This window comes from Papio anubis, chromosome 8 (assembly GCF_008728515.1).
Source record: "Papio anubis isolate 15944 chromosome 8, Panubis1.0, whole genome shotgun sequence".
In the NCBI taxonomy this organism is placed as follows: domain Eukaryota; kingdom Metazoa; phylum Chordata; class Mammalia; order Primates; family Cercopithecidae; genus Papio; species Papio anubis.
In genome coordinates this window covers 25,797,662-25,941,196 of record NC_044983.1, presented here as the reverse complement: position 1 = coordinate 25,941,196, position 143,535 = coordinate 25,797,662, and the positions used below count along the sequence as shown (strand labels likewise).

The following is a 143,535-nucleotide window of genomic DNA, read 5'->3' as shown; positions in this document are numbered from 1 at the left end:
TTGCAAGTTCCAGAAGGCTCCTCATTTGGCTTTGGGTAGTAGGATTGCAAGAGTGGAGCTCTCCATTCCTGGGCCCATGGATTCCCTTCGGTGCCCTCTAAATTGTCATTTCTTGTAGAGCTGTTGGGGTAATTGGTTTGGCTCTCTTTCCGTATATCATGCATCGTGTGTCTTTCAACCAGAATCCCTTCTTGCTCTCTGCTTTGAGACTTCATGAATACCCGGTAACATAACATTACAAATCTAGATTTTTTAGGTTAAGTTTCCAAATTTTTATATATTGGCTCAAAATTATTTAATACTGTATGGGCCAAACAACGTTTGTCTGTGGGTGTGTCCATTGCCCAGGAGCTGTCAGTTTTTAAGGGCTCTGGAGAGCTCTGGCTCTGAGTCCAGTTTAGAAAGAGCTCTGGGTCTTCTCTGTGACTTTCTGTGAATTCATCATCTGTGAATTTCTGATTTTCCTGGATTTAGTATGAGCCACTGGAAGGAACTCTAGGTGACAGAGTATTATCCGGTGTGGATACCACCAGTGTCCTAGAGAAAGAAGAGATTCAGCGAAGGACCAGCAGGTGGCAGGAGAGAGTAAACCCTGGTCTCAGCGCCCATCCCGCGGAGGTTCAGGGATCCTTGAGGAGGCTGGACACAGGAAGTGCTGCACCTCACAAAAAGCTGTGCTTCCAGGCGGATTTCAAAGTTCTTTGCCTTTGAAATCTTAGAAATGTGGGTGGAAGGTGCCTGAGTCTTCTTCAAAACCAATACTATGTGTTGATCTCAGAGGCAAACTGAGCCAGGTGCTGTGGCTCACACTTGTAATCCCAGCTACTTAAGAGGATCATTTGAGCCCAGGAGTTTGAGACCAGCCTGGGCAACATAAGGAGAGCCCATTTCATTTTAAAATAAATGCTGTTGGCTGGGCGCGGTGGCTTAACGCCTGTAATCTCAGCACTTTGGGATGCCGAGGTGGGTGCAGCTCACTGGAGGTGAGGAGTTCAAGACCAGCCTAACCAACATGGTGAAACCCCATCTCTACTAAAAATACAAAAATTAGCCAGGTGTTGTGGCACACACCTGTAATCCCAGCTACTCAGGAAGCTGAAGTAGGAGAATTGCTTGAACCTGGGAGGCAGAGGTTGCAGTGAGCCAAGATCACACCACTGTACTCCAGCCTGGGTGACAGAGCGAGACTGCATCTCAAAAAATAAATAAATAAATAAATAAATAAATAAATACTGTCAAAGCATAATGCTTATATTTAAAACCAAATTTCTTTGGTTTCAGAATAAACCGTTTTTTGGTTTTTTTGTTTTTGTTTTTGTTTTTTTTGAGACGGAGTTTTGCTCTTATTGCCCAGGCTAGAGTGCAGTGGCACAATCTCGGCTCACTGTGACCTCCACCTTCCAGTTTCAAGCAATTCTCCTGCCTCAGCCTCCCGAGTCGCTGGGATTACAGGTGTCTGCCACCACGCCCAGCTAATTTTTTTGTATTTTTAGTAGACACGGGGTTTCACCGTGTTGGCCAGGCTGGTCTCAAACTGCTGACCTCGTGATCCACCCGCCTCGGCCTCCCAAATTGCTGGGATCACAGGCGTGAGCTACCGCTCCTGGTTGTTGTTGTTTTTAACAGACACTGTCTTGCTCTGTTGCCCACGCTGGAGTGCAGTGGCGCAATCATAGCTCACTGTAGCTTTGAACTCCTGGGCTCAAACAATCCTCCCACCTCAGCCTTCTGAGTAGCTGTGACCACAGGTGCACACCACCACACCCAGCTACTTTTTAAAAATTTTATAGATGCAGGGTCTTGCTATGTTACCCAGGCTGGTCTCAAACTCCTGGGCTCAAGTAATCCTCCTGCCGTGGGCTCCCAAAGTGCTGGGATTACAGGCGTGAGCTACCACGCCTGGCCAGTAGTCAGCTTCTCTCTTTCCTTTGTGCATATCATGCACACATTTCATAGACTCACAGCCTGTCGAGGTTGGAAGGGACTTTAAGAGTCATCTTAGCTGACCTAACTCTTCTGTGACCTCTGCGACATCCCTAAAAGAAGACCTAAGCCCGGGCATGAATGCATCCAGAGACGGGAGTTCATGACTCACAGCGATTCTACCTGCCGCTCTGTCTTCTGGAGCCACACAGTACAAGTTGAATTCCTCTTTCATGTGACAGTTTAAAAGGTTTCAAGACAGCTGTCAGCTGCCACCTGTGACTGTCCCTAAACATCCCATTCTCTGTGATCCAATGAGACACAGCAGGAAAAGCAGGCATCTCAGAACAGAGGATGGCTTCTGACATCCCATGGGGCAAGACCCCCAGCTCTTCCCTGTTTGCCTGACTCCCAGGGAAGGAGCAGCTCTTGAGCTGTGCATGGTCTCCAGCCATGACTCCAGTCATGAACCCAATCATGATCCCAGCTGGCCTGCACAGAAATAGGGTAGAGACAATTCTCCAAATGTAGCCTAGACACCTGACTCTGACTTACACCACCCATTAAATCCCCTGTCTTTTCCACACGTTATATTGATTAGATTATTCTAGGGTTTTTTCTTTTTTTTTTTTTTTGGAGAAGGCAGTGGTTTGGACCATGGTATAGGACTTTAGATTTATTCCTTAAAATTCTTTTTATTATATAATGTGACAAACATAAAAAAGAGTGTATGAAAAGATATGTTCATTTTCAAGGATAATATTAATATAAATCTTATGTTATATTTCTGAGGTTAGGAAATAGAACAGTACTCACCCATCCTTCCTCAAAGCCCCGTTTGTACCCTTTCCTAATCGCATGCCTGGCTTCCCCCCAGCTCTCCTGAATTTTGTGACAATCACCTGCTTCGTCTTCATATCTTTTATCTCTGATGTGTATTTCTGTAAACAATACACTGTTCAGTTCGACCTGTTTTCATTTGTTTGTTTGTTTGTTTTAGAGACAGGGTCTTTCTCGGAGTGCAGTGGTGCAATCACAGCTCACTGCAGTCTCGAGCTTCTAGGCTCAAGCGATCCTCCTGCCTTGGCCTCCCGGAGTGTTAGGTTTACAGGTGTGAGCCACCACCAATTCTTCCTATTTTGAAACTCAATCATGGAATCTTATTGTAATGTTTTTTCTATGACTTGCTGCTTTCACTCAATATTACGTTTTGGTTAATTTTCTCTGTTAAAAGACATCTAGTTGGAATCTGCCTATTGAGTTATATATGGTTCTCATTATTTCCTCGAACATAATTCCTTTTACAAATATATCTACATGTTTGTAAATATTCCTTCTACATTGTCACCCCTCAAAATTTGGAAGAATGGGATAGGTCTCAGAATAGTGCCTTTGGGAAGACATCCCTTCTGACTGAGGTTAATCCATTACTTAGCACTCTTTGGGCACACTTAACCAGTTTTTTGTTTTGTTTTGTTTTGAGAAGGAGTCTCACCCTGTCGTCTGGGCTGGAGTGCAATGGTGTGATCTTGGCTCACTGCAAACTCCACCTCCCGGGTTCAAACGGTTGTCCTGCCTCAGCATCCGAAGTAGCTGGGATTGCAGGCACCTGCCACCACGCCCAGCTAATTTTTGTATTTTTAGTAGAGACAGGATTTCACCATGTTGGCCAGGTTGGTCTCGAACTCCCAACCTTGTGATCTGCCTGCCTCGGCATCCCAAAGTGCTGGGATTACAGGCGTGAGCCACTGTGCCAGGCCACACTTAACTAGTTTTAATCCTCCTGATTTTACTTTAATCTGGACTATGTTTTCCTACTTGCTCACATGGTTGTCAAAAAACACCTTGCTTTAGAGCCAGATAAAATATATTTATGGTGTCTTCCTGATCTACCAGTCTAGCAACCTTGTCAAAAAAAAAAAAAGGGAATAGGTTTAGAGAACTTGTATTGACTCCTAGTGATTGCTGTACTATTTTCTAAATAACATAAAGCAGCCCTTTGGTTTCTATAACTTTGTCTGTGATTGACAGCAAGTCATCAAGCCGAGAGTTGTGGGAATTCACCGTTGACCTCTGGAAAATAAGAACTACCCTTTCCAGGTCAGGCGTGGTGCCTCGCGCTTGTAATCCCAGCACTTTGAGAGGCTGAGGCGTGTGGATCACTTGAGGCCAGGCATTCGAGACCAGCCTGGCCAACATGGTGAAACCCTGTCTCTACTGAAAATACAAAAATTAGCTGGGCATGGTGGCACACTCCTGACTCCCAGCTACTTGGAAGGCTGAGGTCAGAGACCATTTGAACCTGGGAGGCAGAGGTTGCAGTGAGCTGAGATAGCGCCATTGCACTCCAGCCTGGGTGTCAGAGCGAGATCCTGTCTCTGAAACAAACAAAGAAAAAGAACCACACTTTTTGATCTCTAGTCTTGCTTTCCACGATTGCTCAAAGTTCACAAATAACACTTGAGAGATCTCCACTGACAATTTTTCAGTACCTGGGGTGTCTGTCATCTGGTCCAGGAAGCTAGGAGTTGGAGAGAACAAGAGGTATTTTTAGTACAGAGAATGGACTGACTGGGACAAAGCTCTTAATGATCAGCTTCCAGAACGTGGTAGATGAAGTAATTTGTAAGAAATCAGCAGTCGGAGTGGGAGTAAGACTCTGAGGATGAAGGGGAAAGGTTGAGACAGTCGGTGCGTGATGAAAAGCACACTCTTACGAGAAATGAATCAGAAGATTGCCAAAAGGAAGTGGTAGAGTTAGAACAATTTTGTAGTCGGTCCATTTAGCATGGAATGATAACTTTCTCCACCTGCCAATTCTGAGCCAAGGAACAGGAGAGAAGAAAGAAAACAGGATAGCCCAGGGCTGTGGATGCATCAGCTCAGGGGTGAACTTCAAGGAGTTTAGGTCATTTGTGGGGCAGCATCAGAGGGGCTGAGGGGCTTCAGGCCCCACCAGAAGGAAGTCACATATATATGTGTGTGTGTGTGGACAGGTGAAAATGGGACAGGTAACATGACTGGGGGTCTGTCCAAGAGATGAGTGGATTATGGAAGGAAAGGGAAGGCACCACCAAGTATGAGACTGAGCAGTGGATGCGCAGAGTGGTTGATGCTGGGATGTGTTCTGGGGAAGCGATGCAACCTGCTGCTGAAGAGGGAGCCCAGTGTGCTGGTGGGAGGGAGAGATGGCTTCAGGTGGGGCAGCCATATCACCTGAAGTCAGGGACAAGTGGACCTGGTGCCGGGGTCAGTAGGAGTAAAGGGATACCCTGTTGGAGAAAGTAACAGGACCAGATGCTGTGACCTTCAGTGGGGGACGATGGCAGGTAACAGTCTGGGGAAGCAGCAGAAAACAAAGCGTGGTTTCCTACTTGGCCATAGAATGTTATGCTGAGGGGAGATGGATAGGAGAAGGCTGCTTTGGTTAAGGAGAAAGGCTAAGGAGAAAAGGACTTGAAAATGAATGGAAATTTGCAGTGATAAAGCTGGGATAGCAGGGCTTTCTGACAGCAGCTCAAGAATCAGCCTTTAGAGAATGGGTCTGAGGCCAATGGCCAGGGACAGAGCACAGCAGGGAACTGTGGGTGGCTTTTGGAGAAGATATACTGTGGATAATGTGGATGGAGACATGAGGGTTTGAAGGTCTGTGTGAGAGCGAGGGGTGATCCTGTTGAAGCCTCACAACCCTTCGATGGGGTGAATCTGACCTCTTTTTTGTAGATGCAGAAGCCCAGAGTAGCTATGAACATGAACCACGAGCTCTCTGTGGGCAGGGCTGCCTGTGTCTTCATGCATCTTCAGTTCTACAGGAGTACCTGTCCCAAGTGTGGGAGTTTGTGCAGAAGGACAGTTTGTCCATTTGCACAATACCTGCAAGCTTTTCAGGAGCATGCAGAAAGTGTATGAGACCTTCCTTGGAAAAGTGTACTGGCTCCTAGATTCAAATAGAAACCACAATCAAATACATATTTAATTAATGTCTACAAATGTCATGCTACCATATCATCTTTATGTCTAGATTTAGCATTCATAAATATTTCATTTCATTTAGAGACAGGATCTCACTCTGTTGCCCAGGCTGGAGCACAGTGATGCTGTCATAGCTTACTGCAGCCTCGACCTCCCAGGCTCAAGCAATCCTCCCACTTCAACTTCTTGCGTAGCTGGGACCACAGGTGCATGCCACCACTCCTGGCTAATTTTTGTATTTTTTCTTTTTTGTAGCGATGGCGTCTCGCTATGTTGCCCAGGTTGGTCTCAAACTCCTCGGCCAAGTGATCCGCCTGCCTTGGCCTCCCAAGGTGCTGGGATTACAGGCAAGGGCCACTGCACCTGGCCTTATTTCATTTTAAACTTGTAAATTAGGAGTGCACTTTGATTACTGAGGAATCATGGTCATTTGTAAACTGAATTGCTCAAAGCCAAACCTCAGAATTATCCCTGAGTTAAGGGTGAGTTCCAGGGCCCTGAGTGTTCCTGGCAAGACCCCCATTCCACCTCAGTCTTACCAACACCATCAAACTTGAGGCCATTGGGATGCATCTCAATTGTCTTTTATTACTCTAAAGGCCAGAACTAACCATTTAAAAACCCTTGTTCATGGACAATAAACCAATCTTGCCTCAATCTTTTGTTCTTTGTATTTCTTGCTTTATTTTTATCCATGACATTTTTCTGCCACACTGTATATATTTTGTATTTATTTGTTGGACTCAACCCCAAATAAGTTCCATAAGACCTGAAATTTTTGTTCCTTCTGTGTCCCCAATGCCTAGAACAGTGCCTGGTTCATAGTGGGCACTCAATAATATTGGTTGAGTAAATAAAATTTTTGAAAGCAAAGTTTTTAAAAACTTCAAAATTTTACAGCAAATACACACATATATATTTAATGCATAGTATGAGTAAATTTTATTGCATTTGATGTGAGGTGGAATAGAGCTTCCAAAAAAGTAAGAAGCTTGGATGTTCTTAAAATGGCCTTACTCATGAAATGAGGGAGCGGGGAGGAAGGGAAGGAGGGAGGGATGGATGGATGGATGGATGAATAGGTGAGTAGATGGATCATAGGTGGATGAATGGATGAATTGGCAGATTGGGTGAATAGGTGGGTGAATGGATGGGTAGGTGAATGAATGGATAGATGGATGGATAAATAGGTGGATGAATGAATGGATAGATGAATGGATGGATGAATAGATGGATGAGTGGATAAACAGGTGGTTGGATGAATGGTTGGATGACTGGGTGGGCGAATGGATGGGTGAGTGGATAAATAGGTAGATGGATGGATGGATGCATGGATGGATGAATGGGTGATGGATGGATGGAGATGGAAAGGACCTTAGAGATCAGCTGGAACAGAAATATACCCTAATTTGATCATCCAGGTGGTGATGGAGACTCGACTAGAACCAGGATCCTGATTCCTAAGCCAGTACTTTTTTTGAAGCCTCACGCACATAGTGGGTAATAGATGGGGTAAGGGTCTTAGTTATCAGAGATGAGTTTATTATGAAACCGATGAAGCTTAAGTGGTAGGGTCACCTGACTTACACTGCCCCTTCCCAGGCTGATCTCTAATTTCATGTCTGTAATGTTACATTCCCTAAGAGTCCTCTTGAAGAAAGACTCTTGCCAGAGTATATTAGCTTCAAGCTTCCCAAAATCAGGATTCACCTGATCTTGGACAAAGACAGAATGGCCTCCCCTCACCACTACCAACCCCCTCCCCCCATACACACATCCATCCGCTGACTTGCTCAGCACCCTCCTGTGTCTTACTTGCCAGAGAGGGTGAGGTATCCTTCCTCACCCAGCTTTTGAGCACCCAGCTTTGAAGCACCCCACATCTCCTATAATCTCCATAACCTCTCCAACTGCAGTTCTTTTATGGGGAAAAGCCCTCATCCCTCCCCGTCCTCTGACCTGGCCATCTCCTGTTTGTCCTTGAAGACTTAGCTCCAACATCTTCAGGAAGTGCTCCCTGATCAGCTGCAGGGTGAGTCATGGGCTTTTTCTCTGTGTTTCTTGGCTCTCTGTAATTCCTCTACATTAGCACTTCTCAGAGTAAATTATAATCAATGAGTCATTCCCAGGGCTCTAGAGCTGCATCTTTTCTATATTAGACCCCACGACATTTTGGTGACAGAGGTCTCAAAGAAGTGAGGAGGATTGGGTCTTTAAAGACAATTGGGAAGGGAGACAATTAGTTTGCCAGTTACTACATCTGCTTCTTCAATTGCAAAAAAAATCAACAGCGTAGGGGAATAAATAATAGGATGTTTACCAAGCACCTCTTCTGTGTCACAGACAGTGTTGTTTAGTCTTTTCAACTTCTTTGCTATTGTCAGAATTGAATGGATGAGAACTCAGAGACCCTGAGAACTAAGATGGCTTGGTCAAAGTCACACAGCCTAGACCTTACCTTCATTCCTTTTTTTTTTTTTTTAACTTTTATTTTGAATTCAGGGGTACAAGTGTAGGTTTGTTACATAGGTAAACTTGTGTCACGGAGGTTTGTTGTACAGATTATTTTATCACCCAGGTATTAAGCCATTAACCCATTAGTTATTTTTCCTGATCCTCTCCCTCCTCCCACACTTCACCCTCTGAAAGGCCCCACTGTGTGTGTTCCTTTCTATGTATCCACATGTTCTCATTATTTAGCTCCCACTTACATGTGAGAACATGCAGTATTTGGTTTTCTGCTCCTGTGTTAGTTTGCTAAGGATAATGGCCTCTAGCTCCATCCATGTCCCTGCAAAGGACATGATCTCATTCTTTTTCTGTGGCTGCATAATATTCCATTCTTACCTTCATTCTGACAAAGGATAATCTTTATTGTGCCACCTTCTCTCTCCTTGTGTGAATAGGACCAAGCTTGCTGCTATTTATCTTTTGTTAAAACCTCTATGTTCTTAAAGTCTCCCAAAATGGAAGAACTTGCACTTCTTCTTGCAGGCGGAGTAGCTTGTTTTTGCATCGGAATGTCTGCTAAAGTCTAACATTCTAGACATATCCTCAATTTATGTCTTGAGACTGTTGGATTTCCTGGAGCTTAAGTGATTTAGAGGGAAAGAGAGTGATCATTGTTTTTTCACTTTCAAAAGAAGCACACAGGAATTATATTCTGTGTTTCTGAAATTAGTTATAAGAATACAGACACATACATTACCTCCAAGAAGGGGAGGGAAGATAAAAGCATGCAAGTTTTGCTTTTATGCAGTCATCTGGGTATTTTGAAATTCTGATTAGTCCTAATGGAAATACATAAAGCGTTCACCCCTGTTGTGTCTTCAGCTGGTAAAGCTACATCTCCATATCTGCTATTGCATCTTTTGTGGCCCAAATGAATTATTCCACTGTTTTTAGATAGTTTTCCCAATAAATACTTCCCCATCCCCAAAGAGCCTGCAGTTTTTCCATTGGTCCAGCTTGCCTTCTGAAAACCATGGAGCTGGAGTGCGAGGTCTTCACATTTCTGAACGCTGGGAGTCTGTGAAGTTTTGAGAGTCACAGGACTCCCAAATTCATTTGAAATGCATTCTTTTTCCAGGAAGGGTCTTCACTGCTGGCCTAATGTTTTGGGAATGTTTTTTTCAATCCAAATAAATTAGGCAAACGTTCATGAGACACCTGACCATTTCAGGCCTTGCCTAAGCACCCAGTTAATAACTTTCCCCAAAGACATCCTCAGGTCGCCGGGGGCAGATACATCCACAGTAGTCCAGTGACCAGATGACAGAGTGCTTTGCGGGCACAGAGGAGGGGGCAGTTCGCTGACCTGGGCCAGGGAGTTTCCCACAGAGAAGGTAGCTTCTGGTCTGGATTTGAAGGATGGCTCAGAACTCACCAGGTTGTGGAGAAGCATGCTGGGCAGAGTCTGGCAGAGAACAGAGGCCATAGGCTGGAAAAGCATGAAATGAGATAAGGCCAGGCATGTGCAGGCTGCTCAGCACACCGTGGAGAAACAGTAAGCGTCCCTAAATGTTTGAGGGTAGTTATACCACCTGGGAGTCTGGGGCAGTAGGACTGAGAGGATGTGGTTGGGAATGAGAACAGCAAGGAGGGTTTCAGACAGACAGACTGAGTGACTGACTTAATGCCATGCTAAGACGTTAGGAAGAGGAGGGGCATGGTAAGAACCGTGTTTTATACTTCTTAAAATTGGTTTCTTTCTTTTTCTTCTTCTTTTTTTTTGAGATGGAGTCTCGCTCTGTCTCCCAGGCCAGAGTGCAGTGGTGCAATCTTGGCTCACTGTAACCTCTGCCTCCCGGGTTCAAGCGATTCTCCTGCCTCAGCCTCCTGAGTTGCTGGGACTACAGGCACGTGTCACCACACCTGACTAATTTTTGTATTTTTAGTAGAGACAGGGTTTCACCATGTTGGCCAGGTTGGTCTTGAACCCCTGACCTCAAGTGATCTGCTCGCCTCGGCTTCCCAAAGTGCTGGGATTACAGGCGGGGGCCACCGAGACTGGCCTCTTTTTTGAACAGTTAATACAATCACATAGTTCAAAATAAAAATTACATGATAAGACATACATTGAGAAGTCTGGGCCCCACGCCTGACTCCTTCCATTCTCCCACTCTGCTGCTATAGGTTACCACTTGTATTATGTTGTTTGTTGGTGTCATGCTGATGTTTATTGATATCAGCATCAACATCTGTAGCTATACCTGCATCTGCATTTGTATCCATATCTAGCTATGAAATTTTATTGTGGAGCAATTTTCATCTTCCAGAAAATTTGCAAAGAACTTCACCTAGAGACTGCGTTTCTGTTTCACCAATTGTCCAAATGAGATTATAGCAAAGGACCCAATCCCAGCCAGGTTCCATGTCACACCCAGCTGTCCCATTTCTCTAGTCTCTTTCACTCTGGAGCAGGTCCTTGGGGAGTCCTTGAATTTCAGGCCCTTGGCTTTTTTTTTTTTTTTTTTGGATTACAGCCCAGTCTTTGTAGAAGATCCTGCAATTTAGATTCATGCACTATTTTCTGGCGATTAGACCCAGATTATACATTTCTTTGGCAGGGAAATCACAAAGGTGATGCTGTGTTCTTCTTACCATGCCCTACGAGATTTCACATGATGTGGATTTGTTCAATTCCTGGTGGTGTTTGTTTTAATCAATTAAGAGGGCCAGATTTCTCCACTGTACATTTCTGTATCCCATTTTGTACTGAAGTGCTATTTGGCATGGTGATACTTTAAGACTATGTTATTATCCTATTTCTTATCCCACTTTCACCGACTGGTTTTAGCATCCATTGATTTTTCTGCCTGAATTAATTAATACTATGATGACTATAAAGTGATGACTTTCTAACTTTGCCATTCCGTCTTCATTTATTAATTGGCATTTCATTATCAGAAATAATTTTTCCATGTATTTGCTTGTTTCTTTACTTAGATTAGAGTAGATTTCCGATTTCATCCAATGAATTTGTGATGCTCAAATTGTTCCAGATTTGAGTAGCAGGAGGCCCTTGAAGCTAACTTTTATGTCCTTTTGACATGTTCCCATCATTCTTTGAGCATTTCCTTACTTTCTGGTTTAAAAGAAAAAGTTCCAGGCTCTTCTTATACTTCTCCTGCCCAGCTCTGGGACCAGTCATTTCTTCATGGATTCCTTGTTCTTTATGTGTGTGTGTGTGTGTGTGTGTGTGTGTATGGAGATCTTTATATAGAGAGATCTTGCTCTGTCACCCAGGCTGGAGTACAGCAGCCAATCACAGCTCACTGCAGCCTCGACTTCCTGGGCTCAAGTGATCCTCCTGCCTCAGCCTCCCGAGTAACTAGGACTACAGGCATGCACCACCACACCCAGCTAATTAAAAACATTTCTTTCTTTCATCTCTGTCGAGTGTCTGTCTTACTATCTGTTACTCAGTCTGTGTCTTGAACTCCTTGTCTCAAGTGATCCTGCTGCCTCAGCCTATCAAAGTTTCGGCCTGTGTCTATCAATCATCTGTCTGTCAGTCTGTCTGTGTCTGTCTGTGTCTATCGGTCTGTGTGTGTCTCTATCTATCTATCTGTCTATCTATCTATCTATCTATCTATCTATCTCTGTATCTATCTACCTATCAGTATCTATCTATCTATCTATCTATCTATATCTGTCTGTATCTATCTATCATCTATCTATATCTATCTATCATCTATCTATTTCTGTCTATCTGTCTGTCTGTATCTATCTCTATCTGTCTGTATCTATCATCTATCTGTCTCTATCTGTCTGTATCTGTCTATCTATCTATCTATCTCTGTCTATCTGTATGTATGTATGTATGTATGTATCTATCTATCTATCTATCTATCACTATCTATCTATTTCTGTCTATTTGTCTCTATCTATCTATCTATCTATCTATCTAGGTGTGAGGTGGGAAGGGTGGGCACAGGTGTCAGAGCCTGAGCAGGGTAAGGAGAGTGCCTGTGTGGAGAAGTAGCTGCTGCTGAGTGCTGGAGCATGGGTGGGGTGGGGAGGATGTCCACGTGGAGCATTGGTGGTGGCAGCCCAGTGCAGGGTATCAGAACCCCGGTAGGGTGAGTAGTGGGAACCTCATAGGACGGGAGGTGGCAGCAGCTATGGGAGATTGAGTGGGAGTTGGTCCAGTGAATAAATATATTAAGGAGAATAAAAGCCAGAGTAATTTAAAGATGAAGTTAATGAAGTGGGCATTGTAGGCTTTTGGACTTAGAGCCTTCAATAAGAAACCTGGGCTGGGCAGGGCGGCTCATGCCGGTAATCCCAACACTCTGGGAGGCCAAGATGGGAGGATCGTTTGAGCCCAGGAGTTTGACATCAGCCTGAACAACATAGAGAGATCTCATCCGTACAAAAAATAAAATAAAAAAAAAAATTAGCCAGCCATGGTGGCATGTGTCTATAGTTCCAGCTACTCAGGAGGCTCAGGTGTGAGGATCGCTTGAGCCCAGGAGTTTGAGGCTGCAGTGAGTCATGATCATGCTACTGCACTCCAGCCTGGGCAACAGAGCAAGATCCTGTCTCAAAGAAAGAAAGAAAGAAAAAGAAACCTAAAGAGTGGTTGTGAGGGCCAAATATCTGAGGTAACGTATACAAAAGAGCCTGTATGTATAAAATGACATGTAAATGTCAGGCAATACTGTTTTTATTTTCAATTCCTTCTCCTGAAGAGGATTTTTCTTGGCTCCAAGCATTGGAGAAAAGTATTACAAATACAGAAAGGCAGAAAACAAAATGGGTCCTGTGGTGTTGGACTGGAAGTGAACTCATGGTTTCTTATAAATAGATATAGATATGGAAATTGAAATACATATAAATATAGATGGGTGTGTGTGTATGTTTTTATCTCCCCTAACTGTGTCCTTTGAGAAAGCCTGAGAACCAAGACACTTGATAAAGCCGTAAGCCCAGCTAGCATGCTATTAGGCCATTCTTGTGTGGCTATAAGGAAATACCTGAGGCCTGGCATGGTGGTTCACGCCTGTAATCCCAGCACTTTGGGAGGCCAAGGGGGGGTGGGGGTGGATCACAAGGTCAGGAGTTCAAGACCAGCCTGGCCAAGATGGTGAAACCCCATCTCTACTAAAAATACAAAAATTAGCTAGGTGTGGTGGCGGGTGTCTGTAATCCCAGCTACTCGGGAGGTGGAGGCAAAGAATTGCTTGAACCCAGGAGGCGGAGGCTGCAGTGAGCCAAGATCATACCACTGCACTCCAGCCTAGGAGACAGAGCAAGACTCCATCTCAAAAAAAAAAAAAAAAAAGAAAAAGAAAAAAGAAAAGAAAAGAAAAAAGAAATACCCGAGACTGGGTAATTTCTAAGGAAAAGAGGTTTAATTGGCTCATGGTCCTGCAGGTTGTACAGGAAGCATGGCACTGGCATCTCCTTCTGGGGAGGAGGCCTCAGAAAGCTTCTAATCATGGCAGAAGGCAAAGGGGAAGCAGGCACATCACATGGTAAAAGCAGAGCGAGAGAGTGAAGAGGGGAAGTGTCACACACTTTTAAATGACTGGATCTCACAAGAGCTCGCGATGGCGAAGACAGCACCAAGCCATGGGGGAGCTGCCCCCATGATCCCAACGCCTCCCACCAGGCCCTACCTCCAGCATTGGGGCTTAAAATTCAACGCAAGATTTGGGTGGAGACAAATATCCAAACTCTATCACATCCTGAGTTTGGTTTCTAAATCCCATTCTTCACAAAAAGGAACTGGTTTCCTTGGAGAAATGGCTGATTCCACAGCTGGGGCAGGCAAAGTACAAGATGAGCCTGGAGTATCTTTTTGTAGCAACAGAAAGTAAGGAAGTGTCCTCCTTAGGAACAATGGGGACAACTCAGAGAGACACAGAACCTGGTCTGAAGGGGCCTCTGACGACCACATCTGAGGTAATCTGAGCATCAAGGCAAATAAGGATCCCAATGGATTATAATCCATTTGATAAAATAGGGAACCATGAGTACATACTGATGAAAGTATGTAAATGAACAGCTTGAAAGTTTGACAAAGAATAGAGTATTTACACAGTTTCAAAGTACCTCTCCATAAAATGCTTATTGATTACAAGAGGAAAGAGTTACTCTACAAAGGAAACACCTGGCGGTCACCACTTTAATCATTTGTAATCTAACAAATGAACTCGTGTGTCACCTAAGATGCAATGAGAACACATCACTTCCGTGACATTCTTGCCCTAGAGGTGCAACTTGAATCTCATAATAAGAAAATATCAAACACAAACTGTGGGACATTCCACAAAGTGGCTGCCCTGTGATCTTCAACAATGTCAAGGATGTAAACTTTAATAAAGGAAACAAGATGGTAAAATACAACCCAGGATTCTGAATTGGATCTTTTGCTATAAAAGCTGTTATTGAGATCACAACAAAACGTAAATGGAGTATGATTACTAGAAGTTAGTAAAAGTATCAATGCTAATTTCCTGATTTTGATGGTTGTATTGCGCTTGAAGGAAAATATCCTTGTTTGGTGAAATACAATTAAATTATTTGGGAATCATAGGACATTGTATTAACAACTTACGCTCAAATGGTTAGGGGAAACAGTACTTTGTACTTTACTTGGAACTTTTTCATGAGTTTGAGATTTTTTTTCCAAAACTAAAAAAAAATAACATTTTAAAATGTATATTTTTATATTTTTACTGTAAGTCCTAAAAATCATGCTCCTTGGTATTTACCCAAAGGAGCTGAAAACTTAAGTCTACACAGAAGCCTGCACATGGATGTTTATAGCAGCTTTATTCATCACTGCCAAAACTTGGAAGCCACTAAGATGTTCTTCAGAGATGAATGGATAAATAAACTGTGGTACATCCAGACAATGGAATACCATTCAGTGCTAAAAAGGAAGAGGTATCAAGCCATGAAAAGTCATGGAAGAATCTTAAATGCATATTACTAACAGAAAGAAGCCAGCCTGAAAAGCATACATACTGTATGATTCCAACTTTGTGACATTCTGAAAAAGGCAAAACTATGAAGACAGTTAAAAGATCACTGGTTGCCAGGGGTTAGGATGGAGGGAGGGCTGAAGAGGTGGAACACAGGATTTTTAGGAAAATGAAACTACTCTGTATAATACTATAAACGTGAATACCCATCATTATACATTTGCCCAAACTTATAGACTGTAAAACACCAAGAGTGAACTCTACTGCAAACTATGGACTTTGGGTAATAATGCGTGTCAGTATTGGTTTATCAATTATAACAAACACACCACTGTGGTGGGGGAGGTTAATAACAGGGGAAGCTGTGCATATGTGGGGGCAGGAGGTATATGGTAACTCTGTTCTTTCCTCTAAATTTTGCTGTGAATTTAAAACTGCTCTAAAAAAAAGTCTATTTTAAATATATATAATAATTTAAATTATGATATGTTTTCATTGCTATTTTAAATACATTAATAAATACAAAAATATATATTTCCTAGCTCTGTCCATCAACGAGGTTTAGAAACAATGACCAACCAGTAGCAATGAGTACTTCCTATACCTAGATTATAAATTCTAAATACCATTTTCCACCAAAAGGAATTAAGGTTCTTTAAAGAATTTTGGATTCCAGATGTAAGACAGAAGATATATAAGAAAGGCCAAGAAGATTTTATCATTCCAGAAAGCCAGGGAACTATAGAAGACTACTGAGGTTGGTTCAGAGGAATTCAGGAACCAACTCGAGGAGGCCAAAGATGGGACTATTTGAGTACAATAAGAAAAATAAGTGCAATGGATTGAAATGCTTCTCTCTGGAAGAGTTCCAGCTAGTAAGTGAACATGCAATAGCAGAATCACCATTTTGCAAACCCCTTATGAGCTACTGGATCACTAGACAATGATCATCAATGTCTACTAATGTCATGAAAAGAGAGCGCAGGGCCAAGTGCAATGACTCATGCCTGTAATCCCAGCACCTTGGGAGGCCAGGGCGGGCAGATCACCTGAAGTCAGGAATTCGAGACCAGCCTGACTAACATGGAGAAACCCCATCTCTACTAAAAATACAAAATTAGTTGGGCGTGGTGGCGCGTGCCTGTAATCCCAGCTACTTGGGAGGCTGAGGCAGGAGAATCGCTTGAACCCGGGAGGCAGAGGTTGCAGTGAGCCGAGATTGTGCCACCGCACTCCAGCCTGGGCAACAAGAGGGAAACTCCCTCTCAAAAAAAAAAAAAAATCACCTATGAGGGATTCTTGCTCAAAATCGTATCTCACATCTACAGATCTAACTCTCAGTTTACAGGAAAGATCTGGAACAGCAGAACATGTTTTAGAAATACCATCCGCACAACTCCGAATGTGAGAAACTCTGTAGGAAAAATGGCCTGGTTTCTTCAACAAATAATCTTTACAAGGAAAAAGAAAAAAGAGGGAGTGGAAACCTACAGATTTAAAGAGACTTGAGAGACATCACGTAAAGGTGATATGTAGATTTGAGAAATTTGAACACTCACTGGATATTTGATGGTATTATGGATTTGCTGCAAACCAATCTATTTGTTTTGGAAAGTGGAGTGGCAATGACGCAGTTGAAAGACATGCAGCCATGAGTTGATGGTTTTCTTTGATCCGGGTACTTAATCGGTACCTAATGGTTCATTGATCTTTACTTTCGTTATGCTTTAAATTTTTTCAATAACAAACTTAAGGAGTGGTTGTGAGGGTCACATATCTGAGGTAATGTATGCAAAAGAGCCTGTATGTATAAAATAATATGTGAATGTAAGACAATATTGTTTTTATTTTCAATTCCTTCTCCTGAAGAGGATTTTTCTTGGTCCCACACTGTAAAGATATAGGGAAATGGAGCATGGGGGAATTCTTCAAGCATAAGAGAAGTCTCTCTTTTTTTTTTTTTTTGAGACGGAATCTTGCTCTGTTGCCCAGGCTGGAGTGCAGTGGCGCCATCTCAGCTAACTGCAGCCTCTGCCTCCCAGGTTCAAGCAATTCTTCTGCCTCAACCTCCTGAGTAGCTGAGACTACAGGCGTGCACTGTCACATCCTACTAATTTTTCTGTATTTTTAGTAGAGACGGCATTTCACCATGTTGGCCAGGATGGTCTTGATTTCCTGACCTCATGATCCGCCCGCCTCGGCCTCCCGAAGTACTGAGATTACAGGCGTCAGCATCTCTCTTTGATTTTCTGTAATCAAATACCACTGAATCTGCTGACCTGGGGATCCTGACACCTGGGTCCTAAGGCAGAACTGCCTGGGCCACTCCTTCAACCACCTGCAGGGAGGGTGATCTGGAGGGAGGGAAAGGAAGTGGGCATAATGGGTGGCATCTGACCAAGTGATGAAGTAGGTGAATCACAGTTGGCTGGAACCAGGCATCAGCACTGGGTGGGGCCTGGCAAATGACACAGCTGGATTTCCTGGCTCCAGCCCCGGCCAGCATCCCGTGTCTCTGAGTACGCAGGACAAAGAAGCACCACTGCCCCTCCAGATTTAGAGAATTTGAGGGTGAGCAGTTGAATCTGAGCTGGCTTCCACTGGGACTTGCACACAAACAGCCCCCAAACCCCTCCCCCGCCTCAGTGCTGAGTCTCAACACTACTATCCAAAGATGTGCATGGTTGGAGCCTCCAGAACCCAATGGTATCTGTTAAAGAGAAAACCAGGGTGGTATGGAAACCCAGGTGAGTGCGTGGAGGCTACAGTGCTGTGGGCAGAAGGCTTGCCTCTTCCTGGCCTGGTCATCGACTTCTCCTCCTTGGGCCCAAGTTACCCCAGAACCTGGGTAAGACCCAGAAATCTTTTCTTGTAAAAATCCCTCAGGTAATTCTGATGATCACTCACAGGTTAGAAACCTGCACCCGACAAGATGGTCACTAAATCTTCTTTTAACTTGGGCTTCTGGAGAATGCTCCTGCCTGATTCCTTGCCTTTCTCTGAAGACTATGTTCATTTAATTAAATAAATAAATATGAGAAGTGCTTCTTCAGGTGGAGAGAAAAGGAAAGTCAACATTTCTTGAGGACATATTCTGTGCTGGGTACTTTACCAACTTCATCTCTGTGCTTCCTACCCAGAAGACAGTCATAGACTGTAGATGTGTTTCAGCAACTTGCCTTTCTCCGTTTTCTTGACTTTGAAACCAAAAAAAGCTACTCTGCTGGAGATTTCCACACACTCTAAGGGAGGGAAAGTGGGAATAGAAACTCACATTTCTTTTTTGCTATTTTATTTACATTTAATTTTTTTTAACTAAAAAAGTTGTATAAAAGAAACATCCATATGTGGTTTTTAAAATCTGTAATGAACAAGTTATTATCCCCCAAACCTCAGCATCACACAATACACCCATGTAACAAACCTCCACGTGTACCCCCTGAACGTAAAATAAAAATTGAAATTTTTTTAAGTTATTACCTGTCTTGTATCTCTCCACATTACAAAACTGTCCCCCAACCCACCACCAAGACAATTACTTTCACCCTTTCTTTTGGTAGTTATCTCTATAATATTAAAATATTATGCTTACTATTTTTCTTGATATGTCATTTTGGACATTTATAGACACATTTAGACAAACTTCTTGTTATGATAGAGTTATGAGATTGTGTAGCTGTTATTATCTCCCCCACCCCATACTTTCAATATAGTTGAATCACTGCTTTTTATTTTAAGTTAGCAATCAGGGTTTACATCATTAAGACTTTTTAAACATCGTGGCAGAGTCAAGTAGTCTGCTATGATTACATTATCTTTCCTTTGTAGCTTTTTGTTTTTCCTTGAGTTATTACTTGCCCATATTTTTACCTGCATGATGTTCTATACTTCTTTTCAAAGGCCCATTGTATAACCTATCATATCATTTATGTTATTAACCTATGTTTTTCCTAAAGATCTCCCTTTCAGAGCCCTCTATTCTTCTCTAGTTTGAAATGGTTATTCCTTAGGTCTGCTGCAAAGTGTCCTCTGAGACTTCTCTTTACTGTGCCTCTGAGTTGCAACACCATTTCCTGGAATATATGACTTTTTCCATCTGGGCTGATGCTTTTGCTTTGCTGGCCTAATCTCTTATAGTTTCCCAAGACAGTGTGGATGGGAAATAAATTTTCTGAATCTTTGCATGTCCGGCAAACATTTCTCCTGCTCTGACATTTGGCTGATAGATTAACTGGGTACAGAAATGCAGATTGAAGATACTTTTCTCCCATCATTTTAAGATTCATTTGCTCTGGAGACATTCAGTGCCATTCTTCTTATTTTTTTGGAAGTTTTTCAGTTCTTTATGCTCGATGTTCTCAAATTTGTAAGATCAAACTCCTACATTTTAGGCCTTTTAAAATTTTTTCTGGCAGGTTCTTGGCAGGTTCTTTTAATTCAGTGACATGTACTTTTTAGTTCTGGAAATTTTTCTTATTTATTTGATAATTTCTTTACATTTTCTCTCTCTTTCTGGAATTTCTGCTAATAAGTTATTGAACTTCTTGTTTTATTCCCTAATGTTCTTATCTTTTCTCTGTTAGTCCTCATTTTTTTTCTTCTACTTTTTGGGAGATGTCCTCAAGAACATATTCTGGCCTTTCTATTGAATGTTTTTGTTTTTTTTACTTACCAGTTTTCAAAATCTCTCTCTAATTAAATGATTGTTCCTTTTTTCATAGCAGCTAGTTCTTGTTTTATGGTCTCATATTTCTCTGAGCATATCAGACTGGTTGTCTGTTCATACTTAAGAACGAGAAACTACAAAAGTTGATTGGAAGGTCCGTGTAGCTTATCACTTTGGGGTGACAGGGAAGAGATGTTGCCATTCCTTTGGGGGACTTCAACCCCACTCAAAACAATTAGTATCTGGAGGTTTTATTCCTTGTAGAATAAAACCTTGTAGACTCTTCAGTTTCTCTAAAGAATCATATTTTCCAACCTGAGGGAAAGATACCCATCAGCTGGTAGGACAAGAGGAAGGGGCTGGAGAACTGACTACCCCATGGTTAGACTTTCAATTGATACCTCTTTTTCAGCCCTAAATCCCACCCTCGCTATTTGGTGCTTGGAGCCCCAAGTCCATGACCTCTTCTGTTCTTTTTCTCCTAAGAATAACCCCGTTTCTTGCCTAAGGAGTAGGTATTTGACTGCTAGCATTCTGAAGATAGGTGGCTTTCCATCCTATGCCCTCATTTTCCTCCTATATCTCACCTTGCCCTCCTCCCTACCTGGTGCCTTCACGTTCTGAGCTCCTTCAGAGCTCTGTGGGGGTGACTGATTCTTTTCTCATAGGTATCACTCCTAACTAGAACATTTCTCCTCCTCAGTCCAAAAATAGTCCCTACTCCTCCCACCTCCAAGCCTCCTCTTCTTCCACTGCAACATCCACTCAGTCCCCAAGTTTCATCCATTCTCCCTCTCCAACACATCACACATTTACCTGCTTTCGTCTTCTCTGCCTTCTCTTCACCTCCACAGCTCAGACCCCTGCTGCCTCTTGCCTGGATCCTTCCAACAGCTTCCCTCTAATAGTCTCTTCCCCATCTTGTGTCCTCTCCTCCAATCGGTTCTGCAACCTCTAACCACAGAAATCTGATTATCTCATTCCCCTACTGGAAACCTTCATTCAAGTGTAGACTCAGGATGAAATCTAAACCCAAGCATGAGGCTGGGCACAGTGGCTCATGCCTGTAATCCCAGCACTTTGGGAGGCTGAGGTGGGCAGATCACTTGAGGTCAGGAGTTCAAAACCAGTCTGGCCAACATGGCGAAAACCTGTCTCTACCAAAAATACAAAATTAGCCGGGCATGGTGGTGCATGCCTGTAATCCCAGCTACTCAGGAGGCTGAGGCAGGAGAATTGTTGAACCCAGGAGACAGAGTTTGCAGTGAATGAGCCAAGATCATGCCACTGCACTCCAGCTTGGGTGACAGAGCAAGACTGTCTCAAAACAAAACCAAAACCAAACAAACAAACTCAAGCATGGTATACAAGGCCTCCACAGTCAGACCTCCACTTCCCTCTTCAGCCTCACCCTCCCTGAGCCCCTTTTCACCAAACATATTCCATCTCTAGCCATGCTGAACTATTTCTGTTCTCCATGAAGCCATGCTCTCTCTCACCATCAGCTCTGTGCACACATTGCTTTTTCTTTCTTTTTTCAAGAACTCCTACTTATCTTGCAAGTCTCGACTTAGATGTTCCTTCTTACAGAAAGACTTTTTGGTCTCAAGACTAGTTTATACTCCTATCCTGCCTGGTATATATCGCCAGGGTAGCAACTCTCATTCTGTTTTAGAAGAACCTTTTTACTTGTTTTCGCTAAGCTACAATTTCCTTTGGAGCAGGGACAATAGGAACAATAGTTTGATTACTGTTGTATGCACGGTGCATAGCACATGGTAGGCACTAAGTGAATACTTATTGAACAAATGAATACATAAGGAAATGACTGGAGCCCCACGTCAGGTGCAAAAGGTGAGGTTTGGAAGGGCCAAGTAAATTACTCAAGATCACCCAGCCGGGACCTGAACTAAGTTACTTCTGGCTTCACAGTCAAGGAGCCCCTGTCGGGTGATGGAGCACCTCATCTTTTGAGCTGCATTTGCTTTGCTCATCCCTGGCCTCTGGCTCAGAGAATGCTGACATTGGCTCCCCTGGCTCAGTGGGCATTAAATTCCTAGGACGCTCAGGGGTGGTTTTTATCTCCAGCTGGCCCCACTTGGGTCTGCCAAGTTCTTGCAGCTGCTTTCCGTCAGCCCAGTGCCTGTCATAAGAGACCCCAGCCCTGGAGGGAGTCAGGTGGGGTCACCCCCTTTCTCTACCAGGCTCCTTCAACCTGCCCCTCTTTCTCCTTTCCCTTCCTCAATACCCCATTGGAACATGCATTTTCTCTACCTCTGAAACCCAGAGAGACACAGGCTGTGAGGGTTTTGATGGGGGATGCAGGGTGGAAAGTGTGAGGGAGGCAGCATTTTGGTGCCCTCGCTGATCGCACCCTTAATGAGCTGCGGTGTGAGTTCCGTTTTGGCCAAATGCACAGGATGCTGCCCTCCTGGGGAGAAGTTGGGGCTGAAAGTTGAGTTTATTTTGCAGCTTCTGAAGCAAACATCCACTCAGAAAACATGATGTCACCAAGAATGGTTGGATTACCCTGCAGGGCGCTGGCAGCGAAGATGCCCTCCCATCTCTAGCTCAGCCTCCCTCCAGAGAGGATACGTAGAACACTCATTTCCAAACAGGAGCCACGACGCTTCTGAAACGAGGTGCCCAGTGTCTTCTGGGTGTGGGTTTGTGTGTGTGTGTGTGTGTGTGATGGAATCCTAGAAACTAGACATACGAAACAACCCCCATTGCAGACGCTCTGTGAATGCTGTTAGTAACCATCTAACTATCTTCACAGCTGGAACCACAGCTAGTTCCGGAAGCTTCCCTCTAGTCCAGCCCAACCCAGGGTCTTTCACATGGACCTGAAGGAAGGTGAGGGGTGTGCTAATTTGATGACTGATACTTTGATACTTATTTTGTCTTTGTGAGGCAGCACTGAGATCCAGGAATCCATGAAAATATTCACTTTTTTAAAAAATTAAATTTATTCTTTAAAATTATTATTATACATTTTGAAGTGGGGTATTGCTCTGTCACCCACGCTGGAGTGCAGTGGCATAATCATAGCTCATTGCAGCCTCAACCTCCTGGGCTCAAGCAATCCTTCCTCCTAAGCCTCCTGAGTAGCTGAGACTACAGATGCATGCCACTAAGCCTGGTTAATTTTTTCATTTTTTGTAGAGACAAGGTCTTGCTGTGTTGCCCACACTGGTCTCAAACTCCTGGGCTCAAGTGATCCTCCTGCCTCTGCCTCCCAAAGCACTGGGATTACAGATGCAAGCTACTGCACCTGGCCAAGAATATTCACTTTTCTTATTAATATTCTTTCTCCTTTTCCTCTTTCACTCCTTTCCTTTAGCTTTGACTTCTTCTTCACTTTGGATGTTCCTCTTTCCCCTTTCTCCCTTCCTTCTGCTTCCTCTTCCTTGCCCTCTCTCCCTTTAAGCTAATTACTTTTAACCTTTATTTATCCATTATTAAATGCCAGCCCGTCATCCTGCTTAACACCTTATGTGTAGTGTATCATTTCATCAAAACTCTTATTTTCCTTTATAATATGTTTTTTTCCACAGGTATTTTTTTCTCACTGTAAAAAGAAGAAAAGAAAAAGTAGAAAGCACAGGTAAGCAAAAAACAAAACACCACATACAAAACCACAAACTTTAAGTTACCCACAATCACATTGTTACCATTTTGCTGTAGTTTCTCCCAGATTTCTGTCCAAGAATGAACCCTCAAGAACCTACTAGGAAATTCTTTCCAGGTCAGGAGTCCTGGGTTTGTAGTTCAAGCCCCATCTTGAATGTGCTGTGTGACCTTGAACAGATCACCCCCAACCCTGGTCTCAGTTTCCCCAGACTGCACCTGCATCCTGGGAACAGGCCTGGCTGTGCATTCGATAACCACACCCATTGCAGGTTGGGAGACCAGGTTTTTCTATCAAGGGAGCCCCAGCCTGTTGCCTTTTGCCACCATTTTGCAAATCAGACCTCGATTCTGGGCCCACCCAGCCATCCCCTCCTGTCCCCTCCAGCGTCACCCTGACTTCTCAGCTTTCACTTTTTTCTGCTGATGGATTGGAAATTGCTACACTCCTGTTTTTTCTCCACCTGCACTAACAAACCCCAAGTGCTGCCCCCAGCACGATTCCCTGGTTCCCGGGTCCTCTGCCAGGTGCAGGTGCTGCGGCTTCATGTTCAAAGGATTCTGGGCAGGGCGCTTTCTCCCTTGATGTGCCCAGCGAGGCTGCGGGGATGGGAGGCTCCTCTCCTGTGCGGCTCAGGCTGTTTTTTTCCCCAGAGCCTTGTGGCCAAGTTTCCGTGGCCCTGTGCTCAGGACCCTGGGCCAGGGCTGCGGTGTGGGCAGCCTTGAGGCTCTGGGTTCCATGCCGGTTCTCGACAGGAAGGCCTTTCATGTGGGTGCCAGCTGGCCTCTGGGCCCAGCTTCAGGCCTGGCAGGGCCTGAGGAGGGAGAGCTTCGAGTGTGAAAAACACTCTCTGTTTGGGAGCTGGTTGGTGAGAAGGAAAGACAAGAGGGAGGGGGACAGGCAGGTCAAAGAGCTTACCCAGGCTTAGAGGAGTGAGGCCACGGTGCCCCTGCAGAAATGAGGCGATTCGGCCTTTCCTCCCCAAAAAGAGGTCTTGGCAGAGACACAAGGAAGCAAAGTCTGTTGGGTGGGGATGGAAACACTTTCCCAAGCCTGCCTTCACTCCCTCCCTCCCCCGGGCTCACTGAGCCTAATCAGGTCAAGCACGCAGCTCCCTGCCAGACACTGTGGCATTGTTTAAAGCCGCTGCCTCCCCGGTACCCTCTCCCCACTGAACTGAGTTCTGACAAAGGAGGCCCTGAGGGACAGGCCTGAAAGGACAGAGACCCAAGGTCCAGGGATGCAGGGTCACTCCCCTGTGGCTCACTCTCCTTACCACTGGTTATTATTTTTCTACCCTAGACCCCAGGGAGAAAAGGAGCCAGGTCCTGGCAAAACTGAAGGCTGTTTGTGTTGACATAAAGGCACTTTCTGAGCAAACAGCCCTGAAAGGTCAGCAGTAATCCCAGGCAGTGCCAGCACTGGGCAGCGGGTTTGGGAGGTGTGGAGAGAAAGGAAACTGTGGGCCACTTGGGGTCGGATGACTTCACCAGAAGAAGAGCCGGCCAGGCAGCAGGGAGGGGGCTTCCTGGAGATGGAGCCCTGGAAGACCTTGGCTACTCCATAAAACTTAAATAGGACTTGAAGTCAGTTGTTTATCTGCCTTCCGGAACACCCAAGGGCATGGGAGAGAGGCTGGCGCCCTAGGTAGGACGCAAGTGAGCCTGGTGTCTGGGGCAGGATCTGCCACTACACTTGGCTTTCTCACTCTAGGCCTCAGTTTGCATGGGGAAACCAAAGGAGAATTTCAAATGTCCTACTCACACATATTCCAGGCTTTCAGGAAACATTTACTGAGCATACATCACCCACCTGATAGGGGGCTAAGCCTGGGAATGGTTTCAGAGATGAGTAGCACAAGGTCTTAGATAAGGTGACCCATCATACCCATTTGCCTGGGCCTCCCAGCTTTAGCACTGAACATCCTTTAGCTCAGGAAGCCCAGGAAACCCCTTGGTTCGGGGCATGCTTGGTTGGCTGGTCACCTTAGTATCAGTCATCAAGCAGCTCATGATCTGCAAACAATGGTAGACATATGAGTGGTGTAATAGAGGGTGCACAGGCATGGGAGCTCAGGTGAGCTCAGCTCTCTGCCTCACCTGAGCTCCCATGCCTGTGCACCCTCTATTGGCTATGATCACACCACTGCACTCCAGCCTAGGTGACAGAGCAAGACCACGCCATGAAAGAAGGAAAGAAAGAAGGCAGGCAGGAAGGAAGGAAGGAAGGAAGGAAAGAAAGAAAGGAAGGAAGGAAGGAAGGAAGGAAGGAAGGAAAGAGAGAAAGAAGAGAGGGAGGGAGGGAGGGAAGAGGGCGGGAGGGAGGAAGGGAAGGAAAGAAGGAAGGAAGGAAGGAAGGAAGGAAGGAAGGAAGGTAGGAAGGAAAAAGCTACTTTTTGAATGAAAAAATGAAAAAGCATCTCTCAGCTAGGAAATGTCTTGCCATGATGACACCTGTGTTCAATGGGCAGCTATGAGAAAAAATTTTTTAAAATCTACTGTACTGAGGCATAATTTACATATAATACAATGCATACACTTCAATGTAGACTTTGATGAATTTTGACCAATGTATACACTCATGTAACTGTTAACATCAATCAAAATATTTATAGCACCCCAGAAACTACCCTGTTTCTCTTTTGCAGTAGTCAATCTCATCCTAACCATCCCATCCCAGGTAACCATTTATCTGATTTCTGTAACTATAGATTCATTTTAGCTGTTCTAGAATGTTATCTCAATGGAATAATACAGTCTGTACTCTTTTGAGTGTGACTTCCTCTGCTCAACGTGCTTTTGAGATTTATCCAAGTTGGTTTGCATATCACTAGTTTGTTCTTTTTTTTTTTTTTAACTGGTTAGTATGGATTTATCATAAGTTTTCCATGCATTTGCCTATTGATGAACATTTGACTTGTTTCCAGTTTTTGCTATTATGGACAAGGCTGTTATGAATATTATGTACAAATTTTGGTATAGATAAATGTTTTCATTTCTCTTGGGTAAACACTCAGAAGTGAAATTGCTGGATTGTAGATTAAGTATGTGTTCAGATTTATAGGAAATCACCTAACTTTTCCAAAAGGGTTGTACCACTTTACAATTTCACCGTTAATGCATGAGAGTTCCGGTTGCTCCACATCCTCACAAATTTGGTATTGCTGGTTTTTGAAATTTTAGCCATTCTAGTGGTATCTCAGAGTGGTTTTGTTTGCATTTCCCTGATGATTAATGAAGCTGGAACACTTTTTCATGTGCTTACATGGTCATTCATATACTTTCTTTTGCAAAATGTCTGTTCATGTCTTTCATCCTTTTTTTTTTTTTTTTTTTTGAGGTGGAGTTTTACTCTGTTGCTCAGGCTGGAGTGCAGTGGTGCAATCTCAGCTCACTGCAACTTCTGCCTCCTGGGTTCCAGCGATTCTCCTGCCTCAGCCTTCTAAGTAGCTGGGACTACAGGCACCCACCATCATGCCCAGCTAATTTTTGTATTTTTAGTAGAGACAGGGTTTCACCATGTTGGCCAGGCTGTTCTTGAACTCCTGGCCTCAAGTGATTTGCCCACCTTGGCCTCCCAAAGTTCTGGGACTTTTGCCCATCTTTAATTTGAGCTGCATGTCTTTTTCTTATTGAGGTGTATGAGCTCTTTATGTATCCTGAAAGCAAGTCCTTTGTCTCATATATGTATTGCAAATATTTTCTCTTATTCTGGGATTTTTTTTCTTTTCATGTTCTTAAAGGAATATTTTGAAGAACAGAGAGTTTTAATTTTGATACAATCCAGTTTATCAAGGTTTTTCTCTTATGGCTTGTGACTTTCATGACCATATTTTATAAAGTCATGAAAATTATCTTACTTTTTTTTTTTTTTTTTGAGACGGTGTCTCGCTCTGTCGCCCAGGCTGGAGTGCAGTGGCACGATCTTGGCTCACTGCAAGCTCCGCCTCCGGGGTTCATGCCATTCTCCTGCCTCAGCCTCCTGAGCAGCTGGGACTACAGGCTCCTACCACCATGCCCGGCTAATTTTTTTTGTATTTGTAGTAGAGACGGGGTTTCACTGTGGTCTCGATCTCCTGACCTCGTGATCCACCCACCTTGGCCTCCCAAAATACTGGGATTGCAGACGTGAGCCACCGCGCCTGGCCATCTTACGTATTTTTTAATAAGTTTTATAGATTTAGTTTTTACATTTAGGTTTGTGGTCCATATCAGATGAATTTTTGTGTATTATATAAGGTAGTATCAAATTTTGTTTTTTGCATATAAAAATCGTTTGTTGAAAAGACTTTTCTTTCCTTATTGAAATCATTGGTGTCTTTGGGGAAAATCAGTTGATTTATATGTGTAAATCTATTTCTGGATCTCAGTGTGGTTAAATTGATCTATATGTCTGTCCTTACACCATTATCTCATTGTCTTAATTACTGCTGCTTTAGAGTAAGTCTTTTCTTATTTTCTGAAATTTAAAATTTTTATTTTTTGTAGAGTTGGGGTCTCACTGTATTGTCCAGGCTGGTCTGGAACTTTTGGGATCAAGTGATCCTCCTGCCTGAGCCTCCTAAAGTGCTGGGATTGCAAGTGTGAGCCTCCATGACTGACCTAGAGAACGTCTTATATCATGTAGTATAGGCCCTCCAACTGAAAGCTTCAAAATTCTGTGGATTTTCTAGATCCTTTGCACTTTTATATACATTTTTAGAATCAGTTTTGTCAGTTTCTTTTTTTTTTTTTTTTTTTTGAGACGGAGTCTCGCTCTGTCGCCCAGGCTGGAGTGCAGTGGCCGGATCTCAGCTCACTGCAAGCTCCGCCTCCCGGGTTTACGCCATTCTCCTGCCTCAGCCTCCCGAGTAGCTGGGACTACAGGCGCCCGCCACCTCGCCCGGCTAGTTTTTTGTATTTTTTTTAGTAGAGACGGGGTTTCACCGTGTTAGCCAGGATGGTCTCGATCTCCTGACCTCGTGATCCATCCGTCTCGGCCTCCCAAAGTGCTGGGATTACAGGCTTGAGCCACCGCGCCCGGCCTGTCAGTTTCTTTAAAAAGAAGGCTGCTGAGGCCTGGCACAGTGGCTTACGACTGTTATCCCAACAACTCATGAAGCTGAGGTGGGAGGGTCACTTGAGCCCAGGAAGTCGAGGCTGCAGTGGGCTATGATCACGCCACTGCACTCCAGCCTGGGTGACAGAGCAAGACCTTGTCACTTAAAAAAAAAGAAAGAAAGAAAAAGAAGGCTACTGGGATTTTTATTGGAAATATGTAGAATCTGTAGAAGAATATAGGAAAATGAACGTCTTGTTATTGTGAGTTTTCTTATACATGAACATGAAATACATATATATATACACATCTATATCTATACATAATGAAATACATATATATACACATCTAGATATAGATGTGCACATATATATACACACATATATCTATATATATACACACACATATATCTATATATATACACATCTATATCTAGATGTGTATATATACACATTTATAAAGATCTTTAAAAATTTCAGCAATATTCTATAGTTTTTACTATAAAGGTCATGCCCATCCTTTACTACATTAATTCCTATGTATTTTATATTTTTATGCTATTGCTAAATGGTTACTTAATTTTAATTTTCTAAATTTTGCTCCTAGTGTATAGAGATGCAATGGGTTTTTGTATATTGGCCTTCTATATTATGACATTGGTAAATTCACTTTTTAATAATTGTTATTTTCTTGTAAATTCCCTAGGATTTTCTATATAAACAACTATGCAGTCTGGGAATAAAGACAGCTTTATATTTTTCCTTCCAATATTTATTTCTTTGTTTGTCTTATTTCACTGGGGAGGACCTCCAGTCAAATAGAATAAAAGTGGTAGGAGATGAGATCCTTGCCTTATTTCTGGTTTATAAGGGAAAACATTTAGTCTTCCACCATTAAATTTGCAATTAGCCATCCCTAGTGCTCTTGTTGTCATATCAACTTGACACATTATAAATCCAATCTCCAGTCTTATCTTAAAATAGTCTTAAAATAATCTTGCCTTACAGTAGTCAGTTGTCTCTCAAGAAAATTCAGAGAGAAAAAAGTTCATGCATTTTAATATTTATGTGCTAATTTACCACTTCTGCTGCTCTCTACTCCTTGCAGATCCAAGTTTCTGTTTCCTCTTAACATAAATAATACCCTTTAGCAGTTTTTATAGTACAGATACACTGGCTATGAATTCTGTGAGCTTTCATTGATCTGAAAATGTCTTTGTTTTCCTCTCATTACTGAAGACTGTTTTCACTGGATATAAAATTTTGTTGTTAACAGTATTTTCTTTTTAAAATATCAAATATTTCAGATTTCCAGTTCCGAGGATATAGCAGAGGTGATGTGGGGTTTGAGGTATATTAGTCTGTTCTCTCACTGCTAATAGAGACATACCCGAGACTGGGTAATTTATAAAGGAAAGAGGTTTAATGGACTCACAGGTCTGTATGGCTGGGGAGGCCTCACAATCATGGTGGAAGGCAAACAAGTAGCAAAGGCACGTCTTACACGGATGATGGCAGGCAAAGAGTGAGAACCAAGAGAAAGGGGTTTCCCCTGGTAAAACCATCAGATTTGTGAGACTTATTCACTACCAGGAGAACAGTATGAGGAAACCACACCCATGATTCAAGTATCTCCCCCGGTTCCTCCCACAACACATAGGAATTATGGGATCTATAATTCAAGATGAGATTTGGGTGGAGGCACAGCCAAACCATATCAGGAGGGTTCTCTCTGGAAGCACTGCCCAATGCAGGCCTAGTGGGGCTCTGAGTAGGGCAGAGTGGGATATGATATTTACTTTCATGACAAGAAAGTCCTGTTGCTAGAATTGGGTCCAAATGAAGTACTAGAGAAACAAAAACAGCAACTGTTCAGCTCCATTTCCCCTAAGTCTGCAGGCTTCTCAGTAGTGTTGATGCCTCAGACCACATCTGCAACATGAGTTACAGAGCATCTCAGGAAATACAGGCGTGGGATTCCTGCTCAGAGGCCTCAGTGATGCTTGATAAGGAGAATTTAGATGACATGGGCTATAAACTAGAGAACGATGTCATCATGCATGCTCTCACTGAGCAGCTGCAGGCTGCATCTGCTGAGGCCCCATCCACCATCTTCCATTCGCTCTGGAAAGTGAACTGCCTTAGAACATACTGGAAGAAAGGATGCCTTTTATAGACACTGAGTGTCCACCATGAAGAAATCCTCTGATGGTTATCTCAGGTTGTTGTTTCTTTTTTCTTTTTTTAAATCAGGTTTATTCAGGATACAACTTACATACCATAAAATTCACCCATTTTAAGTGTATAATTCCATGATTTTTAGTTCATTTATACAACTGTGCAACCATCACCATAATATCATTTTAGAACATTTTCATCACCTCAAAAAGAAACCTCATGCCCAATGATAGTCATTCTCCATTCCCATCCCCACCCCTGGCAATAACTAATCTACTTTCTGTCTTTCTAGATTTGCCTTTTCTGGACAATTCATATAAATAGAATCATAAAATATATGTAAAACAGAAACAAACTGGCTGGGCTCAGTGGTTCACCTACAATCTCAAAGGGCCTATAATCTCAGCACTTTGGGAGGCTGAGGCAGGAGGATCACTTGAGGCCAATAGTTTGAGATCAGCAGTTTGAGACCAGCCTGGGCAAGAGTGAGAACCTGTCTCTACAGGAAAAAAAAAAAAAAAAAAAATTAGCCAGGTGTGTTGGCAGGCACCTGTAGTCCTAGCTACTTGGGAGGCAGACACAAGAGGATTGCCTGAGCTCAGAAGTTTGAGGCTGCAGTGAGCCTTGCTGCAGCACTCCAGCCTGGGCGACAGAGTGAGACTCTGTCTCCAAAAAAATTTAAAAGCAAAGCAAAACAAAACAAAAAATACTGATTCAAAGATTTCTACTATTTCTGATGAGATTCAGTGTTTTTAATAACAGTGTTCCTCTGTATGTGCTTTCATTTTCTAACTGTTTTAAATATTTTCTCTTGGCCAGGCATGATGGCTCATGCCTGTAATCCCAGCATTTTGGGAGGCCAAGGTGGGAGGATTGCTTGAGGCCAGGAGCTCAAGACCAGCCTCAGCAACCTTGTCTCTACAAAAACAGCAAAACCTTGTCTCTACAAAAAAAATTAAAATTAACCAGGCATAGTGGCATGTGCCTTTAGTCCCAGCTACTTGGGAGGCTGAGGCAGGAGGATTGCTTGAGCCCAGGAGTTCAAGGCCACAGTGAGCTATGATCATGCCACTGCACTCCAGCCTGGGCAAAATCTTGTCTCAAAAAAAAAAAAAAAAATTCAATTAAAAAAAAATCTTTATTCCTGGTTTTGAGTAGTAGGTGCATAAGCGTGATTTTTGTTTGTATTTCTCCTCAAAGTTTTTTTTGAGTGTCCAATTTCATGTATGTTAGAATATTTGATATTTTCCCATATGCCCATGAAGTTCTGTTTATTTTTCTACTGTATTTTTTCTTCATTCTTTAGTGTGGATAGATTCTCTTGATTTGTCTTCAAGTTTACTGACTTTTTTTTTCATTTCCAATGTGCCATTAAATTCATTCAGTAAATGTTTTATTTTATTTATTGTAATTTTCAATTTTAGAATTTCCATTTGTTCTTTTTTATAACTCCCAATTCTCTGCTGAGATTCCCTATTTTGTCACTCATTATGACCACATTTTCCTTTAGTTCTTTGAACATATTATATTTTAGTGTTTGTCTGCTAATATTTAGGTCACCTCTGGATTCATTTCTATTGCCTAACTTTTTTCTTGACAATGGGTCACATTTTTCTGTTTTTTTTCCCTATAGTTAGAAATTTTTTATTTTCTATTGTGTGTCAATTCTCTAAGTGTGTCAAGGACATGCTTTAGAAACTATGGAGTCTGTTATTTACTCATGAAGAACATTAATTTTTGGTCTTGCATACACTTCAGTCACTAGCTGATCCCCCTGAACTTGTCTTGACTGTATTTCATGCTTTGTTATGGCAAATCTGTGAAAAACCCAGACCTTCTGACTTCATAGCACTCAACCTCCAAACTCAGATTTATTTCAGGGCTTGGCTTTAGTTAGTTAGTTTGTTTTTAGGGCGGATCTATAATAGGCCATACTCTAGGGTGTAGTCCTTACTCCTAAAGCACAGCTTCTGTGATGTCTCAGTCTGATGCTTGAGATATAACAAGGTGTTAATGGCATCTCTCCATTCTGGCTGGTCTGGATCTCCAATATCCCCAGGACTTCTTTATCTCTTATATTCTATTCAATTTCTAACTCCTTATCAGCCTCTCTGGTAATCCTACACGGTCATACATTGTGCATGTGCAGCCAAACCCTCATCTAAGACCCCATGGGTGACCCAAACCTACAACTGTAGGGTCCCTTCCCTGCACGTCTCTCTCTTCTTCACAATGCCTTGCCCTTCAGATTCCAGTTGCTTCAGCTACCCCAAACTCTGAATTCTTGACTCCCCAGCTCAGCAAGGGGTCATCTCCTAGTAGGCCATCTATAGGCACAAATCTCTGTCTTTCTGTGGTCAACTTTCATTCCTCCTCCATGTCTTCTGCTATCCTGGATGGGTCAAGTTCACAAATTAGGTCATAAACCACCTGTACATACCAAATTATTATGGAGGTAAGCTTCTTGCTGATCAGAGTTCCGTGTACTTCTTACTCCCATACACTCCCCTAATTCTGCTTCTCAACTGTCCATTTCCTTAACTCCCTGCTCATTCCTTTCTTCTTCAACACATGGTTTTCCTCACCTTACCTTCTTTCCTAGGATATTAAAATAGGATAACATATGTCATTACTGTATTTTTAAAATTATTATTTTTTAAATTTCTTGTTTCTTGGGCCATATAAATATGTATCTCTATATCTCTGTGTAGATCAGTTTGTATATACATGAGCACATGGCAGGTGTTCCTGCGTATGCTGATAAGAGTGTATGTGGCATATTTTCCGTAGAATGAAGTTGGAAGAATAAGGCTGGAGGATATTCAGTGGGAGAGAACTACCTTTGCTAAGCATTGACTCTGAGTCCAGGCATAAAATATACTCTTTACGTAGAAATCTGATTTAATCCTCATTATTCCCCTATGAAGTAAGAATTCTTACTTTCATTTTTCAGAAAGAAAACGGAGTTCAATGAGGCAGAGGTAACATGTCCAAGACCACACACCTGGTAAGCAACAGAGCAAGGATTCAAATTGTGAACCCAAAATAACTGAGACAGGTCTCAGTTAATTTAGAAAGTTTATTTTGTCAAGGTTAAGCATGCACCCATGACATAGCCTCAGGAGGTCCTGACGACTTGTAGTCGGATACAGCTGGCTTTTATACCTTTTAGGGAGACATAATTCTTCAATCAATACCTGTAAGATATACATTTGTTCTATCTGGAAGGGTGGAACAACTTGAAGGAGGGGCTTCCAGGTCTTAAAGGTAGATTTAAACACTTTCTGACTGGCAATTGGTTGAAAGAGTTATTGTCAGTAGAAAGGAATGTCTGGATTACAAGAAGGGGTTGTGGAGATCTGGTTTTTATCATGCAGATCAAGCCTCCAAGTAGCAGGCTTTAGACAGAATTTACTGTAAATGTTTCTTATCAGACTTAAGATCTGTGTTGATATTAATGGTAAGAGATATAATGAGGCATGTCCAACCCCCACTTCCATCATGGCCTGACCAAGATTTTTATGTAATTCCGGAATGCCTTTGGCTGAGAGGAGTGATCCATTCAGATAGTTCGGGGAGCCTTAGAATTTTCTATATTTTTTTTTTACAAAACCAACATCTCTCCAGCTCAAATCAGAACTCTTTCCACTCTATAACAGTCTCTCCCCAGAAAGAGTCAGTTAAGAAATGTGATCAAAAGGTAAGTAGTTCCCTGACTCATGAAGTTGGAATTTTAAACTCTGTAAAATATTTGAAGATATTTATTCTGAGCCAAATATGAGTGATTATGGCCAGAGGCACAGTCTCAAGAGGTCCTAAGAACATGTGCTCGATGTTGTCAGGCTACAGTTTGGTTTCATACATTTTAGGAGGACTTAAGACATTAATCAATACATATAAGGTATACATTGGTTTGATCCAGAAAGGCAGGACAACCTAAAGTTGGGGAGGGTTTCAGGTTATAGGTGGGTAAAGATTTTCTTTTATTTCTTTTTTTTTTTCTTTTGAGACAGAATCTCTCTCTGTTCCCCAAGCTGCAGTGCAGTGGCATGATCTTGGCTCACTACAGCCTCTGCCTCCTGGGTTTAAGTGATTCTCTGCCTCAGCCTCCCAAGTTGCTGGGACTACAAGTGCACACCACCACACTTGGCTAATTTTTGTATTTTTTTGTAGAGACAGTGTTTTGCCATGTTGGCTGAGCTGGTCTCGAGCTCCTGGCCTCAAGTGATCTATCTGCCTAAGCCTCTCAAGGTGCTGGGATTACAGGTGTGAGCCACCATACCCAGCCTAGATTAAGGTTTTCTGATTGAAAGAGTTAAGTTATTATCTAAAGACCTGGAATCAATAGAAAGGAGTGTCTGGGTTAAGATAAGGGGTTGTGCAGGCCGACGTTCTTATTATGTAGATGAAGCTTCCAGGTAGCAGGCTTCAGAGAGAATACATTGTAATTTTTTTTTTTTTTTTAATCAGACTTAAAAAGATACCAGACACTTAGTTAATTCTCTCCTGGATCAGGGAAAGATCTGGAAAGGAAAGAGGATTCTCTACAAAATGTAAATTTTCCCCACAAGAGACAGCTTTGCAGGACCATTTCAAAATTCATAACAGATATATATATTTGGGGTAAAATACATTGATTTCTTTCAGGACCTGCTATCACATGATGTATCCTATTGCTACAAATAGTCTGTTCTATCAGTTTTTTTTTTTTGAGACAGAGTTTCACTCTTGTTGCCCAAGCTGGAATGCAATGATGTGATCTCAGCTCACCACAATCTTCACGTCCCAGGTTCAAGCAATTCTTCTGCCTCAGCCTCCTGAGTAGCTGGGATTACAGGCATGTGCCACCATACCCGGCTAATTTTGTAATTTTAGTAGAGAAGGGGGTTTCTCCTTCTCTCCTTCCTAGAGAAGGAGAAACCCCCGTCTCCTTCAGGGGGTTGGTCAGGCTGGTCTCGAACTCCCGACCTCAGGTGGTCCACCCAAAGTGCTGGGATTACAGGTGTGAGCCATCTGACGTGGCCTGTTCTATCAGTTTTAAGATCTCTGTTTTAATGTGAATGCTGGTGGTTGTGCCTGAATTTCAAAGAGAGGAGGGTATAATGAGGTATGTCCAACTCCCCCTTCCCATTATGTCTGAACTGGTTTTTCAGGTTAATTTTGGAATGTCCTTGGCTGAGAGGAGGGGTCCATTCCTTTGTTTAGGGGGTTTGGAAGTTTATTTTTGGTTTACAGAATGAAGGACGGGAGATACATAGGAAAGTAGACTCATGGTCTAGCATTGTCTTATTGGAATTGCTGGATCTTAGGGGTCTTTTATGATAACCTCCTACCTGAAACCTGAGTGATCTGGGAGGCTTTGTGATCAGGCACTGGTGAATGATAAGGGTGGGAGAACTTAGCTGAGAGGGTCAGAGATTTGAGTAACTAAGAAGTGCAGAAAGGGAATCATAGGACACACAAGGAAATGAGCCCAAGGTCTAGAAGGAAAAGGGATTGAGGATGAAGTCAACAGGAAGAACAGAACCCTTACATGACAAAAGGGCTATTTATGCACTGAAATTTACAGGAATCACCAGAGGTAGAATTAACGCAGCAGAGGGAGGGACTTCCCAAAAGAGACAGCGGTTCAGTGGGTGCAACCAGCCTGCCCTTGGCTCCACAGGGGCTGCCAACGTGAACTATAATCAGGATGAAACAAGCAGTCAGGCTGGAAACGTTAGCATATTGGGAAAGTATATTGAAATGAACACGATGTCATGACAAGCACAAAAAGAAGGGAATCAGTTTGAAAAAGAGAAGAAAGTAAAAGGAAGTAAGAATCTCTCTGAGATTCTGCTGCTCTGGCCAAGGAAGTAAGACTGGAGTTGGGGTGGGGTCCAGATGCATGATCCCTAGAAAGCTGTACTTTCTAATGAGGACTGATGAATTCCTAGGCTTTCCCCAAACTGGATTAAATGTAAATACTCCTTGCTTTGGAAAGCAGCCTGCCTTCTTTACTTTTTTATATTTTAAAATATAAATGATTGCTTAAATTTCACAAAATTCAAAAGGGGCAGAAGAGTATACAGGGAAACGTTGTTCTCCCTTCTTCATCTGATCTTCAGTTCCCTTTTCCGAAGGCAGCTGCTATTACCAGGCTTCTATGGATCTTTTCAAAGGTAGTTTCAGCATTTAAAAACATCTATGCATATGGCCTGGCGTGGTGGCTTATGCCTGTAATCCCAGCACATTGGGAGTCCAAGGAGGAAGGATCACTTGATGCTGGGAGGTTGGAACTAGCCTGAGCAATATACAGAGACCTCGTCTCCACGGAAAATTAAAAAATTAGCCAGGCATGGTGGTGTGTGCCAATAGCCAGGCGAAGGTGGGAGGATCCCTTGAGCCCAGGAATTTGAGGTTGCAGTGAGCTATGATCTTGCCACTGCACTATAGCCTGGGTGACAGAACAAGAGCATGGCTTGTACATTAATTTTTTAAACTGCATATATTTATACTTTTCACACAAATGATAGCTCTTCTGCACATTGCTTTTTAAAACTTTTTAACTTTTTAAATGTATTTTTGAAATTATTCCTTATCAGCACATAAAGAGTTGCCTTATTACTTTTTTTTTTTTTTTTGAGACGGAGTCTCGCTGTGTGGCCCAGGCTGGAGTGCAGTGGCGATCTCGGCTCACTGCAAGCTCCGCCTCCCGGGTTCACACCATTCTCCTGCCTCAGCCTCCTAGTAGCTGGGACTACAGGCGCCCGCCACCACGCCCGGCTAGTTTTTTGTATTTTTAGTACAGACGGGGTTTCACCATGTTAGCCAGGATGGTCTCGATCTCCTGACCTCGTGATCCACCCACCTCGGCCTCCCAAAGTGCTGGGATTACAGGCTTGAGCCACCGCGCCCGGCTCGCCTTATTACTTTTTAACAGCCACATAATTTTCCATCTTAGAGAGATGTATCATAATTTAGGTAGCCTCCTGTTAATGGAAATTTAGGTTAATTTACAATCTTTTGCTATTACAGACTGCTTCAATAAATATCATTGAACATACATCACGTCATGTGTGTGAGAGAAAGAGGGAGACAGAGAGATACAGAAGGAGAGAATAAGAGAGAGAAGACATGAAGATGCAGTCAAGGGCACGAGCGTTTTGAGATACGGACAATGTTTGCCCCCCTTCTTTAAATGCACACAGGCTACTCATGTGCTGACTAGGTGGGGCTGGCCTGTGGACTCCCTGTCTGATGGAAAGAAACCGTCAGAAATACCAAGATACATGCTGTTTGTCTCAGTTCTTGCGACAACATGGTGAGGCATGGAGGTGAGTAATGCCTGTATTTTATCACAGAGTGTCAAGATCAGAAGGGGCTAGAAATTCCAAAGTAACACAGTGACTTCTGATCAGTCTCTTGGGCACTCTAATATTGGAAAAGGTAGCCTCTCTGGATAACAGATACAGATATTTGGTCTCTAGAAGTTTAAGTTGTTTAAAAAAATCTTTATTGTATTTATTTATTTTGGTAGAAATGAGGTCTTGCTATGTTGTCCAGGCTGGTCTTGAATTCCTGGCCTCAGGCAGTCCTCCTGGGTCAGCTTCCCAAAGTGCTAAGATTACCAGCTTGAGCCACTGTGCCCAGCCTAGAAGGAAGTTGTGCTCATGATAAATACATAAACCGCCTCTCTGGTCCACACTGGTCTTTGGGATGGGCCAAGGATCCTCTGCTAGGTCCGGCCCAGGGTAAGCACAGCTGAGAGAGCACCAGGTCTCCCATCCCACTAGGTTCTGCGAGGACCTGGGGCCCTGCGAGGACCCAGCTGGGCCATCCCCAAACATGCGGTTCCCAGATTCTAGAGCAATTAGGTGTTTTCTTGATGCTCACACACCCACATCCAAACACAACAGCACTTGTGTTTTCAAAGACAGGGCCTTGGTAATCCTGTCCTCCCACCCAGATCTGCCCTCTGTGCTGTGGGGAGGTTATGAGATATGAGTGGGTCACAGCTCAGTGCATTCCCAGCATTGCATTGGGTCACTGGCTTAGCTTGGAACCGGCTCAGGATAATCACGCTTTTCATCAGCCGCCCCTGTTTCCCTTCCTCATTCCTCTTCCGTGTGAACTTCCACCCCCAGCCTGGAATAAAGCCCTTTCGCTCTCAGCGTTCCAGGTTCTCGAGAAACAAAACTAGTTCCCACTGCCTCCACAAGCCCGCCCTTCCGTCGGAACTGGGGGTCCTTAGACCCTGGACCCAGACAGTGGCTCCATTTCCTGTGGACACTTCCGGAACTGGTTTATCACATCTCACTTCTCAGGATGCTTTTAGGCTGCCTCGACACACACACTCCTCCCAGACTCCGCTTTGGATTTTCAGACCTGCTCTGATTGACTTGCTGTGGTCACTAACATTTTCAGGATATTTCCCATGGAATTCCAGGTTCTAAGTAGGTGCCTTGGGGGCTGCTACAGAGAGCCTCTTTAAACACAGAGCTCCCCAGCCCCTTCTTATAAAACACTGTGAAATATATCATACTTTTAGAAAATAACAAAAACATACGCATGTATGTACAGTTGAAAAATAATTATTAAGCCAATACCTGTGTAACTTTCACCCAGGTCAAGAAATAAAATATTGTCAGAACCCTAAAAGCCCCCTGTGTGGCCCTCCCTAATCTACTTTAGATGTTTAAAGTTGCAGCTAAGAGCTCCCTTCCTAAGCAAGTCTGAAAAATACTGGGTTAAGGGATTCTTTCCTGAATGCCCCTATAGCCATATTCACTGTTAAATCTTGTATGTTCGCGTTATCTCTCCAGGTCTCAGAGGCTCCGAAATTTTGCTCTCTCCCTACCCCTGACCTCTACCTCCCAGACTCAAGTAATCCTTTTGCCTTTAGCTGGGACCATAGGCACACGCCACCATGCCTAGCTCACTTTTTGATTTTCTGTAGAGACAGAATCTCACTGTGTTGCCCAGGCTAGCCTTGAACTCCTGCACCCAAATAATCCTCCTACCTCAGCCTCCCAAAGTGCTGGGATTACAGGTGTGAATCACTGCATCTGGCGGATTTTTTTTTTTATTGCTAATGTCAAGGACTTCTAGCTTTTTTCCTTTATATTTATCTGTTGCTTTCTATTCACTTTTCCCCTCCTTCCCCATCATAAGTCATCACTGACCATCTTTCATGAATACAACAAATCATTCCTTCCCAAAGATGGAAATAATTGTAGAGTACAAACCATACACAGGCCACTAATTACAGGGACAGACTGGTTACATAATCCAGTTCTGTTTATCATTTTTCATTAGAATACTCGAAATACAGGAGACGTTAATAAATATTTTTGAATAGTTGAAAGTTTCTTGGAATAGCTCCTACTATTCCTGTCCAGAATGTTCTTCCTCTTGGTTACTAAAGAAGCCATCAGATTCCTAGTTCTTCCTTGATTTTCATTTTCTTTTTTGAGATGAGTTTCACTCTTGTCACTCAGGCTGGAGTGCAGTGGCACGATTTCAGCTCTCTGCAACCTCCGCCTCTCGGGTCCAAGCAATTCTCCCACCTCAGCCTCCCGAGTAGCTGGGATTACAGGTGCCTGCCACCACACCCAGCTAATTTTTGTATTTTTAGTAGAAACAAGTTTTGCTATGTTAGCCAGCCACCTGACCTCAGGTGATCCACCTGCCTTGGCCTCCCAAAGTGCTGGGAGTACAGGCGTTGGCCACCATGCCTGGCCTACTTTTCTTTTTCTAAGTTAAGCATCCTCTGCCCCTCTGGGGCCAGACACCATAGAGTCAGTCCCTCTGTACCTTTTACCATTTATGTTTCTTTATTGAAATTTATAAGATCTTCAGTTCGGTATTGAATAAGTGGTGAATGCAGGTAGACTTTTGTCTTGTTCTTGATTCTAAAGACAATGCATTCTCTTCCTGCCTTCCTTCGTTTTTCTCTCTGCCTTTCTCTCTTTCTTACTCTCATTCTCTCTCTCTCCTCCCTCTCTTTCTTATTCTCTCTGTCTCTTCCTTCACCCAAGGTCTTTTATTAATGAATATCCTGCAAGATTGAGGAAGGAGACTGGCTAGCGCAGGGGAAGTATGGCTGTATTCAGAAACTCTAATATTGGCATCAGGCTCTGTTTCTCTACTTTTCTTATGGTGGCTTCTTTCTGACGTAGGGTCTTCTCTCCTATTCAGGCAAATGGCCACAACAACTCCAGGCTTTCAGTCTTCTAAATTATCAACCCAGAGAAGACAAAGTGCCTCTTTTCTAATACTTCCAGCAAAATTCTGGGAGTGAACACTCTTTGGCTAATTGGTTCAGCCTGGGTAAAAAGCCTGTTCCTGCGATCAAGGTGATATCACTGGTCAGACCTGAGTCACCTGCCCACCCCTGGGGGAAAGTGGTTGGTGAGGTCAGCCCCATTTGAACCATATGAAGTTATTAAAGGTGTTTATCCAAAAGAAAATAGGATTGTTGTTCACACTGGGGCCTGTCAAGGGGTGGGTGGGGAGAGGGAGAGCCTCAGGAAGAACAGCTAATGGATGCTGGGCTTAATACCTAGGTGATGGGTTGATCTGTGCAGCAAACCACCACGGCACATGTTTCCCTATGCAACAAACCTGTACATCCTGCACATGTACCCTGAACTTAAAATAAAAGTTGAAGATAAACAGAAAATAGGCATGCTGTTACTTGAAGAAGAGGGTGTGGATATTCGTAAACTAACACAACAGCTACCTGCTATAGGCAGCGTCTGAGCTGGGTTTGCAGGATGGACAGGATTTAAGCCCAGAGCAATAAAGAACAAGGGAGAAATAAATGGTATATGTGGAAGCCAGGGAGGTGCAGTGTAGATGGTTGAACCAGCAGCCTGGCCCCCCAGGAGGCCCCATGATAGTGAACAGAGAAGCCTTGTGTCCTCCTTGTTTCTTACTAAAATACTTGTTTGTATTATTATTTTTTTTTGTCTTTAAAGTTTGCCTATGTATACATATATATGTGTGTATGTATGTATGTATTTTTTTTAAGAGACAGAGTCTCACCTGTCGCTCAGGCTGGAGTGCAGTGGCACAATCACAGCTCACTGCAGCCTCGACCTCCCAGGCTCAAGCAGTCCTCCCACCTCAGCCTTCTAAGTAACTGGGACTACTACAGGTGTGCGCCTCCACCCCTGGCTAATTTTTCCCTTTTTTGTAGAGAAGGGGTCTCCCTATGTTGCCCAGGCTAATCTCTAACTCCTGGGGTCAAAGAGTCCTCCCACCTCAGCCTCTCAAAGTGCCACACCCAGCAACAATAATTTCTTAACATAATCTAGTAATAAAATCTGCATTCAAATTTCTATGATTTTCTCAAAAAAAAACCACTTTTATTTATAAGTTGGTTTGTTTAATTAAGATTTAAACACAGTTCGCACATTGCAATAAAGATTTAAACACAGTTCGCACATTGCATATGGTTATGTATCTCTTAAGTCCTCTTTTTTCAATAAACTTTTGAGGATTAACTTTAAGTCTCTTTTAATCTTTAACATCCTCTGTTCTCATTTCTCATGTGTTTATTTGTTGAAGAAACTGGATTTTACAGGGTTTGACTGGGCAGCACCTCCCCAGTCATAAAAATTGAGTTGTTTAACATGTTTCTTTCTTTGGAGCTCTTGCCTCTAAACTGAAGATAGTTCTAGAGGCTTGATTACACTTCGGGTAATTTTCTTTTGTGTTCTTTCTTTTTTTGACAAGTCAACTTCATAGGTGGTGGTGTGTACTTTCCATTGCATCATATCAGGGGGCACGTCATGTCTGGTTCTCTTTTTGTTTGTTTGTTTGTTTGTTTTCTTTTTGAGACGGAATGTCGTTCCGTTGCCCAGGCTGGAGCACAGTGGCGTGATCTCGGCTCACTGCAAGCTCCACCTCCCGGGTTCACACCATTCTCCTGCCTCAGCCTCCCGAGTATCTAGGACTACAGGTGCTTGCCACCACACCTGGCTAATTTTTTGATTTTTGGTAGAGACAGGGTTTCACCATGTTAGCCAGGATGGTCTCGATCTCCTGACCTCGTGATCCACCTGCCTCTGCCTCCCAAAGTGCTGGGATTACAGGCGTGAGCCACCGCGCCCGGCCATGTCTGGTTCTTTTAAATGGAATACTTCCACTGCTTCAGCTTTCTGAAAGATGTGGGCATTTTGGGTACATACTATTTATTAGATCTAAAAGTTCCCTTTTATTCCTAGTTTGATAAGACTTTTCAAAAACTGTAAATGGATGCTTAATTTACTAAATGCCCTTTCTGCATCTATTTAGGTATTTTCTTTTCCGCTTTGGATAACAGGATTTTCTGCCCTCATAAATTAAGTTAGGGGATGAGCTCTGTTTTTTCAGTTCTCAGGAAGAGTTTGTGTTGGATTGGAATTTTGACTTCTTTGAGTGTTTTGGTAGAATTTGCTTGTAGGTCTTTCTATGTGGGCCTGGTGTTTTCCTTGTGGGAATATTTAAAACCACTGATTCAATTTCTTGAATGGTTTCAGACCTATTCAGGTTTTTTACTTCTTAAGTCAGTTTCAGTGAGTTATGTTTTCCTATGAATTAGTTTGTTTCATCTAAGTTTTCAAAATTATTGGCATCAAATTTTCATAATATTTCCTTTTAATGTCACCTTTTCCATTGCTAATATTCTGTACTTATGCCTTTTTTCATTTTCTTGATCAATATTGCATAGGGTTTGTTGTTGTTTCCTAAAGAAGAGCGTGTGGAACTTTTGGTTTTCATCATCTTCTCCATTCTAAACTTTCCTTTTCGCTGATTTCTACCCTTTATTATTTCCTTTCTACTTTCTTTGTATGTGTTCTGGTACACTTCTTTAAACTTTCTTCTTTACATTAATTAATTTATTTTTTTTTTAGAGAAGGGTCTCACTATGTTGCCCAGGCTGGGGTGTAGTTACTATTCACAGATGCTATCAGAACTCGCTGCAGCCTCAAATTCCTGGGCTCAAGCAGATCTTCCCGCTTCAACCTCTTGAGTAGCTGGGACTATAGATGACATTGCATCCAGCCAAACTTCTTAAGTTGAATACTTAGTTCATTTTACTTTTTTTTTTTTTTTTTTAAGACACAGCCTTGCTCTGTTGCCCAGGCTGGAGTGCAGTGGCACAATCATAGCCCACTGTAACCTTGAACTCCTCCCTCAGCCTCCCAAGTAGCTGGGACTATGGGTATGTACCGCCATGCCTAGCTAATTATTATTATTTTTTGTAGAGATGGGATCTCCCTATGTTGCACAGGCTGGTCTAGAACTCTGGCCTCAAGTGATCCTCCTGCCTTAGCCTTCCAGAGTGCTGGGATTACAGGCATGGGCCACAGTACCCAGACTTTTGTTTCTAATATAGATGTTCAAGGTTATTAATTTTCTCTCCAGTTGCTGCCTCAGTCACATTCCTGTACTTATTTTCGTTATAAAATAGTTTGAAAATGTTTTCTATATTTATTTAAACTAATTTTTATTGCTTCTTTTTTTGGTTCATGAGCATTAGGAAGTTAATTTCTATTTTTATGACTTTTTTAAAAGTTGAGTTTTACTTTATATTCAGTGAAATGCACAGATCATGTGTGTTGTTTGATAAGTTTTACCAAATGTAGATACCTGTCTAAATCACACATCTATTAACATAGAAACCGTTTTCATGACAGCAAAAACGTATGCTTTTTCTATCAGCTCTTTCTCTTCCCTGCACGACGTGAAGCAAGGACTATTTTTATTTTTAGCATCACAGAATAGCTTTGCCTTTTATAAAATTTAACATAAATGGAATCATACTTTGTGATTCTCTTTATGTCTAGGTTCTTTTCTTCATTACATTGTTTTTGAGTTTTTTCATGTCCTTGCTTATATTTTATTGTCATTCTCCTCCTTCCTGTTTTCTCCTTCTTCCTCCTCTTCCTTGTTCTCCTCCTCCTCTTTCTTCGTAGTGTCACATTTCATGAAAATACCACAATTTACTTACCCATTCTCCTGTTGATGGATATATGGGCTGTTTCCAGTTTGGGGCAAATATGAGTGAAGTTGGTATGAGTGTTTTTGTACAAGTGTTTTTGTAGACTATGTTTTTCTTTCTCTTGGGCAAATACCTAGAAGTGGAAATGCTGAGTCATCTGGTAGATGGGTGTTTACCTTCATAAGAAGCCAAACAGTTTTCCAAAGAAGTTCTACCATTTCATACTCCTACCAGGAAAATCCTAATATGTGACATTTTATGTCTTTAATTTTAATTATTCTAGTGAGTAAAATATTATATTCTAGTTGTTTTTAAATTAGTTTTATGATTTTATAATGTATAGTTTACATACAAAAAAGACACACATATTATTGGGCATAATTTGGCAAGTCTTGACAAATGCACACACCTGTGTGTGTAACCACCACCCTCATCAAGATATAGAACATTTCTCTCACCTCAGAAGATTTCCTTATGCTTCTTTACAGTCAATTACACCCACTTCTGCCCCAGGTTACAATCTCATTTCTACCACTCTATTTTGGTTTTGCCTGTTCTAGAATTTTACATAAATGGAATTACACATGTTGTACCCTTTTTTTGTATGGCTTCTCTCAGCACAATTTTTTTTTGAGATTCATCCATATTTTTGAGTCTAATGTTATTTATTCCTTTTGACTGTGGGTGTGCCACAACTTGTTTATCCATTCTTCTGATGATCGACATTTGTTTTTTTTTCATTTCTGGCTAATTATAAACAAATCTATGAGTATTCTTGTACAATAATTTTTTGGATCTACGTTTTTATTTCTCTTGTGTAAATTCCTAGGATTAGAATGGCTAGACTATATGAAGGTGTTTGTTTAACTTTTCAAGAGACGATCAAACTGTTTTTCAAAGTGGTTATCTATCAATACCTGTGAAAAGAAGGGAAGAGGAAAACCAAAGGAAAAAAACAAAGTGGTTACATAATTTTACATTCCCTATAACAGCGTATGAGAGTTACATCCTTGCCAACACTTGGTATGGTTTTCTTAATTTTAACTCTTCTATTATGAGTGTAGTGGTTTTAATTTGCATTTCCTTTTTGAGACGGAGTCTCGCTTGTCACGCCCAGGCTGGAGTGCAGTGGCCGGATTTCGCTCACTGCAAGCTCCAGCCCCAGGTCTACTACCATTCTCCTGCCTCAGCCTCCCGAAAGTAGCTGGGACTACAGGCGCTTCCGCCACTCACTGCCTCGGGCTAGTTTTTGTATTTTTAGTAGAGACAAGGTTTCACCGTAAGCAGTTGTGATGGTCTCGATCTCCTGACTGCGGATCTGCCCACTTCGCCTCCCAAAGTGCTGGGATTACAGGTTTGAGCCACGGGCACGTCAAAATGAGAAGTGCTAATGTTGACCATCCTTACACATGCTACATATTCTTCTGCGAAGTATCTGTTTAAACCTTTCACCTGTTTTTGTGGACTATCTTCTTCTTATTGAGATGCAAGAGATATTTACATATTGTATTTATAAATTATTTGTCAAATATATTCTCCTAACGTGTAACATACCTTATCATTTACTTAAATAGACCTATTAATAAGCAGATTTTAATTTTGATAAAATACAACTTACCAATTTTTTATGGTTAAGGCTTTTCTTGTTTTAGCTAAGAAATCTTTGTCATTCCAAGTTCATGATAGTATTTTCCTTTATCTAGAGACTCTGTAGTTTTAACTTTTATATTTAGGTCATGATCCACCTCAAATTAATTTTTGTGTATGTGATGAGATAAACATCAAGATGCATTTTTTCCCATATGGATATCCAATTGTTCCAGCACCATTTTTTAAGAATTTTTTCTCCATTCATTTCTTCTGGTGCCTTTGTAAAAATGTAATTGACTATTTATTATTAAATTCATTTCTGACTCTGTTCTGTTCCATTTGACTATCTGCCTATCTTGACATCAATACCACACTGTCTTGATTATAATATCTTTATAGTAACCAGCAATGTGAGTCCTCCAAATTGGTTCTTTTTTTCAAGATATTTTTGTTTTATTTTGCTGTTACTATTATATGTCCTTTGCATTTTCATGTACATTTTATCATCAGCTTCTCAATTTCTACCAAAAAAACAAAAATCAAAACAACACATGCTGGAATTTTGTTTGGGATTACATTGACTATAGATCAATTTGGGTATAGAGATATATCATCCATCAACATGGTATATCTCTCCATTTAGTCTGGCTTTTAAAAATTTCTTTCAGCAATGCTTTTCAAGTTTATATGTAGAGATTTGTTTATTTTATTTTTAAAGACAGGATCTCAGCCTGTTGTCCAGGCTGGAATGAAGTGGCATGATTTTGGCTTACTGGAGCCTTGACATTCTGGCTCAAGCAGTCCTCTTGTCTCAGCCTCCAGAATAGCTGGGGCTACAGGTGCATGCCACCACACCTGGCTATTTTTTCTTTTTTTTTTTTTTAAGAGATGAAGTCTCGCTATGTTGTCAGGCAGGTTGTAAACTCCTGGCCTCAAGTGAGCCTCCTGCCTCAGCTTTCCAAAATTTTGGGATTATGGGAGTGAGCCACTGCACCCAGTCCATATGTAGAGATATTAAACAAATTTTGTCAAATTTGTTACCAAGTATTTTATGTTCTTTGCTGATCATGTAAGTGACAGTTCTTGAATTTCATTTTTAAAATTTTTGTTTAGCTAGTATATATACAATTAACTTATATATTGACCTTGTAGGCTTTGATCAAAGTTTATATTTTATTAAAAGTGAGTTTTTTTGTAAGTTCCTCAGGAATTTCTTTATTTGTAAGTAGAGAAAATTTTACTTCTTCTTTTCCAATATTTATAAGTTATCTTTACTTTACTTGCCTTATTTCACAGGATAGGGCCTCCAGTACAATGCTGGCTGTAAGTGGTGAGAGTCAATACTCTTGCTTTGTTCTTGATTTTGGAGAGAAAGCATTTGGTCTTTCACTTTTAAGTGTGATGTTAATTAAAGGATTTTTTAAAAAGCTTTGCCTAAGTTTAAAGTTTCCTTTGATTCCTAGGTTGCTGAGAGTTTTAATTATAAAATATTAAATTTTAACAATTATTTTTTCTGTAGTTATTGAGATGATAAAATTATTTTTCTCCTTAACGCTGTACATATGATAAACTATATTGATTGATTTTCAAAATGTTAAACTAACCTAGCATTCTTGTGGTAAGCCCCACTTAGCCATGGTACATTATCTTTTTTATGATGACTAAATTTGATTTGGTGGCTGCTAATTCAATTTGTTAAGAATTTTTGCATTTATAATCCTGAGGATTATTTGTCTATGATTTTATTTTTTTGTACCTTACTGGTTTCATACTCTTTTGAAAGAGTTTGTTTACTGTTGGCATTATTTATTTCTTAAATGTTTGAAATAAATCAGTAATAAAACCAACTGGACTTGGAGTTTTCTTTAGGAAAAAGTTTTAAACTACGAATTCAATTTTTTAAATATTAATGGAGTTTTTCTTTTTGTATTAGTTTCTGTAATTTTTATCTTTCAAAGAATTTGCCCATCTCATCTAGGTTATTGAGTTTGATGATATAACCTTGTTCAAAATGTTTCTTTGTTATCCTTCACTGTCTGTTGATTCTATAGTGATGTTCCCTTTTTCATTACTAATATTGTTATTTCTTCCCTTTTTGTCTTGATCAGTTTATGTAGGGGTTTCTTAATTTTATTTATCTTTTCAAAGAAGTAACTTTTGATCGTGTTGGTTTTCCTTATTTTCTTTTTTCTGTTTTATTGATTCTGGCTTTAATATTATTTTCTACCTTCAATTTATTTTGGGTTTAAATTTCTTTTCTCTTTCTATCTTATTAAAGTGGAAACATATATCAGTAAGTTTTAAATCTTTATTTTCTTCTTACTCATTTAAAACTCTAAATTTCCTAAGCATTGCTTTATCTGCATCCAACATATTTTGGTATGTTATGTTTGCAATACTATCCAGTTCAAAATATTTTCTAATTTTCTCTGTGATATTTTTTCTTTCTGATCTATGGTTATTTAGAGGTTTTTATTTTTAATTGCTAAGAACTTGTGGATTAAAAAAAAAAGGAAGACTTCATGAATTTGCATGTCATCCTTGTACAAGGGTCAGGCTAATCTCTGCATCATTCCAGTATTAGTCTATGTGCTGCTGTAACAAGTACTTGTGGATTTTACATGTATCTCTTATTTACTGATTTCTAATTTATTTCCATGTGGAGAGAGTATTATCTGTGCAATTTAAGTCTTTTTGAAATGCATTGAGACTTACATTATGGCTCAGCATATGTTCTATTTTGGTTAATATCTGATGTGCCCTTGAAAATAATGTATGTTCTGGAGTTGTTAGTTATTGTGTTCTGTAAATGTCAATAATGTTAAGATAGTTAACCTAAATATCTAATAGATTTTTTTTAGTCTATTTGACCTATCATTTCCTGAGAGGGTAAATTTTGTTGTTGTTGTTGATACAGGGTTGCTCTAAAAACTATAATATACATTCTTAATTTATCATAGCCTACCTTGCATTAATATTTTTGACTTATCAGAAGTGAATATGATACAAGATATTCCACTTATCCACTTCCCTTTCATTGTGCTACTGTTACTGCTCATTTTACCTTCATATGTCATAAACCCCACAATGATGATTCTCCCTTTAACAACACATGTTTTAGAGAAATTAAGAAATAAAAAAGTGTCTTTATTTTCACCACTACACTAATGAGGAAAGAAAAAGTATTTTATATTCATATACTTACCATTTCTGGCATCTTTCATGGGGGAAGGGGGTGCAGAACCCAACTTTCTAACCGATATAATTCCCTATTTCCTTTCAGCCTGAAGATCTTCCCTTAGCACTTCTTTTTATTGTCTGTGTGTGTGCAGGTCTACTGTTGATGAACTTGCTCAGCTTTTACCTATATAAAAATCTTTTATAGTCCATCTTTGTGCTTTCCATGTCATATTTAAGAAATATTTGCCTAACTGAATAGGGTTTTTTCTGTTGTTTATTTTAGAATTTTTATGGTGTTGCCTTTTACATTTAGGTGTATCCATTTTTAGTTAATTTTATGTGTGTTGTGAGGTAAGAATCAAGGTTCATATCATTTCTATACAGTTGTTCCAGCACCATTTGTTGTGAAGATTATCCTTTCCCCATCAAATTACTTTGGAACCCTTGTTGAAAACTGATTGACAATATGTATGCAGATCCATTTCTAAATTCTCCAATCTGTTTCATTGTCCTATAAGTATCTCTCTGTAAAAACAGTACACTGTCTTGATTATTACAGCTTTATAAGAAGTCTTGAAATTGGGTAGTGTTAGTCTTCCAAGTTGGTTCGTCTTTTAAAGAATTGTTTTGGCTCTCCCAGGTCCTTCGCATTTCCAAACAAACTTTAGAATCAGCTAATCAATTTCTACAAAAAAAAATCTGGATGGAATTTTTCTTAGAATTACATTGAATATATATATATATTGATATGGAGAAAATTCAGATTGTAACAATCTTGAGTCTTTGGTTCATAAACACGGTATATATCTACATTTATTTGGATCTTCCCTAAAATCTTATAGTAATAGTTTTATAATTTTCAGTCTTCTAAATTTGAAGTTATACATCTTTTTCAAATTTATTACCATTCCACATTTTTGATACCATTGTGTTATTGCTTTTTAATTTCAATTTCAAATTCTGCCTTGCTAGTATATGGAAATTAATATTTGTATATTGACCTTGTGTTCTGCAGCCTTGCTTACTCACTCATTACTGCTAGTAGCTTTTTTAGTAAGTTTTGGGGAATTTTTACACAGATAATCAAGCTGTCTTCAAAGATAGTTCGATTTCTTTCTTCATTTTCAATCTAGATACCTTCCTTTTTTCTTTTACTTTCTTTATTGCAATGGTTAGGATCACCAAAGCATGGTTAAATAAAAGTGGTAGAAGCGTACATGTTACCTCCTTTCTGATCTTAGGGAAAACATTAAGTCTTTCACCATTAAGTATAATATTAACTATAACAGTTTTGGGGGATGCCCTTCATCAGACTGAGAAAAGTTCATCCTATTCTTGTTTCTCTGTGAGTTTTTTCTTTCATGTAAAGAAATTTTGAATTTTTTTCAAATGCTTTTTCTGTATATACAGAGATGATTGTATTAGTTTATTTTTACTAATGTGATGAATTACATTTTTATTTATTTATTTTTTGAGATAGAGTCTCACTCTGTAGCCCAAGCTGGAGTGCAGTGGTACGATCTCAGCTTACTGCAATCTCTGCCTCCTGGGCTCAAGTGATTCTCATGCCTCAGCCTCCCAAGTATCTGGAACTATAGCTGTGAGCCACCACACCTGGCTAATTTTTTGTATTTTAGTAGAGACGGGGTTTCACCATGTTGCCCAGGGTGGTCTCGAACTCCTGAGCTCAGGCGATCTGCCTGCCTCAGCCTCCCAAAGTGCTGGGATTACAGGTGTGAGCCACCACATCCGGCCTACATTGATTTTTGAGCATTAAAACAACTACAAGGCTTATCCTGAGATAAATCCCACTTACGATATATTATCCATCTTAAGTATTGCTGCATTTGATTGGCTAAAATTTTGTTTAAAGCTTTTACTTCTATGTTTATGAAGGATATTGGTTTATAATTTCCTTTTCTTATAATGGCTTTATTTTATTGCAATTTGTATCAGGTTTTGCTATTAGGGCAATGCTAGACTCAGAAGAAGTTTGGAAGTGTTTCCTCCTCTTCTATTTTCTGGAAGACTTTGTGTAGAATTTGTATTATTTGTTCCTTAAATGTTTGGCAGAATTCATCAGTGAGCCTATTTGGGTGTGGAGTTGTTTTGTGGGAAGGCTTTTACCTATAAAGTTCATTTATTTCGTAGTTATATTAATAGCAATGGCGCTATCCACATTATTTCTTCTTGAGTGAGCTGTGGTAGTTTGTGTTCTTTAAGAACTTTGTCCATTTGCATGTAAGTTGTCAACTTTATTGACATAAAGTTGTTCATAATATTCTGTTACTATCCTTTTAATATCTAGGATTTGTGGTGATGGTCTCACTCTTGATAATCTCTGTCTTCCCTCTTTTATTTCTGATTAGTCTGACTAAAGACTTACTCATTTGTTGATCCCAATGAATCAGTATTTGGTTTCATGAGTTTTTCTCTATATTTTTCTATTTGCTTTTTCTTTAAATTCTTATCTTTATTATATCTTTTCTTCTGTTTATTTTGGGTTTAATTTGTCCTTCTTATATTAAACTTTAAGGTTAAAGTTTAGGTCATTGATTTGAGAACTTTCTTGTTTTCTAATACAAATGTTTAATCTCATAATTTTCCCTCCATATTCTACTTTAGCTGTATCACAGAAATTTCATATGTTATGTCTTCATTTTCATGAAGTTCAAAATATTTTCTAATTTCACTTGTGATTTTTTTATTTGACTCATGAGCAACTAGAAGTGTGCTATTTCATTTCCAATTATTTGAAAACAGTAGTATTTTTCTGTGCTTATTTCTAATTAAATGCCACGTGGTCATAAAACATACTCTCCGTGATCTGAATTCTTTTACATTTGTTGAGGCTTGTTTCATGGCTCACATCATGTTCTCACTTGGTAAATATTTTATCTGCCCTTGAAAGAATGATCTTCACCCACAGCTGGTGCAGTATTTTTCCCATATTATTAGGTCAGATTGGCCGACAGTTATGTCTTCTATATCCTTACTGATTTTCTGTTTATTTATTCTATCAGTTATTGAGAGAGAGATTCTGTTTTTTGTCTTTGTTACTGTAGTCTAGAATAGTTCTTACTGTAGAACTACAGTGGTTTTACTTTTAAGCTATGGATTTTCTGGTGTCTCAACTGAATGCATGGTGCTGTTTAGTAAGACCTAGCTGGTCAGACCTCCACAATTCCCCACTGCTGTATACCCGTCAGCATCTCTAGTCAGCTCACAGATTTTTGCCCCACAGATTTGAGCTGATACATCACTCAAGGGGAAGTCTGTGCAGATATCTGAGCTCCTTCTGTGCACAGCACAGTACCCCATCCAATTCCAGCTGCCTTGGCAGCCCCAAACTGCAGGCACCGTTTCTTCTTCCCATGAGACCATAGCTCTGTTTGGGTTCCACTTCTCTGTGTGGTAGTTTGGAAAGTGGCCCCAAACAGGAAGCTAAGGTGAATCTGGAACTAGCCTTTTCTGTAGGTAGTACAGTATGGGGCAGCTAGTTACAACTCAATAGCTATTTGTTGAATGAGTGAAGGAATTCAGTGGGATCCACACACTGCCTATTAAGGTTTTAAATGTATCTACGTCTGGAAGAAGGGAAGCCTGTGAAGCTCAAATAATGACGATGATGGATGATGGGGAACAAGCAAGTCCCAAGTTGTAAACTTGGGGAACAAGCTTGTCTGGCGGTTCAGAAGAAGAAGAAACCATCATATTACACATTTGGGTAAAATCATGTGGATATTCCCTTTCTCTCTTTTCCTATGGGGAGCTCTGTTTTATCAAAAGGCAGAGTGTTGGAAACAACAGAGTTGGGTTTGAGCAGTGGTGTCCAAATATTTTAATCACATCCCCCATTAGTAAAATAGAAATTTAAATCATCTTCCTAATATAGGTACATTTATTTATTTATAAATTATTTTCAGGTATCATAATTGGCTAGTGTCTCAAGGCATAATATGCACTTAAGATGATGCTTACCATTAAGGATAGTAAACAAATTCATTCTCAAATTATATTCTTGGTCATCCTGGGCTTTATGGCTGGCTTTATATCATATCCGATTATGTGAAAACAAAGTGTGACTTAGAATAGATGACACACCTTGAGATGTTCTAATATTTAATAGTTTGTTCCTCACTTTAGGGGATTTCATCGGATACCTATGTTGGAGACCTTTGGCTTACGGAAAAGGCCTTAGGGAAGTCAGGGGGCCTGGCTGAGGTCAGCACCTGGCTTCCTTTGAGAAGCTGCCAACTCTCCCAGCCAGAAACACGCTCCTGCTGCCATCTCCTGCACTGCTCTCACTGGTAGTGTTAGGGCAACTGAAACAGGGAAACCCAGCAGCCCTCAGTGTGAAACCTTGTCACAGCTTTGTCACTAGCTGGCTCTGGGACCTTCAGCAAGTTGATTCTGTGGATCTCAGCAATCTCAGATGCAAACACAGGTCTCATCTAATTTCCAATCCCATCTTTCTGTAAGAAGTGGCTCAGTAGAGCGGCTTCTAAAAATCCTGGGTTCAAAACCACTTAACATCTATGTGGCCTTGAGTGAATGAGTTAGCTTTTCTGAGCCTTGTTTTCCGATCTATAAAATGCAAACACACTTTGCTTGTGAAGATTAATTGAGATTATATACATAAATCAATAAAACAGTATTTTTCTATATCTCCTGCACCTGTGGCTCTCAAGTTTTATATGGGGCATCAGAATCTGTGGGAAACTGGGTGAAATAAACGTTCTGCCCCAACCTCCCCACACCCCGTACCGCCCCATTCCTCCCATCCCACTGCATCCCTGATTCTGAATCAGAGTTTCTGGGGTGGAGGCCCACAATCTACATTTATTTATTTATTCATTTATTTAGAGATGGCATCTCACTGTGTTGCCCAGGCTGGAGTACAGTGGTACAATCTCAGCTTACTGCAACCTCTTCTTCCCGGGTTCAAGCAATTCTCCTGCCTTAGCCTCCTGAGTAGCTGGGATTACAGGTGCACACCACCCTGCCCAGCTAATTTTTGTATTTTTAGTAGAGATGGGGTTTCACCATGTTGGCCAGGCTGGTCTTGAACTCCTGACCTCGAGTGATCCACCCGCCATGGCCTCCCAAAGTCCTGGGATTACAGGCATGAGCCATCACACCCAGCCCGGCAATCTACATTTTGAGGGACTCCTGCCTGCTTGAACTGCACCAGTCTGTGTATACCACCTGCCACACCAAGTACAGAGTCTGGCACTTGGAAGTATTCAAAAGAAAACAAAAGGGCAAGACAGGAGAAAGCAAGCAAAACAAAGGGCCTGTGCTCCTGCAGGTCAAACAATCCCCAGCCAGGCTACTCAGCACACCACCCACAAGTCAAGGCTTGCCAGCCCAGCCTAGCCCAGCCCTGCTGGAAAGTTCGCTGTGGTCAGACCATGTTTTTCAGCTCTCTGCTCTCCTCTCCCATGGCTCTGTTTTGACAGGTGTATCCAGGGCTGGCGCAGCAGAAGTTGTCAGTTCAGCCCTGGCTAGGGATGAGTTGGAGGGAGGGCAGAAGGCTTGCCCAGCCCCTTGTCCTGCCTGGGTTGGAGAGGTAGTGAGGTCGCCGGGGTGAAATGAGTGAGCCGGCCTGGGGTTTTTAGAGGCACTCAAAGGACATGGGCCAGGTCTGTGGTTTCCAAAAAGCCCCTGCTCTCCTTAGAAGGAGCCCAGGCAGCCTGGCGCGGTGGCTCACTCCTGTAATCCCAGTACTTTAGGAGGCCAAGGTGGGTGGATCATGAGGTCAAGAGATCAAGACCATCCTGGCCAACATGGTGAAACCCTGTCTCTACTAAAAACACAAAAATTAGCTGGGCATAGTGGCACATGCCTGTAGTCTCAGCTACTCAGGAGGCTGAGGCAGGAGAATCACTTGAACCCAGGAGGCAGAGAGCCAAGATCATGCCACTGCACTCCAGCCTGATGACACAACAAGACTCCATCTCAAAAAAAAAAAAAAAAAAAAAAAGGAGGCCCAGGAGTGACTTCAGGGCTTTGCAAGTCTGGTGGGGATTAAAATCATCCCAATGGTGAAGGCTCGGCTTCTAATCTGGGGACTGAAATTCTACTGGCTGTTACCACTCAATGTGGGTTCAGACTTCACTGGGGCAGGAACACTTCCCAAGAAATATGTGGTAAGAGGCCTCCTGAGGACCCTCACCAATAGGAAAGTAGCCTGAGAACTGGATCTACCACTAGCCAGAGACACCAGACCAGAGTTCCAGCCCCAGATGTGCAGCAAACCCCTCCAACTGCTCTCAGTCCTTGGTTTGTCCCATGAGAAGTAAGACTTGAGCTTCAGACCCCCCCGTCCCCGATCCCTCCCAGCTCTCACAGTTCAGGGAGTGTGAAATGAGACATGCAGGGGCTGGTGTGCTGGCCACTCACCTGCAGAGGAGCACGGAGCACACCCACTGTGGCCCAGGAGGCTCTTCACCCATATAATAAGGACCACCGTGACAATGGCTGACGTTTATGGTGTGTTGAATATGGTCAGGTGCTGCGGACATCTCAGGTGTCAGTAGGGAGGAGGGACCTCATGCTACACACTACAGAGGAAGCGGTGAGGTCCATGTGAGGCAGCCATGTTTGGCCCCATCCTCACTCTCATGCCCTTTTGCTCACTTCCTCAACTAAGCACCAACCCACCAAAAAAAAAAAAACAAACAAACCCAAAAACAAAAAACAGGGCCCCAGGCTTGCACTAGGTCACATCTATTTTGCCAGTAAGTGAAGCTGCTGTGCCGACTCACAGAAGATCCGGCTGTCCTCTTCCGTAATCCGCAGACCCTGCCAAGCCAGGCCCCTTGGGGCAGGTCTGGCCTGGTCTCTGCCTCCTTTCCTGTTCTATCTCCTTGTCTTGGAGACAAAAGCCAGAAGCAGGAGGTGTCACTCACATGTCCAGGCCTGCCCTGTTTTCTAATCTTGTTTTAGCCAAAGAGCTCCAGGGCCAAGCTGCAAGATGCACGGGGCTTACCATTTCCTGCTCTGTTCCTGCTCTCTCCAGGTAATTCCCTCAGACGCTCTTGGTCCTTGGCCAAACTCAGTGTTTCGAAAATGAGGTTAGACCCAACTCCACAGTGAGATCGAATTTCTGGGGGACCCTTGTCACTGGTTCTCCTTCAGAGGCTCACCTGGAGTGCAGCCCTGAAGGCATCATGCCCCCAAGTCAGGCAGAAAGGACTCAAAGACACCTCACTCCTGGAAATAGCTGTTTACTGAGTCAGTAATACTATGCAGCATGGTATTACATATGTGGACAGGAGAGTTACATGGCCATGGGGTGTGTGGTGCAAACCAGTTGCACATCCAGGACAGTCAGGAAGGTGCAGAAAGGCTTTGGGCAGGGAAGGGCTGTTCTCTGGGTCTGTGTTGGGAAGGAGAAACTCTATGCCCTCACCCTGGGTGGGACAGGGGGTCTGAGTCTGTTTGAACATAAAGGCAAAGCAGCTTTAGAGCAAGTGTAGCCAACAGGAGACCTCCACCCTGCGGGGTGACTTCCCAGCGCCCCTCTCTGCCAGTGTGTGCAGGAAGTTGGTGGGTGCCAAGGAGTGATGACACGGGGGGCCTCTGTGGGTGTCCAGGCCCTTCCCACTCCTAGCCCAGCTGGCTGCCCATGAAAAGAGGGCTCGGGCCATTGTGGGTCCTGGTGGGACAATGTCGGCACACAGCTGTGATCAGGAGAGCTGGGTGCGGGAGGTGAGAGCTGCCCTGTTGCAAGGGGTTGGCCCTTCTGCAGCTTGTTCCTCCCCACCACTCCAGCAGAACTCCCTTGGGGAATGGGGCAGGCCAGCCTCAGAGAGAGCAAGGGAGGCAGCTGTGCAGAGAGAACCTTCTGGCCTGCCTCTGTCTCCCATCTCCACTCAGGCCCAGTGTTTCAGGGCCTACAGAGTGCCCCCGTACAGATGAAACTCCTGCTTGGATTCCTTCCGGGCTGCTCCTGAAGGGCAGAGGCAAGGATGAATTGAGGAATTTTCTGGACATGTAAAGAAATAAATGTTGAACTTCTCAGGGGGCGCTGTGTGCAAGGCCAGAGAATGTCGGCCTCGTGGCCCCACTGTGCTGTGACAGACAGGGACAGCTCCCAGGTATGCTGTTCCCTTGCTTGTGGGGAGGGTCTGGGGTTGCCGGGTCCACTTTGCCTCTGGAGTTTTGGCAGTAACGCCCACCCGCAAAGGTTTCCTTGGGGCTTTTTAACCCCGGGGAGCCCTGGGAAACTGCTGGTCAGCATGGGTGCCCAGAGACAGATGTGAGATCTTCCTCCCGAGGTAGCTGCCTCCCTGGCAGGCTCAGTCACAGGAGAGGGGGGTCTTCCTCTGCCCTCTCCTCCTGCCCAGCCAGGGAAACCCAGTTGGCCCACCTGGCCAGCAGAAAAATCTGTGTATGTGCATGTGTATATGTGTGTTTGTGCGCGCGCATGTGTGTGTGTGCATGTGTGCCTGTACACATATGTGTGCATGTGTGCCTGCATGTGTACCGTGCACGTGTGTTTATGTGTGCATGTGTGCCTGCATGTGTACCGTGCACGTGTGTTTATGTGTGCATGTGTGTGTGCATGCATGTGTATGTGTGTATGTGTGCATGTGTGTATGTGTGCATGTGTGTGTGTGCATGCGTTTGTGTGCATGTGTGCATGCATGTGTGAGTAGGGGCTGCTTTCCTATGGTACAGTTACTAAGGGGGAGCCCAAAGCTGCAGGGTCAGCCCTGGGGAACCCCCTCGTTGGAATCAGAGGACCACAACTGTCTGTAGGTGAGCCTTTCTGGGGCCTGGATCTGCTCTGTGCCCCTCCGGCATTCTGTGTGACAGTGTCTCCACCCCAGCCCTCCTCAGTAGAAGCTCTGGCTTCCTGGTGGGCCTGGAGGCCCGGGGACACCAGGGGGACCCTGGATCCCTGGTTCACCCTTAGGCCCCATGGCTCCCCGCTGGCCTGGTGACCCTGTCTTCCCTGCGATGCCCGGTTTTCCCTGAGGCCCTGAGGGCCCTGGAGACCCTGGGGGCCCTTCTGGCCCTGGGGGCCCTATGTCCCCTTTTGGGCCTGGCTGTCCTCTTGGCCCTCCTGTTCCAAAGCTGCCCTTTGAGCCTTTGAGGCCTGGGAACCCTCGAGGGCCAACAGGGCCCCTCTCTCCCACAGGCCCGGCTTCTCCAGGTTGCCCCTGAGGACCCTGGGATCCCGGGGGGCCCAAGCTGCCAGGGTCTCCTTTCGGGCCTCTGCCGCCAACAGGCCCTTTCACGCCCATATCTCCTTTGAGTCCTCTTGGTCCTGGAGGGCCGGGGGCACCTGAGGTTGGAGAGAAGATGGGAGAGGTCAGTCTTTGAGGGGCTCCCCACCCAAGGCTCGCCCACGAGCAGAGCGGGCACGGCGACAGCCTGAGGGCTGGACAAGCCCAGCAGACACTCATTTCTCACTGCAAGGCTTGCCGATAGCTCCACACACACAATAAGGTTAGGGACCGAGGGGCTGGTCAGCTTCAAAAAGGGGCCAAGGTTGTCCAGGATTGCCTGTCCTGCTCTGAGGCCGGTCTGACCTCCTTCTCATGCATGGTCTTTGACCACTGTATTCACCCCTACCCCACCCCCATGACTTCTCAGACATTTGGGAACAGGGTTGGAGTCAGGTCACATGGAGGAGAAAACCAAGAAAGTGCGGCATGAGAAATAGGTGTGTCCCAGTGTGAGTAAGCAGGCACAGTGACAGCCCAGAAAAAGGTGAGTACCTCCAGGAAGCCCACCCTGATCACCCAGCCTCTTCACTGAGCTCTTAAGGCTACTACGTTGTGAGTCTTTTCATTGACACATAGAAAGAGAAGTCACCGCACAGTGAAAGCGAACACTGGATACTATCTGGCGGGCCCTGCTAGACTGTGCAGCCCCAGGAAGATGGCAGGAGCCACGGCTCACATCCCAGCCCTGGACACAGAGAGCCTGGCATGCAGTCAGGAAAACTCAGTATGTGCTTGAAGAGGGTGATTCACCAAGCAGCCGTGGACCCTCCTTCGAGCCTGGCTCTGCATGAGAGCCTGTGGGAGATGCCAAGATGAAGATACGGCCCTTCCTTAAAAAGCCCTGTCTAGCGCCCAGGACAGGGGTCTGATGACCTCACGTCCTTCTGGCTGTGTGGGTCTGAGAGTCTCCACCCCTCATAGCTGTGCCAACCCTGAGGACACAAGGCAGAAAGTGGGCCTCTCGGGGGAAGGGATTCTGCATGCTGGGAGCTGGGAGCCCTCCATTGCCGTATCCAATTCTGTGGCACAGGCCCCTTCATCCTGGCTGATGCTACCTGAGCCCTCTGCTGTGCCCCTCTCTGTTTTCTTCCCAGAGTGTTTCTAAGTGGAGCAGAGTCAGTGAATACGTCCTCTATTATGACCTAAACTGGAAACCAAAGCCCAGACAGAGCCAGCCCCACCAGAGCCAATAAAAACCTTCCAGTCAGTTCCCTGACACCACCTGCCCTTGCCCACTTCCTGCCATGGGGATGTGGCCCTGCATGGCTCACGTGGCCTGCCAGCAGCAAGGCTGAGATTCCATTGTTGAGTTAGCCAATGATGAAGGGTGACCAGCAGCAGTGGCAGCAGCCTGGCCTCAGAGAAGCCGGGAGGCAGGAGCTGCCCTTGGCCTGCAGGAGCTGCCCTTGGCCTGCAGGAGCCCCTGGCAGCTTGGCAGCCAGAGTGCCACGGGCCCAGGCTAACGCCTGCACAGGAGCCACCTCCCTACCCTGGCAGGACCTGCAGGGAACCAGCAGAGCCATAGCGTCTGTCTTCACCCTACCTCTGCTCCTGGCGCCTGGGCCAGCTGCGGTTTGGAAAAGCAGAGAGCCATACAGAGGCAGAGAGGCCCCCCGAAGCTGTCGGTGGTGTGGCAACACTGGCAACACTGTCCTGTTCCAAAACTCAGATTTCATCCACAAGATCGTGTGCTCACTCAGCTTCCAAGGGCCCTGCAGCTCCGTGACCCCTTCTCCTGCCACTCCCTCCTCCCTGTCAGGGTGGGCACTCGCCTCCTCCCTCTGCCCCAACTCCTCCTGGGCTCACTTCTCCCCCAGGGCTGGTCCCCTGCTCCCTGGTACTCCACTCTCTCCACTCTCACCTTCTGGGTGGACAAGTTCACAATCCCCATCTCCAGCCTTGGCTCAGGAAAAGCCTGAGAAGACTTGTTGGGACAAGGACACCCTGCCCTGCACCCACACACAGCTGGGGCCCCCTCACCTTCTTCCAGAACTCCATTCCTTTCTATGCCACCATCTTTGGTGGACAACCTCGCCTCCCTGGTCCCTAAGAACACAGCAGCCAGCTGTGAGGATTTCTTCCTTTTTCAGAGACAGGGTCTTGCTCTGTTGTGGCTGGAATGCAGTGGCACAATCACAGCTCACTGCACCCTTGAACTCCTGGGCCCAAATGATCCTCCAACAGGCACCTGCCACCAGGCCAACTGATTTTTTTATTTTTTTGGCGGAGATGGGGTTTCACTATGTTGCCCAGGCTGGTCTCGAACTCCTGGGCTCAAGTGATTCTTCTGCCTTGGCCTCCCAAAGTTTTGGGATTGCAGGCATGAGCCATCCCAGCTGGCCTATATCTGTGATTTCTAAGGGATTTTATGCCAGCAGCAAAGGAGAAAAAACACTCCCTCCTCCCCAGCAGCCCCCTCCAGCTCCTCTTTCCTGGGAAGCTCTGGGGAGTCTTTCCCTAGGTGTGGAGGCCCAAGCGTCCACATGCTGCTGGTGGATGTCTGTGCAGAAGCCTCAGTCATATCATTCCCTTCATTGCCCGGGAGCTGCAGCCTAGTGTGAGTGGAGGGAGGGGAGGATGCAGGGAGAAGGGTTCCCTCCCTCTCTATATCCACCCCTAAGCCACAGCTGCTGCTGCTGACGCCATCTCTGGGAACCCAGATGGGGGTGGGAGGTGTTCCAGGCAGTGGCTGTGAGAAGATAGAGTGGATGATGTTATTGGGGGCCTGTCTACATCTTGTGGGCCTCCGCGTGGGCTACTGACAGGTGCCTGTGGTGCCGACAGAAGCCTCCCTTGCCGCCTGTGTCACGGCTGGTGGACGGAGCTGCTCGGTGCTGGTGTGCCGTAGTCAGCCCTGCTCACTCTCTGCCTGCTCCGTGCCTTCTCGAATCTCCCACAGGGTGGAGAAGGGAGGGACATGAGAGCACTGACATTTGCCAACTTCGTCAACGGAGTGTCTGCTATGTCCCAGGCAGGAGGCTGTTGCTCCATTTTACAGATGACAGGGCAGGTGCAGCAGTTGGCCACGTGCTGAAGACCACAGCGCTGGGATCAGGATTCTAGTCCAGGCCCGAAAGGCTCTGAGACCCAAGCTCCTTCCCCCATGCTGCTACCTTGGCTCCTGTGTCACTCCCAGCACTGCCGGGGCCTCCAGGCCTGGGTGCTGCCTGGAGGAGGGAGAGGCTGCAATCCTAGGCACTGCCTGGAGGAGGAGGACCCCAGAGCCTTTTTCTAAAGAGTGCTTCGGGGTCCCCACTGACTGAAAAGGGGACTCAGAAGGCTGCCTTCCTTAGGTGAGCAGGGCCCCACCTGCCCTCCAGGCCAGCCATGAGTCATGCAGGCAGAGGACTGACAGCAGGCGTGACCTGGTCTGGCTAGGGAGGAAGTCAACAACTGTAGTTTAGTAGTTAGTGTGGGGGCAAGGAATGTGGCCAGAGACTGACCAAGGACCCTCCAGGCCGGGGTGCCACTGATCTTGCCAGTAACAAGGCAGGGGTGAGGGGCAGAGGAGAGAAGGGCTAGAGGAGGGCTAGTGGCTGCTGTGAGCTGAGGGAAGGCACTTCAGGCCACCAGGGAAGACGGGCAGCAGTGGCTGAGGTGCGTGGGAAGGAGAGGGACCGGCACACCCTGGAGTCCGGTGGAGGGGGGCGGCCATGATTACTCAGGAAGCCACAGACTGTAATCAGGCTCTCCAGGCTCATTAGGGTCCAGCCACAGCTGACCTCACGTCTGGGACCATGGAGTGGCTGGCTCTGTGGTCTGCACTTGGGATAGGGAGGAGGGGGTGGGGTGAGCAGAGTGCCCAGTGTCTTGGGGCATCAGCACTGCCCACCCATGGGAGGGGCAGTGCATGGCCCAGGAGGAACCCACAGTACATCTTATGGTCAGAGGCAACTGGCCGGCTTACAAGGACAGAAGAACATAAAACAAAGGGGTGCCTCTGGAGGGACTGGCCTGGTGCTGTGGGAGGCACATTGGCATGGACATCGGGTGCCCAGTGTTTGAGTCCCAGCTCTCATATTAGCAAAGCGGGTGGCTTGGGCTCAGGCTCCCCTATGCTCCATGAGAATATTGGCCTGGCTCAGGGACTCTCAAACCTGCTTGTTGCCAACTGAGGGCTGTTAAAAACATGCCCATGGGCTTCTACTTCAGCTTACGATGGACTAGTTTATGACAGATTCAACCTCCCACGGAGAACAAACAGAGCGGTTAGAGAAAGAGCAAAACATCCTTCTGGAGGCTTTGGAGGGATACCAAGGGCCAAGGTCCCGGAGAAGAGAGGCCTTGTTGAAGTCAGCCTGACATCTTTTCCTCTCCAGGCATTTGTGGATTTGTGATTGGTTTGGGCAGAGAGGCTTAGAAACCAACAAAAGGCTGCAGCTATTAGGCTGAGAAGCTGAGTGGAGTTTTCAGCAGCATCACAGCGCTGAGAGAACAAAAACTGGGTCAGGGCCACCAAACCCTCTTCATTGTCACCTCCGCAGGTTGCTCCTTGGGCCTGAACAGCAGAATGATGTGACAGTCTGCTTTTTCCTCCTTCACATGTAAACTCCTGAACACTTCCGTGTGGAAGAAGGATGGAGGGTGGTGCTTATAGAACACATTTGCAGATTGAATCCCTTTGTATCTTGCCCATCTTGGGCTTCTACCTTTTGTTCACACTTTCACTTATTTGTTCACTGAGCAAACATTTCTTGTACTTTCCAAGAGCCAAGCACTCTGCTGGGTCCTCGATGAGTAACACAAGGAGCCTAGGTCTCCAAGCAATTTATCATCATAATAATCCTTTATGCAGGGCACCCTTTCATATTTTACAGGAACTTGTTCACACCCATTGTGAACACTGATCCTCACAATTACCCTATGGGATACAGGCAGGAAAGGCATTAATATTTCTATTTGCAGATGAAGAAACTGAGTTCAAAGTGTGGCTGGGTGTGATGGCTCATGCCTGTAATCCCAGCACTTTGGGAGGCCAAAGGTGGGAGGATTGCTTGAGCCCAAGAGTTTGAGACCAGTCTAGGCAACAAAGTGAGATCCTGTCTCTACAAAAAAAAGAAAGAAACTAGCCAAAAGCCCCGCCCCAGGTCATTTAGCTAATAAGTTATGATGGTTTTAGTCTACAATTCCCAAATGATAGTCCTAGCACGGACACTGTCTAGCACAGACACTGAAATTACCCTACAGAGTAGGAGGAGATAAATATTTTATGAGAGGCAAACACTATGAAAGCACCACAGTCTTTCTGTTGAGTAAATGGGGGCTTAGAATTAATTAGAGCTGGAATCTCAGAGATCAGCTGGTCTTACCCCTTCATTTACAAATGAATGAAGCAGAGCCCTGGAGGGATGAAGCGATTCTGCCTAAAGATCCAGAGCACATCAGAAGCCAGGCTTCTTGCCTGTGCAGTCTCAGAGTTCCAACTCTTCCATCAGGACCTAGCACCTTCCACACAGCTCCCGCCACTGCAATCCCTCCCTTTATTCCAGATAGCCGCTCAGCTCCGGCCCAGTGGAGACCTCATTGCCAGCTCCTGTGTCCCAGCCTGTCTGTGCCTGTCTCTGGATGAATGAATGAGTGACCAGGTCCCCAGAGAAAGAGATGTGCATTGTGTCCCTGAAATTTGCTTTCAGATGTGAGAGATTTTACATGTGGTGACTTTAACAACCAGAGAGGGGCTGGCCAATAGACACAATTCAAACAAATGTGCAGACGTTGAACCAAGACTCAGGTATAGCTCAAACAGATGCCCCGTTTTGCTCTCCACGCATGACTAGGACTCCTAGTCATGGAACTCCACGCATGAAAACTCCATGCATGACTAGGACAGCAGCAAATGTAAACTTCCAAGAGTACTATTGGTTACACATAGAAAGGTTCCCCTGTCAATACTTTTGGTGCCATCTCCCTCTTCCCCACTCCCTGCCCAACACCCTATAGCTTAGCAGGACCTGAGCAGAAATGTCTTGTTGGCATCTACAAACTCATGCTCTGGGCATCTCCTTTCCTGGATGGGCACTGGATTGTGTACATTTCAGAGCATTGGGGAGCGGTCAGGATTTTAAATCAGAGTGACCCTGTGCTTATTCCTTTAAACTCCCTACCCTATCCTCAGATTACTTTTCTATAAATAGAGTCACCAACATCTGCCTTGTTTACCATGCAAGAGTTGTCATGAGGCTGAAATAAAACAAAGTTTGTAAATGGGCATTGTAATCAGGAAAGCTTTAAATTGCCTTTGTTCTTAGGTTGAACTCAATGAAACCACACATCTTGAACCATAAGAACTATTTACTAATGCCCTTCCCTGGAACATTGTGCCCTAGAGGTCATGCACATACATATTTTAGGTGAACTACTCTGGGAAGATTTCTGTTACCATGTCAGGGGACAGGAAATAAATTTGATGAGAATTCGAGAGCCTTCCATCTCAGTGAAATTTCCAGAGGTTGGGTGGTATGGGTATGTGGAGACAGATATCCCTTCTAAGGTGAAGGATGAGTTGTTGCATCAGGCCCCTCCTAAAACTAAAAAGAAGGCACAATGCCTAATGGGCTGATTTGGACTTTGGAGGTAACATATTCATCATTGGAGTGTGTATTTCTACTCATTTGCCAAGTGACCTGAAAAGCTTCTTGTTTGAGTGGGGCCCAGAACAGGGGAAGGCTCTGCCACAGGTCCAGGCTGCCATGCAAGCTGCTTTGCTGCCTGGGCCATAGGACCCAGCAGATCCAGTGGTGCTTGAGGAGTCAGTGGCAGATAAGGATGCTGTGTGGAGCCCTTGGCAGTCCCCTGTAGGTGAATCAAAGCACGATCCCTTAGGATTTTGAAACAGCCCTCCCATTCTCCACAGATAACCACTCTCCTTTTCAGAAACAGCTCTTGACCTTCTACTCGGCCTTGGTGGAGACTAAACACTTAACCATGGGCCACCAAGTGACCAGTGGTCTGAGTCACCAATCATAAACTGGGTAGTAGCTGATCCACTAATTCATAAAGTTGGGTGTGCAGAGCAATACTCTATCATCAAATGGAAGTGGTATATACATGTGATCTGGCCTGAGCAGGCCCTGAAGGCACACGTAAGTTACATAAAGAAGTGGCCCAAATGCCCTGAGGTCCCGCTCCTGCTATCCTATCTTCTCTCTCCCAGCCTGCACCTGTGGCCTCATGGGGAGTTCTATATGATCAGTTGGTGGAGGAAGAGAAGATTCAGGCCTGATTTACAGATGGTTCTGCAGGATATGTAGGTACCACCTGAAAATGGACAACTGCAGCCCTGCAGCCCCTTCCTGAGACATCCCTGAAGGAGAGTGGGAAAGGGAAAGCCTCCCAGTAGGTAGATCTTTGGGCTGTGAACCTGATTGTTCATTTTACTTGGAAGGAGAAATGGTCAGATGTGTGACTATGTACTGATCCATGGGCTGCGGCCAATTGTTTGGCTGGATGGTCAGGGACATGGAAGGAACACAATTGAAAAACTGGTGACAAGAAGATTTACGGAAGAGGTCTGTGGACGGGCCTCTCCGAAGAGGCAAAAATACTGAAGCTATTTGCATCCTACGTGAATCCTCACCAAAGGGTGACCCCAGCAGGAGAGGATTTAATAATCGGGTGGATAGCATGACCTATTCCGTGGATACCAGTCAGCCTCCTTCTCCAGCCACCACTGTCATTGCCCAATGGGCTCATGAACAAAGTGTGCATGGTGGCAGGGATGGAGGTTATCCATGGGCTTAGCAACATGGACTTCCACTCACCAAGGCTGACCCAGCTACAGCCACTGCTAATGCCCAGTCTGCTGCAGCAGAAACCAACACTGAGTCTCTGACATGGCACCATTCCCCAGGGTAATCTGCCAGCTACCTGGTGGCAGGTTGATTACACTGGATCATTTCCATCATGGAAAGGACAATATTTTTACCAGAATAGACGCTTACCCTGGATATAGATTTGCCTTCCCTGTACACAATGCTTCTGTCAAAACTACCCTCCGTAGACTCACAGAATGCCTTATCCACAGTCACGGTATTCACACAGCATTGCTCCTGACTGAGGAGCTCACTTCACAGCAGACGAAGTGTGGCAATGTGGCATGGAATGCACTGGTCTTATCATGTTCCCACCATCCTGAGGCAGCTGGCTTGATAAAACAGTGGAATGGCCTTTTGAAGACTCAGTTACAGCACCAGCTAGGTGGCAGTACCTTGCGGGGCTTAGGAATGGTTCTCCAGGAGGCTGTATATGCTCTCAATCAGCATCCAATACGTAGTGGTGTTTCTCCCAAAGTCAGACTCACAGGTCCAGAAATCAAGGTGAGTTAATGGCAGTGGCACTCTTATTCTCATACTGGTGACCCACCAGAAAATTTTTGCTTCCTGTTCCTATGATCTTATGTTCTGCTGAGATAGAGATCTAGTTCCAAAGGGAGGAATGCTGCCACCAGGAGACACAACCATGATTCCACTGAACAGGAAGTTAAGACTGCCACCTGGCCACTTTGGGCTCCACATGCCTCTGAATCAACAAGCAAAATAGAGAGTTTCTGTGCTGGTGTGGGTGACTGGATCCTGACTGCCAAGGGGAAATTGGACTACTACTCCACGATGGAAGTAAGGAAGGGGATGTCTGGAATACAGGAGATCCCGCGGGGTGTCCCATAGTATTACCAAGCCCTGAGATTAAGGTGAACGGAGTATTCAATAATCCCACCCAGGTAGAAATACTATAGCCCAGACCCTTCAGGGGGGAAGGTTTAGATCACCCCAGCAGGTAAAGAGCCAGGACCAGATGAGGGGCTTGCTGAAGACAAAGGGAATACAGAATGGGGAATAGAAGAAGGTGGTGATGAATACCAGCTACAACCATACGACCAATGACAGCAACAAGGACTGTCATGGTTATGGTACGTCCTCCTTATATTTTATTTTATTTCTCCATTCGGACATTCTGAATGTAATCAATCCTCCTTATGTTTTTAATGAATATATCTCTGTGTGTGTGTATAGCCAACAATTTTGTTTTCTGTCTTCTCTTATTCCCTTATTGTGTAAAATAACATGTATCTACTTTATAGCATAGTTAAATGTTGTTAACTTTACATCATATTATTTAAGTTACAGGGTATAAGCAAAAGAATAAAATTCACTCAAGGACTTTAACTCGTCTTCAGGGAAAAGTGTGTGTGTGTGTTTGGTTGTACACAGGAGAGTTGTATCACATTAGGTGGAATTATGACCTTACTGTTGTCTTCATTTGGAGATTAAGTGTGGTTTAAGGAGATGTGTACAGGTGCCAAGTTGACAAGGGGTGGGCTTGTGATGGTTAATTTTATGTGTCACTTTGACTAGGTCAGATACTTGGTCAAATATAATTCTGGAGCCTTCCTTGTGAGGGTGCTTTAGGATAAGATTAACATTTAAATAGGTAGCCTGCGTCAAGCAGATTGCCCTCCCTCCTGTAGGCGGGCTCATCTAATCAGTTGAAGGCCTGAATAGAACAAAGAACTGAGCCTCCCCCAAGTAAGAGGGAATTCTTCCTGCCTGATGGTCTTCAAATTGGAACATCAGCTCTGCAGATTTTGGACTTGCCAGCCTTTCTAATTACAGGAGCCAGTTCCTTATAATATCCATCTATCCATCTATCTCTACCATTATCTATCTATCTATCTATCTATCTATCTATCTATCTATCTATCTATCTATCTATCTGTCTGTCTGTCTGTCTGTCTGTCTGTCTGTCTATCTATCTACCTACCTACCTATCTATATCTATCATCTACCTAACTCATCTCTATCTATCATCTCTATTTCTATCACCTCTCTCTCTCTCTCTCCTATTGATTCTGTTTCTCTGGATGGATCTATCTATCTATCTATCTATCTATCTATCTATCAATCTATCATCTATCTCTATATGCTATTGATTACTTCTCTGGATCTATCTATCATCTATCTATCTATCTATCTATCTATCTATCTATCTATCTATCTCATGTCTATCTCTTTATCTCTATCCTATCCTATCTATCTATCTATCTCTGTCATATCTGTCTATCATCTATCTCTATACACTATTGATTCTGTTTCTCTGGATCAATCAATCAATCAATCTATGTATCTATCCATCTATCTATACACTATTGATTCTGTTTCTCTGGATCTATCTATCTATCTATCTCTATCATATCTATCATCTATCTCTATACACTATTGATTCTGTTTCTCTGGATCAATCAATCTATATATCTATCCATCTATCTATACACTATTGATTCTGTTTCTCTGGATCGATCAATCTATCTATCTATCTATCTATCTATCTATCTATCTATCTCTATACACTATTGATTCTTTTCTCTGGATCTATCTATCTATCATCTCTATACACTATTGATTCTGTTTCTCTGGGTCTATCTCTCTCTCTCTCCCTACACTATTGATTCTGTTTCTGTGGATCTCTCTCTCTCTCTCTCTCATACACTATTGAATCTGTTTCTGTTGATCTCTCTGTCTCTCTCTCTCTTTCTCTCTCATACACTATTGATTCTGTTTCTCTGGAGAGCCTTGATAAAATACGGAAGACATGAGGCAGATGAGAGTAGAAGAGTGTGTCAGAGTGACAGCCTCCCGGGCAGAGGGTTGGGTGGTTGGGAGCATTAATGAGGGGGTGGGAAGGGAGAAAAAAAGAGGAGACAGTTTTCAAAACACAAGATCTGCTTATTTCTCTATTAGGACATGGTTAAACAAATCTAAATATAAAAGTCCAGATTTGTGTAATAGGCAAAGTTAGAAGCCATAATACCTTTACAAAAGAGGTTTGCAAGGATGTTCTTTTCCTTTTTTTTCCTTTTCTCTCTTTTTTTTTTTTTTTTTTTCCGACAATGACTCACTCTGTCTCCCAGGCTGCACTGGTGCAATCATAGCTCACTGTAGCCTCGACCTCCTGGGCTCAAGTGATCCTTCTGCCTCAGCTTCCCAAGCAGCTAGGAGTATAGGTACACACCACCATGCCTGGCTAATGCAAGGACATTTCTTAAAGCTGCCTATTGCTCTAGGCATTTGCTATAGGATTGTGTTAGCCCACTAGTACTTTGCCTAAAACCAGGTACTTCTGTGTCCAGCAAGATCACCAAGCCTCAGTGGAAGCTTTGTAGCAGCCCTACCTGGACCCAGCTCTTACCTCGTAGGATGGTGACGTTGCGAAGGATTTCTCCATGCTGCGTGTCCACCGCCTTCATCTCCTCCACGATCATGGAGAGGTTCCGGACGTTGAGGTCCAGCCGGGCACTGAGCAGGCTGAAGCGCTCCCGGAGCAGGTCTGTGGTGCCCAGCATGATGGAGACAGACTTGTTCAGGTAGTAGAGCTCCTCGGCATGGGTGTGGAAGCCCAGCGTGCAGGAGAGCCGCACGTCATCCAGGTACTTGAGCATGCTGTGCACGTGGCTGTCAGTGGCATTGATGTTGGTGAAGATGGTGCCAATTTCAATCTCGTGAGAAGCCATGCGTCCTTCCAGAGACTCAAACCTCTCCACGGTGCGGTTCTGGGCGTAGTGGGTGTGGTACTGAAGATCATGCATGTTCTCCTCATGGTCATCCAGGAAGGACGAGATGTTATCCAGCTGCAGCTGCAAGCCCATGACCTGGAGTACCAGGTCATGCATGCTCTCGGAGTTCTGGCTGATGCGCTGTGAGGAGGCCCCCAAGGTGGCCTGGATGTTCTTGACTGCCTCTCCTGTCTTGGTGGAGGTGGTACGCAGGCCACTGAAGAGCCGGGTGTAGTTCTGCCAGTCGGTGACAATCTTCTGGAGGGTCAGGGTCTCCTCATCCGTCTTCCGCTGGATCCCATGGATCCACTCGGAAGTCTGCCCCACGGTGAAGTTGATCTGGTGCATTGCAGCCTTGACATCGTAGCACTCCTGGGTGAGGTCCTTCAGAGAGAGGTCCAGGCCAGCTGTGGTGGCCTGCCAGCCTCTCACCTGGGCCAGGAAGAGCCCCAGAGACTGGTTAACCTGGTGGATGGAGAAGGAGCAACTGCCCATCTCCTGGGAGATCTGCCTGCTGGTGGTGGAGAGCACCTCCTGGGCCTGCAAGGTCTGGTCCAGCTGCACCTCCTGAGCCAGAAGCAGCTTCTGAATTCCCTCCAGCTCCTCCTGCAGTTTTCGGATCTCTGGCCCCAGCTGCCCAACTTCATGGCAGAAAGAGCAGTTGTTCAGGGCTTTTGGATCTTTAGGGGAGAGGGACAATAGTTTGAGTTGCTGAAGGGCCATGGTACGACGCTTCCTCTTTAAATTAAATATTTCAGAGCATAAGGAATTGGTAAGTAGCTTCCCAAACCTGCTTCCTTCCTGAAGTCCTGTTATGAATCCCTTCTTGGAAAAGCCTTGCCACCTCTATGGAATCTCATGTTTACCAACTATCTTGACTCTGATCTGAAATGTAGCATTTAGGACATTTTCTCCTTCTCACCACCAAATTCTCAAGAACATATCTTCTTCATTTTTCTTAGGTGACCAGGAACTTCCCATTTAAACTTGATTTAAAAATTTCTCCCAATATTTGTATATCTGTTATCTTATTCAATCCTCTTACAATAATAAATTTGCAGAGAAGGTGGCACAGGGATTTTTGACTTGTGACTCAAGAGGAACGAGGCACAGAGAAGTGGCTTGGCAAATAGCCACGTATATTGGTGCCAGACCAGAATCTTCTGTTTGAGTCAGAGAAGAATACCCCTGTAAACCCTTCTATCATTGCTCCTTCTGTCTCATTCTCTCTTAGATTGTTCCAGATTAAAGCAGGAGATAAACAACATCAAGAATTGTGGCATGACCTAAGCAAATTAATGGAAGAACAGAAAACCAAAGACCACATGCTCTCGCTTATAAGTGGGAGCAAGATTGAATATATGTAGACCCTGGGCGTGGTGGCTCACACCTCTAATCCCAGCACTTTGGGAGGCCGAGGAGGGCAGATCACGAGGTCAGGAGATCGAGACCATCCTGGCTAACATGGTGAAACCCCGTCTCTACTAAAAATACATCCAGGGGATGGAGAACCAGCTAGGGAGGGAGCAGGGAGCCGGGGATGTCCTCTGTGCCTAGAAGGCTGATGAAGGTTGCTTGGTGCTGGGGCACTGTGGTATGGGGAGGGTACCCTTGCCCTACCTTGATGATCACTGCATCACAGTCATCAGTCCATCTACTTACCCAGGCCCTGGAGATTTTTCTGCATTAACACAAGTTTCTTGTCATAAATAGACTGGGTCAAGGAGATGTCTTCGGAGAGAGAGTCCACTTTTCTAAAAACTGTAGGGAAAACAGATGAGAAGCTGGGGCAGGGTCTAAGCTCAGAGAAACAGCAGTCATTCCTTGAGAAGGCATGTTTATCAGCCCCTCTGCAACCAAAACCTTTCACCCTTCTCCTCTCAGGCTTCTTCTTGGTGGTTAGGGAAGATACTTCTTATGGCCAGAGTTTGCCACAAGGCCCTGTAGAAACATAATCACTCACCCCACACCCCACATTTTAGAAATAGGACCTGATCATAGAATGGAACAGGGGAAATTCAGAAAAAAATATTTTTAAAAAAAATTATTCTTATTCCTACCACCCAAAGATTGCTACCATCAGTGTCTTCATGTATTTCTTCTAGTTTTGTTTACATTGATAACCATTCTTCAGCTACACAGATATATGCAGTGTTCTCCCCTTACCTACAGGGGATACATTCCAAGACCCCCAGTGGATGCCCGAAACCTCAGAGTATGGAACCCTATATATACTATGTGTTTTCCTATACATACATACCTCAGATAAAGTTTAATTTATATATTAGGCCTAATAAGAGATTAACAACAGCTAATAATAAAATAGAACTATTAGAACAATATGCTATAACAAAAGTTATGTAAATACGGTCTCTGTGTCTCTGAGAATATCTTATTGTACCGTACTCACCCTTGTTCTTGTGCTGACATGAGATGACACCATGCCTATGTGAAGAGATGCAGTGAGGTGAATGACATAGGCATCGTGACTTAGTGTTGGGCTACTACTGACCTTGACCGTGTGTCAGAAGGGGGATCATCAAGCCGTGATGTGGCCGATTGACCTTGGGTAACTGAAACTGCAGATAAGCAGGGACTGTTGTACTTTCTTAGGCAACAAAAGCAAAACTGGGATGCTCTGAACATCTCATCTGCTTTCTTTGATGTTGCTTTATCGGTATCATGTCACGGATATTTTTCCATCCAGGGTTAAATCACTTTAACATCATTACTTTTGGTATCTGCATGGCACTCTATATAAATAATACAGCAATTATGTATGAATCCCCTACTGTTGGGGACACTTAAAGTACCTCCTCTTCTGAGCTCATAAATAAAACTTGATATATAAATATAAGTAACGCTTAATTCTAGAAATAATCCTTATATATGATGGTTGTGTGTATATGATAATTCTCTTGGGATAAATTGCTTAAAGTAGAATTATGGGACCCAAGGGTATTAACATTTTTGAAGTCCTTAATACAAGCTGCCAAACTGCTGCCCAGAAAAGGTTATACCAATTTATAGCCCACGGGCAGCCTTGCACTCTACTAAGGGGGCCATGTTGGCCAGTGGTTAGAGCACATCTTGGCAGTAGCAGGACGCCTGGCTTTTTCCAGTGGGTGCCTGAATGGGCCTGGTAGTGAGGAAGGGCATGGGTTGTTCTGAGGTTCAGCAAGATGTTTCCCACAGATCCTCTTAAGATCAAGTACAAGGGGAAAGAATTAGCACCACCAAGGGCACTGGGTAACACAGCTTCTAGTCCTAGTTTACATCACAATTTGTCGGGTGACTTTGGTCAAGTCAGTTACCCTTTCCTGAGCTCAATTCAATCACACGTAAAACAAAAATGTGGAGCTTGATGACGCTGAGGCTCTCATCAGCGCCAAAATTCTATGCTTTCAAATTATTTGGAATCTCCAGGTTCCAGTTAATACTGTACATCTCAGAGCTGTCAGGAGATTTACTTAATTAGTAACAGCGACACGTTGAGAGAGTTTGGGAATAAGCACATGCTGTTACATGAGACAAGCACTTTACAGTTTACAATAGTTATTATTCCATTTGAGCCTCCCTACAATTAAGATTTCATGCATAGATGAACAAAGATACAGAGAGATTGGGTGACTTTGATTCCTATTCCTATGCTTCATTAAGTCTACTTCCAAGCCAACAGCCAAGGCTCACTCCACTCCATGTAATTCATTCACCTGTTCATTTCTTTTTTCTTTTTGTTTTTTGTGAGACGGAGTCTTGCTCTGTCACCCAGGCTGGAGTGCAGTGGTGTGAAAAGGGCTCACTGCAGCCTCAATCTCCTGGGCTCAAGTGATCATCCCAGCCCAGCCTCCTAAGTGGTCGGGACTACCGGCATATGCCACCATGCCCAGTCAATTTTCAATTTTTTTTAAATTGAAATGAGTGGGGTCTCACTGTGTTGCTCAGGCTGGCCTTGAAATCCTGAGCTCAAGTGATCCTCCCACCTTGGCCTCCCAAGGTGCTGGGGTTACAGACATGAGCCACTGCACCTGGCCTTGCTTATTTCTTCATTGTGCATTTCACGCTTAATAATTATAAATTTCTTTGTAAGCCATTTTACTTACTTTCTAGACATGATTTTTCTTCATCCTTATAAAATTATATTTATAATGCAGACAATATGGCAAATAGTACTTATGTATCACATAAATAAATAGGTATATTTTGGAGGTGTGACTCTATCAAATTTTTCTTTTCCAACATTTAATTTAAAAATTTCTCAAACAATAGAAGGACTTGTACAGTGAAGACCTATGTGCCTATCACCTAGATTCTACAAGTAGCATGTTTCTGTATTTATTTTATATTCATCCATCTCTTTCACCCATTCATCAATCCATGTAAATTTTTGGATGCATTTCAAATGAATTTTTTACTGATGGGATGCACGGTCAAGAAAGTTTAGAGATCAGTGATCTAAACCAGGGGATGGCAAATTACGGCCTGCAGGTGAAATCCAGCCCAATGCCTGATTTACAGGAGTAGCCACCCCTATTCATTTACAGACTGCTTGTGGCTGCTTTTGCTCTGCAATGAGTCTGGTTGTGACAAAGATCGTATGTAACCTGAAAAGCCTAAAATATTTACTATGTAGCCTTTTACAGAAAAATATGGCCATAATCAGCTCTAGATTATAAACTCCATGAAGGCAGGGTCTGTGTTTTACTAAGCAGTATACTGCCTAGTATAGAATATAGTTCTTGGCCCCCTGTATGCTCTTGATTTAAAAAAAAAATACTTGATTAAAATGAACAGAGTTGGTTTATAATGTCTGCTGACTGATTTTCCCAACCCTCTGGACTTTGATCACAATCCTGGTTGTAAAGCATTGACCAGTCTATTCACACACTCACACACACACCACACACACACACACACATGCTTTACCCATCTATAGTCATTCTTTCAACAGATATTATTGGGCACCTGCCATTTAGGCCAGGATGGTGCCAACACTGATCTAGGGACTTGGGATACTCAAGCTGGAGGCAAAAACAAAAAAGGAAACCCAAAGTTCTCCCGTGGTTCACAAACACGCACTCCTCACCCCGGTTCTTCTGATCCTCTGTCCAGTCACTCTGGATCTTGGGGCAAATCCTGTCCCCTCCCCAGGACTGTTCCCTCCCTCGAGGAGTAGGGCCAGCCTCCCGCTCCGGCCTGCCAGGCTGACTCATGGACGTTATGCATGTAACAGTGTCTCACATTCTGTCGTCCTCTCGGGAACTCTTTAGTGCCTACGCTCTTCTCTGGGCCTGATCCTATGGTTCTTGGAGCTTTGATAATGGCTCCAGGTCCCTTGGGTGCTGTGAGCTGAGGCCCTAAAAGGGGTGGCCAGAAATCTTGACAAGTTCTCTGACAGCAAGTTTGCGGCCTCTCATAGGCAGACCGTGGCTCCTTCCCTCCTCTGGCCTGGGATTTTGGCCACTTTCTGAAAGGCCAAACCCTGCGAATTGATTTAGCAGAGACAGGTGGTGAGGGGATTGGGAAGTTCTGAAACCCTTGGTCCTTGAATCTAGCTGTACATTGGAACCCTCGAGGGGATTTATAAATGACTAAGGCCTGGGTCCTACCCAGAGATTTTGATTTAATTCATCTGGAGTGAGGGGAGGGGGTACTCTGGCACTAGTATTTTTAAATGCTTTCCAAGGGATTCCAATATCCCCTGACAAGAGGGAAGAACCACGCCTCTTGATGGTGAAATGTAATTGACGCAACTCAGTGTTCCCAGTGCCTGGCACAGAGCAGGTGCTCGGCTTGTGTTGGATTAATTAATGCCTTTGGATTACTGGAAGACGACTTGTGTCTATTCAAATCATTAGTATGCTGGCCTCTTGCCTTCAAGCTAAGAAGGCTGGTAACTGAATATCTCCAGCCAGGGCCAGGACGAGGCGCCTCTCCTTAGGGATGTGCTCAGGCTCAGGGTCTGCATGAGAGCAGCGGGCGCCCCCTCGGAGCCTCGACTGCCTCTCCCTACTCCCGGCCTTGTTTCTAAAATCTAGTAGATTGGAACAAACAAACCTACTAGAGCCTGGATTTTCAAAGTTTGAAGCTAAGTGTGGAATGGGATTGCACTTCTAGCACTCTTAGTGAAATGGGATTACAAACACCAAATTTGTTGTAATCAGTTTACCACAATCTGTCAGCATCTGGAAGGCAGAAGTGACCTACCTCTGGCTGTGTGCTGTGACCCAGGTCAACTACTACAAACCCTAATGTGTATGAGAAGAATCAAACCTCAGATCCCCGGGTCTTACCTGCAGGACCCCCCAGATTCCTTGGTCTCAGCAGGTCTGGCTGAGGGAGACCCAGGAATTTGCATTTTAACAAATACTGGAGGTAGGCATCCAGCCTCTTTGAGAAACACTCACACAGACCATGGAAGGGGGCTTAGAAGTCACTCAATCCAGTGATCTCAATCCTGGGTGAACAACGGAACCATCAGGAGAGTTGAAAGATACCGAATTAATTCCACGATTGGGGTGGGGCCCAGACATCAATATTCCTTTTTTTTTTTTTGAGACGGAGTCTCGCTCTGTCGCCCGGGCTGGAGTGCAGTGGCCAGATCTCAGCTCATTGCAAGCTCCGCCTCCCGGGTTTACCCCATTCTCCTGCCTCAGCCTCCCGAGTAGCTGGGACTACAGGCGCCCACCACCTCGCCCGGCTAGTTTTTTGTATTTTTTAGTAGAGACGGGGTTTCACCGTGTTAGCCAGGATGGTCTCGATCTCCTGACCTCGTGATCCGCCCGTCTCGGCCTCCCAGAGTGCTGGGATTACAGGCGTGAGCCACCGCGCCCGGCCTACATCGATATTCTTTAAAGCTCCAAGGTGGCTGTAACATGGAGCTGAAACTGAGAAGCACTGACCTGGTTGTATCATCTCATTACACCAAGGGGACAGCAGGGGTCCCTGGAGGCGGGTGCCTTCCTTAAGGCCACAGAGCTCATCAGTTGTCAGTGTCTGCAGTTTGGATTAGGCATAGAGATCCCCTAGCCAGGAAGATGCTGGCTCTGGGCCCTGGGATACAGATACCAAGTGTTTGTCTTTGCAGGGGAGCTTTTGGTGCCGGATCCCTGACCAGACACCCCACTACAGCCCGGGGTGGGCAAGCCCTGGACTCACCCAGAGAGGCCAACACAGCCACAGCCACCAGGAGCAGGGCCAGGAAGAGGTAAAGAATCCTCACTGATGTGTGCAAAGACAGGTTCTTCTGGCAGCGGCTGCAGCGGGGCCCTGGCCGACCTGTAGGGCATACAAGGAGACAATGGCTTAGGCCAGTGGCCCAGGCCGGAGCTGAAGGGTCAGTTCCTTATTCCTGCTGTGGCCTGTCTCATCACATTTAAACCAGGCTCAGAAGGGGAGCTGTTCTCGACCCTCATTCTCTACCTGTCCTACCACCTTTCTCTAGGTGCTGGCGCTTTCTGGAATGCAGGAGACGGAGTCAGGACTTCAAAGAACAGCTCCCATCACTACCATCATCCTCTCTCCATGGCATCTTCATTTGGCCCATGGGGAGGGGCAACACCTCTTCCCTCTCCATTGGTCCTACTGATGACCCACAAGATGAGCAGCCAGCCTGAGACCCCACTGAGTGACCAACTTGTCTGGGCTTGCCCAGGACCTTCTGGGTTTTAGCACTGAAAGTCTCCTGTCACGGGAGCTCCTCAGCATGGTGCAAATCATCCTGGTTTGCTAAGATTGTCTAGGTTTTAAAACTGAGTCTTCAGGGTGCAATGGCTCATGCCTGTAATCCCAGCACTTTAGGAGGCTGAGACAGGGGGATCACTTGAGCCCAGGAGTTTGAGGCCAGCCTGGGCAACATAGCAAGATCCCATCTCTATTTTAAAAAAGAAAAAAGAAAATGGAAAGCCCCAAACCCTGGGAATCCCCTCAGTCTCTGGCAAACCAGAATGTTGGTTACCAGTCCCCAAACTTTTCAGGGAACCAGAAGTTCTACTGGAAACCAAACAAATAGTCACAGTCCACCAGTGGAGTAACTGGTATGGAGGAAGGAGCGAACCAGATGTTCCTGAATATGCAGGCAGGCGGCCATCACCCAGTGGGAATGCAGTGATGGCCCAGCTGCAAATTCCTAAGGTGAATTCAACTGTAGCCACACATTCTGAGTACTAGGATGCTTAAAAATCCTGATGCCCAGATCCCACTCCAGGCCAAACAAATAGAAATTTCCAAGGGTTGGTCTCATGCATCCACGGGTGACTGTAATGAAGAGCTAAGGTTGAGAACAACTGCTCTAACCTGCACCAAAGCACTGACGGGCCCCACTCCAAACAGCGGTTCAGGTAGTGCTTTGGAGACAACTCTGGGCTAGCTAGAAGATGGGCCCCAGGGACAGAGTATGTAGCTCTGGGAGATGGCAGACATCCCTGATGGGTCTCAGGAAGAGCCCAGGAGACAGGTGGCACTTGTGCGAAGCTTTGATTTCAGGCCAAGCGCAGTGGCTCACACCTGGAAACCCAGCAATTTGGGAGGCTGAGACAGGCGGATCACTTGAGACCAGGAGTTTGAGACCAGTCTGGGCAACATAGCAAGACCGCTGTATCTACAAAAAATAAAAAAATTCATCCAGGCATGGTGGCGTGCGCCTATAGTCACAGCTATTTGGGAGGCTGAGATGGGAGGAACACTTGAGCCCAGGAATTCGAGGCTGCAGTGATCTATGGTTGTACCACTCATACCAGCCTGGGCGACACAGCAAAACCATGTCTTTAAGAAAAAAAAATTCTAAACTCCTTTGACTTCATTGGTACTGCACGCCCAGGGCCATGAACTCTGCCCTTTAACCATCCAGGAAGCAGTGCGGAAAGGACACCCAGGCTTTTGAAACCACCTAAAGAGACACGTCTCTCACTGGCTTGGGGATGCAGACAGGGATCTCTCAGCCCGGAGTGGAGATCAGGGGCAGCCCAGAGTCCTTACCCTTCTGGGTGCACGGGAAGCTCGGCATGTCCTCGTCATCACCCACCAGGTCCTCTTCCGTAACGCACAAGGCATCTCCGTCGCCGCCGGCTGACCTCACTATAACGGAACCAGTGCCGTCAGATCCAGAGCCATCCCAGCCCTCTCCAGCAGCCCCTTTTATTTACCAGTCCCCACATCCCGTGCCCACCTCTACCCCTGAGCCAGCTCACTGAGCTCCAGGTGGCCTGATGTAAGCTGCAAAAAGGGGGTAGATGTAGGAATCAGGTGGCTGAGGAGCTGGGATGTCCTGCCCCTCTGGATAAGGAGAGCTCCCCATTTCCCAAACGCTGGGAAAGACACATGGGCTATGCACTTAGCAGAATGCTCTGTCTACAGTTTATTTAATGCCCTACATTTTGAGTAAGCCCGAGAATATTTTAGAGTTGGTAATGCTAGAAGTACGAAGCTTCAAGTTTTGCTTTTATTCCTTTTTGTTTTGTAATCGCAATCAGAAGTGCTGGGTTTTGCCTGGACAAGGCTGAATCTGGCTCCAGCATACACCTTATCAAGACTTTACAGTCCAAAGAATCAGCATTTATGGACAATGAAGAGGACTGAGGTTCAGAGGAAGTTCAGACATGTTGCTTAGCAGCCCACAGAATAGACAGTGGTGAAGCGCACGATGCCTGAACTCGGACAACCTTTTCTATCCATGACCTACCAACTGTCAAGGGGCCTTGAGGTAATGAGCAAAGGTCTCCAGTCAAAGTGCTAAGATGATGCTTGCTTCCTGCAACAGCAAGGTCAGCGGGTAGACAAGAAGAGGGTGGCACATGAATGAGCTGCGGAGCCCTGGGGGCTCCTGACCATGACTGATGGGCATCTTGAGTCGCATCCTAGACCTGTGAGCACCTGAGGCCCAAATGCCATGCCACAGCCATTGTGATCAACATAGGAGCTGAGATGCAGTCGGCAAGGCGCCGCTGGTAAGCAAGGGCAGCTCTGAATGGACTCAGTAGGGAGAGGACTGAGGGTGACCCCAAATTACAGATGCTACCATCACGGCCATGAATGTCCTCTGCTTGGCCTTCATGCATGGCTTAAACATCACTTCCCCAGCAGACTTTCTTGAGCTCCCAGACTAGCGTAAGGCCCTGTTGCCCACACCTCACATGCTCTGTGCTCTCCTGTGGAAGAATGCACCTCTCCCGTCCATGGGGTAGCTCTCTTCCCCAGCGCTTCAGTTCCGAGGGCAGAGACTGTGTCTGTTTTGTTCTCTACTTTATCCAACACCCCAAGCACAGTGGTTGGCACAGAGAAAGGCTCAACAAACACAATTTCAAATAAACCAACGAAGGATTTGGTATTCTGTTTTCCAGCCATTCTACGCCTGCCTTGGAGCTCTTTGGGGAGTTTTCAAGGGACCAATGTCAGTCAGAGCTCCACCCCCAGAGATTGAATTAATTTGGGGCGACAAAGGAGACCTGGGGTTTAGGACTTTGAAAGCGCTCTCACATCTGTTACCCCATTTGATCCCTACAAGTAGCCCGAGAGACAGAGTGAGCACATTTTCTCCTGATTTGACAGGTGAGGAAAGTAAATTTTGTGTATGTGGGCACGTGTGTGAGGGTGTGTGTGATGCATGTGTGAGTATACGTGCATGCTGTGCTTGCACATGTGTGCACGTGCATTTTTGCCCATGAGTGTGCATGTGTGTGTACCTGTGTATGTGTGGTGTGAGGTTTTTAATGCCTGGCTCAAGTCACAGAGGTGGGCAGTGGCAAAGCTTCCTGAAGCCTGGTTTTCCTCTCCACCATAGGAGATTCCAGGTAGATTTGCTTACTGGGGCACTCGTGCATGTGTGGGGGCGGCGGGGGTGCGGGCAGGCGCTTTGGAGGGTAAAGCAGGAGAAGGAAGGAAGCATGAGAAGTTCCTTTTCATGCATATCCTAAGCAGCATCACTTTCAGCTCTCCTTGGGCAGCTGTCCCGTCATCAATCTGCCAACAGTCTACAAGGAAGCCTGGCCTGGGCGGTCACCAGGATTACGATCTCTTTCCCATAAATGAATGCCTGGGGCAAGGCAGGGGAATTCCTTGGTACCTTCTGTCTCTGTCTGACCAAAACCTCCCCCTACTAGCCATGGCCTCTCACCTCCAGAGAGCCCAGTCAGAGCCACGCTGTGGGCTGTGGGATGTATTCACCACCGCCCCGGAGCTACCGTGGGGTAGTATTCCTTCCATCCCTTAGAGCAGAGCTGCCTCCTCGGCCCAGTTCCTCATCTCTCCCCATCCTTGATGAGCTCCTCTGCCCTCCCCCGTGACTGGGCCTCCTCCCTGTTCTGGCTTTAGGGCCAATTTCATCACTTCACTGTTTATAGCCTTTGCAGGGAATCTGGGATGACTTAAATCAAGCAAGGCTGACACCAGGCTTCAGCAAACACCCTCTCAAAAAACACAGAGCTTTGTTATAACCAGCTTTCCCAGTGGATAGCCCCCCAAATTAGCAACTGTTAGCCAGTGGAAATTGCTAACAAGACGTTCCAGTACTGCACCAAGTGACCCATGGGAAGGGAAGTGGCAGCTTCCAGCCAGGATCTTGGATCTCTCTAGACGAGGGAGACCACGGATGTTTGGCCATCTTCCCTCCATTGACATCTCAGCTCCATAACTCACAGCCCTCCCCAATCCACAAAGAGTTCTTCTCTCTCTAATCCCTTGGATTTCCTGTCTTCCAGCACTAAGCCCCGGACCATGGGGACCCCTGACTCATCTATGTCTGGAATGTTGTAGTAACTCACCACTGTAGCCTCGTTCACTTAATAAGAACATAATCCAAAGCATTTGTGAGGCTCTTATAAGCCGAGCCCTTTGCAAGCACAAGCTCATTATGTTCACGTTATACCAAGACTGTTCTGATCAGAGTAAGTATGGATGAAGAAACAGACATCAAGAATGAAAAAGCCCTGGCTGAGGCCCCAGAGTAGTGATTGATTAGAGGATGACTGATTAGGCAGGCATCCGTAGTCCCTCCTTGAACTAGGCCAAGTGGAGTTAATAGAGATGGCAAAATAATTTCCTTCCCCTCTCCGTCTTCTACGCCTATTCTCCTGTCATCAAGGGCAAACCGACTTAGTGTTAGGTGCACCAGCTCTCCAAAGGTGTTTCAGGGATAGAGAACCACAGCCTGAGAGGGTGGGAAGGGAATTTGCAAATTCACCTCCATCATGTTACAAAGGCTCAGATACGTTAAGTGGCCTGGAAGCTGGTTAGTGGCTCCTAAATATCCAAGAATCTGAGGCAGGATCCAAACACGCATTCGAGTGTCTGCAGAGTTGCGCATGCCCATCTCAGAAAGGCCTCAGAACTGGCACAAGGCCTTTCCATACAAGCCTGATATCAGTTGACAGGTCACACTCCTAGCAGTTGCTACATCCCTGCAATCAGGAAAGCTCCCCTCAGCTGCTTTCAGCACCGGGTTGATCACATAGTGGATGTTTCATAAAGATGTGTTTTCTGACCCTCTGCAAAGGCCTATGTTTTCAGTTAACTGTTATCCTCTGCTGTTTTAATCAGGAGCTCATGTATCTTTAAAAAATGAAGATTGATGACTTAAAATAGGGTTGAAATCTGGTTTATTCTTAGGATTCTCCATGACTAGGGAGTGCTGGAGACAACGGATGCATTTGGGGTGCAAGGCTTAAAGCAAAAAAGGTGAAATTCATAGACCAAGGGCTGATGTTTGAACTGCAAAAGAATGAGCTGGTGGAGCAATGGGTAGGAGCAAAATGTTGGCTCTGCTTCTCCTCCCCTTCTCAGAACAGAACAAAGGACATCTTACTCTCCTCCTAAAGCTCCAAGGGCTCTTGTTTGCGGGGCTCATGTTTTTCCATTGTGGTCCCAGTTAATTGTCTTACAATACCACCTGTATGTAACATGTCTATAACTCTCTGAAGTAAGGCACTGGTTCTTGTCTGTGTCATGTATAAAGAAATGGAGGACTCTTGCCATGCTGCAAATGGAGGAGTGCCTGAGTGTGAAGCACGCTGGATGTCTGGAAGGGGTAATGAAATCTTCGTGTTATGATAGGCTCTAGGTGTCTGGAGAGAGGCTCCATTTGTAGGAAGGCAGAAATAGCATTGGTTGCCTTCTGTCTCTTCTCTCTTTCTCTCTCTCTCTCTTTCTCTCTCTCCTCTTCCTTTCTTCTATCTTCCAGGAGCAAGGTTATTTTAGCAGGAGCGGGTGGGCTTGGAAGAGGACACTGGAGAAGGTAAGGAGATGCTGGGACCTAAAAACCTACGGGAAAACTCCTCCCTGGGGACAAACTTGGGACAGCATGGGAATCATGAAAGAATGAACATCTGAGACTCGGTGAGCCAGTTTCTGCCTGCCCTGTTCCCAAGGCCCCAAGGGACCACAGCTGCTGTGAGGGAGGGACCTGGTCCCTGTCACAAAGAAGCCAGCCCCATGGATTTCCTAGTGAAAGGCACAGCCAGGCCCCAATCTTATTGCAGCGATTACTATCCGAATCACAGGCAGGTGCTTAGAAAAAAAGTTAAATAGCCTGGGAAGGCCAAGGCCAAGGCTGCAAGCCCAGACCCATAAAATAGTGGCAACCACTAGAGATTTGAAAGAGCTTCTCTTCCTGTCACCCCTTAGGTCACAATATCCATCTCAAACTCCAGAAAGAAGGACAGCCATAAGAGGAGAAATTCCTTATTTTATTTTATTTTTTTTAAGCCTCTGCTCCCACAGAGCCACGTAGCAAGTTTGATGGAGGGTGCATGTCTTGGCACATTGCTAAGCACGGCCACTGATTCCACTGGGGTTGAGCTTGGTTTAGCTCTCCCTTTGCGGGTAGAAAACAGCCCGGACCTGTTAACCAACTGCTAACTCAACTGTGGTCACCGATGCCGGCTTTCTTTTAGTGCCCACAGATGTGTCCTTGGTTCCCTCTTTCGCCTTTCTGGGACTGCATTCTTCCATCTGAGTCAACAAGGGGGAGAGATTCGAGGAATTGAATAAAAGGTCTTTCTTTGGGCACTTCAAGGAACATATTTTGATAATTATCTTCTGCAGGGTTCACAGAGTGGGTTTTCAAAACAGCCAATTGGATCAGTAAAAATAAAGATTTAAGAGTCTTCTCTGGAGCCAATGCTGTATTTAAAGTGCAGAATAGCTATAGTTTAAGGTTGGAGAATGCTATAAGTAAGGCTGCAAAATTGTTTTCATTAAAGCCCTTCCGCCACTACCCCCTCTCCACAGGCTTCCTTTGTGGGTTTGTCTGTAATCGGTTGGGAATCCGCCTGCCCACTCAGGTCTCAAGACGCGGGTCCTTTCCCTTCAGATCTTCCTGCTCAACAAGTTGTCCTTTTCTGCTTCCGTGGCTCCGCCAGTTTCTCTCCTCCAGCACTTGCCCCCTTTGTTGGTCCCCATCCTCAAGCTTCTGCATCCCTAAAACCACATCTGCTGCTCTGAGACAGGCTTCTCTCCCGCTTCCTGCTACCTCCACCTGAATCCCTTCGGCTGCCTCCCAGTCTGTTCTTGGTAACCACAGAGGTTGTGGGTAAATCCCTGCTTTATCCTAAACCCTCTTTAACCTAAACAACTTTCCTCCCCTTTTTTGCCCTCCACTCCTCTAACTGGGACCCTATTCCAGGTGGTGCAATTCTTCATTAGATGGGCATGGCCCACTCTGCACAGACATTCAGCATCCTGGCCTTGCCCACTAAAGGTCAGTAGCAATCCCTGGTCATTGTGACAACCCTGAATGCCCACCCATTTCTAAATACCTGCTCGTAGCCTGGTGCTGCTTCTAGTTGAGACAAGAACCCAGGCTACTCACCCAATGCAACAGGCGCTCTCCCGCGATTACTTACACACTGGTCTCCTCTGTGTACACAGCACTCCCCCCGACTCCCCTGAGCCCCATGAATTCAGAGGGATGGGAGGGGTGGGAATCACCAGCTTTCTTTTCTTTTCTTTTCTTTTTTATAGACAAGGTCCTGCTCTGTTGGCCAGGCTGGAGTGCGGTGGTGCCATCACAGTTCAGTGCCGCCTGGACCTCCCGGGTTCTAAGGATCCTCCCACCTCAGCCTCCCAAGTAGCTGAGGCTACAGGTGTGCACTATCACACCCAGCTAATCTTGCTTATTTTTTGTAGAGACAAGGTCTCACTATGTTGCCCAGGCTGGTCTCAAATTCCTGGCCTCAAGTGATCCTCCTCCCTGGGTCTCCCAAAGTGCTGGGATTACAGGCGTGAGCCACCATGCCTGGCCGGGAATCACCAGTTGTCTTGATCCCTCTTGTCACCTCTGATCCTGCAAATCCTAGCCTATCTCGCATGGGCACCCCACTTCCCTCCTCTGAGCTTCATGTTCCTTATGTGTAAATGGTGGGGAGATGGTCCGCTTCAATGAGCTGCTGTGAAAATCCAATGAGATGTATATGAAAAGTACCTGGCACATAGTAAACGCTTAATAAATAGTAGTAGCAGTCACTTTTATTAGGATTATTTTTCTATCCTATTCCAATGAATGCTCTCATTTATGGTCATCTCCCAACCCCTATCACTCCCAGGACCAATTTCCAACTTACAAGAAATCAGTTTTTCAAAAACATATCCTATGGGACACCAGTCCCAAATTATTCTTTGTGAAAAAAGATTATTTGATCAAGTAAGTGTGGAAAACATGGCATACTCTATCGCCATCTTAGAGATTCACATTCACATAGCAAACATTTTGAAAAGTGCTGCAAAAAAAATAATAAGCCCATTTAAATCTGTGTTTAATTCCATGTTTCTCAGACTTATTCGGCCATGGAACTTCCTGCAGATCTTGAAAAATAAATATATCTTTTCATTCTGGGACCTATGTTCAGAGGCAGAGGAACTCTGACTTTAGGAAACACTGTTCTGGATAATGACATCACCTGGATTGGATTATTTCTTTATTCTGTCTCCTGCTATCAACTTGAATGGAGGCAGCTTTTCTGTTGAAACTCAGGGCTCCTGGACATGGGATTTACAGTCTCATCTCTACACATCTTGCCTGCCCTCTGGAGCTTAAGGCTTATCGCTGTTCCATCAGCTTGATCTCAAGCCCCTTCCCTTCTTTATCCCCAGTGCACTGAGCCTTTCCTTGCTCTCCTTCCTCCAGGCTCTCATTCGCCCTGAGCTCCAAGACCAGCCCAGTCCCCAGGGTTGGCTTCTGCCCGCTGGAGCCTGTAGTTCTCTCTACTGGCCACCGTCACTTCCATCCTCAGCCTGCTTTCTTCGCACTGCACTAGGGAAGCCCAGCGCTGCAGGAGAGTGTCAGAGGGCGGCACACATTTGGCTTCAACCAAGTCCTGCCGTCTGGAGCCTCACTTCCCATTCCTGGGTTCCTCGGGGGTCAGCCCACCTCATTCTCTAAAGATGAGCTCACCCCCTCCTTTTCTGAAAGGATCAAGACCACGAGGTTCCAACTCCTTTCTTTATGATCCACTAACTCTGTACAGATGCCTACATTTCAAACCCAGCCTGGGGGAGGGATGGGGAAAGAGGCCTTCTTGTGCATTCTGAGTAGCCTGGCACCCTCTGTCAATACTGCAAGGGCGAGTGCCCTTTGACTCAATAATCTTTCTTCTAGGAACTTCATGTTAAGAAAATAATTATACGACTAGGCCAAGGTGTACGTGTAAAGGTGATCACTGCATGCTATGATAAACCTGGGGGAAAAGGCAAATAGTTAAAATGCCCATCTCTAGGAGATTGGTTACATAAATTATCACAGAGTCTTACTATGGGATGTTATGAAATCATTTTTTAAAAATACTGCAAGGTGGGTGCAGTGGCTCATGCCTGTAATCCCAACATTTTGGGAGGCTAAGGCAGGAGGATCACTTGAACCCAAGAGTTTGAGATCAGCCTGGGCAACAAGGTGAAATCTCATCTCTCCAAAAAATACAAAAATTAGCTGGGCATGGTGGCATACACCTGTAGTCCTAGTTACTTGGGAGGTTGAGGTAGGACAATTGCTTGAGCCCAAGAGGTCAAGGCTGCAGTGAGCCAATGATAGTGCCACTACCCTCCAGCTTGGGCAACAGAGCAAGACCCTGTCTCAAGCAAAGAAACAAACAAACAAAAACACAAGCAACAACTAAAAACCACCTCCAACGACAAAAACCCCAAGTAATCGGGAGGATTGCTTGAGGTTAGGAACTTGAGACCAGCCTGGGCAACATAGCTAGACCTTATCTCTACAAAAAATACAAAAATTAGCTGGGCATGGTGGCACCTGCTTGTAGTCCCAGGTACTTGGGAGGCTGAGGTGGGAGGATCCTTGAGCCCAGGAGGTCAAGGCTGCAGTAAGCTACGATGGTACCATTGCACTCCAGCCTGGGCACAGAGTTAGACCGTCTCAAAATAAAATAAAATAAAAACAAAAATAACATGGATAGTATAATCTTATCTACATGAAAAAAATCTGTGCAAACATACACAGAATGAATTCTGAAGAATGTTCATCTACATTTTGTCATTTATTATCTCTAAAAGGTAGGAGTTCAAGTGAGTGAATGTTTCTCCTTTTCGGAATGTTTTGGTTTTTTAAAAAAATAATAAATGTGTTATAAAAAGGTTAAATGCAGCTGCTAGTAATGCAGTTTGTCTGTAACCATCTTTTCTCCTTCCCTTGCCTCCCGATAAAGAGATTCTTTCTTCTCAAAGCAAGTCTCCCCCAATTCCACTGCTCTGTCCCCAAGTCCCCCTACGCCTGCTCTTCTGTCCCTCCACCTTCCAATGAGCACGGGTCATCCTTGCCTTGAAAACCCTTTGAGCTGGGCCCTGCCTCCCACTCTAAGGACATAGCTCCTCCCGCGCCTTTGCTTCTGATCTACCCTGCCCCTCTGGCCCTTGCAACCTGGCCTTCTCTGATCCTGAGCTAACTCTGCTGATCAGCAGTCAATGCGGGGGTTCATTTCCTCCCCCTTGGAACTTACTCCTCTCAATTTCCATGACATTACCATCATGGTTTTCTGCCTGTGTCCTTGACTGCTCCTCTTGGCTCCTTTACAAGCTCATTTTCTTCCTCCCACTCTCTAAAAGTAGAGGTTTCCCAACATGGGCTAAGGCCACGAGAGAATATCTCCAGGGGCAAGTGGCAAACAGGCCTTCTCCTGACAAACCATCCCAGGGTTCTCCAATGTCAACCAGACACAACCGCATGTCCTTCATGGAGCACTCAGGTGCTCTCTGGCTTAGGGCTCCCTCAACTGCAGGCCATCTCTCTCCCCCACCACCACTCCTCCCCCCGGACCTGCTATCCAGCTTTTCCCAGCACTCCTTCCTGCCTTCTTCACTGACCCCATCCAAGTCTTCCCCCACCCTTCAGCTCCTCTCTGAAGCCTTTCTGAACTGCCCAACTTGAAATGCTCCCTTTCTCTCCCAGGATTCTTATCCAATCTCCCGTATATGCCATGCATTTGTTCCTTTGTGGCATCTGCCTGCATGATTCGGTTCTCGTCTCAGGTGTGCACGTCTTGTTTCTGCTGGAACGGCAGAAAGCACCCAGGCTTGCCTTCCAACTAGTGTGCTTCCTCTCTGAAAGCAGGAACTCCATACTTGTTGGCTGACTGAAAAGTGTGGGCTGGGGCAACATCCCAGAATAACCCATTTTTTAGCTTGGGTTCAGGTGGAGGGAAGGTATCTCATCTGAACCATGAAGAAGGTGCCTGCAGGTCTCTACCTGGAGACATTGAGGACACCGATGGAAATACGGCTGTGAAGCCCAGAGAAGCGAATCTGGTGCCATCAGATTTGCCGACTTCCACGTGTCACATCTTCAAGGCTGGGAGAGATTGTTCAGGGAACGGGTGCCAGCAAGAACCAGGAGCCTGTCTGTGGCTGAAACCGAGGATGCATCTCGAAGAACAGCAGCAAAGAAGGAAAGCCAGGAAAGGAGGCCAGCCCACCCCCAAACTCCCTTGCTGGGACCTCCCTTAAGACACTTATCACTGTTAGTGTTTTTTTAAGTGACTTGGACACAAATCCTACGTGTCCTAGTAAAGAGTAAGCTCCTTGAGAGAAGGGACAGTATCTGAGCTCTTTGTAGCTTCCTCAGTCCTTAGACATATATAGACGTACAGACCTGGCACCTGGCAGTCGCCCCATGGATGTTTGTTGAATACAGGCATCTTTCTGCATCTTTACGGAATGCCTGTGTGAGGTTCTGAGGATACCATGGTACAGTATAGATGTGCACACTGAACAGATGTAGTGGACACCCCTAAGTGCTAGGAACAGACAAAGACCCCACTCTCATGAAACTTACACTCTGATACCATCCTGTGGGATCATCTGGTCCACCTCGATGAGGGGACTGACCCCAGGGAGTACCAGGGACTTCATCCCAGTGATAAAGTTGGCCTGCGACAGGGCTGGGCCTGACCCTGGGACTCAGTACTCTACACAAGCGCGCGCGCACACACACACACACACATATCACTAAATTAAACATGATCAAACATGGGCAGTGCATGTATGAGAGGCATGCCCAGCTAGGCCACACTGTGCACCAATTCTAACACCCAGAACAGCTGCCTGTCCTTCATGGAAACTGCCAAGCTATCCATCAACCTAGCCTATTGAGAAACCGAAGGCTTTTTCCTCGCTCTCAAATGAGCCTTGGGACCTGAGTCTTCAGTTACCAGGCTTACCCCCAGCTAGAGGGCAAGATGACTGTTTTGGCCGGGGTTGGGGGTGGGGCGGATGTTTGAGGGTTTCGAGCTAAACTCCAGCATCTGAGCTGCTGGGCTCCCTGGACCCCTCAGTCAGGCCGTCTAGTGGCTCTTTTCACTTTCACCACATCAGTTCCTTTTCTTCTAGCCCTGGCTCCTTCCGGTGCCCCTGGGGAACGAGATCAGGCTTTCTGGGACCCCCAGCCTGGCCGCTCATGAGTAGAGATCCTCTCCTCTCTGCCAGACGAGCGGTGCAGGGTGGATTCCTCCCGGGATTGCTTCTCTGTATTTTCACAGCCCCTCCTCTCCCCACCTCCACCCTTTGCCCACATGAAGTGGGCACTGCTCTCTGATTCTGCAAGGAAGGGCTGTTCCTCCCACGCCTGAGGAACACAGGGCTGCCCCCTGCCCTGGTCACCGCAGCCAAGCGCAAGTCTCTCGGGGCAAAGGGGCCACATGGTGGGCCTGCTTCCAGCCATCTCACCACTGAGTCACTTCCGCTCCCCAAGTGGTGCTCAGGCGCAGAGCTCTTGGGCCTCAGGGACCACCCAGGAGGACAACGGGGCTGAAGAGGGCAGATGATGGTGCCAGGACTAGACATGTTTTTGACTCTCAAATCAGTCTTCACAATGCACCAGCCTGTGTCTTGGGCATCTTGGGGGCGGGTCCTTCTCACTGGAGGTGTGGAAACAGCTCCACAGGTGGCTGCTAGTGGCTTGGACAAGCCAGTGGGAAGCTCCAAGGTGGGCCTGTCACCAAGGGGCTGGTGGCACCTGAGTGTCCCCTTAGGGCCACATGTGAGAAGGGCCAGGTGCCAGCTTGGATCAAAAGAGGCGGTGGCCTGGGAGGCGCAGTCAGCTGGCCATGGGGCAGGAGGGGCCTGGAGGTGGAAATGGCTTGGCCGGCAGAGTGGGCCCTGGCGCTCGGCCACTGCAGGGCTGGGCAGCCCAACGAGTGTGTTTTCTTAATCACCATCCCCACCATCACCTGTTCTCCATACGACATCACATCACATCAAATCACATCACATCACATCACGTGTTTATTGTGAGCAGGGCATGATCCTTTGCCAACAAATGTAATTCGAAGATTGATGTGGCCTTTGGAGGAGCACGGAAAGGGTTCTCTGGAAGGGGCTGCCTGCCCTGCTCTGCCAGGCACTTTACTTTTTCCACTCAGGTGAGAAAAATGTTGGTTCTTTACACCCCACAGATCCCAAAAGACAAATATTTGCTGTCTGCCCTGCCGTTTCCATCTCAGATAGAGGCGGCGGCTCTTCCCGGCTGCCAGGGAGGGAATTGCTGGAAGTCAGTCCCCAGTCCTGCAGCCCGGGCAGCCTCTGCGATGTTAGGGGAGATCACTGAGGGGTTTCCGGAGGCTGGAGGAAAAACACACCAGCGCTGCCCTCAGGGCCTCCGTAGACAGGAATCCCGCCCCGCACATGAAGAGGCTGTGGGATCCAAGGGAAAGGAGGAGAGAGGCAGGGCGTGGCTTCCTGTATAGGAACCCACAGCACAAGGACAGCCTGGAACTCGGCAGCGTGGTGTCAGTGGGTCCTCCTCAGGCACCTTCTTTTAAATATTCATTCACACCAGCTCTTTTCTTCTCTATTTCACGGGATTTTGGCCCTGCCTCTTTTTTTTTTTTTTTTTTTTAATAAATTTTATTTTTTTACAGACAGGGTCTCACTCTGTTGCCCAGGCTGGAATGCAGTGGTGCAATCATGGCTCATTATACTTCAAACTCCCAGGCTCAAGTGATCCTCCCTCCTCAGGCTCCGGAGTAGCTGGGATTACAGGTATCTGTCACCATGCCCGGCTGGTTCTCTTACAGTGCTTGTCTGGAATTGGGGTGGAGCCACTCTGAGAATGTGAAACATCTTACCACTATCATCAAGGTTCAGGGCTGTGTGGCCCCTTGTAAGATGTGGTCCAAGACCTTTCTGGAGGCTTCCAGTAATGGTCTGCTCTGGGCCAGCTGACTGCAGAGGGTTCAGCTGCAAAGGTGTCTCAGTGAGGAGCAGGACTTGGGGCGAGGCTTCCCTCGCTGCCTGCCAGGTGCTCCCTAGGGCTGATTATAACTTGCTTGGCTCATCCCGCACAGCCTAGGACTTGGAGAGGCCAGCGGGAAGCACAGAAAGGTGCCAGAGGCAGAGGGAAGGAAACCACAGAGAGGCAGGGTGGATTCCAGACTAGAAGTCAGGAGTTCTGGGCCCTAGTCACCCCGACTAACTGTGATTCGTAACAACTCACCTCTGTCCACAGGACCAGCGACATAATTTGTGGGGGCCAGTGTAAAATGCAAATGTGTGTGTTTGTGTGTTGGTGAGACGGGATGACTTGTTAAAAAATTGTAAGAATTTCAGGCCACATGGTGGATCAAGTCTGTAATCCCAGCACTTTAGGAGGCCGAGGTGGTAGGATCATTTGAGGCCAGAAGTTTTAGACCAACCTGGGCAACATAATAAGGCCCCGTCCCTACCAAAAAAAAAAAAAAAAAAAATCCAGGCATGGTGGTGCACACCTGTAGTCCCAGCTACATGAGAGGCTGAGGTGGGAGGATCACTTAAGCCCAGAAGTTTGAGGCTGTAGTGAGCTATGATCACGCCACTGCACTCCAGCCAGGGCAACAGAGTGAGTCCCTGTCGCTAAAATAAAATCAAATAAAATACATTTTTAAAAAGTTCAAGATAGCACCTGCAGAGCATTAAACCAAGTGTGGGACCTTGTAGGATGGCACTGGTTGCCGAATCCATGAAGCCAACCCTACCTGCTTGGGCCTCAGTTTCCCTAACTATGCAATGTGGAGGCTGCATCTGGTCAGAAGTTTGTCGGTGGAGCCCTTTCTTCCAATGAACCCCCAGGCCGTTCTACATATACGAGACAAACAGCTGGTCTGATTGAAGTAGGCTGAGAGCTCTGACCCCACCTCTTCCACCTCCATACCTGTCAGTGGCACCTGAGAGTGTGGCTGAGAGCCCTGCAGATGATCTCAAAGGCCCTTTTCAGTTTCTACTTTCCGTAAGTGGATGAGGTGGTGAGGTTCTCACTGCTAGGAACACAAGCATCTGCCAGGGGTGTTACAGGAGGATTACTGAAAGACACCCGGAATGGCCTTAAAAACCTCAAAGGTTCCCTGCCTCATGACTCCAAAGCCTGCTTCTCCTCTAGCCTCAAAATGACCTTGAAGACCAAGTAGGGGCCTAAAGACACCCAGGCCCTGGAAATGGCCACTTGGGATCATGTCTGGTTCTTATTTCTATCCCAAGAACTGGCTGCAAGGGCCACCCTGGTGCTGGCTCACCACCCTGGCGAGAGCTCAGTCCTGGGCCATGAGGCTTCCCCAGCGGCTTCCTCACAAGGAGGTCAGAGGGTGGGTCAGGCAAGGTTCAGGGGTTGGGAAGGGCAGGGCCTGGGCTGAGGGGCTCTGGCACTGCAGGTCTCTTTTGGGGAAGGGCTGGAGGTCCTAGGGGAGAATCCTAAGCCCGGCCCCGGTTGAAAGCTCCGTTGGGCGGGGGGGGGGGGGGGGGGGGGTGCTGCAGGGGCCTCTCTGATGGGTCCCCAGGGTCGAAATTTACACTGCTGGAAATTTGGGTTGGTGATACCTTTCTGCGCCTATTGGTTAAAGGGATCAGAAACTTCTCTGGACTTTAAAATTATTTGTGAGGTTAGAGCAACAGCCGATGAGAACAGGACTGCAAGGGGCGTGTGTGAGTGTCCCCATCCCCCCTCTCCTCTTTGCTTCCTCCGGTCTTCAGGGATCCGTCCTGTCTCGCAGGATGCCCAAAAAGGCAGGGGAAAAGCCAGAGGCGCCCTGCCCTCCTCTCAGCCTCGACTGCAGAAAAGGCGCCCCCAGGCCCTGGGTGGAGCGGGGGTGCAGGCGGCCCCCCTCGGACCTGCCCCCCAACGGCCGCGCTTACCTTTCATGGTCCCTTCCTTCGGGGCCTCAGGAGGGCCCCGCTGCAGGCGGCTGGAGCTGTAGTGGAGCCGGGCGGCCGGCGGGTTCTCCAGGGCGCGGATCGCCGTCCTAGGCGCCGCCGGCGGCCGTGGGGCTCCCGCCCGGACTCATGCTCCGGCGCGCGGGCTGCGGAGGCGGCGGGCGGAGTGGAGGGTCCCGCGGGGTCGCAGCCTGGGGACGCCCCGCCGGGCGCCTAGCGCCGCGCCCCGCCGCCCAGAGCGCTCATCCCGCCGCCGCCCGCGCTTCCCGCTGGGGCCCCGCGAGGTCTGCCGCCGCCCCTCGCCCCGCGCGTCCTCCCTTCCTCCCTCCCGCCTGCTCCTCTCCCTCTCCCTCCTTCCCTCCCTCGCTCGCAAGCCTCCCTCCCTCCTCGTCACTTCTTGGGCCCTGGCCCAGATCAACTTCCTTGGTATTTTCAAAACTGCCGCGGCCGGCCTCTTTGTGCAGCCACGGGCACCTCCCCCCCCCACCGCACCCCGCCCCGCCCCGCCTCGCCCATGCGCCCCCGCAGCCCCAGAGCCCGGCCTCGAACCGGGGCCCCTCTGCGTCTTCCCTGCCCGCGCTGTGGCTGCAATGGGGCACTTACTGGGAGAGCTCTTTGATCTTAGTCAGTTTCACAATCGGGACCGCCACGTGGCTGGGGCAGGGGTGGGGACCCCCCAGATTTTAGCCCTGCACGTTTTTTCCTCACCCATCTATGGTGTAGAGGACCTGGGAGAAGGACGTCTGGGACCGCACATTTTAGTGCTGAAAGTCGCGTGTCCAGGGCAGACGTGGAAGGTTGGCCACCCTGTGAGCACCCTGGCTCTGCCCCTGCCTAGCTGAGTGACTTTGGGCATCCAGTTCACATCTCCAAGCTTCCGCTTTCTACATGAGACAACTGGACCTGGAGTGTGCCACATTCTGTGATTTATTTTTCATTTTTATTTGTTTGAGGCTCTAGCCGTCCAGGCTGGAGTGCAGTGGCTCAATCTCGGCTCACTGCAACCTCCCCCTCCTGGGTTCAAGTTATTCTCCTGCCTCAGCCTCCTGAGTAGCTGGGATTACAGGCATGCACCACCCCGCCTGGCTAATTTTTTTTTGTTTTTTTTGTATTTTTAGTAGAGACTAAAAACGTTGGGCAGGCTGGTCTGGAACTCCTGACCTCAGGTGGTCCACCCACCTCAGCCTCACAAAGTGCTGGGACTATAGGCCTGAGCCACTGCACCTGGCCATCAAATTCTGTGATTTTGTTGTTGGAGGGGCCTCTGGGGTAATCAGTGACACCCAAGGAAAGTGACTGCAGGCAGGGAATTGAGACTGGTCATACGTGCCCCTCTGGATTCTCACGTGTCATTTTTCATTGATTGAACAAACATTTACTGAGCTCCCAGCTGCCGGCCAGGTCTAGGTCTGCTCTGCCCACCCCACAAGCTGCCTCTGCAGGAAATCAATCAGGTGACATGGATTTTAGAAAAGAGAAAAGACTCATTGGCAAGGGCACCAAGAGAGGAGGTAGGAGAACAGCTCTGAAATCCACCTCCCAGAAGGTAAGACTTAAGGATATTTATGGGTTAGGGAAGTAGAGTGGTCTAAGCCATGGGGAAAGGCGATTGGCAGTGGAGACAAATGAAGAAACAGGTTCATTCCATGAACCTGTGTAGTCTGAGCTCATGGTATTTTATAGGACATGTGTGCAGAAAATAGCAGTGTTAGCATGATCCACGGGTGGAGTTTTTGGCTCTCCGACATTGAAAGGCCACCTCTTGGGGCACTTGCCCAGTTGAAGGGCCAATGGTCTCACCAGTTTGAGATGGGCAGGAGCTGGTCCAAGTTCCTAAAAAACAACTGAAGAGATCATTACCATGGTGACCTATGAATGTTACCTATCAAGTAGCGAATGAAGGTTAAGTTTTAAGTTTCAGTGTTCACAATGAGATACCATCTCACACCAGTTAGAATGGCGATCATTAAAAAGTCAGGAAACAACAGGTGCTGGAGAGGATGTGGAGAAATAGGAACACTTTTACACTGTTGGTGGGATTGTAAACTAGTTCAACCATTATGGAAAACAGTATGGCGATTCCTCAAGGATCTAGAACTAGATGTACCATATGACCCAGCCATCCCATTACTGGGGATATACCCAAAGGATTATAAATTATGCTGCTATAAAGACACATGCACACGTATGTTTATTGCAGCACTATTCACAATAGCAAAGACTTGGAATCAACCCAAATGTCCATCAGTGACAGATTGGATTAAGAAAATGTGGCACATATACACCATGGAATACTATGCAGCCATAAAAAAGGATGAGTTTGCGTCCTTTGTAGGGACATGGATGCAGCTGGAAACCATCATTCTTAGCAAACTATCACAAGAACAGAAAACCAAACACCGCATGTTCTCACTCATAGGTGGGAACTGAACAATGAGATCACTTGGACTCAGGAAGGGGAACATCACACACCGGGGCCTATCATGGGGAGGGGGGGGGGGGGAGGGATTGCATTGGGAGTTATACCTGATGTAAATGATGAGTTGATGGGTGCAGCAGACCAACATGGCGCAAGTATACATATGTAACAAACCTGCATGTTATGCACATGTACCCTACAACTTAAAGTATAATAATAATAAATAAATTAAAAAAAAAAAAGTTTCAGTGTTCAGTGGTGTAGCCTTCAGCTTCATGGAAAAAGGAAAAAAAAAAAAAGAAAAAGAAAAGAAAAAGAAAACACCAAAAAACCAAAAAGCAAGCAACCAAAAGCAAACAGGGCAGCCAGACCATATCAAATCGGTTTCACTACAAGGGACCAGCCTCTGCCCCAAGCTCCGGAAGTGTGAGAACATGTCACATGGCCAGTCTGGTTAGGAAAGCCGATAATGAAACAAGTAGCAGTGCAGAAGTGGGATGAATGTTATAAGAAGAAAAGTTCTGGGAGAAACGGGACCACAAAGTGGCACAGGCCAGCCTGGTCTCTCCTGATGCCACAGTCGGCACCATCTCCCCATCCCCAAGCCCTATTTAATGCTGACGTGAAGTAGGTGAGACCCAAGGGGAAGAGAAAGTGTCTCCTAAGCCTGGAGTAGAGAAGAGGACAAGGACAGCCACCCCTGTCTGTAGATCCCATCAGATCAGCAAGGGTAATGCTGTGTTTTCTCTAATCTCCATTTTGCCACGGCAAGTTTACAGATTGCAAAGTCCCTTCTCTTCATGATCTCAGCAGAACTTCACAACACCTCACCTGAGGGAGGTATCCCAGGGACTGTGCTGCCCATTTTACAGATGAGGAGACTGAGGTTTAGAGAGGGCATTGCCTGCCTGGTGACAGTCATGTGCTCCTGTTACCTGTATCTGGATTCCGAGTTTGCCGCACGATCTGAGTCTCCCAGGACTAGGGCATGGATCAGGAGAGTGTTTTGTAAACACCAGGGAGATACTCACCTTGGAGGTTACCTGTATGCTAACTTATTTACCTTGGAGGTTACCTGTATGCTAACTTATTTAATCTTCATGCTCTATGAAATAAGCAGTATTATTGCCTTCATTTTTCAGATGAGGAAACTGAGGTATGAAGAGGGTAAATAATGCCCTTAGCACCACGGAGCTAGTAAGTGGAGACCTTTGGAATATGAACCTAGGCAGGCTAAACCCAATGCCTGTATGCTAAGACATGGTCCACCACACTGCCTCTCAGAGGGTGCTCAAATATTTGTTGACGAAAAGTACAAAAAGTGTGGGAATGTAAAGTAGTACAGCCATGGTGGAAAACAGTATGGAGGTTCTTCAAAAAACTAAAAATAGACTACTGAATGATCCAGCAACCACTGCTGGGTACATACCCGAAGGAAAGGAAATCAGCATATCCAAGAGACGTCTGCACACTGCCATGTTTATTGCAGCACTATTCAGATTAGCCAAGATATGGAATCCACCTAAGTGTCCATCAGCAGATGAATGGATAAAGAAAATGTGGCATGTGTACACAATGGAATACTATTCAGCCATAAAGAAGAATGAAACCCCGTCATCTGCAACAACATGGATGGAACTGGAGGTCATTATGTTAAGTGAAATTAGCCAGGTATAGAAAGACAAATGCTGCATGATTTCGTTCACATAAGGGAGCTACAAAAACGGACATCATGGAGGTAGAGCATAGAACGGTGGTTACCAGAGGCCGGGAAGGAAGGTGGGTGGGGAGAGGGAGAGAAGTTGGTTAAGGGGCACAGAAATACAGCTAAATAGAAGGAACAGGTATTTGATACTACAGTAGGGAAATTAGAGTTAACAACAATTAATTGTGTATTTCAAAAATAGCTGAAAGAGAAAAATTGGAGTGTTCCCAACACAAAGAAAAGATAAATGTTTGAGGTGATGGATGTCCCAGTTACCCTGGTCTGGCCATTACACATTGCATACATGCCTCAAAATATCACATGTATCCCTAAATATATACAACTATGACATATCAAAAAGAAAAAAAGTAAATAAAATTAGAGCTTACATCATTTAAAAAAAAAAAAGGAAATAACAAAAAATGACCCTCGTTTTTATCCAAGCTTTCTTTAGTTGGTGGGAAAAATGGCCTAACCCTGCCCCTGTGGTGTTAAAGGGTGTGGGCATCCTGGGCTGTTGCTATGATAACTCAAACGCATCAGCAAAGAGATGGTTCACACTTGTAATCCCAGCACTTTGGGAGGCCGAGGCGGGTGGATCACGAGGTCAGGAGATCGAGACCATCCTGGCTAACAAGGTGAAACCCCGTCTCTACTAAAAATACAAAAAAAAAATTAGCCGGGCGTGGTGGTGGGATCTCTTCCTCGTAGTTGCCAAATATAATACCCTTCTCAAAAATCTGCAACTTCTTCAACCATTTTGTAGCATTTAACACCATTAGTGAGGGTTCTCCAAAGAAACAGAACCAATAGGACATATGTATATAGCTATGTATGCATCTCTTTATATATATATCCATATCCATAGACATAGGTGTATAGAGAAATATTATATAGATAAAGAGAGAAATAAATATTTTAAGAAATTGGCTCATGCAATTACGGAGGCTGGCAAGTCCAAAATTTGCAGGGCAGACTGACAGGCTGGAGACCCAGGAAAGAGGTGATGTTGCAGCTCAAGTTTAATGACAATCTGGAAGCAGAATTCTCTCTTTCTCAGGGCACCACATCTTTTTTCTCTTAAGTCCCTCACCTGATTGGATGAGAATCACATTATGGAAGGTAATTCACTTTATTCAAAGTTTGCTGATGTAAATGTTAATCTCATCTAAAAAATACCTTCATCTTAGAAACATCTAGAATAGTGCTTGACCAGCTATCTGGGAACTGTGGCCTAAGTTCACACACAAAATCACCCATCACAAACTCCATTGACAGCTCCTTCTTGACGCTTTTCTGGCTTATCTGATCCTACATACTTCTGGTCCTCCTTCTAAACTTCTTTGACTTTCGCTGTTAGCTTCTCCTATTTGCATATTTTTTATTTCTCTTTCTTTCTTTCCTTCTTTCTTTCTCCCTTCCTTCCTTCCTTCCTTCCTTCCTTCCTTCCTTCCTTCCTTCCTTCCTCCCTCCCTCCCTCCCTCCCTCCCTCCCTCTCTTTCCTACCTCCCTTCCTTCCTTCCTTTTTTGTTTTTTGTTTTTTTGTTTTTTTTGGAATGGAGTCTCGCTCTGTCACCCAGGCTGGAGTGCAGTGGTGCTATCTCGGCTCACTGCAAGCTCCGCCTCCTGGGTTCACGCCATTCTCCTGCCTCAGCCTCCTGAATAGCTGGGACTACAGGCGCCTGCCACCACACCTGGCTAATTTTTTGTATTTTTAGTAGAGACCGGGTTTCACCTTGTTAGCAAGGATGGTCTCAATCTCCTGACCTCAAGATCAGCCCGCCTCAGCCTCCCAAAGTGCTGAGATTACCGGCGGGAGCCACCATACCTGGCCTTCTTTTCTTTTTCCTTTTCTTTTCTTTTGAGACAGGGTCTCACTCTGTCACTCAGGCTGGAGTACAGTGGCACAGTCTTGGCTCACTGCAACCTCTGCCCCCCGGTTCAAGTGATTCACCTGCCTCAGCCTCCCCAGCAGCTGGGACTACAGGCATGCACCACCATGCCCAGCTAATTTTTGTATTTGTAGTAGAGATAGGGTTTCACCATGTTGGCCAAGCTGGTCTAGAACTCCTGACCTCAGGTGATCCGCCCACCTTAAAAGTACTGGGATTACAGGCATGAGCCACCATGCCCAGCTGGTGTATTTTCTAAATACAGGCATTCCCTACCCTTATGTTAGTCAGTGTAAGTAACAATCGCTGCTGTAGCAACCATCCCCACACCCCATTATCTTTAATGCAATGAAAACTTATTCCTCACTCACATTGCAATTCAATATGGGTTAGGCAGTTCTCTTCCAAATGATGACTCAGGGACCCAGGGTTCTTCCATCTTGTAATACCATTATCTGTAACAAATGGCCTCTAAAGTTGCTACAAAATGGAAGAGAGAATGGAGGATCATGCATAGGAGAATTTTATGGACTGGGCTGGAAGTGGGATACAGCACTTTTACCCACATTCCATTGGCCAGAGCCCACTAAACTGGGCTCAACCTAACAGCAAGAGGGCTTTAAAACAGAGGCAGCCATATGCCCTGGAAGGAGAGAAGAAACACAGATCAGGGGGTACCAGCATTCTCCACATAGTTCACCTTCCTGGTCACCAAATACCTGTTCACTCCTTTGTTTTCACACATACAACACCTTCACCCCTCACCATGGAGGCAACTCAAAGTCCCATCTGGTCATTGCATTGAGATCAAAGTCCAGGCTCTCTGTGTAATCCTTATTCATCAGGTCAGCCTGTAGCTCCCATATAAAATGGGAGGAATATGGATCTGATAATCACAATCAAAATGCCCATTTAGAAAATGGAAGAATGAAAGACACAGAGTTGCTACTGATCTACAGAAATGTTGAGATCCCTCAGATGTTGTAAAGATCTCTAACCTTGGGGTGGGGAAAATTGCTTGTTTAGGCCCTGATGCAGATCTCTGGAAGAATTCTCTTGTCCATGACACCTTAGATGTGCCCTCTGGAAGGTGCTTCCTGGTGTATCACCCTCTTTATGCACATCTAAAGTGGATGTTGGGGAATGAGTCATTCCTGAGGGCTGTTCACTTCTCTCAGCCCACTTCTTCTTGGAGCAAGGTTGTTTTTTAGCTCCACAAGTCAGGATGATGCAGGACAGGTGAGCCCTCAAATTGGGGCTTAGCCTGGGAGGGTTGTTGGCTTCACCTGGGAAAGAATCAAGGGAGAGCTGGTGGTGTTAGACAGTAACTTGTATTGAAATGGCAGTGCACATCGGCAACAGAGGGACTGCTCCTTGCAGAGCAGGGCCACCCCACAGGCAGTGTGCCCAGATTAGCAGCTCAGAGGCAGTTCTGCAGTCACATGTATACCCACTTTTAATTATATGCAAATTAAGGAGTGGTTTATACAGACATTTCTAGGAAAAGGATGGTGACTTCTGGGTTGCAGGTCGTTGCATGGAAAGGGGTGGTAACATCTGGGTGCTGGCATGACAGTGGTAAATTGACATGGCATCCTGATGGGCATGTCTTATGGGAAGTTCCTTCTGCCATGCCCCTGTTTTAGCTAGTCCTCAGTTTGGTCTGGTGCTCAAGCCCCATCTCTGGAGTCAAGTCCCACTTTCTACCTCAAAGGTACAGGTGAAGGTCTGGACGTGTAAGGGTTTTGGGCAATGATAGTCCCTCAACACTTAGCAAAATCTCATCTATTTGCTTCTAGTCCATTCCATGGGCTGGTGACCACACCCAGAGTTTTTTCCTAGCTGTAGTTTCCAAACCTACTGTTTTCATTTGTTTCCTCTACCCCAGGCCTCTCTCCCTAAGGGCAGTCAGCTACCTTGATGCTACAAGAGTTGACTGGAAAAGCCACATCCTTAATCTAATCATTCCACCTGGCTAAGTCTAAGAGGGCCTTGGCTGCTGGAAAGTTTTGCAATTTACTTCTGTTATCTGGGATCTACAGGCAGTTGGTGTTTTCCTTCCCTTTAGGCTTAAATTTTCCAAACTTTGTTCCCATTCACTTCTCTTTGCAAATCAGTCAATTATTTCACTTTTCTCTTCCTTGTGTTCCTTCGTTAAATACAGGCAATAGCAGAGAACACACCACTACTTTGCTTATTTCTAACAGATGCCCCTAGGCACGCTGACTCCATGGTAGATAGCATGGGGCCTGCTATCCTCAATATCATAGGCCCAGTTTACCAATTATCATAACATCAAGGATCATGTTCAGCCTCCTAATGTCAGGGTCCTCACCTGCTATGCAGTATTTCCATATTTCCATTTTTAGTATAGCAGCATGTTATTTCAAGCTATCAATTTCTAGAGTTGTTAGAGCAAGTAGCACCATACATGGTCATACCTGGCTCTGACAAATAACTGTGAGATTTTAGTGACAGCACAATAATCGTTTACTTCTTATTCACATCACAATCCATGGCAAGTTTGGTGTCTGTCTTATAAATGTTGACTCAAGGATCCAGTGTCCTTCCATCTTGCGATGCTGCCATCTTCAATATGTAGCCTCTAAGATTTGGTAGAAAGGAGAGAGATAGGAGGAGTGTGCAGTGTAGAAAATCATGCGATAGGCCTGGAGGAGTCACACAATTGCTATCAGGCACGTTTGTTCCATTGACCTTAGTTCGGTCATATGGCTCCAACTAGAGGTTAAGGAAGCTGGGAAAAAAATCCCCTAGCTCTGTTTCCATGAAGAAAAGGGAAACAAAGATGTTGGTGAACCCTAACTCATTAACGAACCCCTCTCCAACCCAGACCTCTGCAGAATTTTTACCTTTTCTCCCTAATGAGCTTTCTAATGTCATGAATTGGAGCTTCATGCAGTGTTGCTGCCTTGGTTTCTCCCCCAAAAATCAATCCTTTGGAAGTTGAAGAGCGAAATATTTTTGAGAGAACACAGAGGACTAGTCAAGGGAATGTCATAACCGTGCTCTAGCAAAGTTGGCTATAAAATGAAAACTTCAATTTAGTTCTAATGTTGACTTCAATTTACAATAAGAAATAGAATGCCCTGAAAAAAAAAAAAGGTCCATCAACATACTCTATTGAAGACTTGTCCAGATTAAGTGTTAAATTTACTTTTTAAAGGCCATCCTCTGAACTATGTGATATTTTCACAATTCAAGAGTCTCCTTTCTTCCTTACTTCCTCCCAGAACTTCCCCTATGATATCTCCCATGTCTATGGATTCTTGCCTCACTGTACATTTACCAGTACTGGAATTTTTTGAGTATTATAATGGCCAAGAGGTGTATTGCAATACCACTCTTACACCAGTGGGTGATGCTATATAACATGGCCTCCTGTAGCCTGATAAATCTTCAGAGGGCTTAATAGGGTCAAGTTAATACCTATGAACCTTAGGTATTAATTGGGTTCATTAATTAGGTTCATGAACCTTATTTCATGAACTCTGTAAGGATACAGTTCTGAGAAAAGTCGCTTAATTACAAAGGATATTTCAGCGCTTAACCCTCACAGATTAATATAACAGCAAAGAAAAACTACCTAGGTTCTTCATCTGAATCAATTATAAATTCAGCAAGAAAGTGGCTGACTTCATTTGGGGCTGGATGTAGATGAAAAAAGAAAGAGGCTTGAGGGTATGTGGGAATGGGAAGCGTCTTTTAATTGAATGATCCACTGGACAATGAAAAGGGATCCCTGCAGGAAGTCCTACGATTTAGGTTACTGCAAATAGGACTGGAAACATCTCTGTCTTCAGGTGTTGAGGAATTAGACATATTAAAATAGAAGGATCAGAGCTGGAGAGATGGGACTGCTTTGGGGAAGGTATTCTCCAAAGCATTTGGTACACAGAAATGTCTTCATGGGAGCCCTGTAGCAGGTTGGGCTTTTAACATGATAAGAAGGACATGATGGACATTTCTATCCGTGTTCTGGATGGAGACCCAGAAGTCCCGCTTACCTGTTTGTTTCTCACTCAAAACTGGAAGAACAAAATTCAGAACAATCTTGACAGAGGGCTATAGTGCACTGATAAGATACAATTCAAGAGAGATAAAACCCCACATTTAGTATCACATCATTTTCACTAGTAAAGGATGAAGCTGAGTAATTCAGAGAAAAAGATCTAGTTGATATTTGGTCATGCATGACTTTTGTTCATTTATTAAATTAATATATTTTGCTTGTGTAGCCAAGTACTATGAACCAGAGATATGTTTCCTATCCTCATGGATAGTATAGCTTTGATATGAATCAAAAATAAATAGGATCTTAGATTGCACTAATGGAAAAGTTATTTCAGGTAATTTAACAAGCATTCATTAAGCACCTACTGCATGCTAAACTGTGTCTTAAAGAAGGGGAGCTGCTGTGGTTTGAATATTTATCCCCTCCAGAATCCACATTGAAACTTAATCCTCAATGTGGCAGTGTTGAGAGGTGGGACTTTTACCAGGTGATTGGGTCATGAGGTCTCTGCCCTCATAAATGGACTAATCCATTCATGGATTAATGGATAAGTGGGGTAATGGATGAATGAATTATCATGGGAGTGGGACTGATGGCTTTATAAGAAGAGGAAGAGAGACCTGAACTGGCACACTCAGCCCCCTTATCATGTGATGCCCTGCATTGCCTTGGGACTCTGCAGAGAGTCCCAACCAGCAAGAAGGCCCTCACCAGATGCAGTCCCTCAACCTGGACTTCTCCTCTTCCATAATTGTAAAAAGTAAATTCTCATTCTTTATATATTACCCAGTTTTCTGTATTCTATTGTAGACAACAAAAAACAGACTAAGACAGGAGTTGAATGCTGAATGACAGAAAAAGGTGTGAACAATCATCTGATAAATTTCAATATAAAATGCTTAGTCAGGATTTCTTTAATTTTTCCATTGCCATAATGATGGAAAAGAAGTAGTAAACATATCTTTGAAGTCTTTCATTTTATTTTTGAAAACTATATTAGAGTTACATGCCATACCACAATGAAAAAAAAATATATTTTAATATTCAATAATAATGGTTTTACTGAATTGAGGGTAGGAGCTGATATTTTTAAATTGTATGAAAATGCATTTACAAATAAAAATAATAGTTTGAATTAACTCTAGACATATGTTATTGTCCTACACAGGAAGAAAGAATAGAAACGTGAATTCTTCTAAAACTAATATGTACATTTAATGCAATTATAATTACAATGCCATGTTTTTTCTTTTAATTATTTTTTTCTTTTTAGAGACAGAGTCGCCCTCTGTTGCCCAGGCTGGAGTGTAGTGGTACGGTCATAGCTTACTGCAGGCTCAAATTCCTGGGGTCAAGAAATCCTCCTGCCTCAGCTTCTTAACTAGCTAGGACCACAGGCACACACCACCATGCCCTGCTCATTTCTTAATTTATTTTTTGTAGAGATGGGATTATCGCTATGTTGCCCTGGCTGGTCTTGAACTCCTGGCCTCAAGTGATCCTCTTGCCCCAGCCTACCAAATTGCTGTGATTACAGGCAAGAGCCAATGCACCAGGCCTAATGCCGTGTCTTTTCAATGGGGCAAAATTAATTTAAAGTTTATATAGAAGAATTAATGTCCAAGAAAAGTCAAGAAAATTTGAAAAGGAAGAGTGAAGAAGATGACTTTCTCAATATTAAATATTATTTTTAAGCTAGGTAGTTACAGCTGGGAGTGGCGTCTCACACCTGTAATCCCAGCACTTTGGGAGGCTGAGGAGGGTAATATACTGACATCCTGTCTCATAAAAAAATTTTTTTTTAATTAACTGGGCCTGATGGTGTGCACCTATAGTCTCAGCTACTTGGGAGGCTGAGATGGGAGGATTGCTTGAGCTAGGGAGGTCGAAGCTGCAGTGAGCCGTGATCATGACACTGCACTCCAGCCTGGGTGACAGAGTGAGACCCTGTCTCAAAAATAAATAAAATAATATTTTTAAAAGCTATGTCATTAAAACAGTATATTATGCAAGAAGAGAGGAATCCGAGGAATAAACTAGAAAGTCCTGATACAGATCCAAGTTTATTTGGAAAATTTATGTGTGAAAAAATGGTATTTCAACTCAGTGTGATTAGGGTGATTTATTTGATATATTATGTTGACATAATTGGCTATACATCTGGAAGAAAATGAAGTTAGATCCTACCTCATCCTTCTCTTACACATGCATACACACAGTCTTACACACACACACAGTCCTACACACATACACCACAAACATATCAATTCCATTTTGATTACATATCTAATAAGAAATTGACACAATAGAAAGTTAGAAGAAAATTAGAATAGCTGTCTTCTAGCCAGCAGAAGACATTCTTAAACAAGACATGAGATTTAGAAACTATAAAGAAAAAGATGAACAAAAATCACTTGCATAAAAAGTTTAAAAAGTCCACGGTAATCAAGGATTAAAAAATGATAATCTGCTTGGAAAAACATTGACAACGCACAAAGGGTCACTTTCTCTATTTATTTAAAGAGCACCTATAAATTGATAGAAAAAAAGATGAATAACTTGATAAAATGAGCAAACAATATGGATAGACAAGTGACAGAGGGGAAATTTTATTTAAAAATAAATAGTTGAAAACAAAAAATATACAAAGAGATTAAGGTGGTAAAAATGTCATTTTTCACCCACAAGATTGGCAAAAATTCAAAGGATCAACACCAGCCTGATCAACATAGGGTAATGGACATTCTCAGACAGGGTGGAAGCCACAGCAGCTTCACCTGATGACAGAAAGTCATCAGGTAAGATATATGAGCATTAGGAATACATGTTCTCTTTCATCCAGGCGTCTCAGTGGGACTGTCTACCTCATATAGAGCCATAAAGGCTCTAACAAATTAGGATGCATGCAGAAGGCTGTTTATTGTGGCAGTGCTCAGAGTGACAGGAAAAACTTGGACAAGGGGAATGGCTGAAGAACATATGCTCAGCCTCACTGTGGAATATTATATAGCCATTAAAAATATGAGTTAGATCTGTCTGTGCATTAGCTCAGAGGGATGTTCATAATATTTTATTAAGTGGAAAAGAGTAGATAGGTAAGCAATATGTATCATATAATTTTGTATTTATTTTTTGGAAAAGATAAAAAGGCAAAATCCATTTCGTAGATATCAATATCTAGATAGATATATACATACACACATATATACACACATGCACACATATATTCTAAATATAAATATATGTATCTGTATGTATATAAATAGACATCCATTTTACTTTCGAAGCAGGAGATTTAGCGAGGAATTGAAAATAAGGCAGAGAGAAAGGAAGGAAGGGAAGGGAAGAGAAGGGAAGGGAGGAAGGAGGGAAGAAAGGAATGGAGGGAGGGAGAGCCAGAGGGAGAAAGGGAAGGGAAAGGGAAGTTTACTCACCAAACATTGACTTTCCCCCCAAAATCTCTGAGTAATGCCAGAGCCAGTGGCCTCCTTGTCTCTGCGTGCAGTACAGCCTCCCCAGAAGTCAGCTTGAGCCAATCTGAGAAGCACAGTGTATTATAAGATAATACAAAAGGAAGCAGAGAGCGCCTTGGGACCACAATAAGTGACACCTCTCAAATCACAGGTAGAAAGCATCCTGCCACTCTCTCCCCTGGCCAGTCAAAGCAGTTCTCCCGTGTTTGGTGTAAAAGCCACACAGAGGGACAATGAAGAAATGCAGCATCCTTGGGGGCAGGGATGAGGAGAGTGAGGTTATCTGGCAACTCCACTCAATGCGAGGAGGTTGAGGGACCTTATGCTATAAGGAAATACATTTAAGTTGAGATACAATATTGGTTTTCAAATGTTTGAAGGGCTTTCTTGTGGGAGAGGGGTCAACTTATGTATTGCCTTACAAATAAGATATGGGGCAAAGAAGTTATAAGGCAGTGGCCAGGCACGGTGGCTCACACCTGTAATCCCAGCACTTTGGGAGTCCGAGAGGGGCAGATCACTTGAGGTCAGGAGTTCAAGACAAGCCTGGCCAACATGGTGAAACACTGTCTTTATTAAAAATACAAAATTAGCCGGGCGTGGTGGCGCACACCTGTAATCTCAGCTACTCAGTAGGCTAAGGCACAAGAGTCACTTGAACCCAGGAGGCAGAGGTTGCAGTGAGCCAAGATCATGCCACTGCCCTCCAGGCTGGCCAACAGGGTGAGACTCCATATCAAAAAACAAAATAAAACAAAACAAAAAACAAAAAAAAAAAAGTTATAAGGAGGCAGACTTTAGCTCCATGTAAACAAAACCTGCTAAGATTCCTTTGCACCCCTTTACATTTTCTGTAAAATGAGAGCAATATCAGATGCTCTAATAATGACAGAGAGGTGCAGTGAGAAGATGGGTTAAATTCAGAAGTGGTCCTTGACTTTAGGTGCTCATTAAAATGACTTGGAGAGTTTTAAAATCCTGATGCTCCGGCTCCACCCACAATTAATTCATTCATAACCTCTGGAGGTGGGACTCAGGCACTGATAATTTTTAAAGCTCCCAGGCGATTCCATTGTATAGCCATTGTGTAGCTGAGAACCATTGGTCTAAAATAATTATTAATTGTCATCTGGGTAGTTGTGGAAAAAGCAGGTTTGACTTAAGGCAGATCTGGCACCATTTTTTTTTAAGGGGTCACTCACCTAATAACTGGAGCTAAAGGTCACAGTAAAGCAACTCTGGAGTGAAATACAGACCACATAGCCAGTCAAGAGCACGAGGGATAGTGAAGGTGGCATAAGCAACCTTTGTCTACTTGTAGGACATGCTAAGCAGTTCAGGATTGGCTGGCCTCAGAACTTTCCCCAAGAAGCTCCTGAATGGGAAGATGAGACACACCCACTGATGGAGTGACAGTTTCTGGACTTTATGGAGGTCGGGGGAAAATCACTCAGAATACCTCTGTATCGTCTGTGGGCTGATTTCACTGGATATGATTTTATTAGCCACCAGTTTATCATGGACCTGTAATTGATTAAATAAATGTATATACCCATTAAATAATTACAGCTTGGAAAGTGATTCTTTTTTACTAAGGTTTTTTGTTTGTTTGTTTGTTTGTTTGTTTGTTTTTGTTGTCGTTGTTTTGAGACGGGGTCTCGCTCTGTTGCCAGGCTGGAGTGCAGTGGCACGATCTCAGCTCACTGCAACCTCCAGCTCCCGGGTTCAAGTGATTCTCCTGCCTCAGCCTCCCAAGTATCTGGGACTACAGGCGCATGCCACCATGCCCAGCTAATTTTTGTATTTTTAGTAGCGACGGGGTTTCACCATGTTGGCCAGGATGGTCTCTTGACCTTGTGATCCCCCACCTTGGCCTCCTAAAGTGTTGGGATTGCAGGTGTGAGCCACTGCGCCCAGCCTCTTACTAAGTCTTAAAAAAAAATAAAATTGACACAAGAATAGTACATATTTGTGGGGTACAATGTGATGTTTTGATACGTATACATATTGTGTAATGATCAAATTAGGGTAATGAGCAAATCCATCTCAAATGTTTCTTGTGGCGAGAACATTGTAAGTTCTCTCTTCTACCTATGTTGAAATATACAATACATTATTCAAAAAATAACAGATGCTGGTGAGGTTGTGGATAAAAGGGAAGGCTAATGTACACTGTTGGTGGGAATGTAAATTAGTTCAATCATTTGGGAAAGCAGTATGGCGATTCCTCAAAGAGCTAAAAACAGAATTAACATTTGACCCAGCAATCTCATTACTGGGTATATATAGGAATATAAATTGTTCTGCCATAAAGACACATGCACGCATATGTTCATTGCAGCGCTATTCTCAAGAGCAGAGACATGGAATCAACCTAAATGCCCATCAGTGGCAAATGGATAAGGAAAATGTGGTACATATACACCATGGAATGCTATGCAGCCATATAAAAGAATGAGATCATGTCTTCTGCAGGAACATGGATGGAGCTGGAGGCTGTTATTCTAAGTGAAGTAGCACAGGAATAGAAAACAACATTCTGCATGTGTCCATTTATAAGTGGGAGCTGAATGATGAGAACACATGGACACCTAGAGGGGAGCAATAGACACTGGGGCCTAGATAAAGGTGGAGGGTGGGAGGAGGGAGAGAATTAGAAGAAATACCTTTTGGGCACTAGGCTTAGTAGCTGGGTGAGGAAATAATCTGTACAACGAACCCTCATGACACAAGTTTACCTCTATAACAAACCTGCACGTTTACCCCTGAACCTAAAATAAAAGTTAAATAAAAAGAAATACACAATACATTATTGTTAACTATAGTCAACTCTGCTGTGCAATAGAATACCAGAACTTATCCCTCCCATCTGACTTTAACTGTGTACTGGTTGACCAATCTCTCATCATCCTCCCTCCCCACTCCCCTTAGAGAGTGATTCCCTTTTTATTTTATTTTATTTTTGAGAGACAGGGTCTCACTTTACTGCCCAGGCAGTAGTGCAGTGGTGCGATCATAGCTCACTGCAGCCTTGACCTCATGGGCCCAAGCGATCCTCCATCTCAGCTTCCTGAGTAGCTGAGATTGCAGGCTTGCACCACCATGCTTGGCTAATTTTTTATTTTTATTTTTTGTAGAAACGGGATCTCGCGATGTTGCCCTGGCTGGTCTTGAACTCCTGGGCTCAAGCAATCCTCTCACCTTAGCCTCCCAAAGTTCTGGGATTACAGGCATGAGTCACCACACCAATTTGAGAGTGATTCTGAATCACAGGCCACAGGATACTGCTCTTGCCCATTCCTAGTTTGTTCCAGCTGTATCAAACTGTTGGCTGAGCTGTGCTGCTCGTGGTGCTGAGCCAGACAAAGCCTGGTTGGGGATGTGTAATAAGGACACTGCGTAGCGAAGCAGCCCCAGAGACATCCAGGCAGCCAGAGATGGTGCACAAAGCATAAAGAGATAAACAGATAAATGCAAGGGTCTTTACTTGTCGCTCCCTGGCCCTCCCCATGGCCCCGACTCTCCAATAAAGGAAATCAAGCTAAAGCTATGATGGGAGACAGAGGATAAAGCAGCAGCACCTGCCAAGAAGATGATGCATTCTGTATGAATCAGCCCAGTGACTCAGCATCTGATAAAGCTTATTTGGAGTGTTTAGGGCAAGGGAAGGAATGGTTCTGCTCTGCTTTGTGTGCTCAGGCCCCCAGGCATTGACTGGCCCGAGGCTCCCTGCTGACATTGGCTGGCCCAGGGCTGGGCCAAGAGTTTCAAGAGAGATGAGGTCCAGAATGCCAAAGGGCTGGGGAAAAGTCTGCAAACCATGGCAAGGCAAGGAGCTGCAAGCCTGGAGGTCACTGGGAAAAGCAGACTAAGTTGCCTTCAAATATCAGAAGGGACTCTATGGGAGACAGAAGCTGGATTTTCTCTCTGTGGCTCCAGAGGGCAGAACTGGGCTCGGGATTGGCCCATACACGAGCCAGACTGTGACTCAATCAAAAAAGGCCCCAACTTTATCAAAAGCTTTACTAGATAAAAGGTTGCATGGAAGGTAGTGAGCTGCCTGTTATTGGTGGTGGTCAAACACAGGCAGGATGACCACCTGGTGCAGATGTTGGGGATGGAGTAGGAATCAGGCAGTGTGCAAGTCCTGAACCAATCAATCTCTATGATCTACTTAGAATATTAAACATCTGGTGATGCATTTATGGCACTTTCAAAATTCACACTTTTTTCCCCTCAAAGTTTGATCTTCTGAACCTTGTTTGATTAGTAGTGGGAATAATCAAGTAGTTATTCCCAAGGGATCAACTGTGAATCTGTGAATCATGCTATGTTCTCCCAAATCCTTTCTTCCTCTCCTCCCTTCCCCTAATTCAGATGGCTAAGGCAGATCTCACTGACTGACCTCCAAAGTCTAATTTTTAAAAATATAACTGGATTTATGCCTCCTGTTCCGGATGCTGGGGGAGCTACAGAACAGAAAAGTTACAAGGAGCGAGCTCAAAAACAATTCTGCTAACCTCAGGCATTGATAAGGAGGAGGCGCTGTCCACAGAAAATGTAGCTGTTACTGATAATTAGACTTCTTTTTTTTTAAAGAAAAATAAAGTGAAGCTTCTTCTGGGGCATTGTTTTTTTCTTCTGGGCTAATGATCCTCTTATACTTGGCTTGGCACTAGGTTAGGTTGCAGGGAGCCATGGAGATGATCCATTCCCGATTCTTCATTGTCCAGATGGAAGAAACCGAGGCCCAAGGGCAAAGTGATTGGTCCAAGGTCACCCAGTGTCTCGGGGCACACCTAGGACTGTAATCAGGCTTTCATGGACCTGGTCCGGGTTCTCCCACTTTTTCATGGACCTCGAAGATTCCCCCAGGCTGCCTCCTGAAAAGGGCTGGGGTCCTAGTGGCCCCAGGACGTTGGGCAAGCAAGGCACTGGGCCTCCATGTTGTGCCTCCATAGTCCTGATCCTGAACGGGAAAACTCAGCCCCTGACCACACAGCTCTCCTTTAAGCCCCTTTGTTTCACATGGTTTTCAAAGTCTGCCACCCCCAGTGGGGCTGCCTGTGCCCGCCCTGTCGACCCATTACCCCAACTGTCAGCCCCTTGACTTCCCTCCTGGGGCTCAAACATCCCTGGCTCCAAAATGGACGGCTCAGTTTCTTCCCCAAGAATTAGTTTCTTCCCCAAGCTGCACCTCCAGGGTTCCTGGATTTCCCCCTCCTTGTCAGGGGTTGGGGTGGCTGCCACAGGATTCTCCCTGCTCTCAGCAGAAGGAACTTCAGCAGCTGGAGACCAGCAAACCCCTCTGGACACAGATCTGATTTCTTAATTGGGAAGGCTCAGTGCAAAATAAAAATTCAGGGCCACTGGTTCAAAAACTATGAAGAATTTCAAGACTGTCACAGTAGCCCCTTAAACCAAACGTGGATCTGCGAGGGTCCCACACCCATGAAGCCCACCCTGCTTGGCTGGGTTCCAAGAGGATGGGGGACAATGATTGCTCAAGCTCCGTGGATCAAGGAGCCCAGAGAGGCCTTCAGGCTCTCCACTATCTGCTCTGATCACTCCTAAACACAATTCTGTTCCCTCCAGGCCTGGCGGCTCAGTCCAGGGACCCCATCAGTGTGGTGTTTCCAGGAGAAGGCGTTTCAATACTTTCTGTGCCCTCTTCTCCAGCACAAGGCCCCTCTCCATCCCACCCTCATTATGTCTGACTCTTTACTATTTAAATGGGCCAAGAGAAGTGGCGCGTGTGTAATGTGAAGGTTAAGTTCAACGGGGCCAGGGAACTGTGACACTGTGTTTTGGACTGGGACAGAGGGCCGGGCTAACCGCGTGAGAGGGGCGCCCAGCTGGGCAAGCGAGTTCAGGCTCTTCCCTCCCGGGAGCACCAAGCGGCCGCACCTCAGGGTCTCCCCTGGAGCCAGCACAGCCATTCGCGGTGATGATGCGCCCCCCGGCGCCCCTAGCCCGGTGCTGCACCGGCCCCCGCCTCCCGGCTTCCAGAAAGCTCCCCTTGCGTTCCGCGGCATTCTTTGGGCGTGAGTCATGCAGGTTTGCAGCCAGCCCCAAAGGGGGTGTGTGCCAGCCGACCGCTATAAATACGGCGCCTCCCAGTGCTCACCACGCGGCGTCGCCAGGAGGAGCGCGCGGGCACCGGGTGCCGCTGACCGGTGAGATGTCCCCATCTTCCCTACCCTTGCGCAGAGCTACACCGGGACGGATGGGCGGGCAGGGTTTGGTAGCCAGGCAGAGAGGGATGACAGAGCTCGCAGTCACAACCCTTGCGCTTTTGACGGAGCCCAGGAAGCCAGGGAGGGGAGGTGGCCGGAGCCCCATTACCAGGCAGCTGAACCAGGGGCCCCGGCGCAACCGCTGCCTGAGCGCACGAGCTCCAACCACAATTCTGTGGGGGATAAATAGAGCGGATATAATGATCATCCTTTCGCAAAGATGGGGAAACTGAGACTTGGAGACCTGCCGCGTTGCGGGAGACCCAGGCTAGCAGGTGACGGAGCTGGTCTGCACGGAGCTCCTTCCTGCAGCATGTCCCCTGCGAAGATGCGGATCTCTCAGTTGTGGCTCTCGGCTTGCATGCATGAGTCATCCAGTTTTCTTCTAAATTCTCTAGCTCTCTGGACACTGTGCCTGTAAGTATGAGCCTGCGGATTTAAGTATATGCTGCAACCACCGAAATCCTACTTTTTCTGCCTCCTAATGCATCTGAGGTGCATCAGAGAAAAGTCACACAAGCTCCACCAGGCCTCAGACCTCTGATTCCACGGTTTCATTTTACAGATGATAATCTGAGACCTGGAGAGGTTTAGGACTGGTGCCAACACTAAACAGCAAATAAGTATCAGAATTGGGATTACAGCCAAAGCCTCCTGACCTTCCAGAATTTCTGGACCTAGTTAAAAAAAAAAAAAAGAAAGAAAAAGAAGCTGATTTTTATTTTTATTTTTTAAAGGGAGAGGTTAGGAATTTAAAGGTAAGTACAGATACAAAAAAAAAAAAAAAAAAAAAGATGCCCATGAGAATGTAAGTTATAATAATAGTGGGGCATTGGGCACAACTGAAACGGCCAATCTTGTGAGAATGGTAAAATAAACTTGGGTCCGTGAGAAAGTGGAGTATTACATAGCCACAAAAGTATGTTCTTAAAGAATATTTGAAGATGGTGAATGTGAAGGATCTGATTGTATAAACTGCATGGAAGACAGAAGGAAATATACCACGGTGCTAACATTTGCCTCTGGATGGTATGAATTACAGATGACTATCTTTCTTATTTTCCTTTTGATTTAGTTTTCTCCATTTGAAGAGGCAGATAGGAGCCGGGGCTTTGGGATTAAAACCCTCACCAGCTGTTGCCCTCTTCGCTGTCTTCCCGTCCTCCCCACAGCTCCCTGTTCATGGTCATTGATTTTCTTTCTTTCTATCTTTCTTTCTCTTTTTCTTTCTTTCTCTTTTTCTTTCTTTCTTTTTTCTTTCTTTCTCTTTCTTTTTCTTTCTTTCTCTTTCTTCTTTCTTCATTTCTTTCATTTATTATTATTATTATTATTTCTGAGATCAAATCACACTCTGTTGCCCAGGCTGGAGTGCAGTAGCGCGATCTCGGCTCACTGCAACCTCTGCCATCCAGGTTCAAGCAATTCTCGTGTCTCAGCCTCTGAGTAGCTGGGACTACAAACACAAGCTGCTACATCTGGCTTATTTTTGTATTTTTAGTAGAGACAGGGTTTCACCACCTTAGCCAGGCTGGTCTCGAACTCCTAAAGTAATCTGCCTGCCTTGGCCTCCCAAAGTGCTGGGATGACAGGCGTGAATCACTGCGCCCCACCAGGTCATTGATTTTCTTAAGCCTCCAGCCCTGCCCTGCTTGGAAATGTTTTGGGAAGTTGCTCAGTTCAAAGCTCCCAGGAGGGTGTGCCTGGAGCAGAGTTGCTCTCAAAGTCAGCCTGCTCCCCACCCCATCTCCTCCTCCTCTTCACCTGCACAGCCCCTTTGTCCACAGAACTGGCCTTTTCTGGTAGAAGGAGCAAGGCCAGGTGGTTTAAGCCTTCTTAGGGGGAATAAGGCTGTGTGGGAGTGCTGGGGACTCGAGGGCCTTGGCCTTGACATGGCTCTTCCACCCAGAGCAGCTGGCAGCCAGGCTCCCAGGAGGCAGAGGAGATGAGGGGGGAGGTGAGTCTGAGCAAAGGAAAGGAGGTCGGCTCTGTAGTCATGGTTCTAGAACATTCCTCGGATCAGCAGCATCCACATCACCTGCAGACTGGCTGAAAAAGCCGATTCTGACTCAGAACCAACATTATAACCAGCCCTGCAGTGATTCATAAGTACTTTAAAAAGTGGTCAATCATTTCACCAAAGCAGAGCCACACAGTCCGGGGGACCACAGGTGGCCTCTGTGTGCTTGTCTCGGTTTTCCTGCCCCTCTCCAGACATGTTGATTAGACACTGCCAATGCCCAGCCTCAGACCTCAGTCTAATATTGAAGTAGTCAGAATTTACTATGATTACATAAGACCCTCTTGTTTACAGAACACATTCTCCTCTCTGAGGTGTGGACTAGATCCATTTTACAGATGAAGAAACTGAGGCTCAGATATTTAAGTGACTTGGAATCAAGGAAAGAACACTGGACTAGGGGTCGGGAGGGCTGGGCTCTCATCCTGGGGTTACCATGAGCATGCTGTGGGCCCTATGGAGTCCCATGAGCATGCTGTGGGCCCTAGGGAGTCCCATGCCCTCTCTGGGCTTCAGCCTCACTGCTAAGGTGGAGGGGTTGGGTGAGAGAACGACCCCCTTCCCAGCTCTGAGCTGGATGGCTCACCAGGGACCCCAGGCTCTCTATGCCCGCTGCTGAGTCTGGAATTCCTTTCCTGTATCTTGCCTTTGGCTGCCCCATTCTTCAGGACCCAACACCCTGTCTTCTGGTCAGAACCTAGTTCTGAATGGGTTTTTCCAGAAGTTGTTGCTTTCAGGGGCCCCTGGCCGAGGTGTTTCTGGCTGGCTTTGTCTCTCTGGCATGACAAAGGCTCTGTTCCTGCTGGAGGCATTTCAGGGCTCAGTGGGCAGCTGGGGCAGAGCCCGTGAGACCACAGCCTTCCTGGTGAGCCCGGTCTCCACCACCCACCCCGTCTGTGGGGAAGGCGCTGACCCCATCTCTTCTCCCACGCTGCTCCCTGGCTCTGTGTGCCTGATTACTTCTCGTGAGAGGCACTCCTTGTTAATGTGCTACTGAGTGTCCAGATGGGCCTGCTGGGTTGAGCGGGCTTTGGATGTGAACCATTTCAGGAAGGGGAACCCCACCTTCCTGTTGGTTTTGTTATGGGAAATGGGTGAGCTCAGATAAGCAGTTCTTAGGAGGGGGGATGGTAGGGGTGGGGTGCAGGGGGAGGGGTTTCTGTTTTATGCAACAGCCTCAGCTTCTGGGAAAGGGTCCATTGTGTAAGACCGGGGCTGTGGCCTGTGCCCCCTGGCTCAGGGCAGCCAGCCCAGTGGTGGCAGGAACACTGGCAGGGCAGCTTGCTGTGGGCTTAGAGGGGATGGGCCGTGTGGAGGGCCTGGCAGAGCAAAAGGACTCATCCTTCCAAAGGGACTTTTCTCTGGGAAGCTTGCTCCTCGGGCCACTGCGAACCCGCTCTACTCTCTGAAGGGAATTGTCCTTCCTGGCTTCCACTACTTCCACCCCTGAAAGCACAGGCAGCCAGGTCCAAGCCTCCCACTGGGGATGCAGATGGATTCGGTGTGAAGGAATGGCTGCTGCTGCCCCCGGCTCTTGAAAATCAAGTTCAGGTGGTGCTGAGGGCTGCAGCGCTGTGGTGGATGGGGAGTGTCTGCTGGGGTGAAGATTTAGATGCACACTGCAGAGGACGAGGCTGGTCTGTGGGATGCAGTCCCTCTGTGGAGGTGGCATGGGGAGGGACGGATGCGTGACCTAAGGCGGGTATTTTCAGTGTCTGACATGATCGATACCACTCTGGACAAAGAGGCCAGGATGCAGAAAGCCTGTGTGCCTCGCTGATTGCGGGGGAGGATGTGGCTTGGACAAGAGCCTGGCTCCTCCAATGCCAGGGTTCTTGTTTTGGCCACTCAACGTTGCTGTCCTGCAGTCCCTCCCTCTCTGCACCTCCTGCCTTCGCTTTCATTTGAGGTGTCCATGGCAAGTCTGGTTCTTTCCCCCATTTCCTCAGGAATAAAAGTGCAGCAGTGCCTGCTGTGGGGACAGCCGAGGGCAGTGAGGCCCTGGGGAGCTGCTGCAGGCGGCAGGTGGGCGGGACGCCAGCAGGCTGTCTAAGCTGTTCCCATGATGGTCTCCTGTTCTCTGCAAACAGAGGCGTGCGAGGACTCCAGAATTGGAGGCATGATGAAGACTCTGCTGCTGTTTGTGGGGCTACTGCTGACCTGGGAGAGTGGGCAGGTCCTGGGGGACCAGACGGTCTCGGACAATGAGCTCCAGGGTGAGTACACCAAGCGTGATGTGCCTCTGGCCACAGGGTGATGAGGTCAGAGGGCAGGATAGCCAACTCCGCTCAGTGCCTCTCTATCAGGCCCCAGTGTTACAGACTGTTTTTATCTTTTGCACTGGGTCTGGGTGCCTGTGTCTGGGCCCCCTCTGAGCCTCTGCTCCCAGGCCCCTGGTTCAGGCTCTGCGTGCATTAGACTGCCGGCATTTGCAGGCATTTCCCAAGCACTTTCAGCTGCTGCATTTCATTCAGCTGTTCCCTTCCCAGGCCCCTTGGCCCAGCTCCCAGGCCTCCTCCACGAAGCTGTGTCTGGACCACTGGAGCTCTTATCCCTCTCCCCTTTGGAGTGCCCAGAGCTTGTCCCTCCTGTGAGCTGACTGCTTCTGCAGGATCATTGCTAAAAACCCAGATCAGACATGGCTGTGAGTCTGTTTCACCTCTTCTCAGCTGGGTGACTTTGGGCCACTATCTTGATCTCATGACACTTCCCCCACCCCCCGTTTTATTGAGATACAATTAACAAATAAAAATTGTGTGTATTTAAGGTATATGACATGATGTTTTGAAATGCACATACATTGAAATGATGACCACTTTGTATGGTGGGATGGTGGAAAGACTTACTCTCTTAGCAAATTTCCAGTTATAATATGGTGTTATTAACTATAAGCACCACCTGTATGTTAGACCTCCACAACGTACTCCCCCTACCTGATTGACACTTTGACCCTACCTATCATATCACACTTCCCATGTCTCCCTCTGCGAAGTGGGCATGGTAAGGGGCTGGAGCATTATGTAAACTGCACATGAAGTGTTTGGCGCAGTGCTTGGCATGGGATAAACACCAGTGAAGTAGCACTTACGTGACACAGTGTTTCACTGCATTTGTTATCAGTGCTACGCCTTATTTACTCATCTTATTCCTGTCACCTGGCACTGCATTGGAACAAAGAAATACACATGTCTGGTTAAACTGAACTCTAGAAAGATTTGTGTCCAAAATGACAAATTTTGTATTTTGATGCTTCAGAGCTGACACTTCTGGGTTTTTTTTTTTTTTTCCCTTGACAAGTTTCTTCTGCACCCGGCTCGTTCTCCAGGGGCACATGGCAGTGGTTGGGCATAGCTCTGGGTGTGCCAGCTCCCATGGTCTGCATTTCTGAGCAGTAGGGTGTAGTCAGCAAGGAGCCTGTGATGGGAGCCTGTGCCAGGGAAAGGCTGGGGCCATGCTGCTGCCTGCCGGCAGGGGTGGGGGTCCCAGCCTTGACAGCCCCTGAACTGAACGGGCCTTTCTGGCCATTCCAGCTCATTCCAGGGTTACATCCCGAGGCCACGTCTTCCTCTCGCCTCATGCTACCTCTTGCACTTCTCTTGCAGAAATGTCTGATCAGGGAAGTAAGTACGTCAATAAGGAAATTCAAAATGCTGTCAACGGGGTGAAAGAGATAAAGACTCTCATAGAGAAGACAAACGAAGAGCGCAAGACACTGCTCAGCAACCTAGAGGAAGCCAAGAAGAAGAAAGAGGTCAGGAGAAGCCACGAACGCCACCCTGCCTCGACCATCCCACTGGAGGGGAGGGAGGGGGTCACTGCACGGTGCCTTGCTGGGTTGCCATGGTGACCCGCAGTCCTCCCAGGCTGTGTCAGCTGATGCTGGGGCTGTAGTTAAGAAGTAGGAAAGGTTCATTCGCTTTTGAAAGCATCAGGGAGTGAGATCTTGGATCAGGTTTTGTTATAAGCCTGGCCCAGGGCCTAATGCCCAGATTCATTTCAATAGATGCTTCTAAACCCTGACCACGTAGTAGTTCCAAGCAGGCTCTGGATGGGGTGGCGGCGGGGGCCCAGATGGGGGTGGTGTCCAACCTTCAGGAAGCTTATCTAGTTGGGTTGATACGGTTAGGGTTAAGGCAGGCACACTGCACCCCACGTCTTCCTAGAGTTCTGGACTACTTCATAAAGAAACATCTTAAGCCCAGTAGTGGATATAGCAGGTCTAGCCTGTGCTTAATGATTCGACAAAACTAAAACACTATAATTCAATGAACAACTTATTTAAGAAATCAAGTCTCCTTAAGAGTATCCTACAAACCTCCTCTCACGGTCGCCCTACTTCAGATGCTAAGATGTAGCTACCTGCCAGCTTCATGATCCATCATGCATGTTAAAAGCATTTCAAAGGCTCTGAGAAGTTGTGCAGTAAAGAAACCTGTGTAACTCCATGAAACCCAGAGTTTTCCAAATTGACCAGGGAATTCATTTTTTTTTTTTTTTTCCTGGCTGCTTTGAGCACAGCTCCATGGGAGCCACTTCAGGGAATCCTGGCCTGGATGCAGCTCTACCTTTTTTTCAAGCTTCATGCCCTTTCTTGGCCTCAGTATCAGTTCTCACCATTTTTTTTTTTTTTTTTTTTTTTTTGAGATGGAGTCTTGCTCTGTTGCCCAGGCTGGAGTGCAATGGCACAATCTCAGCTCACTGCAACCTCCACCTCCAGGGTTCAAGTGATTCCCCGCCTCAGCCTCCTGAGTAGCTGGGATTACAGGCACGCGCCACCACATCCGGCTAATTTTTTGTATTTTTAGTAGAGGTGGGGTTTCACTATATTGGCCAGGCTGGTCTCGAACTCTTAACCTTGGCCTCTTGGTCTGCCTGCCTTGGCCTCCCACAGTGCTGGGATTAACAGGCCATTTCTCACCATTCTATGAGAATCCTCAAATAGCTCCTGGGGAAGGAGCATGTCTCATGCCCACACTTTTGTGGTTATCACTGGAGTTTGACATTCAACAATTCTGGTTTTATAATAAAGCACATCACATTTGGAGAAAAGAGCGTATCTCAAAGAGCTACAACTAAGAGCTACTTCTTAGTTGAGGAGTAGGTGAGCCAGAAGGAAAGGAAGTAGGCAGCATGGGTGGCACTTGTGTCTTGGCTCAGTGGGAGGTGGGCTGTCTTCGCCCAGCAGAGGACAGGGGATGATGGAGCAGGACAAAGACCTCACGTAACTCTGGGGTGTGGATAGACTAATTTTTTTGAAGACTAACACACTCATTTATAGAGATTTTAATATAGAAAAATAGAAGAGGAAAAGTTTTTCCATAATCCTTTTGCCCAAGGACAAGTCACTGTCAACATTTGATCTATTTCTTCCTATTCTTTTCCTCTGTGCTTTTTTGACAGTGGCTATGCACAAAATTATGAATTTTTCACATAAACAGTACATATGATAATATTCAAAATGGACTATAAACATCCTTTGTAATGATGTACCATTTACTCTTTGTAGGAACCACAGTTTGTTTAACCTGTCTCTTTTAAGCATCTGGGTTGATTATGATTTTATTTTTTTTCCATAAGATAATACTGTACCAAATATTTTTAAGCATCTTTTTCTTTGTCAGGGGATTCCTTTGAGATAGAGTCTTTGTTTTGTTTTGTTTTGTTTTTTGAGACAGAGTCTCGCTCTGTCACCCAGGCTGGAGTATAGTGGTTTGATCTCGGTTCACTGCAACCTCCGCCTTGCGGGTTCAAGCGATTCTCCTGCCTCAGCATCCCAAGTAGCTGGGAGTGCAGGTGTGCACCACCACACCAGCTAATTTTTGTATTTTTAGTAGAGACGGGGTTTCACCATGTTGGCCAGGCTGGTCTCGAACTTCTGACCTCAAGTAATATGCCCGCCTTGGCCTCCCAAAGTGCTGGGATTACAGGTGTGAGCCGCTGCACCTGGCCTGAGATAGATTCTTAGAGAATTATTGGATCAAGTGGCAAGGACCCATTAGAAAATTTTGACAGCTGGTGTGGCTTTGGTGTTGAAAGCCTGCCATTCCCTTTGCATGCCAGGGGGCATGGTTGCAATAGAAAGATAAGATTCAGGGAGTCTCCTGCTTTGGAAGATGAAATTTAAATACCAGAAGCAGAGAATAGAAAATGAGGCTTCAGTGAGAGGGTAGTCACTGAGTAGATGATCAGCGCACTAAATCAGAGAGAGGTGCTGTCCACATGGGTTCCAGGAGCTGGGAAGCTTCTAGGAGTTAGGGAACAGTCGGATCTTAAAGGATGAGTGGATTCTTCAAGCCGGGTGGGAAGGGGATTCCAGGTGGGTGAATGAAGGGAAGCCTGAACTGGAGCAGGGGTGCACACTTGCATGCTGGGTGCCCATCCTGTGGGAAGGCCTGCCCTGGGCAGAGGGCCTGGCACCCAGCACCTCCTTGAGTGTGTGAGCCTGTGGTCTCTGTGTGGCTCAGCCAGCCTCGTGTCTTCCTCTAGGATGCCCTAAGTGAGACCAGGGAATCAGAGACAAAGCTGAAGGAGTTCCCAGGAGTGTGCAATGAGACCATGATGGCCCTCTGGGAAGAGTGTAAGCCCTGCCTGAAACAGACCTGCATGAAGTTCTACGCACGCGTCTGCAGAAGTGGCTCGGGCCTGGTTGGCCGCCAGGTGAAAAGGGACACATCAGTGGCCAAGGCTGAGTGGGAAAGGACGGGAGCCTAGTGAAATATGCTTCATTCCACATGCCAGATGCAATTGATTAGTATTGGCTGGCTGCATTGGGGCCCAGAGTGCCATGCTCCATTGGTGATGTCTGGCATGAGTAGTGAGAGTGGAGTCATCAAAAGGATGTAGGCCAGGTATCTACCTTCTCTTAGAAAACTCACGCAGCAGTGCTTAGCTGGATGACATAACCGCTTTGGGGGATGGCAGAGCCCTGTGTCCACTTATGTGGAAGGATTTAAGAATTTTTTTTTTTTTTTTGAGACAGGGTCTCACTCTGTCACCCAGGCTGGGGTGCAGTGGTGTGATCATGTTTCACTGCAGCTTTGACCTCCTGGGTTCAGGTGATCCTCCCACCTCAGCCTCCTAAGTAGCTGGGACCAGAGGCACACACCACCATACCCAGCTAAGTTTTATATTTTTTTTGTAAACATGGGGTTTGGCCAAGTTGCCCCGGCTGGTCTCAAACTCCTAAGCTCAAGTAATCCTCCTACCTCAGCCTCCCAAATTGTTGGGATTACAGATGTGTGCCACTGTGCCCAGCCAATGTAAGATTTTTTTAGTGTATTAGTATTGCTCCTGTCCTCTGCTGCAGGGCTTTTTTGATTGGGACTCAGTGAATTGCTCCAGTCCCTGAAGTCACATCAGTTGGCCCTTAGCTGAGCAGGGGGTGGATATCATTGGTGGCCAAAGATGACCATGGATGAACCTGAAATGTTGGGCCTTGTGACTCTTATGGCCTCCCAGGTGTCTCAAAACTGTCCCCCATGGAGGGAGGTAAAAGGAAAGGGCATGGACCTGACAGTTGGGGTGCTGGGGGCTGGTCCCGCTGGGCTGTTGGTCACTTGCTGTGTGACTGTTACAGCCATGGGCAGGGCCTGGCCTGGCTCCCCGGGGAGTGGGAGGCCAGAAGGCCATGGCCTTGGTGAGCTTCTCCTAATTGTGCCCGTGCTGGCTGTCCCAGCTTGAGGAGTTCCTGAACCAGAGCTCACCCTTCTACTTCTGGATAAACGGCGACCGCATCGACTCCCTGCTGGAGAACGACCGGCAGCAGACACACATGATGGATGTCATGCAGGACCGCTTCAGCCGCGCATCCAGCATCATGGACGAGCTCTTCCAGGACAGGTTCTTCGCCCGGGAGCCCCAGGACTCCTACCGCTTCCTGCCCTTCAGCCTGCCCCACCGGAGGCCTCACTTCTTCTTTCCCAAGTCCCGCATCGTTCGCAGCTTGATGCCCTTTTCTCCCTATGAGCCCCTGAACTTCCACGCCATGTTCCAGCCCTTCCTTGAGATGATACATGAGGCTCAGCAGGCCATGGACATCCACTTCCACAGCCCGGCCTTCCAGCACCCGTCCACGGAATTCATACGAGGTGAGAAGGGGTGGAAGCTCACGGCCTTTTGAGCAACCCATTAGATGCTGAGAACCATGCCGAGGGCTCAGTGGGTGTCATCTCGATTTTTCCCCAGCAATATCACAAGGGTGATATTATCCTTATTTAAAGAGGAGAAAAACTGAGCTGGGCGTGGTGGCTCATGTCTGTGATGCCAGCACTTTGGGAGGCCAAGGCGGGAGGATCATTTGAGGCCAGGAATTTGAGACCAGCCTGGCCAAGACAGTGAGATCCTGTCTCTACAAAAATAAAAACTTAAAAAAATTAACCGGGTGTGGTGGTGCACACCTGTAGTCCCAGCTACTTGGGAGGCTGGGGCAAGAGAGTCACCTGAGCCTAGAAGTTGGAGGCTGCAGTGATCTATGTATAATTGCACCATTGCACTCCAGCCTGGGCAACAGAGTGAGACCCTGTCTCTAAAATAAAAAAAATAAATAAAAATAACAACGGGAATCAGTGGATTCCATCTCTGCATGGCTGGATGACTGACTCTTTTTCCCTTGTGTCCCCAGAAGGCGACGATGACCGGACTGTGTGCCGGGAGATCCGCCACAACTCCACGGGCTGCCTGCGGATGAAGGACCAGTGTGACAAGTGCCGGGAGATCTTGTCTGTGGGTGAGTCGGGGTCCAGAGCACAAGCTGCCCCTTCCTATACCTTTTGTCCTGGGGTCACTGGGGCCTCACTGGTACTGCCTTTATGGTGTCAGACAGATAAGCGTTTGGATTCCAGCTCTGCCGCCTTTGAGCTGTGACCTGGGGCAGGTCCTGAGCTTCACGCAGCTTGGGTTCCTCATCTTAGAATGAGAGGATGATGCGAGGCTGTCCCTGAAGTCGGTGAGACGTCGATAGAGATGTAAAAGTGCCCTCCACCCCATCGGGCCCGTGTTGAAAAAAGCTTGTCGAAAAAAGTCATCGCCCTGGGACTCCCCAGTGATTCTGTTCCCAAGTGCCAAGCATTGTAGGCATCTTCATTTTCCTCTGCAGATTATGAAATTGCAGACAGTATGTATTTTGTTTAACAAAACTGACCAGAGGCCAGGCACTGTTCTAAACACTCGACACACATTTCCTCAGAATGACCCTCTGAGGAAACTGAGCCGTAAAAAGGTTAATAACTTATCCAAGATTGACCCCGACATGGGTGAGCTGGGCTTCAATCCTAGGGCGCTGTGTTCTCTCCCAGGGCCCCTCGCAGCCTCTGGCCACAGAAGTCACAGATCTTGGTACCTGGGAATCCAAGCAACAGTCCCTTTGGTTGGCTGGTTGGTCCCCTAGGCAAAGGGAATATTTCCCTTCAACTGTCTCCCTCCGTTTCATCAGCTCTCTTTATGGGTTAACTTCTTTCCACTTAGAGATAACAGCTGTGACAGTGTTCGGACTAGTTCCTGGTACACAGCAGTTCATACTCAGAAAGAGTTAATTGTTTCCCCTTGTAAACAGCTTATCGATCTGGTGGCTTTGCTCTTACTTAATGCTTAGTTTGAGTTTCCCATGGCAGGCCGCCAGGGTCTAGTTAAACATTCCTAGCCTCACTCCTGTAATTTTAGAAGCCACTGCAAAATAAACAGTTGTGCTTTAAGAGGCTGAAGTGTAAGTCGCTGCAGATGAGTGCACAACCAGGCCTTGGGGCTTTTTCTATAAAAATATCATAGAGTGGCATCAATTACATGGTACCTCACCACAAGAAAGCTAGTCACGTTAGGGCCTGAAGAAAAGATGTCCAGATGCCTGGGCCCAGGTTGGACCTCTTATGCTGATTTTTACTCTGTTGTTGCAGGCTGGGCTCAGGTCTGGCGCCAATCTTAATCGTCATTGATTACAGCTGAGAGTGCAGCTGGCGCCAGTCTTACCAGTCATTGATTATAGCTGGAGTACAGTGGTTCTATCTTGGCTCACTGCAACCTCTGCCTCCTGGGTTCAAGTGATTCTCCTGCCTCAGCCTCCCCAGTAGCTGGGAGTGCAGGTGTGCACCACCACACTTAGCTAATTTTTGTATTTTTAGTAGAGACAGGGTTTCACTATGTTGGCCAGGCTGGTCTTGAATTCCTGACCTCAAGTAATCTGCCCGCCTCAGCCTCCCAAAGTTCTGGGATTACAGGTGTGAGCCACCGTGCCTGGCCTGAGATAGATTCTTAGAGGATTATTGGTAAGAGTAATTCTGTAAGCTGAGCTAAATAGTCCACACTGAAGAGGACTGCCTACTGTTATTTAAGGTGCTTGCAACCATATAAGCATGTACTGCCTGGGACCTCTAGATCAGGATTTCTCAATTTCAGTGCTATTGATTTTTTTTTTTTTTTTTTTTTTTGAGACAGGGTCTCTCTCTATCACCCAGTGGCTGCAGCCTGATCCACCTGCCTCAGCCTCCTGAGTAACAGACTACACGGGTGCGCCACCATGCTTGGCTAATTTTTTTAGTTTTAGTAGAGATGGGGTCTTACTATGTTGCCCAAGCTGGTCTCCAACTCCTGGGCTCAAGTGATCCTCCTACCTCGGCCTCCCAGAGTGCTGGGATTACAGGTGTGAGCAGTGCCGATATTTTGGGCCAGGTCATTCTTTGTCGTGGGGGGCTGTCCTGAGCAGTCACGGGTGTTTGGCAGCACTCCTGGCCTCTACCCACTAGAGGGCAAAAGCTCCCTTCCCTTCGTTGTGACAACTAACTTCAGAACTTGCTAAATCTCCCTGGGCGACAGCGTCACCCCAGTAGAGAACCTCTATTCTAGACTAATCCTCGGCTCTCAAGGATTTTTCTTATTTTATTTTATTTTATTTTTTTTTTTTTTAAGACAGAGTCTCACTCTATCACCCAGGCTGGAATGCGGCAGCGCAGTCTTCACTCACTGCAACCTCTGCTTCCTGGGTTCAAGCGATTCTCCTGCCCCAGCCTCCTGTGTAGCTGGGATTACAGGTGTGCGCCACCATGCCTGGCTAATTTTTCTATTTTTAATAGAGACAGGGTTTCACCATATTGGCCAGGCTGGTCTCAAACTCGTGACCTCAAGTGATCAGCCTGCCTCAGCCTCCCAAAGTGCTGGGATTACAGGTGTGAGCCACCACGCCTGGCTGATATTTTATTTTTAAATTATTTTTTGGTAAAATAGTGAAGATTATTTATTACATATTTATTTTCAACCTGGCATCTTGTTAGTAATTGTTTCTTTCCCCACCTAATATTTTATTTTACTATAAATAATTGCAGTCATCATCCTAAAGCATAGGCACAATCTCCCTTCCCCTAACTCACATCTGATGTATCTGCCTCTGGATATTTTTGAAATAACTTAGGGGGAGAAAAATAGTAGTTTTAAGAGCTAGTGGGCAGTTTCCAGCTCTTAATGAATCTGACAACCTGCAGCTCAGGGCCAAGAGGAATGAATTCTCTTTTCCCTGCCCTCTTGATGAACTCAGTGACCAGCCATGGGCGGGCAGGTGGGCGGGTAAGGACCCCTGGCCACCAGGTGCCAGTGTGTCAGCTGCATAAACTCTTGGCACCAGAACTGCCACCTCTGCAGACATGCTCAAAAGACAAACTTGGACTGGGTGCATTGGCTCACGCCTGTAATCCCAGCACTTTGAGAGGCCGAGGTGGGCGGGTCCCCTGAGGTCAGGAGTTTGAGAACAGCCTAGCCAACATGGTGAAACCTCGTCTCTCCTAAAAATACAAAAAAATCACCCGGGGGTGGTGGCAGGCACCTGTAATCCCAGCTACTCTGGAGGCTGAGGCAGGAGAATTGCTTGAACCCGGGAGGCGGAGATTGCAGTGAGCCAGGTCATGCCATTGCACTCCAGCCTGGGCAACAAGAGCGAAACTCTGTCTCAAAAAAAAAAAAAAAAAAAAAAAAAAAAGACAAGCTTGGAGGATTGTCCAGAACCACAGACCCAGGGTAGGAAGAGCCCAGGCTTTGGAGCTGAAGACCCTGGTTCAATCCTGGGCCCAGAGATCATTTCTTCTATGGCTGTAGGTAAGCTACTTATTACTACTTCCGTGGGCCTCAGTTTCATTATTGGTCAAATAGGAGTGCTAATCCTTAAGTCAGAACAGATCCAATTCTTAGGGAAAAAGGATATCCAGAGAGAACTTTCTGTGGTGTCTGGGACACAGGTGGTACCACACAAATGGCAGCTGTGAGTAATATTCCTCCTCTTTGGAAATGATTCCTGGGAGGGACTAGGGCAGTGAGAGCCACTCCAGATCTGAGAACATGGAGAACTTGAGATCAGTGCTTTTGGAAGTGTGGTCAACACAGTTTGTCACCAAAGAGATAAGGGTCTGGCACCCAAAGATAAATCAATGACGTCATAAAGCACACTGTTTAGGTCAGTTGACGTATTTTTCCAGAGCAAGGCTTCTCAGGCTGGGCATGGTGGCTCACACCTGTAATCCCAGCACTTTCGGCAGATTGGTTGAGCCCAGGAGTTTGAGACCAGCCTGGGAAACATAGAGAAACCCCATCTCTACAAAAAATGCAAAAATTAACTGGGCATGGTGGCATGTGTCTGTAGCCCCAGCTACTCAGGAGGCTGAGGTTGGAGGATAGCCTGAGCCTGGGAAGTCGAGGCTGCAGTGAGCCAAGATCTCGCCACTGTACTCCTAGGCAACAGAGCAAAACTCTGTCTCAAAAAAACAGAAACAAAAACAAAAAACCCAGAAGACTTTCTGGATGATGGAAGCAGCATCTAGATTCACAGTCCGCGGCAAAACCTTTATTTTATTGTGGACAATTCCAGTTTGTGGCCCTTCCCTTAGGGAAGCACTGCTTTTGTTCCCAGCTGCATGTCCTGACTTCCATTCATTCATGCTTCTATCCCTCTGTAGCCGTTCCTTCACACCTCTGCCTTTCATTTCTTCCATCTCTGGGCAGACTGTTCGGCCAACAACCCCGCCCAGGCTCAGCTGCGGCGGGAGCTCAATGAATCCCTCCAGGTCGCTGAGAAGTTGACCAGGAAATACAACGAACTGCTGCAGTCCTACCAGTGGAAGATGCTCAACACCTCCTCCTTGCTGGAGCAGCTGAACGAGCAGTTTAACTGGGTGTCCCGGCTGGCAAACCTCACGCAAGGCGAAGACCAGTACTATCTGCGGGTCACCACGGTGAGCTGTGTCCCAGCCACATGCTGTGGTTGGGGAGCCTGAGCTGTGATCGGGAGCAGGGGCACGTGTGCTTTTGACCAAGCATTTCTCACACGGCAGGAAATAGAAAACGTTAGGTGCCCTTGTTGCCTTGAAGCCTCATCACCCACTCAGGGAAAATATAACTCTGTTTTACAGAGGAGCAAATTAAGAGAGGTTCCACAGCTTGGCCAAGGTCCAAGGTGTGATAGCTGATGGGTGACTTGGGTGGGTATTCGAACCTGACTGCCTGACTGCCAAGCCTGTATTTTGTTGTTGTTGTTTTTGTTTTGGTGCACAGACCTATGAATAAACCAGAAGCCTCTGTTCTTTCCTCAAAGCTACATGGCTGCCCTCTGGCATGTAAAATGGCTTGTGAATTAGTACATCATTCTCTGCCAGTGATAAAAACTTCTCTCTCGGCCAGATATGGTGGCTCATGCCTGTAATCCCAGCACTTTGGGAGGCCGAGGCAAGAGGATTACTTGAGGCTAGGAATTTGAGACCAGTCTGGGCAACACAGCAAGATTCCCTCTCTACAAAAAATACAAAAATCAGCCAGGTGTGGTGGCACATACTTGTAGTCCCAGCTATTCAGGAGGCTGAGGTGGGAGGATTGCCTGAGCCCAGAGGTGGAGGCTGCAGTGAGCTGTGATCACACCATGGCACTCCAGCCTGGGTGAAGAGTGAGACTCTGTCTCTTAAAACAAACAAACAAACCAAAAGAAAAAACCAAAATAAAATATAAAATAAAAAAATCAAATAAAAAAAACTTATTTCTAGTACTGGGCACCCTTCTTTTTCTTTTCTTTCTTCCCTCCAGGCCCCCTGGATTCCTTTTCTACTCTAGTCTGACCTACTGTAGAGTAGACATCTACTCTAGTCAATGGTTGCCCAGAGCAAATGTTTGGAAACCACTTTTATTCTTTGGGGTGCTCCCTGGGCTGGTCATTTGCAGATGGCATTTGCCCCAACACATGAGTGTCTGTGAACCAGGTCACTTGTCCACTGAGCTGTAGTGATGTCTAGATGCGTAAGAAGCACTGGGGTCAGCGCTCTAGGTTTTCTCAGAGGAGCGGGAGGACTTTCCTATCAGAAGCCTGACTTCTGTTGCAAAATGCACGCATTTTGACCACAGTGTTTCAGCTCTTTTCTTTTGTTCAATTTAGGTGGCTTCCCACACTTCTGACTCAGATGTTCCTTCCGGTGTCACTGAGGTGGTCGTGAAGCTCTTTGACTCTGATCCCATCACTGTGACGGTCCCTGTAGAGGTCTCCAGGAAGAACCCTAAATTTATGGAGACTGTGGCGGAGAAAGCGCTGCAGGAATACCGCAAAAAGCAAAGGTGAGCAGGCGGGCCTTTCCTGCCAGCCTGCAGGGCCCAGTGAGTCTCTGGGAGCCAAAAAAACAAAAACAAAAAACCAGACGAAGTGCAGACTCCGTAGCCTGGTGGGAATGACTCCACCTGGAGCCAGAGCCCAAGAACAAAGCCAGGAAGTTACTGGGAATTTTATTTTTCCTTTGGAGGATGTTTTATTTGGTGGATAACTCTTTCTTATTTCAGGGAGAAGTGAGATGTGAATGTTGCTTTTGGACCTACGGGGGCATCTGAGTCCAGCTCCCCCGAGATGAGCTGCAGCCCCCCAGAGAGAGCTCTGCATGTCACCAAGTGACCAGGCCCCAGCCTCCAGGCCCCCAACTTCGCCCAGCCACTCCCCGCTCTGGATCCTGCACTCTAACACTCGAATCTGCTGCTCATGGGAAGAACAGAACTGCTCCTGCATGCAACTAATTCAATAAAACTGTCTTGTGAGCTGAGTGCATGGAGGGTCCTCTTTTTATGTTGAGTTGCTGCTTCCCGGCATGCCTTCATTTTGCTACTGGGGGCGGGCGGTGGGGGGCGGGAGTGGAAAATAAGTAAAAACAAAAAAGCAGTGGCTAAGATGCTACAGGGACTGTCATACGGTGGAGAATAAAAGGGATATGATGACAAGGTTGATCCACTTCAAGAATTGCTTGCTTTCAGGAAGAGAGATGTGTTTCAACAAGCCGACTAAAATATATTCCTGAAAACTGAAGCTTTTCTGTTCTATTATAAAACTGTCGATGTATTCTGACCAAGGCGTGGCAATCTCCTAAAGGAATATGCTGAAAGTTAAGGCGAAGAAGCAGTAACAGTAAGGTATACTTGGTATTATAATGCAAAATTGATGTTTTCCTTGTGAAAACATTTGGTGCCCAGAAGTCCAAATGACCAGTTTTATTTGTAAGAGCTGTTACTTCTGCAGCAGTTTTATTTGTAAGAGCTGTTGATTGCGAGTTGTAAGAGCTCAGCGTCCCAGGGGCACCTTCTTGACTGGCATTTCCTGTCCACTGCCAGTTTATATGGTCTTCCTATCTTTCCCTGGACCACAGGAGTTTCTCTGCTTTTAGTCTGAACCATAGCTGGGCTGCAGCACCCTATGCTGCCAGCAGGTGGCCATGAGGCCATGACTACTCATGGTACCAATCTCAGTCTTAAAGCTGAGGCTTTTCGTTCATTAATGTTCTCTATAGAATTCTGGTCATCAGACGTACTGCAATGGAACAAAACTCATCTGTCTGCATCCCAGGTGTGTAGCAAAGTCCACATGTAAATTTATAGCTTAGAATATTCTTAAGTCACTGTCCCTTGTCTCTCTTTGAAGTTATAAACAACAAACTTAAAGCTTAGCTTATGTCCAAGGTAAGTATTTTAGTATGGCTGTCGAGGAAATTCAGAGTAAAGTCAGTGTGATTCACTTATTGATATACGCTAATTAGGATTATGGGGTCAGAAGTATTTGTTTAAGTGATCATAATTGTAAAGTATATGTCACATTAATGTCACACTGTTTCAAAAGTTACTTTCTCTCTTCCATTGTTGTTACTAGACTCTGGCAGTCACTATATTCAGTGGGGGTTTAGTTGCTGCTTTTTTTTTTTCGAGACGGAGTCTCACTCTGTTGCCCAGGTTGGAGTGCAGCATGCAATCTTGGCTCACTACAACCTCTAACTCCAAGGTTCAAGCAGTTCTCCTGCCTCAGCCTCCTGAGTAGCTGGGACTACAGGCACATAACACCACACCCAGCTAATTTTTGTATTTTTAGTAGAGACGGGGTTTCACCATGTTGGCCAGACTGGCCTCGATCTCCTGACCTCAAGTGATCCACCCGCCTCGGCCTCCCAAAGTGCTGGGATAATAGGCATCAGCCACCATGCCCAGCTTTTATATCCAGTGTTTTGGATTTTGTTTGTTTGTTTGTTTTACACTCTTATATACTAGCACCCTGAAAGATCCTAGAGCTGGTTCTGAGGCTTCCTGAGACCCCTTCTCTGCACCTCCTCCCTCTGCACAGTGACCTGGGCTTGGGGGTCCTTAGATGTCTCTCCGTCCCTGACAGAGGTTCCAACCTGAGGCACTGGGAAGAATGAGTCACGACATGACTTCACCAAGGCGTGGGGATGAGATGAGGCTCATTCTGGCTGGGGGACTGCGGACTCTGAGCCCTCAGTGTCTGGCTTCTAGGACTCTTGTGGCAAAGAGGGAGCAGGGCTTGATGTGCTGAGAAGAGAGGGATCTGACATCTGTCTGGAAAGGGAAGCAGCACCAACCCTGCTGAGCCCCTATGTTGACACTTGACTGTCATCTGCCAGAAAATCGTAATAAGATACAATCTCGCATGGATACAAGGTGAAACGGCGCTGGACTTGTGCAGTGCACGGTGTGCACAACTGTAACAGTGGCCCTGGGCCAATTACTTCACGTAATTTCACTAGGTTCCCATAATTCTCTCCAAGGCAGGGGTTATTTTCCCCACATTACAAAGGCTTCCCAGAATAGCCTGCATCAGATAAGTGTCTTGTGGCTAGTAAGGCCAGAATGTGGGAGCGCCACCCCAAGCCTCTGTGGCCCACAGAGGCTGCTGAAGGGACTTCGGGGTTGCCCGTCCCTCACTGTGAAGTGGCCCCGAGTAGGAAAGGGGTGGGAGCCAGGAAGCCACCCAGGTGTGCAGAGCAGAGCTCTGGTGTAGAATCGGAGGCAGCCGAGTGGGAGGCAAAGCGCTTTGATGTGGAAATGCCTGACAGTCTCAAGCAAACTGCTTGTTCTGTTAACTGTGGAGTTACCTGGAAGTCATAGAGTCTGCTTGAGATGTTACCAGGTGATGGAACACTGTTTAGAGTGAATAAAAGGTTCACATTTGTGTCTTCAAATGAGCTGAGCCTCCACAATAAACCGATTCCAGGAGTTGTTATCCACAATGAAACATGAGGCTGAGACATGACGCATCACAGGGCGAGGTCACTGTGAGAGAGGCTGGGCTGTGGGAATAACAGGGACCACGTTTTTGCAGTTGTGCCACTGGTAAGTGCTGAAGCTAGTAATGAACCCAGGTCTGACTCTGGGGTCACAGGGCCTCATTAATAGGATAGTGGCAAACCCAGGAAGTATACAGTAGTTCTAGAGACAATGCAAAGGGTCTCCAGGGTTTATTATAGAACCAATGATTACTAAGTCAGCCGATGTGATAGCAACGAAGGCCAGGCCTAGGGGACACATTTACAAGGTTAATAATGAACATTTTGTTTGCTCTTCTCCTACGCTGATCTGGTTAATCTGTAATCCCAGCTCCTTGGTCATAATCCTCCTAGATGACAGCATCTCTCAGTGCTGGCTGGGGCCACATCGCAGTGCGGACAGCTCCTCCTGCCCCGGCCCCCACCATGCCACGCTCAGGGCTAGCTCACTGGGGCTCCAACAGCTGCCACTAGCTAGCTCTGGTCCAGCCCAAGGCAGGGTGGGGACCTCCTCAGGGTAGGACAGGGGACAAGGAGAGGTATAGCAATACTGCCTGCCTGTCCTCATTTGTTGCCATCAACACCCAGAGGAACAAAGACCATGGCCTTGAACTGGTACCAGACATTCTCCCAGGACCCCACCTTCACCCCTAGTCCTACTCAGGGGCCCAATACTATAACGACTAGCCCCCATCCTTCAGGTTAATCATGAGGAGGGGGTGGCAGGGGGACACTTACTCCAGCCTCACATTCATAAGAAGACATTGACATATTTACAAATGACTTCATGAGTATAAAACCACAGAGATGCACTGACACCGTCAAAGGAAGGCGTTTGTTTTCCACATTGAAACCTGTGCCCTTCACCAGCCCACATGCTTACAGAACACGAGGTATTTTTGTTTGTTTGTTTTTAAATAGAGATGAGTTCTTGCCCTGTTGTCCAGGTTGGAGTGCTGTGGTGGAATCATAGCTCACTGTAGCCTCCAACTCCTGAGCTCAAGTGATCCTCCTGCCTCAGCCTCCCTAGTAGCTGGGACTACAGGTGCACACCACCACACCTGGTGGTATTGGTTTTTAAAACTGTAATTGCAATTACCTCGAGCACAGCACAAAATCATCTCACTCTGTGTGCGTCAGAAATTTTAAACCAAAATGTCAGTAAGTCTATTTTAGAATTTTCTGGAAATGTCTGGACTTCTCTTAATCTCTGAAAAGCCCTGCCACATGGGGAAGAAAACCAGGGTGGAAACTAAGATACACCACCAGGCTCAGATATTTATTGTGTCTTTGCTGAGATACTGCCTTGAAGTTCTTCCTTTTTACTGACTCAAGGCCCCCTCCCTGGACTTTGGGGTGAGGGTACTCAGCTATTCTTATGTCTTCCATTCTTCCATTTTGGGAATAGCTCCCAACTTTGGCCTCATTCTAATAACCGCAGACCTGGCTGGGCACGGGGGCTCACGACTGTAATCCCAGCACTTTGGGAAGCTGAGGCGGGTGGATCACTTGAAGTCAGGAATTCGAGACTAACCTGACCAACATGGTGAAACCCCGTCTGTACTAAAAATACAAAAATTAACTGAGCATGGTGGCGGGAGCCTGTGATCCTGGCTGCTTGGGAGGCTGAGGTAGGAAAATCGCTTGAATCCGGGAGGCGGAGGTTGCAGCGAGCCGAGATCGCGCCATTGCACTCCAGCCTGGGCGACAGAGCCATACTTCGTCTCAAAAAACTAAGCTAAACTAAATAAAATAGTAACCGCAGACCTAAGGATAAGACCTTTCTCGCAGGGGACTCGGAGACATCCCTTCCAGTTTGAAACCAACTGTCCTGTAGCGAACTCTTCCTTTTCGGCAACTCCCCTGGTGCCTGCCTGGGGGTCCGCTCCCGTCTCTGTGCCATTCCTCAATCACTTTAGCGTGGGGCTAGCAGGCTGTGCAGGGTTGAGGTCGGAGGCCGGGGCTTGGTGTCCTCCTGTGTGCCTCGCCTGGGTTCAGACAGCTGCCACCAGGGGCCACCTGAATCACCCCGGGCAGGGGCCAACAGGATGCTACCGCTGTGAAGGCCCAGAGTGAGATTCCTTCAGCTGAGCGGTGACCCTAGGAATGGGGGCTTCACTGGCCCCTCTCCTCCGTCAGCCCGACCTACCTGCCTTCCTTAGGTCACAAAGCCTCATCTTACCCCGGGGCCCCTCCCATGCAGGTGGCCAGGTTGGCTCTGCCGATGTCCGGCTATCCCCACCCAACCCCCACTAGCGAAGTGAGGTGGCGTCTGTCTCCAATTCCCAGTCTTTGTATTTTTGTGGGGGTTTTCTGAGTGGTGGTCAGGTGCTGTATACCCCGGGACGCTCAGAGCTCACCTGGACCCCTCCCTTTCTCGGCCCTGCACCTGAGGAGTGCGGGGCCAGGTGGCCGCCTGGAGGGGAGAGGCCACTCACTCTACATGGTGAGATTTGCGCATGTCCTGTTGGCAGGCGACCTCTCACCTCAAATTCAGCTTTGAGAGTCGCTCACGGCCAACAGTCTCAATGCTGTGCTGTGGTTGAGTTTCACGGTAGCCAGGGAGGCGCCGTTCCCCATCCTTCCAGGCGATTGCAACTTCTTGGATGCTGCGGGCAGAAGCCGGTTACGTGCACAGACTCCCTCCCAGCCTGGCCGCCACGCGTTCCCGTTTCCTGAACTGGGGAGGGCTTTGGCCACAAGGGGGCAGCGCGGGCTCACGGCGCCTTGGGCTTAGATGGGGACAGCAGCGCTGGAAGAAGCGAGGGCCTGGAAACCAGGAAAGGAAGCGGCCTGAGGACGGGGAGGCACGTGGATTGAATCAGCTATGCCCCTCAGCGCCCAACTTAGGGTCTCTATTCACGCCGCTCTATATCAAAAGATCTCTGCAAGGAGAACTCTCTGGAAAGACGATCTCAAGCACCAAAAAAAATCTCACATCAAAGAAAGAGTATCTTATATGCCTCTAAAAGCTGAACCGAAAGTGCATTGGTTCTGGAAAGTCTATTTCCAGAACATTCGATTGCCTTAGGCTTCTAGGAATTGAAGTTTTACTGAGCCTCAGGGTTTCAGGCTTAAGCCACTGTGCTGTGCGTCCCTACTGTCTTCACTACTTCCATCGGGTTGGCGTGCGGGGTCAGAAGGCCGCGGAACAGGCGTGGCACTCCTTCCTAGAGCAGAAATGTTAGGGAAAACGATTTGGAAAATAAAACACTACTTAAAAATGGAAAACGCAATAATATAATGGAATAGAATGCAAAATTCATAGACGTTTAGAAATTAAAATATAAGCTATAGAAAACACACGGCTACCAGGCACTCTTCGGTGGAGAAGTGTGAAGACGCTGCCTTTCCTAACTTGCTGTGTGACATTGGACAAGTTTTATCACTTCTCTGAGCCTTGGTTTCCTCATATGCAGAACATCCGGGTGATTTGGACTTGATGATTTTCAAAACCTGCTGTGCTTTTGTTTTTATTAACTTCACCAATCCATTTCTTTTCTTTCTTTTCTTATGTATCAGTCAGGGTTCTTCAGAGAAATGGAACCAATATATATTTCTATTAAGAGAGTTATTTCAGGGAATTAGCTCCCATAATCTTGCAAGCCTGAAATCCGTAGGGCAGCCCCAAAGACTGGAAACTCAGGCTGAGTTAGTGCTCTGGTCTTGAGGCAGAATTTCATCTTCTCCTGAAAACCTAGATTTTTGCTTTTAAGGCCTTTTAACTGATTTCATGGGATCCACTCACAGTATCAAGGGTAATTTATTTTACTTAAAGTCAACTGATTGTTAACCACATCTACAAAATATCTTCACAGCAACACGGAGATATGTGTTTGATTAAATAACTTGGTACTGTAGCCTAGTAAGTTGACACAGAAAACTAACTGTTACAAACCTCCCAGCCGGGCTGGCTTCATGAGGGATGACCTGGGTAAGTGCTCCAAAGGACCCTGTACTCAGTTTCATGGGGGATGCCCTGGGGAGTGCTCTAAAGGACCCTGTGCTCATGGGGGATGCTCCAAAGGTCCCTGCACTCGGTTTCATGGGGGATGACCTGGCTAGTGCTCCAAAGGACCCTGCACTCAGTTTAATGCACTGCTGTCACTCTCTTGAAATTCTTAAATGTTTTGGAACAAGGGCTCCTCCATTTTCATTTTGCACTGGGTAGGCCTGCAAATTATGTAGGCGGTCCTACTGCCCCGATAGAAATAGAGAAATATATAGAAATACAGAGAACCTAAATTTTACCATCGTGAGCACTCTAAGTATACAGTTCAAGGACTTTAAGTTCCTTAGAACTATTGCACAACCATCACCCCCATCCCTCTCCAGAAAACGTTTTCATCTTCCCTAACTGAAGCTCTGTACCCATTAAACACTAACGGCTCTTTCCCCAGCACCCCCAGCCTGTGGGAACCACTGTTTACTTTGCTTCTGAATTGGACTCTTCTAGATACCCCATATAAATGGAATCACACAGTATTTATCTTTTTGTGTCTTGTTTATTTCAGTCCGCACAATGTCCTCAAAGTTCATTTTGTTGTTGCATGTGTCAGAATTTCCCTCCTTCTAAAGCCTGAATAATACTATTGTATGAATATACCTCATGTTGTTCCTCCATTTGTCTGTTGATAGACATTTGACTATTGTAAATAATGCTGTTATAAAGATGGGTGTACAAACACCTCTTTGAGATCCTGCTTTGAGTTATTTTGAATATATATCCAGAAGTAGAATTTCTGGATCATATGGGAATTCTGTTTAATTTTTTGAGAAACCACTGTGCCATTTTCTACAGTGGCTGCCCCATTTTACATTTCTGCTACATTTCCATTACATTTGTGCTTTGAGGGAACCCCCAAGGCAGAAGAGTTCCAGTTTCTCCATATCCTCACCAGACACTTGTTATTTTCTGTTTTTTTTTTTTTTTTTTTTTTTTTTTATTCTAAGGAGTGTGGTCTCTCATTGTAGTTTTATCTGCATTTCCCTAATGACTAGTGATGTTGAGCATCTTTTCATGTGCTTTTTAAATATTATTTGTTTATCTTCTTTGGAGAAATGTCTATTTTGAATCTTTTCCCCACTTTTTTTGATTGGGTCATTTGTATTTTCACTGGTGAATTGGAATTCTCAATTTATTTTGGATATTAATCTCTCATGAGATAAATGATTAGAATATGCATTGCTTGAGGGTAGGAGCCTACCTTAAGTTTCTTTTTATTCCCCTCAAGCGCTTGCTGCATGGCCTATGATCAAGGAATGCGCTCCATGAAGTCTGCAAGGCATGGTAGATCGGAGGCAAATTGAAATGAGGTTTGAAAAAAAGGGATATGAAAAGCATTTTCTAGGCAAGTCCAAGACTGGTTACCCTAGGAGGGAAACCTCCTGGGGTAATCAGTGAGCCTCCTGCTTCCAAAGAATGACCTTGGAGGTGCAGAGGAGGAGACAGGAAGGGAATCAATTCTTGGTCTTTATTAAGAAGAAGGTGAGAAGAGTCCCATTCCCCAGACAGCCCTGAAATAGACATGCTGCTGGTCAGGCTATGGGAGAGCTGATGTCCAGGCAGACCCCACTGGAAGAGGGCAGCCCCGGGCAGGTGGACTTTCACCTGAGCACCTGAGAGACCCTCAAGGGTGAGAGAAATCAGAGCAGGGTGCACACCACCCCTGTGCCCCAACATTTGCCAAGAAGCCTCCTTCCAAAGAGGGCTGGAGAGGGAACCCCCAAGGCTACAGACCCTGCGAATTTTACTTCCACACCTGGGTGGAATCTGTGAGTGACTGAACCCCTGACCTCCTAGTCAAACATAACACATCAGGGCTCCTCTTTCTCCTGGGAAAACAGGATGTGGCAATTGCAGGTGACTGCAGAATGGGGTGCCTGTTGAAGATGTAAACAGGGATGTGGGTGCCGGGCCACCTCCAGCTGCGGGGATTGGGAGGACAAAGGGGGCCCCTATCCAGGACCTAGTTCATCACTGTGGGGTTGGGATGGGACATCTGTTCCCCCATCATTGGGCCAATGGTACGCTGGGGCTCCAGCCTCATCAAGGGGGGCCTGGGGAGAGGCGTGGGGGTGGCTTTTTTTCTGCTCTGACTTCAGTAGAACACCTTATCCAGATACAAATTAAGGAACATCCCAGTGGGTTCTAGCTTTTCTCAGATGGCACAGAACTTTGGGAAGGCAGGATGCATTTTCTCAGAGTTATTTGGGGTACAGTGTGGCACCTGTAGAAGCAACCAGGTACAACAGGCCTGGTCCCAGGGCTGGCATGTCAGCAGGGCTGCAAGCCAGGCATGTGTGTGTCCAGGAGCCTCCATGTGCGACACTAGTACCCTGAGACAAACATGTGTGCACCACACGCACACACAATGTAGAGATCCCAATAGAACGGAGGAGCGTTTTTGACAGTAAAGAAGGGGGATGTTAAAATGCAGTATTGACCTCCCTATTTCCATTGTAACCAGCAGTGTGATACATAGTGGAGGAGGTTCTGGCCCCAGTTCCACTGCTAATTAATACGTAAGTCCTGTCCCTTCTGAGAGACCTTCACTTTCCTATCTGTTCAATGGGCTCATGATGCCTTATCCTGCTCATTGGGTTTCTATGAGAATCAAATAGACTCAAAGATGAGAAATTTCTCTGAAAACTCTGAGTGCATCGCAGTCACTGCGCTGTTGGAACAAGAACGCAAGAGAGGGGAGATGGGTAGCTGGGGCTCAGCCCTGTATCTCCCAAGTAGTGGGTAAGGCAGAGGCTCGGGGAAGAGCAGTGCCCTCTGCTGGACATGGCGGTGCATGGTCCACCGCAGCTGCCCCGCTGCTCCGCAAGACTCTCACCTGCAGTCCTACCTGGGTGCAGTGGGGCTGGCCCCCTAACCCTGCCTTTTTCATGATCAACTTCTTTTTTTGAAAAAGGGTCTTGCTCTTTCTCCCAGACTGGAGTGCAGTGGCACAATCATGGCTCACTGCAGCCTTGACCTCCTGGGCTCAAGCGATCCACATCAGCCTCCCTAGTAGCTGGGACTACAGGTGCAAGCCACTGTGCCTAGCTAGAGACAGGGTCTCACTATGTTGCCCAGGCTGGTCTCGAACTCCTGGGCTCAAGCAATACTTCTGCCTTTACCTCCCAAGGTGCTGGGATCATAGGTGTGAGCCACGGTGCCCAGCCAAGATCAACTTCTTAAATGACCCGGGCACATAAGCCTCATCTGGGAGAACACTGCCTAAACAACTGGGAAAAGAACACAGTCAAGGGCGTGGGCATAGCACAGGTGCAGGCAGGGCTGGCTGATGGGCAAATGAGTCCGTGATGGGCACCTGGCATTGAATGTGATGGTCTCTTCTGCTGAACTTCAATCTGGCCCCAGAATCCTTCTCAACACAGCATTCCAGGCTGTCAGGATCACTCACCAGAGGAGGTACATGAGATAGAGTACATTTGTCATTCCAGCATATCAGCTTCATAAATGGTAGCTATTCCTATTATCTATGAATTCATACGATTTTTATATTAACACAATACAGTCTGGAAATGGTATGTGAAGGAAAGGTCTATGGAGCAGAAGAGCTATAGAAACTCAGAAGAGAGAGAGACTGTCCCCAGCTGCCAGGATCAGGGAAGTTCCCCTAGAGAAGGTGACATTAGAAGTGACATTGAGGCCAGGCGCAGTGGTCCCTGCCTGTAATCCCAGCACTTTGAGAGGCCGAGGTGGGTGAATTGCCTGAGCTCAGGAGTTCGAAACCAGCCTGGGCAACATGGCGAAACCCCACCTCTGCTAAAAATACAAAAAATTAGCCAGGTGGGGTGGTGCACTCCTGTAATCTCAGCTACTAGGGAGGCTGAGGCAGGAGAATTGCTTGAACCCAGGAGGCAGAGGTTGCAGTGAGCCGAGATTGCACCACTGCACTTCAGCCTGGGCGACAAAGCAAGACTGTCTCAAAAGAGAGAAAGAAGTGATACAGAAAAATTGGAGAAGGAGAGGGGTCCGTTCAACTCTGAGGGCTGGGTCCCAGGCCCATCTCCACTTCCCAGTGAGCTGTCACCTGTACAGGTTGATGTTCAGGTAGCAGCTGTCCTGCTGGAAGCAGGGGCTCAGTATGATGTCATCCCTTGGGTGAAGTGCACCCCCACCAGTTAGTGGGACACCACCTCAGGGTGGGCCTCCAGCATGGCCTTCATCTCCAGCAGGGCCCCTGTGGTCTTCTTTCTGCATTCAGCCCAAGGGGACAGAATCCAGAACTCAGGGTGGGAAGGGATCTCTGGGAACCCTCCCTCAAGACTCTGCGCAGGTTCCCAGCCTGGGAAGGCCTCAGCCGCCCTTGGACATGGCTGTGACAGGGGCTCCCAGCTCTTCCGAGGCCCCTTCCTCATAGCAGTGGAGCCTGTGGAGGTGTCTCCCTGAAGATCTACCTGTTGCTCATCTGGCCCCCGGGGCCCCATGGAATCCGGGGCTCCCTTCGGATCTTTGGCCACAGTTGTCTCATATCACTAGGCATCCTCCTCTTCAGAGGAGAGTCCCTCTGTTCTAATCCTCCTTCTTCCTAATATTCCCACCTGAAGATCTGGAGGGCCTCATCCTTGAACACAGTGACAGAGGCATTCCCCTGAGAGTCCCAGGCACCACCCTCTCCTCCCACAGAGAAAGAGACAAGGAGAGGAGAATTGAGAGAGAAAGCCACAGGGAACCAGGCTCTGGGCCTATCCTTAAGTCTTTGCTGGGGAGTCCCTCCCAACACAGAGTACCCGGTCCCCAGCACGCAGGGTGGGGAGAGGGATGGGTTCTGTGTCTATTTTCCTCACGATGCCAAGAGGTGTGGTCCCAGGAGCTCTTTGAGAGGACTCAGAGCCCCTGGTCACCCACAAAGAGTGGGCAGGACTTGGAGCCGGGTTTGCAAATGAGACTTGGCGTTCTGCCTGCTAGGGCCACATTGGGGGCCGCTCAAACTGACCCCGTAAAGTGGACCCACAGGAAAGGATGGTTAGGGCATCAGGTTCTGACTCCCTGCAGTCCAGCCACAGGGCAGACCCCCCCTGGGGATGAGCCAGTGCTGGACGTGCTGCTTGAAGCGCCACACGTGGGTGAAGATCTTGGGGTTGAGGTTGCTGTTCTCCTGGCAGGCAAACAGGAGTCAGAAACGAAAGGCCATTGATCCAGCCCACGAGGCACTGCAAGAAGATGCTGCAGGGGACAGGGTGGAGGAGGGTGTGCGGCCAGGCAGGGTGGGGGTGGGGGACACAGTCATCTTGATACCTGACATTGATGGAGTGCAGGCTCTGAGCAGAGTTCTTTACAAACCAGGGCCTCATTCTCAGCAGACTGTGCCCCTTAGCTCGCCTTTGCGGCTTCCCGGTAGCTTGGGAGTCCCTCCGGGCCATGCAGACGTTGCTGGAGGTCATTCTTTCAGTGGCTGCGTGGAAGTCCAGGCTGGGGAAGGCCCACAGGCTATTCCACCATTTTCCTCTCGGTGTTTATGCGGGATGTTTTCAGTGTCGCGCCACCACACGCCACACTATAGCAAATGTCTTAATCCCAAAGCCTCTCCAGATTGTTGGGGCAAAGGGAAAGTGGAGTTTTAACTTCAGCAGGTTCTTGCCAGATTAATTTCCTTACAGACAGTGCTAATGCATCTCTTTCTACACCTTGGGAAGCCTTGATTGTTTTAAGGGTTGAGCGGCCAATGGGGACCAGAGTTCTGGGTTGGGGTCTCTGGTCACAGATTCTTACCCTTAGAAATGATGGCAGAACTGCCCCAGTAATTGCAAAGGGAGGGCTCCATGCTTCTTGGACCAGGAAGGAACTCGCCTACCAAGGCACGACCATCCAAATCTACACCTACACACACACACTGAAGCTCTCCTCCCACTACCCCCTTAATAAAAGAACTAAATGTTCATTATAGATATTTTGAAAAGCCAAGACCACAAAGTCAACATTGTCAATGCCAGTGCAATGTCAGACCTGGCATTTGTATCTGCATTTTTGATGGATGGAGTAACTAGGGCATCGATCCCAGCCAGGTCTGCCTGACACCCAGAAGTCCAGGCTCTCACACTATTGTACATGCACTCGGGGAACAGCGACATGGGAAACATGGCGAGGATCATCCAGGGAAGTGAGCAATTCACAGCTGTGTCCTTGAAAATGTGACGTCTTCTGCATATTAAGGGCAGAGAGCTGAGGCTGTGAACAGAGAGGCTAAAAGGCAGCCTCAGAGAAGGTCAGCCTCAGATTTGCA

The 143,535-nt window shown here is 46.0% G+C and overlaps 2 protein-coding genes, 1 long non-coding RNA gene and 1 other non-coding gene across 7 annotated transcripts; 2 read left to right on the top strand and 2 right to left on the bottom strand.

Moving 5' to 3' along the window:
- Positions 1–23,347: 23,347 nt before the first annotated feature.
- Positions 23,348–54,510, top strand: LOC110743922. 2 transcript variants are annotated; one of them, XR_002523737.2, is made up of 4 exons: positions 24,424–25,276; positions 33,797–33,850; positions 37,861–38,159; positions 53,732–54,510. It is a non-coding gene; the product is annotated as an uncharacterized LOC110743922 (long non-coding RNA). The 2 variants fall into 2 exon arrangements; XR_002523738.1 differs by lacking the exons at positions 24,424–25,276; positions 53,732–54,510 and adding an exon at positions 23,348–23,605.
- On the bottom strand, positions 48,910–49,013 carry LOC116268710. The gene has a single exon (XR_004175882.1). It is a non-coding gene; the product is annotated as a U6 spliceosomal RNA (small nuclear RNA).
- A 2,291-nt stretch (positions 54,511–56,801) lies between the features above and the next one.
- Positions 56,802–94,286, bottom strand: SCARA3 (scavenger receptor class A member 3). The gene is made up of 6 exons (XM_003902588.4): positions 93,965–94,286; positions 79,349–79,447; positions 77,531–77,650; positions 72,035–72,133; positions 70,009–71,052; positions 56,802–58,883 (listed from the first exon to the last, which is right to left on the bottom strand). The coding sequence occupies exons 1-6, from the start codon at positions 93,969–93,971 to the stop codon at positions 58,432–58,434; spliced, it is 1,821 nt and encodes a 606-aa protein (XP_003902637.1). The 5' UTR covers positions 93,972–94,286; the 3' UTR covers positions 56,802–58,431.
- A 19,024-nt stretch (positions 94,287–113,310) lies between these two features.
- LOC101025645 (clusterin) lies at positions 113,311–130,800 on the top strand. 3 transcript variants are annotated; one of them, XM_003902585.3, is made up of 9 exons: positions 113,311–113,680; positions 117,848–117,973; positions 119,360–119,508; positions 122,244–122,414; positions 123,433–123,844; positions 124,378–124,482; positions 128,730–128,959; positions 130,147–130,322; positions 130,542–130,800. In XM_003902585.3, the coding sequence occupies exons 1-9, from the start codon at positions 113,452–113,454 to the stop codon at positions 130,549–130,551; spliced, it is 1,608 nt and encodes a 535-aa protein (XP_003902634.1). In that variant the 5' UTR covers positions 113,311–113,451; the 3' UTR covers positions 130,552–130,800. The 3 variants fall into 3 exon arrangements, with proteins under 3 accessions (XP_003902634.1, XP_031525317.1, XP_031525318.1); XM_031669457.1 differs by lacking the exon at positions 113,311–113,680 and adding an exon at positions 117,021–117,308 and having other exon boundaries at positions 130,542–130,782; XM_031669458.1 differs by lacking the exon at positions 113,311–113,680 and adding an exon at positions 117,075–117,675 and having other exon boundaries at positions 130,542–130,782.
- The last annotated feature ends 12,735 nt before the right edge of the window (positions 130,801–143,535 follow it).

Coding starts and splice junctions, on each gene's coding strand:
- SCARA3 (XM_003902588.4), bottom strand. Junction 72,134..77,530: donor GGCTGTGTTGGCCTCTCTGG/GTGAGTCCAGGG, acceptor TTTTCCCTACAG/TTTTTAGAAAAGTGGACTCT. Junction 58,884..70,008: donor CAACGTCACCATCCTACGAG/GTAAGAGCTGGG, acceptor CTCCAACCTCAG/GTGCCCCCGGCCCTCCAGGA.
- LOC101025645 (XM_003902585.3), top strand. CDS start 113,452: ATGATGCGCCCCCCGGCGCCCCTAGCCCGGTGCTGCACCGGCCCCCGC. Junction 124,483..128,729: donor CCGGGAGATCTTGTCTGTGG/GTGAGTCGGGGT, acceptor ATCTCTGGGCAG/ACTGTTCGGCCAACAACCCC. Junction 128,960..130,146: donor ACTATCTGCGGGTCACCACG/GTGAGCTGTGTC, acceptor TGTTCAATTTAG/GTGGCTTCCCACACTTCTGA.